Source organism: Callospermophilus lateralis, chromosome 2, assembly GCF_048772815.1.
Source record: "Callospermophilus lateralis isolate mCalLat2 chromosome 2, mCalLat2.hap1, whole genome shotgun sequence".
Taxonomy (NCBI): domain Eukaryota; kingdom Metazoa; phylum Chordata; class Mammalia; order Rodentia; family Sciuridae; genus Callospermophilus; species Callospermophilus lateralis.
The window spans coordinates 44,508,379-44,652,557 of NC_135306.1; the positions used below are offsets into that span (position 1 = coordinate 44,508,379).

General features: G+C 33.1%; 1 long non-coding RNA gene across 1 annotated transcript; it reads left to right on the plus strand.

Annotated features, from left to right (window-relative positions):
* The first annotated feature begins 11,047 nt into the window (after positions 1-11,047).
* LOC143390891 (uncharacterized) lies at positions 11,048-86,493 on the plus strand. The gene is made up of 5 exons (XR_013090257.2): positions 11,048-11,130; positions 73,090-73,138; positions 73,259-73,336; positions 79,615-79,715; positions 86,291-86,493. It is a non-coding gene; the product is annotated as an uncharacterized LOC143390891 (long non-coding RNA).
* The last annotated feature ends 57,686 nt before the right edge of the window (positions 86,494-144,179 follow it).

A 144,179-nucleotide genomic window follows, 5' to 3' on the forward strand; every position in this document is an offset into this window, starting at 1 on the left:
CACATGCCAGGCGATCATGCTACCACTTGAGCCACATCTCCAGCCCCTTTCTTATACTTTAAGTTAGTTCAAGTTAGGGAATTTCCTTAATAACAATGAAAATGGAATATTATACAATGATAACAATGACTTTACAATGACACACAAAAGATGGAGTTCTCACAAACACAAAATTGAACAAAAGAAGCCAAAGCATACACACAAAACAGTCTATGATTCAATTTATATCAGATAACAAAGACTTAAAGTTAAAACTCAGCTATATTATAAAAATTTAGGATACTGAATTTCTTTGAATAGTCAGACACATTGACAGAAAAGAAGCACAAGAATGCTTTCTGAAGCAAAATCAGAACTACAGAATAAAAGGAAAACTGAAACATGTTCTATTGCAACATTTTAGCAATCGTACAGTATCTTTTGTGCTGTGTGGATGACTGCAGGAGTAGAATAGGAAGCCAGAACCATACCCACATCTGTATGCAAACTTAATTTGTAGAAGAATTTTCTTTTGAAGTTTATGGAGAAAAAGATGAACTTTTCAATAGAACTACAGTAAAAAGTGATTATACAAATGGGAAAATTATAAAATTATTTTTGCCTGACACCTTATATCACATATATACTGTTGTTACATTAGATTAAAAACTTAAGTTTAAAAGATATCTTTTATAAAATATTAAGAAACAGTTTTGGAATATCCATTTATGACTTACGATGATAAAACCTTCCTTAAACAACATTCTTCATATTAAGAAGCTCTTGATTTGACTAAAGAAACTATTTTCTCAAAAATTAGCACAGTAGAGTAGTCTATAATAAGTTGAAGAAGATAATAAGAAAATATAAAATGAACAAAATATTAATTAATATCTCAATATATTGGGAACTCCTGTAAATCAATAAGAAAAGCACACCAGACCCAAAAGAGGCAAAAGACTTTAAAAAAATCCTCTGTATTAGAGAAAAACAGAATAGCCAACAAACATAAAGGCATTTTCAAATTAATAGTAATACACTTAGGCTCCCCATCTCTTTTATTTCATAATTTAAGTAATCAGCATTTGTTTAATTACTGAAGAAAAATAAATAAATAAATAAATAAATATAGAAATGATTCTGAACTTCTTCTCTAATGGTTCTTATATTTAAACAGTTATTAAATCCTATAATTTTTTTCCTTAAAAATGCCTTGTATAAAAAGTTTGTCCTTTTTCTTCATTCATCCTTGAATGTAGACTTTTTTTAGGAGTTTTGGGTTTTGCTGCCTGTATAATGAACATTAAGAAAGTCAAATTTGTTTGATTTCAGAGGATAAACTATAAAATATCCTACAGACCAATAATCTTCAAAGCAGAATATACAGATATAATGAAAAACAGGTAAAAAACTATTGATCTTTTACTTACATTTTTGTTTTTATTATCTTTTAAAAATTATTCTTTTGTATGAGTTCTAATGTGTTCTTACTATAGTAAATAATGTGTGAATTGTAGTGTGTATTTAACAACATTTTATAGATCCTTATAGAGACTGAAGATTGGGAGTTAAAAAGCTCAGTTGTAGGGTTTGTCTTTTATGAGTCTTAGGCCTTATAGAATACCAAGGTAAGAAAATTATTGATAAGGCGAAATTTATTTATGTTCTTTGGCCTTTAGTACAAAAAGTATTAGTCATTAAAATTATTGTAGATTTTTAAATTTGTTTTATCTTACTGTTTCTTGAGGATGAGCATTAATTTCTTGGAATTTTTTTGGTGTAAGTCTCTTTGCTTGGCCTTTTTTATATTTCAAGTGGGAACTCAGGACATGTTGGTACCTATCAAGCATAAGAGGATGCACCAAATTAACCTGCAAATCCAAAAGGTTATATTATTGAATCTGTGTGCTTTATAACATTTTCTGAGAAGAATAAAAGCACTTTTATGCTTTTAATAAGGCACATCGGTAATACTAATAATTCTAAGACTTGAAAATATCTGACTGTGAAGTTGATTATGTACTCAAGCAAAAAGCTATAATCAAAAAGGTTTCTGAAACTACTCTCTTTCACAATGGATTTTTTCATATTATTGATGTAGAAGTTTAATTTCTTCAAAAATACAAAATAATTGAACATACTAACTCCCTTTAACTAAAAAACTAAGTTTTCATATTTTTAATAAACCAATATATTTCTTGATAAAACACATTTCTATGAATTATTCTCCTGAAACTGAGGTTCATGACAAAAAAACATGAGCCAAATGAAAATAAAATGTCCAAGACATGAAAACTAGAAATCAAAACTTTGTTTCCCATATCCATTATCTATCCCTTACATTCTACTCTATATTATTACATTATTGGTCTTTCTTGTTTCCTTGGACCTGGGGCCAGGTTGGTGTTCGGTTGGATTTGCTATCAGAAGGAACAGGAGTTGTAGGTCTGGATTTGCCCTTCATTAGTTTATCATTCTATCTATGGTTACAGCTCTCCGCTGAGTCCTCTGTTTTTAGAGTCTAATGAATGCTCCAGCCCCATACCATTTCTAGACAAGAAGTTGTGAACATTATCTTCCTTTCTTCAAGGCACTACTTTGTCTCTTTTAGTATCCCAAACCCTACTCAATTCTTCGTAAATAAATTTATTTTAAATTGATCACTTTAGGTGACCAATCTGTTTCCTATGGGAAACTTGATTGATTCAGCATACATACAGTGACTACTGATGCTAATTATTTATTTTATGCTTTAAATTTTATTATATTTTATTTAATACATGTTGAAAATTACATTGAACTAAAGGACATATTTCAAAATTTGATCTTGTTCAATTCATCTATTTGATATTTTCTTTAATTCTGAATTTAAATGTACAAAGTTAGGTTTATAAAAATTGGCAAGAATCTAAGACATTAATTCTCAAGTTTTTTTAAAAAAATCATATACAAAAAGATTTAATACCATTCAATAGATACTTATTATTTTTAATAACTCATTCATAAAATGCCTGACCACTGTTAATATAATCTCTGAAACAATTTAATCACTTAAAATATTTAATATTCAATGCAGAGATTCAGAAATATAATATGAAATACAAGACCAAGGGGATGATGATATTAACTCCAGAAACTAGGAAGAACAGAATTTTCATGAAGTGCTATTTGATTGATTATTAAAAGTTAGAAAGAGGATCAAGTGGGTAGATTGGTGAAGGTGTTCCTGCACCTGCTGACTGACAGGGTCACAGCATGGGAGATGCTGTGGCAAGGCCTCACCATCTGGAAACTGGACCCATTAGGAACGTTAAGTGTTTTGTTTATGATACTCATGATAAGGATAACAGGGCATACGTCAATCAATAATAAAAGTACATATTGCCTGAGATTATAGGAATGAGACTAAGGATACAATTGAGACAGACCATGAGGTGCGTTTCAGTACCTCTCAGGATACAAACAATAGTGTTATTCCTCAAGCCTGAGCAACAAGAAATATTTATCTCATGGTTAACAATTTACACTAGCACGCCCCCCTCCCGCATCCTAAAGCCACAACCTGTGCAATAGCCTAGCTATAGAAAAACAATTGCTGTCCCAACAGTACCAGGACTACCGTATGTAGTATGTAGCTTATGTTATCCCCTCAAGGATAAGAAGCTAATAAAAATACATTCCCCAACCAATAGATCCTCCTTTACTTACACAGAAACTTATGATGAAAATGGAAAACACATAGTTAATATAAATGACAAATGAGTTGAGGTGTAAAGCCTACCCTTTAGTTACAGATTACAAAGACATAAGAATTGGTGTGCTTTGACCAAGGATCAAGGAAGTTCTTTAAGAAAGCAGTTGAATAGGTCATATGAAAAAAAGGAAATTACCTTAGAAATTAAAAATAGAATAATGTAAAATTAACATAGATATATTTTAGAGGCACTTCAGAATAGTAGGCTTTTAAATAATAGACTTTTACTACTTTAAGTGTGTTTTACTGGGATTTTAGTTTAGAAGTAAGAAAGCTTATCAATAATCATAAGTATGCTTTAAAGTTAAAGGTTAATGAAATAATTATAGGTATGCTTTAAAGTTAGAAGTAAAAAATAGGTCATGAGTCATGTAATCTACTTGCGTCACCTAGCACCTAGTGATTGAGGTTAAAACGTAAAAGTTTAATCATGACTGTCTAAGGTTACAGAAAAATATTTTGAACAATGTACTCAATATCTTAGATAATCAATGTATGTCAGAAAAGATTGTAATTCTTGAAAATTATGTAAATCAAAGAAGTTTTGGGCTTTGAAGCTATCCATTAACTCCCTGAAAAAACACCTGTAAAAAAGGTATAAAAATAAAGGTCCCTCCAGGGGTAGAGATGTCTTCTGGAGGTTGCTGGTAACTTGCAACCTGTCATCCCGACTCTTCTTCTTTCGCTGACGCCACTCCTCCTTCAGGACCCCCTGGACCCTCACTCCCCCCTGCCGGGGCTGGACCTCGGTAGTAGACCTCATGAGATGGTTATTCAAGTCTAAAAGAACATGAATGATGGCTATCAATAGGGTACACGAGAGGAATAAAGAGCTTGTAATATGATGGAAGGGAAAGGTATATAGGATTTTATATAAACTGGATAAGATAGACTGGGGTCAAATTGTAGAAGTTCTTAAATTCCAAAATGAGAAATTAATATTTCATTGGAGAAAAATCAAATTGCTTTCTCCACGTGATTGATGTAGAATTATACAGCATATGTGGAGGCCACAATCAGATAGTTTTAATAGCACAGAGGCAGCAGATAATTACAGGAACGGAAAAAGAAAATGGAGGTAGGAATGCCAGGAAAGAAATTAGAACAATGATTACAAGATAATAAGGCCTGATTTCATTTAAAACTGTGAAGAAGGATGTTTCTTAATTCATTTTCTCTAAAAGCAGAGCCTGAAGCAAGATAGAAGATAATGATGACATAATTATTGGAGAAACATGCCCATTTATAATAGATAAAGGACAAGAAGAGAATTAGAGAAATGCACATATTCAATGACCAAACAAAGGCTAAATAAAGAGGTTGAAAATAGTATGCTAAAACAATGTAAGGTTAAATCTGGTACATTGTAATACTTTAAGATCTAGAGAAGATAGCTTTGATAAAAGAAGGAACTGTTTAAAGCAATGAAGAATTTAAGCAAAACATTGTAAAGTCTAAATAAACAATAGCCCAATTCTTCATCAATCACTAAATCCATGACCTTATAATGGTACTCTGTAACTCTACCTGTGAAAAGGGGGAATATATTTCTGTACTTTTTTTTTTTTTTGCTACTTCCGTTGGTCAGTGGATTGTGGCAGAAATCTCAATATACAGGATTGCATCTAGGACTCAAAAACCATGCACACTTCCACTATTTTTGGAGTCCTGCTATAACTATATGAAGAAGCCTAGGTAGCTGCCATGCTGAATGAAAGGAATATAAACTGATCACTGCTCTTGTCCCAGCCAATTGTCAACCAACTATCCTCTCCTCAACAGTCCAGCCTCCGACAAGTGTCAACTGATCACACAGAGACAAACAAGACCTGTTGAAGTCATCTCAGTTGGTTACCGCTTATCAGGAGCACCCTCTGACAATTAAATTTATGTGGAATAAGTAATCCTTAGAGAGAGAGTTATGCTCTGGGAGAGGCTGTTATGCAGTGATAGACAATTGATACAGGGAGAAGTCTTGGCAGCAGCAGGTTTAGTGAAGAGATATTAAGGAGCACGGTGTTTGATTTTTATAAATTATTAAGGCATTACCAGGGATTGGGCAGAGAAAAGAAAAGAGTTCTTTTCTCTGGAGAAAAGAACATTGTTGGAAGGTTGTTGAAGTTATTTTTGTTGTACATGCAAGTGGATTTTGATCTATAAATGTATTTACCTCTGCTTAGGAAGATGAGAATAATCCAATGGTAAGTGAGAATTAACAGGCCAATGGAAAAACAGTCTGAGGATGGAACAGATTAGAATTTTAGGGAAGAGATACAGAGAAAAGAGGCAAGGTATAGGGGAGGAAATGAGGTTGAAGAAAGGCAGTTGAGTGAGCTCATGTCTTTTAAATAAAGCAGAGAAATAATATGTTGAAGTAACATAAATTAAATTGTATGTTGTTCAAATATTTTGAATAGCTGATTTGGTGTTCTAAAAGTAAAGTTTCAAACTGACTAAAATTATTCAAAGTGTAGTCAACTAGGGAATAATTAAAAGGGTGGCTGAGTGATACTGAAAGCCTGGTTGAATCTGAGTATCAAGAAACAATACCAAGAGACGTGCGTAAAAGCAATGCAAAATACAATTCCAAAAGATAACTTAAAGTTGCATCAGAGTATTTTATTTCTAAACTTGGATCTCACTAGTCTTGTTGGTTATGAAGTTATGTGATGTGATTTTATTTTTTACTGACTATAAATCTTGAATTGATTATTTTAGTATAAGTAGCATTAATACAGATGATGCATGTGCTTGTGCATGTGGCAGGTAGAAGATAGAAACAAAGCAGAAACTTGCAACCAGGTTTTGTGTTAGATGGAGAAATGTGAGATCTCAATAAGGTAATCTGAGAAAACAATTTCCTCTCTTTCCACATCAGGCTTCTAACGTGAATATTGTGAGGTTTAAGAGAAAGAATTTCTGGGTTTTTGCATAAAGATGGCAAAGTATGTCTACAGGATGCTGATTAGAGAGATGCTGGCAAAGGCAAGGATAGGTGAGGTATGTTTATAGGTAAAGGCAAGACTAGATTTTTATGGCAGTCTCTTAGGATGTCCTCTCTTTTCAGAAAGATAGATTTTATTTAATGTCTTTACTTACAGCATAAACATATCACATCATAGTGTTAAGAAAATCAAATGGGTAAGTGTACATGAAAGTGCCTTGAATATCTAAAACCCCATACAAATAGAGAGGATTTGCTAAAGTTAAAGGCAACAATATTTAAGATAAGTTTTATTGAAATTGATTTTTTTAAATGATACAAGGAATAATCCTCATCATATTGCTTGGAAATAACTGGTTCTGTCTCAAAATGATCAAAGCAATTAATCTAAAATGTTTGTCAAAGGAGATTAAAATAATTCCCAAGTGTTACGTGGTACAAAATTCATGGATATAGTATCTTCATTGTATATATTCAACATTCACCAAAGAAAACTAAATTCAATTACTTCTAACTCTACCAGCCCTGCATATCTTACTGTTTCTATCATCCAATGTTTATATAAACTTTTTTTCCTTATCACTTTTTGTGCCACTTGAAAGTAAGTCCTTTATGATGAGGATTATTTGCTTTGTTGGTCTACATGGATATTGATGAAGCAGACAGCCAGGTGACATAAATTTGAGCATTGATATGGTCTTCCTGTTGCTTTATGCAGGGAAAGAAACAGCAAAGTTTACCCTAATAGTTTGTATTCCAGCATTATAGAGATTAGATCTAAATCGACACACATATGATAAAAGATAGGGAATTTTTCTCCAAAATTCTATATTTTGTTAACAAAACCAGCAATCTTTAACATGTGGAATACATGTTGGTTACCTGCTATGCTGGATCCAATGTTAAGTGCTAGTTAATATCCCAAATATAATCTGTCACTATCTTGGAAAACTTACACAGATTAAAAGAAGATGCTATGGCTTGAGTGTATTTATCACTCCAAAATTCATGTTATAACTTAAACTCCAAGGTGATGGCATAAAAATGTAGGACTGTTGGGAGGTAATTAGGCCTGGGGGCTATCCTCATGAATAATATTAGGCATTTGAAAAGATATTTCAGAGAGCTGCCTGGTCTTTCTGCCCCGCCCCACCCCCGACCCCCCATATACACCTCTACTACTACAATAAGGCACAGTAGTCATACCTTCCTCTTTCTCTGTCATATGAGGTTTTAGTGAGAAAACATCATCTATGAAATAGGACCTCACCAGACCTCACCAAATGTGCTAGCACCTTGATCTTGGACTTCCCAGCTCTAGTCATGTGCAAAGCAAGCATCTATTATACACAAATTATCTGGTCTGTGGTATATTATTATGGCAGCAGGAATGGACTAAGACAAAAGATAAATAAGAAATATCCTTTTTAAAACTCAGCATAACTTATTGCTTTTTGATTTAAAAATTATTTCAAATTCTAGTATGAATTTGTTAGGTGAACAAATAGAAATGAGAAGATTACACTGAAAGAAGTAATAGAAAAGTAGTATAGGCATGTGTTCAGTGTTTCTGATCCTTCCTAGTTCACATGCACAAAACCCTTTTTTGCTCCATTTCATTCTCTTCATCTTTATAATTTCTCACCAACTCATTAATTTTAGAGACAAAGTAAAAGTAAAACCCCTAAAACTCAACTCTAAGTGGAAACACATTATTTTTCTCTTCTTCCAAAAACATATTTTGAAGAGAAAAGAGATTAAGTTTTCCTAGAGATGAATCTAATTGTTTGGCAATAATTTCTGGTCCTTCAAAAATAGGACTAATTATCATCATGAAGGCAGGGAGGCTTAGGTGGCAATTTGTAATTTTTAGCAGCTTTTTACTTGCAGCATTTAAAGTTGTTGCAGCGGGAGGTAAAGTACAAAATCATGTTTATGTGAATAGAAATATCTAAAATGCTGTATTACAGAATCACTGAAGTAGAGTTCAGAGGAAATGATGTATCCATTCTCTGTTTATATTATTTAAATTTCCCATGTATTTTATAAGATGGAAATTTTAGTCTCACTTCCTCTAACATCTTCTTAAATGTGCTTATGTCTTATATTGGTGTTCACTAATACTAAACTGATCTGTATTTTGGACACTAGATAAATGTGGCACTTGAATATCTGAAATATAGATAATGTGGATTGAGATCTGATCTAAGGATAAAAGAGGATCTAAAACATATAGAAAAAAGTAAAATATCACAATTGTTCTGATATTAATTATATGCTAAAATGATAACATTTTAGATATATTAGAGTAAATACAGAATTAATACTTTTTTTTTACTGTTTTAGTATTGCAACAAGAATATTTGAATGTGACTTGCCCTAGTATTTATATGGAACAGTGCTGAATAATAAGCCCAAGATACAGTGAGATTATTTATATCTCCTTTAGAACATCATTATATTTTTTTATTAATGCACCTTTAAATCCAGTGATTTTTAAAAACTACATCACACAGCTTAGGTATGTACTGAATTTGTCATCTACTAAAAACCCATGAGCTCCATTTTAGGATAACTACTGAAGTACTTTAATTTATATCTTAAAAATTTATATATTCCAGTTATGAATAGTTTTTAAAGTTTACTCTAAACATAATTATATTCAGCAATTGAAATAAAGTCAAATTAAAATTTAAAAAATAAAAGAATAGATATCATTCAGAGATAAAATGTTTACTGCGATTGATTTAGTCATTGAGCTCAAACTTTTTTATGAGGGGAAATATGACATAATTTACTTTTATGGTAGAGTAAAACCAAAATGTTTTATCACTCATTATTAGAAACTACATTTTCAAATAAAGTTGCTTCTAAAAATTTATGTATGGTGAAAAGTAAAGTCCAGAGAATCCTTGTAAGTTACCAAAAATCAGAATTCCTGAATAATCTAAAGCTGGTATATCCAATTATCTCAGTGAAGTCCCTGTGTGGTCTTAGTTGCAGATATTTATCTTGGATCTGAAATGATGATGTAAACAGCACCAGCAAGATCTCTCTTCATCAAATTCCATAAGCTATTTAAAAAATCAGTAATGAAGATTTTCAACAATATTAAGAGTGATCAAAAAAATGAAATATGAGTATTGGGTTAATCCAAATTTTAATTTGAAATCAATTAAAGAATTACACAATACAAGTGAGGGATAGTACTATTAGCAGTATTAATGGAAACCTGAAAGTACATTAAAATGATAAACTATATATGCATGGTCATAGTGAAATCCAAAAGATATGTAAAATTATAGTGAGCAGAGGAAATTAAGAAAAAAGGTGGTTAGGAATGATGTAGGAATAGTAGCTGAGAGCCAGATCTGCCCTGTATAATCTGAAAATTAAAAAAAAAAATTATATGTTTTTCTAAATGATAACCTCTTAATTTTGAGCATAGTTTCATTTTACATTCCAAAACATCATTCTGACTGCTGCGGGACAAGTCAAGGTGGTACCTTTTAGATATATGTATGGAGATTTATCATAAATACTTGGATATAAGGTTATGAAAGTGAAAGAACTAAGCAGGGCTGGAGATGAAGATTCGTGCATATTGCTATTAATGGCAGAAGAAATCTTCTGGTGAGGAAATATAAGTAGAAATAAAGGAAAGGTACCCTGAGCTCCTATATTTTGGCCCTGAACCCCTACACACAGAGAGATACCGAGTCAGATTTGTGGACAACACTTTCAAGCCTATTCTGACCAAATAAGTTGCAACAACAAAAAAGAAATAGTAATGGTAAGTATACAGGATCAATAGAAACTTGCTTTATTTTGTTTTGCTTTGGTTTTAAATAGTGGGAATGATAACACAGAGAGGGAAAGATTGATGATCCTGTAGGAAGGAAAGATGAATAGAAAGGACAAGAGAGAAAGGAAAGAGAGAAAAGAGAATGGAATCCTGAACAGATGTGGAAGGACTGGCCTTAGAAGGGAAAAGGGATACTTGATTCTCATCATAAGAAAGTGTGTTAGGCAGCTTTTCATTGCCGTGACCAAAATACCTGACATGAACAATTAGAGGAGGAAAAGTTTATTTTAAGCTCACAGTTTCAGAGATTTAGTGCTTGGTCAACTAACCCCATTGCTCTGGACCTCAGGTGAGACAGAATGTCAGGGCTTGAAGGGTGTGGTGGAGGAAAGATGCTCTGCTACTGGTAGCTGGGAAACAGAGCAAGAGAAGGGAATAGACTTCAGGGGATTCTGGTGCTCCCTTCCAGGGAATGCCCTTGGTGACCCATGACCTCCATTCAAACTGGGTTGGACTGATCAGGTTACAGCTTTCATAATATAATTATTTCACCTCTGAACATTTCTGTATGAACACAAGAGCTTTTGGGGGACAGTTCATGTTCAAACTGTAGCAGAAAAGGAGCAGATAATATGAGAAGAGACGCAGGTGAGTTGGCGGATTTATTGTAGGGTCTATAGGTTTTCCTTTCTTTTTCATTTTCTTCACAAAGTGTGAAGCAAGGTCATCAGCTGAGAGGGGAAAAAAGAGTTTGTCACAGAGAAAGAAGAAAGCAGTTGACTCTAATAAAGAGCAAAGGTCTGAGCCTGTTTTTGAAGTTGGATACTTCATATTGCTTCTGAGAAAACTGCAGCTGTGTATCTAATTTAAAATGTTTGGAGAATTATTTACAAAGTAGATGTTTAGAAGTTCTGTGTCACTTCTTACTGTGGCATAGGCTTGGGTAAAGGCTGGAGTGTATATTAGGTACTTTACTCTTATTTTCCTATTTTTTAAGTCATTAATATTTGCAGCAAATCTGGAGGCTAGCCAAGAGATGGCCCATATAAAGCTAACCTGAGGTTTAAAATAAATGAGATTAACATCTATGCTTTCCTCAAAGAAATTTATGTAGAAATTGAAATGAGAATCTATTTCTATTCATAGACATAAAAGCCATAAACGCATGTCACAACTAAAGCATACTAGATTAGTAGCATCTATTTTATTTTCATGGAGCTACAGTAAATCTGAATTCAAAGACAAATATGAAATTGACACTTGAATTGTGGTGATTATATTTTATTGCAATTTGTTTGTAGGGATAGTCCCATCTTGATATGATATTTTTAGCCTGAAGTATAATCAGTGTACGAGAGTGCTCATCTTTTGCAAGTTGAGCTTAAGGTAGTGTTGGAGTTCTTGTCTTGAGGATACTGATGAAATCTTTAAAAATCAGAGAACATGAGCAGAATACACAAATACTAATCTAAATTTTTTTAAAAACTAAATTTTATTATCTTTTGCTATAGCTATATTATCTTTAAATGTGTTTTGGAACAATCCCATTGTAACTTATTTTATTTTAATGTTGAGGGTTTTCTTAAAAAATATTTCTTTTATAAATGTATGATATGTCCACTTAGATGAGGAAACTAATCCCTTAAAATCGCTGGGGACTACATGTAATGAGAAAAATCTTCGTCTCAAATTTTGGGCAACACTGAATTCTAATTCTGCCATCTCAGCTTCCCTGTTTTGTGATTTGAGAGGTCATTTTTCTTAAACTAAGTTTTCTCCTGTGATAAATGGGAGAAATAACAGCAACTCCAGAGATGCAAGCATAAACTGAGGTACAGAATAATAAGCACATCTGCAGAGTATTAACACTCTTGTGTTTCACCAGCAATGGCATGAGCATATGTAGAAGGAAAGAAAATTCTGCATAGAATAAGGGTAGTGGTTCTTAGGTATTTAATTTTCTCACCTCTCCTTTTGGACTTTATATTTTTTATTTTAACTTTGAATTTGTTCTAATTAGCTGTACACGATAGTAGGATGCATTTTGATGCATTGTACACAAATGGAGCACAACTTCTCATTGCACTGGCTGTACATTGTGCAGAGTCAAGAGTCACATCAGTAGTGTAATCATACATGTATATAGGGTAATAATGTCTATCTCGTTCCCTCACTCCCCTCTGCACAATGCAAAGTTCCTTCCTTCTTCCCGACCACAAGCCCCACTTTGGATCAGCATTGACTTATCAGAGAAACCATTGGCCTTCGGTTTTCTGGTATCCGCTTATTTCACTTAGCATGATAGTCTCCAGTTCAATCCATTAAACTGCAAATGCTATAATTTCATTCTTCTTTAAGGCTGAGTAATATTCCATTGTGTATATGTACCACATTTTCTTTATCCATTCATCTATTGATGGGTATCTAGGTTGGTTCCATAGTTTAGCTATTATGAATTGAGCTTTTATAAACATTGACATGGCTGTGTCACTGTAATATGCTGATTTTAAGTCCTTTTTGTCTAAACCAAGGAGTGGGATAGCTGGTCAAATGGTAGTTCCATTCCAAGTTTTCTGAGGAATCTCCATACTGCTTTCCAGATTGGTTGCACCAATTTGCCGCCCCACCAGCCATGTATGAATGTAACTTTTCTCCCACATCCTCACCAACACTTGTTATTGCTTCTATTCTTGATAATTGCCATTCTGAGTGGAGTGCGATGAAAAAGGAACTGAACAGAGACATCACAGAAAAAGAAATACAATCAATCAACAAACTAATGAAAAAATGTTGATCATATCTAACAATTAGAAAAATGAAAATCAAAACTACTTTAACATTTCATCTCACTCCAGCCAGAATGACTTTTTATTTTTGATTATTAAAATGTAAGTTGTGATTATTAAAATGTTAGACTATAGCACTTAACTCTAATAAAGAGCAATGGTCTGAGTCTTATTTGAGGTTGGATACTTCATTTTTCTTCCAAGAAAAAAATATGAAATATATATATATAATATATATATATGCTCTAATATATATGTATATATGATGCAATATGTGAACCATAACAACAAAACTGACAGCTGTGAATTCATCACTCAATTTAAGAACTAGAATATAAGAAACACTGCTTTATGAAGTATGTGTTTATTTAGCCCATCTACTTTGTAATCAGTATAAATTGTTATTTTGAAGTTCAGATATATCATTCCCCCTTTTAAAAATACAATTTTATCATATATAAAAGTGTCTCTAAAATGCATAAGAAGTATATCATTCATTTACATAGTCTCTGTTAAAACTTACACATGTGTGGCACAGGTTTTTTTTTTTTTATGTTCTCCAAAATAATTCACTATAGATAAAACAAAATCTCATTCTGTTATCTATTTCTGAGGATTGAGCATTATTCAGTTTGCTGTGTATGATGTATCTTATAACATTCTAAATGATTAGTTCAAGCTTCTAAAAAAAGTGAAATTGCAGGGTCTTGGATTTCAATTTATAGATTGTGCTATTTTGTACCTCAAACTGGTCATACCAATTACATTTTATTGCATGCTGTATAAGATTTTTTGGTTATTCATAAATTGACTATCATTTAAAAATATGTGAATATTTGCTTTATTGCAGCTCTCCCTATTCTCTCTCTCTTATCAATCTACCCATTTTTGATGTATTCAAATTAAGTTGAGAATATCAGCATTTTTGACACCAAACACTTCATCATATCATTATATCATTAATGATAGTTCAATGTTTGTTTAGATAAACGTTTTCAGGTAAAATTTGCATACAGTAAACAAATGCACAAAGCATGTTATACAATTCGATTACTTTCAGGTATGTAGACATCTTTTATGTGGCTCAAATGGCTATCAATTTATGGAACATTAGCATAATCCAAAGAGCTCTCTCAGGCCTCCTCTAATCACTTTGTTTATCTCTGTAGGATGCAGTCATTGTTCTGATTTTTTTTTTTACACCAGAGATTTATACTCATATATAAGGGATCTTTTGTTTGAGGCTTTTGGGCTCCTTTTTTCATAGAAATTTCAGAATTAACTTGTTCAGTTCCCTCCAAAAATAACTTTATCAGTATTTTGATTATTACATTAAATCTACATAAATTTGGATGTCTTAAGTTCAAGAGAATGAGAGATCTCTCTAATCATTTAAGTCATCATTAATACATTTTGATAAAATTTTATATATTTCTATATAACATTTACAAGTTTTTGTTAGAAATTTCTTAACTGTCTTATTTTTGATAACTATTTTAAATGCTAGATGATGGTCATGATGTGATAACATTTATTATATTCTGTTTCCTCCTTGTACATAGAATTTATTTTATTATGGCATATCAGCCATATATTCAGTTTCAATGTTAAACTTTTATTATTTATTTTTTCCACAAATGCTTTTGTTTTTATTTAGTCATTATAGTACTTAATGATAATAATGTTTTTATATTGCTTACAATTATAATAATTTTATTTCTTTTCCTTTTTTAGCACACTACAACTTTCAGAAGTGTGTTAAATAGAAACAATTATCATATATATCTTTATCATATTCTTGACAAAGATTTAAAACTTATTTTACTTTTTCTTCTTTTTTCTTTTCTTTTCTTTTTCTTCTTTTTTTTTTTTTTTTTGTACCAGGGATTGAACTCAAGGGCACTCAACCACTGAGTCACATCCCCAGCCCTCAGTGACAGGGTCTTACTGAGTTGCTTAGCACCTCACTTTTGCTAAGGCTGGCTTTGAACTCGTAATTCTCCTCCTCGACTTCCCCAGCTTCTGGGTTACAAGCGTGCCCCACCAAGCCCAGCTTGTTTTAATTTTTCTAAATAATTTTTTCTCCTATATTTTGTAAGAAATATTATCAAGAATTGGTGTTGAGTTTTCTAATTTTCTATAAAGAATGAAACTACAGTGTTAATTTGCTTATAAGTTTAATAACACATAGATATTAAACCACCCTTATATTACTGCATTAACATGGATCCATTGTGATTGTCTGTCTTTTCCATATAATGCTGAATTTAGCTCTCTAAAATTTTGTTTGACTTTGGAATCTATGTTCAAGAGTGAGCTTCAGATTAGTCTTCAATTAGTTAAACAGACCTGATCATTGTATATTAAAATCTGCTTTTTCTTTCTCACACTCCTTTCATACCTCACTTAATCTGTTACCCTTATTTTAACCTGGTTATATTTTTCAGAGTTTCAAAGTAAGTTAAATAGTCCTTCAATTTCATCAGCTGGGCTAAGTTAAATTGGATTTATGTTCTCTTAATGTAGTTTGACCTTTGTCCCAGATAGAATGATATCTTGTGAATTATGAAGAAACCTATAATATACAAACACAGTTTTCTTACCCGGGGAATCCTTTGGTAGTCTCAAAACAGGACTAGTTTGACTCAGATTTGCTTAAATCCAAAAAACATGACAGTGCTCTTTTTTTTCTTTTTCTAATTTACAGTGGGGTAGGATGTTTACATATACATCTTTTCTAGTTATTTATTCAATACATTCTGGTGTTTCTAACCATGCCTCTCCTCCATTACAAGTTATTAGGTTTGCTAGGAAAGTACTTTTATCCTCTTTTCTTTCTCTCAAATCTAGCACATTACCTTCAGTTGTGCTCTGTTAGGATGTCAGGAAGCATTTCTCTTTTTATTCCTGGACAAAGCTAGTAGAAAAGACATGTCTGTATGTACTTAATGAGTTATTTGGGACTTTCTTCCCCTAAATTCTTTTCTTTCTTTAGTGATAATTGAGGAATAGCAAAATAGAAGTAGGATGAGTGTATTTGTGCATGTATAATCACAAACTAATAAGTTTTTAAATTTTTATTAACCTATATAATTTTACAATAGGTTTAATTATGAAATAAGAGGTTATGCATTTTTTTTCTGATAAAAAAGGAGAAATTTACCTCAGAATCAGCAGTCATGAAAATATTATTTCTCTTCTTGTATAGGTATATAGGTACAAAAAATACAAATATTTAGGTTAATTTGTTTTTTTTTTTTTTTAAAGAGAGAGTGAGAGCGAGAGAGAGAGAATTTTAACATTTATTTTTTAGTTATCGGCGGACACAACACAACATCCTTGTTTGTACATGGTGCTAAGAATCGAACCCGGGCCGCACGCATGCCAGGCAAGCGCGCCACCACTTGAGCCACATCCCCAGCCCCTATTTAGGTTAATTTGAATCAGCATTATTATCAGTATTTAGCTGATCTGTGCTATGAATAAAGAATCAAACTTCCATTTGTGCTTTTATAAGAAAAGTGTTCTGAAATAACATTCTATTTCCTGCATTCTCTTTAACATTCAGAACTTTGATATTTTCATAGCATTGTTCTAACGTTGTTGTATACATATATATGTCTTTGTACTATTGTGAAAATTTATTGTCACAAAAAAGTTAAAATTGAGAAGAAAGTCCTGTCTTTTTTGATCTTACAAATGCCTTTAAAAATTATTCAGTGACTTGCTGCAGAAATTATGAAGTGTCTGTGTGGAATCAACACATATGTCTGATTAATTTATCTACTATGAAAGTTAAATTAGGTAATTATTTAAATGTAGTCACTTTAGCAATGTGCCGGGCACTGTGTTAAGTATTAGGAGTGCTAATGCTAAGAAATTAACCAGGAACTGTGAGTAATAGATTTATGAAGTATATTTGTGCTAATTTCCCATTGTTGCTATAACAAATTGCCACAGAATTGGTGGCTTAAAACAAGACAGATTTATTATCTTATAGTGCCTGATATTAGAAGCATGAAATGTGTTTCAATGGGACATGGGTAAGGATGGAGGTGGTGGCAGGAATGTGATGCTTCTGGAATCTGTAGAAAATCATGTTTCCTCGAATTAAAATGTGAACATTTTGGGGGAGGGCATTACTCTGCCTACCACATGCTCCGTGGAACTAAGTACCATGCCAAAAGTGAGCCTCTAAAATGAAATGAAAGAATCATCTGTAAAGCTTTTGTCTAAAATATCTTTTTTTTATTTATTCATTATATGTGAGTGCTGCAGAACTTTGTTTTTGGTTGATTTCTTGGGATAATTATCTCTAGTTCTTCAGTTGATTTTGCATAAGTTAAAATAAAATAGATTTAAGCTCTTAACCAAACACGAGCTCCATTTTTAAAATTGTATTAATTTTAGCAACAAAGAACAGGAAGGGAAACCTATGAATATTAATTAAGTCAGTTCTAAAATAAATTATAAGTAAATAAAATTTCAGAACCTAATGATTCAGCTTCTGTACAAGATACATTAAACATGACAGTATGGTTTGACAGTACTTTTTTTTTTTTCCAATTCTTTCCGATCTTATTTATTCAACTTAACAGAGTCAAAATTTATGTATTTGAGTATATGAATTTTTAGCTTAAGGGTTTTCGATGCCAATTTTGTCAAGACCTCCTGACCTTAAACCTTGGAGTGATTTGATTTAGTCAGTAGACATGATAGTCATTGTTTCATGTATAAACAAAAGCTACTTTTTGCCTTTCAAAGTAGATCTAAAATTCACTGACATGATAAAATAGAATTTAAACCATATATGTTTGAATAATTAACCTTATATTTATGTTTTGATAAAAATTACCGTTTTCATTGATGCTGAGTTAAGACAGATTGCAGCATGAGTTGCTAAAAGGTCTTAGGACTCCTGTCTTAATTATCTTCAAGATATCCAGGTATATTTTTGTTAACTCATTGATTGGAAGATGAATATTTCAAGAAGCCTGAATGCTTAAAGTCACAGGTCTAATTGATTAAGGAATCTTTATTTTATTTGTTGGTGATAAATTTGCACCAAGTGTAAGCACAGTAAAGGGATTTGTTTGTTTGTTTTCCTAACTCTTAAGAAATAAGGACACTTTAGAAAATGGGGTGATTCCATACTCCTTAAGGCTGTATTTGCTACTATTGCTGCTATTTCAGATATGACACTAAATTGAGTTTGCATTTCTCACTTCTTACTATATTATGAGATTTTTTAGATATCATCTTTTAATTCAAATTACATGGCTAACTGTCAAATTCCAAACATCTGTTGCTGTATAGATTTTGTGTACTCAACATTTGTTTAGTGAGAAACAACTGTTTCTCTTTTGGTAGGAATATATTTGTTCACCAAATTAACATCCTATCTTACCTGTTTAACCTAAATTTTACAAAGAGTTTAAAAATACAAGGTCTCTATATGCATTAATTATATAAATTACCTTTATTCATTTTCAAATTCTTTTTTATTTTGCTTGTAATTTGATTTATTAGTCACTGAGGCCTGTTCTTTATATATTAATTTAATTTAATTTTATACATATTAAAATTAAAACTGTACTTGGATTTGAATCTCAGATACAATTTTTTAAGACTTCTGATTTTAATTTCCTTGAGTATAAATAGAAAAAATATTATACCCATAGAGATTAGAAGAAATAATATATACTAATACAGGATCTTATTCATAATATATACTCATTAATTGTTTTGGATTTTTTTTTGGTTGTTTTATTTGTTTTCCTTCTCTTTTGGTAGGTACTAAGCAGTAAATTTAGGTTACTTTTCCAAATGGTGTTGTCTTGTGTTCTGCTTAGACTTCACGGTTGCATAGGATGAAAAATATTGTTCATTAACATTTATTGTGGTGAAATGAAAAGTGATTAAAAAGATTAGGGATTTTGCTATACAATATTCCTCAGCATAAAGAAGAATTGGATTACCTTACTCCTTGCTAACCAATGGTTAAATCTCCAGGATGACATCAGAATATCATCAAGAGAAATGTATATGCATTAATTTCTTAAATCACGTTAATAGCTTGTTCTGTGGTGCTGGCCTAGTTAGTAGTTATATTTTCACATGGACTTTGCTCTTAAGAACTAGAATTGCTACATCTCTAGCAGTTAAAGAAATGCAAATTAAAACTTCACTGAGATTTCTTCTCATTCCAGTCAGAATCAACTATAAGAATATAAATAACAATAAATGTTGCGGAAGTTATGGGGAAAAGGTACACTTGTACATTGGTGGTGAAACTGCAAATTGGTGCAATCACTCTGGAAAACAGTATGGAAATTACTAAGAAAATTGGAATAGAACCAACATTGACCCAGTTATCTCATTTCTCATCATTTACACAAAGGAAATAAAATAGGCATACTATAGTGATACAGCCACATCAATGTTTACAAAAGCTCAATTCACAATAGCTAAGTTATATAACTAACCTAGGTACCCTTCAACAGATGAATGAATAAAGAAAATGTAGTCTATATACACAATGGAATATTACTGAACCATAAAGAGAATTGAAGTTATGGCATTTGCAGGTAAATGGTGGAATTGGACAATATAATGCTAATTGAAATAAGCCAGTCCCCCCCAAAACAAAGGCCAAATGTTCTCTCTAAAATGCAGATGCTAACTCACAATAATGGGTGGGGAGAGTAAAGAATAGAAGTATGTTGGGTTAGGCAAAGGGGAATGAAGGGAAGGGAGCAGGTATAGGAATAGGAAAGATAATAGAATGAATTGGATATTACTTACCTATGTTCCTATATGAATAAATGATCAGTGTAATTCCACATCATGTATAACCAGAAGAATTCAAAGTTGTTCTCCCTGTATATATAATATGTCAATATACATTCTACTGTTATGTAAAAAAAGAAAAGAATTAGAATTGCCTTCCTTTTGATTCCCTTACTTTTCACAAAGCACTGGCTTTTTTGAGTTATAATACCGTTTGCTGAAAAATATTTTAGTAATAAAGGCTAAGTGGAGGTATTTCAAGGATAAAGAGATAGGTTATAGGAAGACTTGAATCTCTTACTCTAGCTGAATTTGTGTAACTTCAGCTTCAGTCACTGGAGAGAAAAGGGAAAGTCAGAAGAAAAGAATCCTCCTCCTTTATCAGAAAGACTGATGAAAGACTCTTGTTGACAGCTTACAAGCATAATTTATTTACCACTTATTTCTTATGAAGTTTAAACCCCTTACATTTATGGAATACTAATTCTTATATGTTTTTAAGTTCTCAGACTATTCTTTATTTTCTGAAAAAATTATTAATCTGATTTTAAATTGTTATGTTATCCTTTTTAACCAGTTAATATAATAATATTATTTGAAAATGAAACTGGACAATTGGACAAATGAGTGTAAGGCATTAATATGGTGATGCTAATGCTGATACTGATGATGATGATATCTGATGCTGGTGATTATAAGGGAGGTGATGATAACAATAAATTTTATTGGATTTAAAGTGGAGTAGTATTGAACGAAACAGCAAAGAAGTGTGATACCTATTGTTAAGAGGTTACTATGCCAGGTAGATTGGTGTAGGTACAGGTCATAAAAAGATGAATAATCAAATATATAAAGGAATTTAATATTTCCTGCTTCTTCTTCTGTGGTAGATACTGAGATGAAGAAGCTGCCATTACTATATCCCTAATAATATTAATTAAAAATAAACTACTTGAACACATATAGAAATAAAGAATCTTTACTAGTGTGGTTTAGAGGAAAGATGAGGAAGTTTTTGGCTTGAGAAAGGGGATCTGAAATTTTAAAAGAAGGTATCAAAACAGATGCTTTTCCTAGGGAAAGCTATAACTTTAAGTGACTAAGTGTGAGGATGAAGAAGATAAAGAATTCAAGCAGATTCAAAAATTCTTAGCTTTGGAAGACTTTGCCATGACTAGGATATTTTAGTAGATGAGAAAAAACCTGTAACATAGATATATTTTAAGGGTGTTTGGAGAAGAGGGGGCTTTGCTTCTGTTTGGAAGTTACAATTATACAACTGAAAAAGAGACATCAAACCTGAGTCTCTAAGGCAGAATGGTAGGATGGAGTAAAGAGATCAAGGGACATTTTGGCATAGAGGAGGAAGCAGGGACTAAAGAACTCAGGGAGAAACTTTTGGAATAATTTTGTCCAAGATTTGTTAAGTCCAGGTAGAGACATTGAGGAGCTGAGGTGGGAGGGAGGTAATTACCATTTAGCATTTGGGAGAGGACTCAGAACTGGGAATACAGGATTCTGAACCATCTGAACAGAGATAATAATTGAAGTGTTATGACATAATGGATTATGGATAAAATAATGAGCAATAGGAATAAGGCTCCGGAGGTTTACGGATACGCTACAATGAAGACTTGAAAGGAGCATATAGGCAAATGCAATTGAGCAAACAGACTAAGAGGGACCAAAGTAGGACAGATAAGCTAGAAGAGCCATCTGAAACCAAAGCAGGAGAGGGGAAAGGATTTAAGAATGGTCAACCCTAAAATGTTGAAGGGGTGAAGACTTGGTTTTTGAATGAATTGATGTTGTTGGTCTTGAAGTTGAAGGTAGCTGTATGCAAATGTTGCTTACCTACCTTTGGCTGCAATAAAGGTGAGTGACAAAATTGATGTCTGTAAATATCTTTTCATTTTTTATACCTTATTCCATGTCATTTGAAGATATTTCAGAAAAGAGAATCCAAAACATATGTGCTCCTTTTAAATTTTATGTATCTTTGTCAATACTTTCTCATGTGTCTTGTACACAATTTTACATTCTGTTATAACTACAGTTGTTCTATGCACAAAAGATTTGCTAATAGGAGTTCTGATTTCTCAAGTGAACCCAAACATTTCTAATTAAATGTGTGTTTAGTATCTTTCAGAGAAAACTTCCTAATGCTTCCTTTAAAATTAGTTAGCAGTACATGTCTGCAATAATAATGACAGTTTAGTGACTTTAATCTTTGAGTAGAAAACTCCTTTTGGTAATTAAGTAACAAAGTCTTCCAGAATTCTTGTGCTTTAATTTCTATAATGCTAGTTTTGATAAATTGTTAAACCTAGAGTGATTGAGTGATTAAGACCTTTTATTCATAGCTATAAAAGAAAATTTGGGAACAAAGGGTGTCTTTAATTGAAGTGATTTGATTTTTGCTTTTTAAAAAAAAAAAAAAAAACTTTAGTTGATTACCTAGCTGTTTCAGTATCTATCTCTTGTTTACCCAATTCAATGCAAGATTATTGTGATCAGAGATCATTTTTCCTTTTCTAAAATTAGTAGTCTAGTAGTTCAATACCTTATGTATGAGATACAGTAAAGAGTTAAATATCTGCTAAGTTGATCCAAAGAATATCCTGCAGTTATATATCCCTCTTTGTTAATTCTCTACAGCTTGAGCAGAATTTAGAATTTATCACAAATCATATTATGTTTTGCAATAAAAACTCTAAAATGGTTGTATTACATATACACCTAAAACTAACTCAAAACCAAGGAAATAGATAAAAGTGGGATGTTATATATTACAACAAATCTTTGTACAAAGGAAATACATCCCAAATAAGAAAGACATATAAGGTCAAGACATTGCAAAACAGCAGTGGAGTATCTGAGTGCTCTTTATTTTTGTTTAGCTTTCATAACAAGCAAGTAACTCATTCTTTTTTTTTTTTAACTCTGACAGTAACACTTATGCATAAAGGTCATTTTCATTAACCTTAGGTTTGTAATTTCCAGGCTCCTTGCCCAAAGGCATTGCTGTTATTTACAATTTTTCTTAGTCCTATGCAAAACCAAACAACCATCAGTGTAAGGCTAATATATGTTAAATGCCTCAGGCACATTTCAATTAAGTATTAACATAGATTGGAAAATTTCCAAAACATTTAGTGAATATTACTTTCAATCATTTTCATTAAAATTAATAGCAAGTGTTAAAAAGTAATATACCAGGGAACTGGGGGAAATTGAATTCTTAACTTCTAAAGGACTACTTATGCTAACACAGAAAGAATTTTAGTACAATTCAGCCAGATATTACCTACTCCCATTAAATTCTGTATTTTATGTTGGTAAAGGGTGGGAGTTATATGCAACCTAATTTTGTTTTAATACTTTCATATACTGACTTCAAATTATAGTATTTACTTGATACCAAAAATAAAGAACTGGTATATAAGCAAACTTAAAACTTCAAATTATTTGCATCTGTAATTCACCACAAATTCCAGAAATATTTAAACATTCTTCGAGAAACCAGTTTATAGATGTAAGAAAAAATGTTGTTGAATGTAAAGATTATTATACCAAACATAGAAATAATAAAATTGCTTACAAGAAGAATTAATGACATAATTGTCTGAGTTTTTTGCATATGTTGGTAAAATATCAAAATAATTAAGAAATCATAATGACAAAATCTACCTCTCATAATAGTATTATATATAATATTATCTTTAAGATAAAGCAAACTTTCACTTAACACTTTTTTGGGGGTACCAGAGATTGAACCAAGGGGCACTAAACCTCTGAGGGACATCCCCAGCTTTTTTGTTGTATTTTATTTGAAGACAGAATTCCGCTAAGTTGATTGGGGCCCCACTAAGTTGCTAAGTCTGACTTTGAAATTTTGATCCTCCTTCCTCAGCCTCCTGAGCTGCTGGGATTATAGGCATGTGCCACTGTAGTTTTCTGGCCACTTAACAATTTTAGTTTCTTAACAATAAAAAAGGTTTTCAATAGAGTAGAAGAAGGGGATCAAGAAGGAGGGAGAAGAGGAAGACATAGAAAACTACGGGGGAACAAAATCTACCAAATTATTCTATGTCCTTGGAGAAACATACCACAATAAATCCTGGTTTTATGTGTATATACACAAATATATAAAATCATAGTGTACTAATTAAAATAATAATAATAATAGAAGAGAGATCAGTAGAGTGAAACAAGCAGATCAGAGATGAGGGGAGGAAAAAAAAGGAAGACTGGGGAATGAAATTGATCCAGTTATGTGCATGCATAAACATGGCATAATGAATCCCAAAATTGTGAGTAATTATAATGCAGCAGTAAAAAATAATATGAACATCTGCATCACAGTTTACAATATTATAGATATTTGTACATTTTAAGAAGGTGATCTATCAGCTTCAGTGTGTGCTATGTATACATATGTGTGTGTATGCATATTGTACAATATGTGTAATTTTCAATTTTAGGTAATAATTTTTCAAACTTTTAAAGATCTTATATATGAACACTTATTTCTCTGCATTTTGAGTCAATGCCATCTATATAAGCTCTTCACAATGGAACATGAACAAATTAAGTATTTTGTAGGGTTTTGCTTCTTGGACAGCAAGGACACTTAGGATGTTAACATTTTTAGAAAGGTTTGACTACTTTGTTCTGTGTTCCCTTCAAATGTAGGAGAAAGAAAGGGATGTTATACAAAGGACATAATAAAAGAGCATAAAGATAAAACTCTTTTCTTAGCAATGGAGATGGCCTTCTCATTGTCAGTTTTTAGATGCTCAACCTTTGCAAAAAGAAGCCACTGAATATAATTAAACTGCCATTCCAAGAAGGCAGACTATTATGACCAGAATAATAAGCTCTGAAGAAAATGGAACAGATGACTGTAACCTGAGTATTGAGTGAGGGGTGATGGGCAGAGTGAGGCACCATTAGCTGAGTCCCAAATGGTGAACATCACACCTGCTCTGTGAAATCAGAATGGTTAGCAAGACTAGATACTTGCTTCGTAACCTGTGGAGTCAGTGACAGTGTAAGAGTGAGATCATGGCTATGAAGAGCAACCTTGAGAAATCACTGAAAAATATGGCCTAAGAAGAGTATCCCGACTGATGTTTTCCACTGGTGAACATTGCAGGCCAGGTGGTGCAAATAGGATGGATTCAGACTAAACATGTCATTTCTCAAGTCTGAAATAATTTCTTTCTGAACTCCCTTGTTTATTCTGGAAACTTTTTACATGTTTCAAATCTGGAGACACATGTTTTGCCTCTACTTTTCATTCCCCAAATTCTCATTTCCACTCATTTATCCCTTTAGCTTTATTAGGAACATGTGTCTGCACACACATCTCTCTCTCTCTCTCTCTCTCTCTCTCTCTCTCTCTCTCTCTCCATTCTACAAATTAAGCATTCAACTTGTATCTTTGGCCCCTAGGACACTTACTAACATGTAACAGGTGCTCAAACATATTTAATGCATACATTAATAATGTAAGCCTGCAGACACAGTAAGATTAAAGGGTAACAAATTCAGAAGAGTATCAAGAGTTTTTAAGGCAAAATGCCTTCCATATTTGAAAGTGATTCTAAGTAAATTCCAACAGAATTTGAAAAGCTTCGGGATTTACTATGATTCAAGGTTTACTGCTACAAATAGAAAAAGATGACTGATTCATATGCAGCTAAGTGGGGAACACCTACAATTGATACTTTGCCATACTTACCACTCTTTTACTAATCCTTAATAAGGAGGGGTTGGCAAAATTATTAGTATTATATTTATACTAAAAATGCATTTAGCAAGAAAGGCATGTAAGTTATAAGTTGGTAGATCATTTTGGTTATCAATTATTTCCATAGTACTAATTGAAAAATCATATTTTCAGGAAAAATTGTAAGTTTAATATCTTGATAAATTATATGATAAATGAATCTTCTAGCATGACCCACATCCTCATAGATGACTGAATAGAGACAGTTTCGATTGGGGTATTTCCAAAGAATCACATCTTAGCTATATCATATTTTTAAAAATTATTTGAAGTCAATAAATAATTTAGCTTTGAAATATAAGATAGTTATTAATAAATTAAATTGTATGTATCATAAAAGTTAAAATATATTCTTCTATGATTGAGATATGGTTTGTTCTCCAAAAATTCATATGCTGGAGCTTTGGTCCTTAAGTACAATGGAATTGAGAGGGGGTAGAAATTTTAAGATCTGACGGGGTCTGTTGGGAGGTTATTAGGTCCTTTGGAGCTCCAACATTAGAAGGGATTGGTGCCTGTCTAGTGGGACTGGATTGGTTAACATGAGTGCATGTTATTTTAAAGTGAGTTTGGCTTGCAATCTTGCTTCTTATTTTCCATATGTGTCACTTGCTACTCTACATGGGCTCTAACCATGTGATACAATCTGCAATGTTATGATGCAGCAAGAGGCCTTGACCTGATGTTGCCACTTGATCATAAAATTGCTGGCTTTCAGAACTGTGAGGTAAATAAACCTCTTTTCATCATAGTGTACCTAGCTTCAGGTATCTTGTAATAGTAACACCAGCCTAAGATATCTTCCATCTAAAGTTGTATATTGAAGATAAATTAAGTAAAATTAACTTTATATAAAAATTTAGAGAAAGCTTGAATAGTTTTGTTGTTGATTGTTTCTCTTTTCATCTCTAATTTGATCTCTAGAGAGACTTTGGTCACTATTTCAATAAAAGCTTTTCCTGTGTTATGTTAGATATTATTTTTTTCTGAAAATATAGTGACCAAACCCTCCCTTTCTTTCCAGTAACCTTCAAAGTGTAATGTTATTACAAAATTACTAGTTCATGTTGAGGTTGAGTTTGTAAATTTTAGACAAAAAGTTACATATAGGCAATCTGTTCTCAAGATGCCTATATTTTATTAGGTGTTTACCTCTTGGGTTATCAGTGAACAGACACAGGAAATTTGCGTGAACATAGTTTTAGAGTGTTAAGTCTTTAGGATGAAAAATGATAAGCAATTCAATTATTTTAAGACTGATGATGCCACAAGAAAATATGCTACATATAGTTTCTGGTAATTTTACTAAGTAGTTATGATCTATGACCCATGCAGTTAACTCTTATACATATCACATTTTAATTTTAACTTTCATTCTTAGTAAGTTAGATTAACTAGGTAAATATCCATGGTCCCTATGGGAAAGAATGAGCACTTAGAAATATATTTGTGTTAATCTTGAGTTAAAGATTTCAAAATATTAAATGAATAGTAGGATATTTACAATTAGGTTCCTTATGCCTTAATAAGTGAAACCTAGTTACTATATGCATATATGACTATTGAGGTATGTAGAACCTTCCTGTGATACTACATCTCTTACCCATTTCATAACTGTTCACTGGTGGTTGTCCTAGGAAGACCTGAAAAGAACTTATGTAGGTTTAATAAGGTTTAATATGGATGAGGTCTATCCTTCTATGAAAACTGACAACTTTTTTCTGAGTCAAAAACACTGGATCATTGAGCCTCTTAATTCCACTTTTATGTAGATGAGCAAGGAAAAACTCTTTCTTTCCCAAGTTCTGTCATTGTTACTGGGATGACTTGGCTAATTAACTCCATTTAAACAAAAGTTTATACCAAACATGATAGAAAGTCCTATCTAAACAAATTATTCTCTCTCTATAATTTCTAGGTGTAAAACATGCAAGAGGTTCATTACAATACTCTTGGTCAATATCTTCAGGAAAGGTAACTTAAGAATGGATACTATTAATAATATAGTAATCGCATTACTTGTCTAAACAGCCCATTTCTTTTTTCATTTAGAAATCATATTTCTTTCTAAGGAAAAAAAGTATTTTTTTTCAATAATGTAGTGGAAACCTCCCATTTTAGCATACAATTCTCTTAATAAAAATCTGACCCACTGGGAATAGTGGTGCATACCTATAATCCCAGCAACTAGTGAGGCTGAGGCAGGAGAATCACAAGTTTAAAGCCAGACTCGGAAATCTATCAAGGCCCTAAGCAACTTATTGAGACCCTGTCTTAAAATAAAAAATAAAAAGGGCTGGGGATGTGACTCAGTGTTTAAGTGCTCCTGGAGTCAACCTCTGGTACCAAAGTAAAACACCACCACCACACCCCACCCCCCACCCAAAAAACAAACAAACATTAAAACAAATCACTACCATCCCTTGGAAAACAAACAAACAAAAATCCTACAAGTAAATAAAATAACAACAACAACAAAACTCAGTATAGCCATTCACAGATGTTTTCTAGAAGTTTTAAAAACTAGAAATAAGAAAATAATTTCAAAATTTGTAATCAGGGAAAAAAAAGTTTTCTCCTAACTCCAACCCCAATATCTGGAAAATAAAAGTTTAGAAAAAAATGGATTTGAGAAATGTTATACATATGGGAGAAAGAGTATTTGACTCCAGTTCTAGTGTTCATGTGTCTTACTAGGAATTTTTAATTAAAAATATTTCTGATAGTTTAAACTAGTTTTGGTCAGGTTTCAATTATTTCCTGCCAGTTCAGTCCTAAAAATGTAAAGATGGTTAGTTGATTACAGAAATATTTCTGTTAGGGACTTGGACTTGTATTTTTTTTGAAATTAAATGGATCAGTGGGTAAGTTTCTGTCCTAGAAATCTTTATTTTTTTTTGAAGCAGTATGTACTGTCCCAACTTGTTCATGACAAACCTATAAGGTTAACTTTAGCACCATTAGAAATGCAGATTAGCAATCAAAAGATAAAGAAAATGATATATTACAACTACAAAGTTCCACATTTGAAAAAGTGTAGGGAATGAACATATCTTCATAATCTCCTTTACAATTGTATATTTTTACATATTTTTGTGAAATATGTTGATAGCCTATGTCAAAACACTTAAAAATGCATGTACCTTTTGACTCAATAATTCTATTCTCATGTATTTATCCTACTCAGCAGAAGATGGATATATAAAGAGATCTTTTTTAAAGCCTGCCTGGCCTCCCAGGACCTCTCAAATGGGTTCATATCATTGCTTATAATAATGATGATATATAAAGAAAGTAAAAGTCAATATTAGGACAAGTGATGTAAATTGTGGTATAACTATAAATGGAATAAGATACACTATTAATGTTCTAGAATTAAGGCTTATCTTAGGAGCAGGAAGTTCTCTGAATTGGGTTTTAAGCTCAAGTCAAGTCATGAACTTTAGGACATTCATTAGAAATCTTATAGTAGTGTATTGATACAAGCCAACAAAAAATAATCTAACTTGTTTCTCACTCTCAATTTGTATCTATTAATATTATTCATTTCCATTAGTTCTCACTCTCCATTTGTATCTACTCATACTATTCATCTCCATTAGGAATTCTCCAGGGAAGAGTGAATGTGGTTTTTGGAAGAATTAATTACTTTTAGGTTTCCTGGCAAAATTCATAGATAAAATCATCAACCTTACTTACCATAAAATTAGGAAGCTTAAGTCCTCCAATTGAAAAGAATAATAAAAATCAATTTTAATTCACTTCCTCCCTACCTCACCAATGAAATGGCATTTATTGAGTAACAGGTGCCTTGAATATGTCTAGACTTTAGTAAGCATTGCATAAATATTTGTGGAATAGTTTAAAAAATGAAAAAAAATCCATAAATAACAGGCCATTAGTGACCATTACTGAAATTTTATTATGGAAGTAGAAAAGCTGGATTGCCATAGGAAAATAATTGTGTATGCAAAATGAAGAATAAAAGGTTTTTCTGTATATTTTATGTTCCCATAATCTTTGACTATTTCTTATTCCTATACAAAATTGTTTTAGCAGTTTCTCCCTCAATCTGCTGTCTTACTACTCTGTCAAATTATAGAACCTCAGCAACACTTTCCAAGCATGCCCATCTCAGGTTCTCCAAAAAAAGGAGGATATATCTATTCTGGAAATACCTACCAGGTTTTCATACTGTTTTATTTCCTTCTCCAGTCTTCATTTCTCTCTCCAACCTGAAGGATAATGACTTCCTATTATAGTATTCAGCTCCTTTGAAAGAGGGTATTGCATGAAAAGTTTTAGTGACATGAGTAACAAAGGTCTTTAGATTGTATCACATATTTCTCTTCTTCCCAGGGCATCTAGGTTCCTGGGGACAGTGTGAAAGTGTTCTCAAGAATAGTTTCATACTTCATCTAGATCCAACTCCTCTCTAGAAACTACGACTGGGCTGCTGAGATTGGCCCACTGCCTTAGACCATTTTGTGTTGCTCTAACAAAATACCTGAGACTGGGTATTTTATAAGGAAAGATGTCTATTTAGCTCAAAGATTTGGAGGCTACAATTCAAAATTGGGTCACCACATCCAGCAAGGGTCTCAAGCTGTGGTATAACATAGTGGATGGCATCACAATGGCAGGAGTGGTGGAAGTGAGAGGAGCACAACGTGTGGAAGAGGCCTTGTGGAAGACAGAGACACAGGAAGTACCAGGATGGCTTTATAACACCCCATTATTGGTAACAAACCCAGTTGGAACTTACTTCCTCAAGAAAAGGATAAATCCTGCTTAGAGGTCCCACTGTCTCCCACTACTATTACCTTGGGGAACAAGCTTTCAGCTCATGAAACTTCAGGGGATGAATCAGATCCAAACCTACTCACCAGGGAAGTCTCCATCTTCCTTGGAGACACAGAGCTCTTTCCTATGATCAGGCCTCTTCTAAGGGAAAATATATCAAATATGTATGTACCTAATCCTGTTTGTAATGCACTGTTTTTTCCCCACAGCATTCTTGGACATTAAATCAAGTAATTTTTTTCTGGTTAGGCGTCCTTGATCATTCTGCAATCTCTCTGCCTGGTGCACAGAGTCACTGCAACTGTCATATAACTTTCTTCAATCAATCATATGTGTCAGTTTTGATCCATACAAGACTCCTGTTGGGCTTTAAATATCAATATGTTTGCTTATAATTTGCCTCTTGTGCAAATAATTTAAGCTATCTTATAGTAAAAGGCATATTTAATAAGTTAATAAAATATATACTTCAAAATCGAAGAGATTTCAAAATAGGTCAACACAGGTAATATGATTCATATTTATAAGTATACCAGAAAAGCCAGAATCAAAAGGGAAACATACATAATTCAAGGTATTATAAAGTAGAATGAAATAGCTACTCTTAAGGGAAAAATATACATGAAAATTATAAATTCAATAGTAATAGTTTGTATTGAGTGACAGAAAATATCCCCAATAAAATATTAACACAATAATTAATTAAAATGCCTCAGAAGCATGTTGATTGTGTCAAAGTCTTTATCCCCCTAGAAACATTTAGCATTATGGTGAACTCGCAAAATACCATATTGCCAAAATTAACTAACCTACAAAGATTTGACTTCTCAATAACATGATGTGATGAATTGGCTTATTTACATTCAGCAAATATTTCTGGCATGTTTATTATTAGTTCAGTGCCCCATTATATGCCACGAAGCAAAGCAAAGACTAAGTCAGGGAATCATCATATATGGAGCTTTCAATTTTACTTAATATTACATTCTTAGTAATAGAATGGAAGATTTATGTATTCTTCTTTTGACTATAGATAAGTGGTATAGGGGATAAAAATGGTCAAGACTTCACTTTTTGTGTTTCAAAGGATTTGATCACTGCAGGATTGGAGGGAGAGGACCATGAGAAAAAGAATATAATCAAGTATGGTGCCTAAGATTTTGGCTTGACTCCCAAGATGAACAGCAGTGCCATCTACTGAGACTGTGAAAATGGCTGGAAAAATCATGAAGTTCTCTATTGATCATGTTAAATGAAAGATGCCTGTTAAACATCCCTATTTACTTTAACATTTGTAATATATGATAGTGTCTGGCATTCAATAACTTCAAAGCTTGGCTTTATTTGATTGCTTCTCCTTGCTCTTTCGTTCTTGTTTCTTAGCATTTTGGTCTCCCCACCACTTAAATGCTGCCTTTCTCTGATTTTCTTGTTATCCCAACCACACAGGACTTTAACAACAGTCATATGCTAATGACTCCCAAAGCTACCTTTTTCATCATAAATCTTCCTCCTGAACTCTAGAGACTTACTGAGCCACTGAACTTCATAGTGTACATGTCCAAACTCTACTCACAGATTTATCTCAAATTCCTGCTACACTTCTCCATTTATTGAAAGGTAACTTTGTATCGGTCATTCTGCAGAGCACTTTATATGTCTTTCATTACTGCTCACATCTTACTTAGGAAGATGTTACCCCACATTACTATGCACAGATTTAAGCACTTAGGTGAGTGGTCGATATGAGATTCAGATTCAGGCTTTCTGCCCTCAGAACCTGGGTGGTCAACCTGTGACATATAACACATGTGCTCTTACCTTCTATTCAATTAAGTCAGAAATCCCTTTGTTCTGTCCCCACATGTTAATGTCTACCTTTGAATCTTCATTATTTCTAACCAAGACTATTTCTATAGCCTACAAAATGGTTATTCCTTTTCCAATAACTTATAGCCTTCATGGTACTGTAAATAAGTGTTTTGTTTTTAAGTAAAAGGGAAATTTGATTATATTTTTATCTTACTTAAACCTATGAATGGCCTCCATTAGTAGGCACCCTAAGCATAGTGGCTAAAGACTTGGGATGACTAATATTGGGCTGAACCATATTACTTACTCTTAAGTTATTTAACTTCTCTATCCTTTCTTAACATATTTTTAAAATGTGGATAATGGTATGCCCATGTCATTTAAGAGAATGTCTAGTGATAATTTTTAAAAAATTATTATTATTATTATTATTATATTAAAGGTAAAATTAAAATTCAGTGTGGCATACACAAACCCCTAAACCAATAATCCATCTCTATCTCTTTAGTTTTATCTCAGGCTACTTATCTCCTACCAAATATTCTCCAGGCTTACTGAACTATTGCACGTTATATCTGTGCTTTTGTTCACCTGGCCTTACTGGTTGGAATGCTAACTATCTCTTGGCTTAAGGACCTGGCAAAATGTTGCAAAGGTTTTCAGACTTGATTTGAAAAGCACTTTTTACAAATTTTGTCCTGCTTCCTCCCTCTAACTCTACTCAGGGTTGATTATTTCCTCTCTGGTGTCCCTCCTGTATATCACAAACTTCTCTCCATAACTATGGAATATCTACTGTCCATGGTATTTGAATGTATGATCTATTTACCTCTGTTTGTGACTAAACTCATCAAGGTCAAAGAACACTATTGATCTTTGGATTCCTGGCAAGGAGCTCAATGCATGGAATAGAGTATCACTAACATGTGAGCAACATATATGGAGTCATACTCTTGCAGGCAAGGCCATCCTGGACCACCATGCAGATTATCAGCTCATAAGATGCAGGAGCAAGCCCACTCTGCAACATCTGCACTGTCAGGTTGGACTGAAGACTCAGGAGAAATAAGAGATGTCCACCTGTTGTTTTACATAGTAAATTTTACATAGTAAATTTGTTTCAAGTCAATATCTAATCCATGCAACTGTATAAACAAGACACCAAGAAAAGAACATTATGAATTTCAATTCTTGATTTTCCATGAGTATAATGCAAAAGGAGACCCTGAAAGAAAAACTTTGTTTTTATATGTAGGGGAATAAAAATGTTTCATGACTGAAGTAAAAACCCACAAGATTAAGGGCCTTTTCATTCCAATTACAGAAGTTCTAGCTCCAGCTCATCACTCCCTCCTCCTCCGTTTTCTTAGCAGGCTATTGATGAGAGTCATCAGAGACTCCTAGGCATCCAGTTATTTTGTAATAGTAGAGAGCAACTGTGTGTGATGAGTGTCTCGGGCACAATGGAAGGCAGCAGAGCTACATGTACAATGTCAGGATTTTTCACAACGCTTCCCAATTAACTTCCAGAGAGCCTGACTACAATATCACCAGCTGCTCACTCAATCAATTTCTACACATTTTCCTGAGTTAAATGGGGCTTGCATGACTGGATTTGCATAGGAGTTTTCTCCAGTTGCAGTGTTATAACTAGTGGGTGAAGTATTTGGAAATGACTTTTTTTCTGCTTTGTGGGACATTCTCTTTGATTTTATATCTTCTCTGTGTCATTCTCCAACATTGCTTTACATCTGTAAGATTTGAAAGTTTGAAATGAAAGTCAAAAGGTGGTTCTGAGAGTAATAAGATAGAATACACTTTTTGCCATAATTAATTTATTATTAATTCATTTTTTTTCTTCACCAGATACTGATCGGTTGCCTACTAATCAGTAGTATGCTATATGCTGAGCATACAATGAAAGAGAAAAATCTTGAAACTATCAAATTAATATTTTAGGGAAGAATTTGGAAATACACAGGGAAATTACAGATAATGAAATGGAGTTCAATTTAGAGAGGGTAGTCAGAAGAATACTTTGTACGTAGGTACCCTATAAGTTCAAAGTAAGACAATGATCCAAATAAATCTTCACTATTTCCAAGGAGATTATAAGACTTGAAGAATAAGTGAATAAATGGAAGCTCAACAGAGATCATGGAACAATGCTGTGACTTTATCCAGCTTGATCTTCTTGACAAGTAATTTCAAAGTCTGAACAAACTACCAAATATCCACAAAAAAGGCAACATAAAGTTTGTGATACTTAATAAGTTAGAGGAGGTAGATTGACAGGAAAGGCCTGGAGGATCACTCAGAGGACAGAAAAAAAAGATCTGGAAAATACACAGAATAAACTAATGGATTAAACTAATAGAATGGATTCATTCATTCATTCCTCACAGAGACTTTGCTGAGTAAATATGTTAAGTTTATTTTACAGGTAACAAAACTGATTTTAAGAGAATTTTTAAATGCTTCTAAAGGGCCACATGATTATTAATTTGTGAATGAAGACACAATAAAGCCTCCTTCTTTCTGTTCTAAAATTCTTCTTTTTCTTAGGAATTTTATGTGAAATTCTAATATCCAAATGGTAGTTAACTCTTCCTTCCTTTTGTTTATAGAAATAATACATGAAGCAATAACCAAATGGGAAGCAGCAATTTCCTTTGCCATCTGTATCCCCAACCCATCATCACTCAATGCATTTTTTTTTCTGGTAAAAACATACACAGAACTTGGTTTCAAGCACAAATCTAAGTATGTAAGCCTTTCACACCCTCTCCTCTGGTTTCATACTGTCAAGAATTGCAGAGGAGTTTTAATCTAATTTATTTTTAGTGCGAGCAATGGAAAACTTGGAAGACAAATAGAAATAAATACATGGATCTACATCAATGATATAAAATATGGCCAGTGGATGGCTTAGGCCAAGAACAATTTAATAGGCCAAGAACAATTTAACACACACACACACACACACACACACACACACACACACACAATTGTTAGATATAAGTGTATGTGTCTAATAGTTTATGAATGTTATGCTTTAGATGTGAGGTGTCCCCCAAAAGCTCAGATGTGAAAAATTGCAAGACAGTTTAGACATGAAATGATTATGTTGTGAGAGGTTTAAACTAATCAGTGTATTAATTCACTTGAATGGGTTAACTGGTTAGTAGCTCTAAGCAGGTAGGGTGTGGCTGGAGACATAGATCACTGCTGGTGTGTCTTTGCCTGGGGTGAGCAGAGCTCTATCTCTGCTTCCTGGTGGTCATGTTCTGAGCTGCTTTCCTTCTCTACACCCTTCTGCTATGATGTCTTGCCTTACCATGGGCCCAAAGCAATGGAATAGGCCATCTATGGACTGAGACCTCTGAAACCCTGGGTGCCAAATAAACTTTTCCTACTCTAACATTGTTGTCTTCAGGTATTTTGGTCACAGTGAGAGAAAAACTAGAACAATAAATATAATATATACATATATATATATAATCTTTAGTGTGTCTCATACACATTTTAAAGAGGAATTTATGAACATACATAGAAATATTAAAATCTATGAAGCTTGTGTAGCCTGGTTACCTATAAGTTTAATTATCCTTTTAGAATATTTTGCAATGGAGTCATGGCTTGGTCTCATGACAGTAATTTCAGCAGTAGCTTGAAATCTACAAAGAAGGAATTTCTAATGGAAATTTTCAGACAAATAGGTCTTTATAGGTCCCTTTATCCCCACTGCAACTATAGCTTCCACAGCCAACAGTGTGAAATAACTCTTTTCAAGACAATTATAAAGATTTTCTATTTTCACTAGTTCTTTTTAATTTCAATCTTCCTCAAAAAAGAAGCTGAAGCTGCAAATGTACCTGCATATTTTTTTAAGAAACAAGGAGGAAGAAAGGGGACCCTTCATCAACAACTACTAGCCATGGTACTGCAGCTATCCCAAAGCCAGGGCAAGCATCTGATTAATAAAATTGAATCACTTGTAAATCAGTGTGAAGTGTCAGGTCCTTGAATAGGTTGGAGGATTTATTCTAATGAAAGAATGGTAATAAAGAGACATTTACAACTGAAATGGGGATGGAAGTAATTAAGAGATCCTTTGAAAACAGAAGGATAAATGAAGGAGTTGGATAAGGCTAGAGTGTTAATAGGAGGGGAAAAAACAGCTGCAGATCATTCATCTTCTTGATTGGCTAACTTTATGGATTTTTTAAGAGTATTCTGTTGAAAACACTATGATAAACATAAGCATATCTCCAAATGGCATGATAATGGTTTCTGGAATCAGAAGTCAAATATAAGAGTAAAGCCACATTTAAAATCAATGGTAAACAAAAATTATTTTTCATAGTACCAGATTTAATATAATCTTTGAAATTCTTTAATGCTACTGTATAGAAACAAAGGATGTTAAGTTGTTTAGAATGAGAGAGCAAAGCTACAAAAAATTGAAATTTTTGAAACAGATTTTAATTTATTTTGGCTCACATTTAAGTATTTATTTAGTTTAGTTTAAATTTTATTACCCTTTCAGACCCAAATCAAATCCTTGCCTTAAGCACCATTGGCTCTATCGTCACAATTGGTTATTTGGCCATATAAATTGGATTGTGTACCTAGTTCACTTTTTATTTGTTTCTAGTTCCTATTCCAAAATGAATGTAAACTTCTTATGAGAAGGATACATGTCGAACTCTTCAGAGTTTTTTAAACATGGGAGAGTATTGGTCAGAAATCTTTAAGTATCTCCCCAGAAAGATCTAACTTGCCTAAGCAGAAAAATGAAGGAAAAGTATAAGGAAGAAAAATGAGAAAAGAAATGTATTTGCTTCAATAAATCACTCAAAGGTAGATTTTTTTCAGTAATACTGGATTTGGGACTTAAGATAATTAAATGAAAACCCATTTTTTTCCTCTTCATTTTGAACAGTTTATCTGGCCACGTTTAACCTTCCTCAGTGTTGTGCTGGAGTTGGCTTTCAACTCATTTTCAGGGTAAGATTTCTTTTTCAGATCCAGAAAGGAGAGCTAGAATATCTCCCATAAACACAATGGGACACATTTTCACTGCTTCTCATTGGTTTTTACTGTGATCTCTTTCCCAACTTTAATTATTTTGGCCATGGGTATATAATAAAATAATTACATAGACCTAGTTCATACGCACTAATAATAATGAACTAATATTGACTCCTGCAATCAAATATCCCATATAAGCACGCTTGGGATGATCCAACCTGAAACAAGTGCTGAGATTGGAGAGATGGGGTGGAACCACAGAGGAAGATATTAGGCTTTTATGGCCAGAGAAAGAGTATATGGTTTCTATATGAAAAATAAACTCATTTTTTTTCAATAAATATAACCTTTTTGTGTCTTGTTGTTTTAAACAACTGTGACTTGTAAGAGTTGCCAATTATGCTTGACAATGTGCTCCATCGGGCAAATTAAAGTTGAGATTGTAGAACTGGGTCAGATTAGAGACTGTCTTGAATGTAGCCTGAAGTTCTTATACTAATGCTCTTGCCAGTGGTCAATTACTGACAAGAATTTTGAGCATAAGAGTATTAGGCATGTGAGGTAATTTTCTTAATTCCTATGGAATTACATAGCAAAAAATGAGGATTAAATCTGTTGCCACAACTCTGTGCCTGGGGTATATGTTGTCTGTGATTCCCCCGACTCCACCTTTATAACCTTGTGGATAAGTTTAGAACTGTCACTCTAAAGGAAACTGAATCATAAGGAAATGACATAGTTTACTTACTTCATGTGAGTAGTGAGTATAGCCACTCCTTACTTTTGTGCTACAAAGCACTGTGAAGGGATTCCCAGTTGAGTGCCCATCGATTTTAAATCACACAAATTAGAATATGTGTAAGGCATGAGGGACTGAGATTAATTGGAATATGTTTCATAGAGAAACAAAAATGTTTCTCTTGAAAATCTAAGAACATTCTAATCTTGGCATTAAGACAAGGTATTCCATACATACCTGGAGCCTTTTATAAGCCTAATTTCCAAAATAGGTCTTAGAGATAGCAGAAGCTCTTCACTTGAGCTGATCAGTCCCCTCATTATTGTACAGGATGCAGTCCCTAAGCATCCCAAGGCTAACTTTACCAACTGTTTCTAGGCTTCCATGTACTTCATCATCCTTCTTATTGCTGTTGACTCAGTTTCTTCATTTTATAATCAATGATCCTATTGTGTTAGAGCATATTTTATTTTATTTATTGTAAATATCAGGTATTATGCTCTCTTTCTTACTTGATTATAATTTTTAGTGGTCAGTAAATGTTTATTGCATGAATGTTTGATGGTTGGCTTTCAACTCATTTTCAGGATAAACTTAAGTTTTTAAGTACAGAAAAAAGTTGATGTTGAAAGTATGCTAATCAAATGAGAGTATTAACATACATATGTTGAATAGGATTTAAGCCTTAGTTTCCAGAAACCTAAAATAAGGATAACAACACTCCTTTTGTCACAGGTTCGCACTGGATTTTAAGATAATGTTTTTATACCACTTAACATAAATTTGGCATAAGGTAGACACTCCCCAGATGGTACGTATCAGTTTTATAGTACTCAAAGCAAAACAAACAAATGTTAAAGGATCATGGAAAGTATTTTAAAGGAGATTCCATTTCTATGTTTTATGTTTCCAAAGTAGTAGTAAAATACAGTTAGTATTTTTTTTTTTTTTTGCAAGGGAAATAAATTCTTACATGGGAATTACCAGTTTTGAATAAAGTACAAAGACATCAAATATTCCTTTAAAATGTTAATCTGCGTTCTAATGTTTCCATGTAAAAGAAAAGGCAGTTTCTATTATCCTGGGCTTTACATCTAGGTGGGTGGCAACTATTAAATAAGAATACAAATAATTGAACATGTGCTTCCAAATACTTATATGAAAATGGAAAAGAATACAGGTAGATGCTTATTTGTAAAAAACAACAAAAACAAAAATCCCTCTGAGAGTAGCAGAGCCAGCCATGGGAAAGTATGTGTGTGTGTGTGTTTACTGGAGACAGTCCTGAATTTTACCAGACATACAGAGGTTCTAAGGAGGGGTGAACCTGTAATATGACAGGGAATAGAAAATAAAGTCAGAGGGGTGATGTTCTACAGACATGGTTCAGAGTTTAAATTTTATTCTAAGTATCATCAGAAGGCATAGGAGGGATTTTAAGCAGAAGACTGCAAGATGTGATTCATAAGATGTATCTGAAAGTTTTGAAGAAAAAGAAAAGGACAGAAGTGAGAGCAGATGCTTGGTGGACATTTAGGATACTCTTGCAGGGATCCAGAGGAAGAAGGTTGCCACAGGCGGGGGTGGAGAAAGAGTGGCATGGACATATTTGGTCTGTTTGAGCAGAGCTGCGAGGAGGGGTTGGTGAAATGAATATGAGGGATGAGGGAAAGAACAGAATCAAGCACAGTGATGCAAGAATTTGATTTTAGTAACCAGCTGGTCAGTTGTGTCATTTTCTGAGAGGAAATAACTTAATAATATATACCTCATGTTTATATCAGTGGGTGAAATCAACAAATAAAAAATAGCTCACTTTTGATAAGCTTAATGCAAGGAATTGGACACCATTTTTCTTTATTTCATGCCAAAACAATTTATTAATTTCCTGTTCGGTATTTTTGAAATCACCAAAGACCACCCACCATGCATTGTTTGCTCAGAGTCATTTATTTTTCACTAAATATATTTAACTATTTTATTTTATTTCATTAGACTTGTATTTAAAAATCCCTTCTCAGTTAATTTATCATTTGCCTTTTACTAGTTGTTCATTTGAATATTTATTGAGGACCTATTCAGTGCCACGCATTAAATATCTTAAAGAAGTAAGTGTATGAGCAAAAATTATTACATCCTGGGAGTTTCATTTGAATTTGTAGAGAAAAAAATCATAAAATTAATTCAATAGATAAGTATAATATTGTTTGTTATATTGGAAAGTGATAACTAAAATGCAATGACATAGAGGAAGATAAGGCAAATGGACTGTGCCGTTTCAAGACTGCATGGCACAGGACCAGTCTATTCTTTCTGGATTTGTACCCTTAGAATGCCATGGGGTATATGAAGTATTGTTTCCTCTGTCCTCAGTGGGTGCTCCTATTACCATAGCTTGCACTCTGACATGTGAACTCTGGGCATCCTGTCAACAGGTCCAACTCTCCTCTGTTCTTGATAATGGTGCTGGCTTACACTAAAATGTTCTGGGAAAGGCAGAGAAAAATGTTTCACTGTCTGACTTTGCTGATGGCCAGACTTGGTCTTTAAGATGGAGTTTCAAGACTCAGCTGTAGCATGTCCCTAGAACTATATCACGGTGAGGGCTAGTAAAACCATCTAACATTCATCTAACCATTTCTTTTATATCAATACTTTTCTATGTGATTTATAAATTCATTTAATTAAATATAAGATTATTGCACTTAGTGGCACAATTTAACAGAGGTGGAAAGTGAGATAAACTGAAATTTAGTAAGAAGCCCAGGATAATACACTTGCCCAAAAGGTCCAGTAAGAATTGGACCTCAGGAATTCTAACCTGAAAATCCACTAAGGATAAAATAAGTTATTTCTTAGAACTCCCTAAAAGTATAGATTGCCTAAGCAAGGCAACCACAGCTCATCTCCACTCTCACAACATTTCGTCTACTTCAAACGGGGTGAGAGCCAATCTTTCAGGTATAGTATTTCTTTACACAAAATGGCCTTCAATCCTTAGGAACATTCCCCAAAGTTGTTTTTCTTTTATGTGACTAAAGAGGACTTGGGGTAGCTTAGTCTGCAGTATTAGTGTTCAGAAATGGCCTTCCCAGTACGTCTACAAGAACAGGCAATAGTGGTTTGCCTCTGTAGTTAAGTAGTCGTGCCTGTTGAATTTCCTAAAATAATGGGATTCCCTGAGTCTCAGTAATAATAACAATTTTCCAAAAATAAGGCCTAAAAAGCAAACAAAAATAAAATATTTTCCTTATTGGTCAACTACCTACTCTCTCTCTCTCTCTCTCTCTCTCTCGCTCTCTCTCTCTCACTCACTCACACACACACACACACACACACACACGCATACACACTTGTAAGAAAATTAAAACTATTTTCAACCTAGGTAAAATACTGTGTTTGCATTACACATCAGTATATTTTAAAATACAAAAACATCAACAAAACATATTTTTAAAAGTTAAAACGAAGCAAATAATGGGATAGAATAATAAAAAATAAATCAGGCTACATTACAAATAAGGTGCAATGAAATAAATGGACTTAAAAGTAAATAAAGTAAAAGCTAAGGAAAAAAATCATTATACTGGTTGAAATATAATAAAATAGAGAAAACCCTAATTTAAAAGATTATAATGATAAAAGGTAAAGTGTTACATATGTTGACTTAAAAACTTTAATATAAACCTAGTAAACATTGTTACACAAGAAAGCAATTTAAAAATTATTTCAAAAAAACTGTGGGTAACATATTAAAGTAAACTACTAAGAAACAAAAAGCATGTTTTCAGAAGAAATTGGTTTTAAAGAAAGTCCAAAATATAGATAACAGTTATTCGAGGTCAAGCTCACATTCTTTATAGAGATAAAAGTTCCAGAAGACTCCGGCATATTTTTTTTACATAAGACTCAGAGTTCCTTGTTCTCCCACTAGTGAACACATGTCCTGAATGTCAAGACTCAATGACACAGAACAGGGTTCTTGTCCTCACCTCTTATTGCAACCCAGCTCCTCTGGCCTGTCCTCTTTTCATGGAGCACCTTGCATTGTCCTTGAAATGTCTACTCAGCTCACAGAAGACAAGGCCCTTTGGAAGTCTGCTTCCCTGCACCTTTTTATACTCTCTTTGCCATCAAATGTGCTACTCCAGAATTCCCACCCATCGTTGAATCTGTTTTTTTTTTTTCAAGATAAAATGTAACTTCCACAGCAATAGTGATTTTTTGAAAACTAAAGGAAATTGTAAAAGTCAGTTCTAAAATAACTTAATCTGACTTTGGGCAGAACATATAAAACATCGATGAAAGCACCACTTTTTCAGGTGAGGGACTAATATAGAGAAGCCAAATGTCTTGCCTAGTGGCCTTCTGTTAAAGAAGTAAAACCAGTGTTAGCTGATTGTTTTCTAATTCAGTGTTTACTATTCCAACACAACTCTTAGAATGAGGCAACTCAGTTTTAAGATTTTTTTCCTGAAAACCATTTTTAATAGAAATTAACAAGTCTCCAATATGATGTAAAATTACTCATTAAGATCAATTTAAGGGGCTGGGATTGTGGCTCAGCCAAGGTAGAGCACTTGCCTAGCATGTGGGAAGCCCTGGGTTCGATCATCAGCACCACATAAAAATAAATAAATGAAATAAGGATATTGTGTTCACTCACAACCAAAAAATAAATATTTTTTAAAAAACATAAATTTAAAGAACAAAAACACCTTTGTCCTTTCATATCTATATATCTGAAGCAGAAACAAACAAATTTCTTTGGTGTCATCATGAAATTTTACTTTGAGAATTTTTGCCAAATGAAACATCATTACATATTTAAATCAATGTCAAATAATTTCCCATTTTTAAGTTTTATTTTTTTAAGTGCATTATTTTAAAATAAGTGTTTTCAAACAGAAGGGCTCTGGCACTGTTGACCTGGACAAGCATTTTCTGTTGCTGGTGGAGTTCGTTGGCTATCCACCAGGGGAGTTTAGAAGTGATGGGAGTACTCCACTCCACTCCTTGCAATTAACAATGGCACTGCAGAACTTTGTGGTGTTCACTCAGAAACCCTTCCCCAGCCACAAACCAAAGCCAGGCTCTGAGGGAGAAGGGTAAGGAAAGGTGTGGAGAGTACCTTCACAGAGGAAGGGAATGATAGAAACCAAGTTGTCAGTCATGATTGCCAATCTCCCTATCTGAGCTTTAGTAAAAGAACCTGGTAAAACACAGGCAAGCCCCGAAGTACAAAGGCAAGGCCCAGAAGAGCAAAGCCAAATGGTGGAGGCGATCCCCCACTCACTGTCTTGACAGGGTCACAGTGAGAAAAAGTGTTGGCAAAGCCGCTCTCCCACTGTCTTGACAGGGTCACAGTGAGGATGAATGCTGGCAAAGCCACGCTGGTTGGTGGGTAACTGAAACCATGAGACCCTTTTTTATGTAATTGGGACTTTGCATTTTCATGCTTATGTTTCTCACAGGAGGCATGAGCATGTTAAATGCCAAACAAATTAAATTTCAGATGGCTAGAACAGAACAGGTAGTTCATGCCTTGGAGGCCGTTCTACCCACCCCTCAGCATATCAAGGACAAAGTAAAAGGCTATTCTTCTATCTTAGTACATTGTGGACAAACCTAATAATGGACAACAATCATCCTCTGAAAAACAAATTCTTTGAGAACTAGTGCACCTTGACTGAGAAACAAACTCTTTGAGAACTAGTGTACCTTGACTGAGAAACAAAGAAACTCTTCGAGAAAGCAGCTCAACCAGTTTTATGAGAATAAATTTAGGAATCAATTAAAATAGGTTTATAAGACACAGTTTTAAAATAATGTTAGAAATGTTATTTTATTTAGATTCTTAAGTTTAGAAATTCTTAAGTCTTTAGTTGTATAGCTTTCTGATATGTTTTAAGGATGATTCATAAACTTTAAGATATTTTAAATATAAGATTTAAAGGGACTTTTTTAGATGGGAATTTTGAATTAGAAATAAAGTACAAGTGTACTTTAGGTTAATGATTGGCTAGGAGACTTAGAGTCTGGTTACGTAGTTTGGCATCAGTTAATAAGGAAATAACATATCTTGGGAAAAATAGTAAATCTTGGGAAAATCTGAAGGATGTAAATTGGTGACATGTTTTATTGATGATTTTGTACTTTGATGATTGTATAGCTGGGGGTCATATCCTGGAAGAATGTAGATCGGTGTGCTCTCAATCATGGTTAAGGAAATGTCATGTCTTGGCAAAGTTTTAAATTATATAACCAATGACGTATTGTGAATCTATAATGATGAGAAAAATTGTAATAAAAAGGGGACCCAGAGAAAGCAGTTTTAGCTCTCTCTCTGGAGATTGCTCAAACGGAACGACTCCTGTCTCATCATTTCGCCGACGCCACTCCTCCTTCAGGACTCCCTGGACCCCGCTGGGGCTGGACCCCGGCAGCCAAAAGCTGCTCTATCTGCCTAAGCCCCAGAGAAACCATTTGTTTCATTCCAATGGGATATTTAACTTGACATCTTCCTTTTGTGTTAAATAAGAAACCCCTGTAGATGATGCCTCCTATCTAAGTTTTGAAATGCAAACACTTCACATACTCAGTTAATGCAATAAAACCTTAATACAGCAATGACCTGCTTTGGGTTCCTTGACCTGATCTCACAATCAGTCTCAAAGTGCCAGGGTAAGTGCCTGTTAACATAAATTATACTCATGTTATTGATTTCTTATATGTACTATGTGTAGGATGTCAATCAATACAGACCAGAAGTAATAAAAAAAAATTCCCTGAATTAATAAATGACCTATATGGTTCTACGGAAATGTATATAAAAAGAAAACATTATTGGTTTTCTTGGATTGACATCACCAATAAGTTATAATACATGATACATTTATCTTAAAATATTTTTGAAAATGACATGAATCTCAAACATTGACAAAATGGGAATTTCCAATGATTTTGAGTAGGACATCAGTTTAGTAATTCTTAAGGACTCACCAAAAATTTATAATTATCATGGACTGGGAAGTCCAATTTTCTCCTTAAACTTTAAAAATATAAGCTCTCTAGTACACATTTCCCACACTAGGGTCAATCTGCAAAAACAGTTAATGGACAGGCATTTTGCATTGTGCCAAATTAACAACAGGTGAAATAATCTGAAAAAGGGAAAATAATCAGAAAAATTCAGGTAGTGAAAGTGAAAGGAAGTGTGAAGTGAACTATCAACACTATAACTGCTGTCACTCTTGACATTTCTAATTCTTAGACTCAAGGGGGCACCAATTAATACCTGAAAATAAAATCTAAAACCCACTTAAAGGATATTATATGGTAATGGAAAGACTTGTTACAGAGCCCAGAGAACCAGTAGCCTCATGACCCAAAACAAGATGACTGCCATTATACTGATATTACACCTCATGCAATTAGTGCAAGTGCCAATTAGTCTCTAGAAATGGCAGAGCAGGTATACTTTCAGCTGTTAAATAGCAGAATGAATTGGAAAAGACAGAGAAAGAAGTGACACATTGCCGCACAGAGCTGTGTAACGCAGATTTAGACATAAAACAGATTCTTATTATAATTTCATAAAAGAGAAACAGCTTGAAAAGAACTGTTTTAACAAGTTTTTTTTTTCCTTTTAAGTCTCTGGTAACTTATTTTATGATTTTACATTTCTATGACTTCCTTTTCCATGTAAATTTTGGCCTCATTTTACAAAATGGCATTTAATTTCTGCTAGGTGAGTCTAGCTTCAGTTTGTAAGTTCTAATACCACACTGTATGGTGGAATAATTATATTCTGAGGTTTAAAGAATGCCAAGGCATAGTAAGATGCTAGCACACCAAAATGTAATCCGATTAGATTATAATTTTATGACAGCATATAAATTAAGGTAGATCAACTACTCTAAAACAATCCCTAATTTTAGTGGCTTATTAAATTTTTTCATATATTTTTTCATATATACTCCTAGTTTCTTAAATTTTGAAATATGAAGTTTCCATTCAATTTTAATATCAGATACATATTATTCAGTAAATATTACTTTTAAAAATTCATTGTATGTTATGTTTAATTAATATTTTTAAAAGCCAAATAGTATCAGCTTGTAACCATTCATTTTTTTTTTTTTTTACCAAAAATTTGTCAATTTCTTTAAGGTTTTAAAAACAAAAAACAAAACAAAAAAACAAAACAAAATAAAAAAACAAGTGCTGAGTGTAGATTCTTTTTATTGGCCATTTACTTTCCATTTTATATAGTTTTTCTTTTACTTTTTTATTATCAGATACTATTTTGTACAGGCTATGTTATTGCTGGTCATTTTCTAATATCTTAAGTTAGTTATTCTCATTGTGTGGCACAATTTTTAAGTTTTGCGAAGTTCAAGTTTACTTTAGCTACATGTTTATCAGGGTTGCAAGAGTTTTGGTCATATTCATTTCATGTATTAAATCATTTTCACTGGCTGCAGTGGCACACAGCTATAATCAATCCCAATGACTCAGGAGGTTGAGGCAGGAGGACGGCAAGTTCAAATCCAGCCTCAACACTGAGTCCCTGTTTCAGAATAAAAAGTGAGCTGGAGATATGGCTCAGTGGTTACATGACTTAGATTCAATTCTTGGTACCAAAAACAAACAAACAAACAAGAAAAATCCATTATATTTTCCTCCTTGATCCATGGTACTTATGCTAGTCTCTGAAATTTATTCCGAACTGCTGTATGCTCCAACATTTGGTGATTGATTGTGTGCTATTCTTAGCTTATGGTTATTTTCATAAATGCTTGATGAGCTCTTCAAATGAAAGTCAAGTCTCTGCTCATATGCAATATTTTATACATATTTATTGCACTAAGCTTGTTAATTGTCTTGTTCAAACAATATACTTACTGTTTTTGTCTTCCTGACTTTGTAATTATTGCATAGGTGTTAATGTCTCTGGTTAATATGATGATCTGAATTTCTCTTTGGAATTCTGCTACTTCTTCCTTCATGTTAAGTCTATTCTTTTAGGTCTATTTAAGTTTCAAATTGCTTTATCTTCATGGTGAATTAAAACATCTCTACATTTTATTGGAGATTTTATAAAAATTATGCATGTTGACTTTTAATGTTCTGTCTGCTTAATTTCTTTTGGACTTGAGAATTTATTTCATTCATACATTGTAATAACTGATAGGAGTTGAATTTAATTGCATCATTAAATTTTGTACTTTTTATTTTCTTAACTATCTTTGGATTATTATTGCTTATGTCCTTATTTACCATTATGTGTCAGAAAGTTGAATACACTGTTTCTGTTCTCTTAGTTATTTCCTTGGAAATTGCATCACAGTTCCTTAATCTAAATGAAAGGTTAATGAACATATTTGCCCTCTTTAAGTAAAATATAAAATATTTGAAACACTTTAAATTCAACCATTCTCAGCAAATTATTGGTATTTCCAAGATAATTTAATTCAATTTTTAAAAAAGTAATCAGGATTTTATTCTTGATTAAAATAGTTGATATATGTTTAAGTAAAAATTTTATCATCTAATTAATCATTTGATTTTGCATCTAAGAACTCTGTTTTGTTTCATTTCCTTCTAATAAAACTAATCCCTTTAGAATCCATCTCATGAGGAAAAAGGCAAACTCATTTTCATTTATCAGAAAAATTACTTTGAGAGACAATTTTGCTTTACAATCTTCTTGGTTTACATTTTTTTTTTTTTGGTCAGGACACTAAAGATAGTACTACCATTACTTGATTTTTTTTTTTTTTTTAAGATAACTGCAGTCATTAGATTTTAGGTAACTTACTTTATATTTTACCTAATTTTTCCCTCTCTGCTGCATTCTTGATTTTTTTAACATCTTCCAGCTTATTAATTCTCTTGTAGATTATTTATAATGTCATTTAATATTATGATATTTATAACATTTTTATGTTTTTCAGATAAAGCCAGATTGAGACCCTCTAAAATATTTGGGTGAGAGGCTCTTTCTCTGTACCTCCTAATAAACTTTTGACCCTGTGTAAGCTGTACATCCTTTTCCTAGAACATACTGAAGCACCACGAGACCAGAACTTGTTACAGCCTGTAGTTTATGTATAAGAGCTATAGTTTTCATTAAAGCAGAACATTCCAAGCCCTTACATAGCCTCCTGGGTCATCTTGCCCCTAACTTCCTTCCTTTTGCAAGAATGTCTTTGCTTTTTTCCATTCCCCCTCCTTTTCTGAAACTGCTTTATACATAGTCTTTAAATTACTCAACCCTTGTCTTACAAGAGAGCTTGCTATCCTGACTATACCAATCTAAATTCCTGGTAAAAACTTCCTAGTTGTGAGTTTTGCTTTAAAACTTATTTGAAATCTCTAAGGCTCATTAGCTGCTGGAAAATTTTGTCTCCTGAGTTGTAAATCTGATCAGTCCAAATAAGTTCTTTTTGCTTCTTTATCACTTTGTGCCTCTGTTTCTCCTATGAGTCAAAAAGTCTTGGTGAATCTGGTTGGATTTGTTTGTAATTAATTCATTTATGGTGCCTGATTTTCTTCTGCATTTTACATTTCTTTGCCATATTAACTGATGCTTTTGAGGTATAAATTGAAAGTATGAATTCTTCCAAGAAAGATAGTCTCCCCTGCCAGAGGCCTAAGAAAACTACCAATATAATGTCTTTATTTTCATTTTACATTATTTTAGTTTAAGCAATAAGAGTGAATTCAGGCTGAAAAATCTTATAAAGACTAGATTGTAAGTCTGGGTTTTTAAGATGTACATTTTCCTCTTATTTTTTTCCTCTTTTCCCCTCTCTTCCAGATTTTCTTTCCTATCTTCAGGCGGGCAAAGAGCAAGAATATTTCTAGCTCATTCAGTGACATTTTGTGTCTGTATCTTCTATTATTTACTACATATTGGATAAATTCTAGACTTTGTCTTATCTATGTTCCATGAAAACTAAATTCAAAGTAACAGAGCAATAGGAAACTTTCTCAAGATGAAAGCTTCATTGATCCCCTTATCTCTTTCGGTTCTTTGCCTCCATTTATTTTTTGGCTATAAATATTACTAACTATATTACCAATGTAGCAAGTAACTATTAAACTATTACTTTTATGTTTTATCCAGTATTATTTAAAAAGTTTTGGTGGGGGGAAGGTCTTTCAGAACATAAAACATATACAGTGTGCAATATTACCCAGAAGAAAATGGGAAAGATAAGAACTGGGTGGTGAATTTGAACTTATTTATTAACCAGGAAGTATAAACTATAGGAACAACTATTTAGAATTTTAGAATTTTTAAAAAGTGGAAGAAAGTATACTTATTTCAGAAAATAATTATCAAACTAAAATACTTATAGACATGATAAAAAAATAGTGGACTCATATAGCTTAAAACAAAATTTAACTGCGATCCACAGGAACATGTTGATATAAAATAAGCTGAGCCTCTCTTCCTTTCTTTTGTTTTTGTTGTTGTTGCTGTTGGTGCTGTTACTGTTGTTACTTAGCCATAGAAAAAAAATGCAGAACCAGACCAGCAGCTTGAAACATTATCAATTAAATTTTCTCATTAGCTATATTTGGTTCCTTAATTGGCCTTTTTGACTGTGTAATTTCAAGTGATAATTATTTGTGGCACTAGCCCATTCCTATATCAATGTTATCTCTTAATTAATTCAAGAAATTGACTTAACATTTTTTTCCATCTTCAGACACAGAAGTAATTTGTGAGTTACTATTCCTTAGACAGCACAGTCAGCAGCACTTTGAAAAATGACACTAAGAAAGTCCAGTCTTACAGACGTTAATCACAATAGCATTGATAATGATCTTAGAGAAGATCTGCTCAGGAAGAAGTGTATGTATTTGGTGTGAAATCAAAAAAAGCACATGCATATAGATGAGAAGATGAGAGAAGCACAAAAAACTAGACAAGATAATATTAATTCATCTTCAAGAAATGATGTTCTATTCTCTAGACACACCGAAGGCCAAAAACACTGTTTCTCCTGCTCCTCACTCTTTCCAAATCATTCCTAATAATTATTTTCTTGTATTTATTGTTTGTGTAGTTTTGCAAACAACTTAATATAACAAAGGGCAGAAATGCTTATGTTAGTTGCTAAACTGGAAAAAGGATGGAACTTGAAGTTTCCACACAACAATGTCTTGGGAATTGCTATTTCAGGGTACTGCTTCCTTTGCTGTGGCAAAGAAACAAGTCCAGGCTGCCACAGATAATTCAGAGATTCTCTTCTCAGGATAGCACACTTGCAACATGAAATAACAAATAAGAAAAGACTGAATGGTAAGCTTGCAATACGAGTCTTAAATCAAACTAACATGTTGTATAAAGGTGATATTCTATACAAATTTCCATAGAGCAGGAATATGATGAAAAGTGAATAATCTAGAAAAGAATCAGTAAAATAAGTAAAGGAAAGAAATATGCACTTAGTAGAAAGCAAAGACAGAACCAATCAATATTAAGAAGGAAATAAATGCATATGAAATAATACAATAGAATCAGTGGAAACCTTATTTGTTAAATATGATATTTAGAAAGGGTGCTATTTATTGGCAAATTGAAAATAAAATATAAATAGTTATCTTTTAAATTCATCATACTACTTAGACTATTTAATTCCTATAAATAAATTTTTGTAAGAAATGTGAAGCAACATAAAGAAGCTAAATAGAAATAAAAGCCATGTTTTTGTTCTAAGATTTTAGAATTATGAAATTATGTCATAATTCACATATTAATTTATAAGTAGAATTCAATTTGAATCAGTGGAATTTTTCTTCTTTTTTTAAAAGTAATTTTGTACCTGAATGTACTTCTAATGTTTAGCTCTGTTTCATATAGTCTATAATAACCAAATATATTTTGGAAAAAAAAAAGTAATAGTTATTTTTAAATTAAATTGGAATACTTTTTCAATGAGATGCCCATATGGAAGAATTCACAAGAACAGATACACTAGCTAGTAAAATAAAAACAAAGCATTACTTTATATATATATATATATATATATATATATATATATATATATATATACACATATATATGTACATATATATATATTTATATAAATGCTTTCATATAAATTATACAATACAATATTACACACATATTTCAGTAGGAAAAGACAAATTAAAAATAAATAATTACAATTAAATTTTTTAAAGCTCAAACAATATTAATTTAAAAAGTAAATAATCAAGCAATAATTAAATACTGTTTTTTATTAATTAAACTGATAATAAGAAATAACCTCACTGTTATGAACAAAACAAGATATCTAGTACACGGACAAGTTTGTTAAGGTGTTTTTGAAAGACATTTTGTAATGTGGAAGAGCTTAAAATATAAATGACCTTCTAGTTTTGAATATTCACATGTACAGTCTCTTTCCCTTGTTTCCTCTATGCAGAATGGGGAAAGTGAGTATTAACCAAGTTAATACAAGTAAAGTGCTTAGAACTTTACCAAGATTATCACTGATATACTTTTTAAAAATGTTTTCTACAATAATTTGGCTTTTCTGCTAAGCATGTCTGATAAACCTAATTTTTGTCATTTTTGTTTCCTTCTCTAATTATAAACATTTATTTTCTTAGAACAGGAAATTACTAACCTGATAAAAATCTCAGCGCCGAAAAAGCCCTTATTCCAAAACTGGAATTCACAGACTTTCTAAAGACATGATGTTCATCTGGTTTAAACTATCTTCTTTTCTGAAAGGGTTAAGGATTACACCGTTCATTTCTTTGTTACCAAAATAGAAAGATTAATTCTGAATTAGGATGTGGAAAACAACACAAGGCTCCCCCTCAATGCTTTCACACATGCTCTAAGTGTTTGGGCCATCAGCAGAGTGAAATTCAGGCATATGAAGTGATCACGTTGGCTGCATGGTGGCACAGGCCTGTAATCCCAGTGGCTCTGGAGGCTAAGGCAGGAGGATCTCCAGTTCAAAGCCAGCCTCAGTAAAAGAAAGGCACTAAGCAACTCAGTGAGACCCTGTCTCTAAATAAAATACAAAATAGGCCAGGGGATATGGCTAAGTGGTCAAGTGCCCCTGAGTTCAGTCCCCAGTACCAAAAAAAAAAAAAAAAAAAAAAAAAAAAAAGTGATTACACTGATATTACACAAAGAAAACAGTGGGGACCTTGGGACCAAAGGCCTTCCTAAAAATCTGGGTCATAATGAGGATAGTGTTCCAAATTGATTAAATCTCACAGGTTTTGCTTATCCCAGCATAAATTGGAAGTGAAAGACTGTAACCTTAAGGTCATGATCTTAAATAGCAATTGATAGAATATAGAAAACTCTTTTTGATTCATTGAGTTTTCTGAGTCTAGATGGATGCCTGAGAAAGAGGTCAGGTGGCTTTAGATTGTAATGAACATTAGTCAACAACAGGTTTGCAGAAGTTGACTAAGGTATGAGGGGAAATTCTAAGTTTTTTTCTGCCTTCTGTCTTTCAAAATCTCTTTATAGTCTTTTACTGGTTTTATACCCAGAACTGTCTTTCTCAAGGGCCTAGGAGTCCTCTCTTGGAAATGCAACCCTCAAGGAAGATGGTGTCCTTATCTTCTAGTCTCTATGGGGAGGTAGGAGCCCAAGTTTTTTGAGCACCTTGTTTCAAGTTATGAAACTTTCTCTTCTCATGAAGACAATAGTTTACTTTCCTTTATTAAAGCCAATTGGCAAACACAGATGGCTTATAATCTCCTTCCTACCTTTTGAGTCTTCAGAGTTGAGATCAGACTGTCTTGAGTCTCCTCTATTGCAATAGTTTTGAATAAATTCTTTCCTGCGTTTACCAATACTATTTTCTTTGATAGCAGCATACCACCTCTTGTTTCTACAAAACATCCTTTTCATTTCTAGATAAATTATTAAAAGTACTTCATTTGATATTACTTCAATGTTTTTAAAATCAAAAAATAACATTAACATCATTTCTTCTTTGTTTCTGTACCATTAATCTTCCTCTTACTTCTTATAAGAGTTCTCTAAACCCTGCTGGGGTTGCTAATTGCAAAAGCAAAGTAAAATCTGATTTGCAAAATTTAGCATCTGAAAAACCACTGTCAAATTGTCAAATTCTTTTACAGACTATTTCACCCTTTTCCTTGTTTTCCTTTATTAAACATATGCACAATTTCAGGCCTTTCAGAGCCTTAATTTTCCTCTCAGACTGGATGTGAAGAAAAGTAGTATGAAATTAGTGGGCCAACATCCTGAAAGATTAGTCCGACCCCTCTATACACATAATTAGAACTAATTGAATTAGTCCCACTCCTAGCAAAGAAGTAAAATCAATATTATAATTAAAACTGCGTTTCTGTATAATTGGATTTTCAAATGAAACCTGAAAAAGGGGGAGGAGTGGAAAGTGATTCTTATGTGTAGAAGTAATTAATATTTGTATTAAGTTTATATCTTTAAAATAATCCTACAGGAATTTGTGGCAATATCCTCAATTTCATTAGCCAGAGCTGATTGCAGGAGTTCTTCACTTTAATCCTTAAAGAAATCATGCTTGCAACAAAAGCCTTCCTGTCTGTGCCGGTGAACTGCCTGGCTAACTGGTTTGCCTCTTCTTTCCTACTTCAACTATTTCACTCAGATTCAGCATTGAGGGTCTTAGGACTGTTATTGTTTGATATATAATGTCCCCCAAAGACTGGAGTCAGACGCTTGGACCCCAGTGCAGCAATTCTTAGAGGTGGGCTCCGGGGAAGTGATAGGATCATGAGGGTATTAATATCATCAGTGGATTAATCCACTGATCCATTCACAACCTGAATGGAATAATGGTAGGTAATGCAGGTAGTGAGAGGTGGGATGAGGGTGAAGGAAGTAGGTCCCTTGGAGACATCCCCTAGAAGGGTATTTCTTATTCCTAGCCCCTTCTTTCTTTCTCTGCTTCTTGGCTTCCATGAGCTGAGCTGCTTTCCTCCTCCATGCCCTTTTTCCAGAATGTTCTGCCTCACCTCGGGTCCAAAGCAATAGAGCCTGCCAACCATGGACTAAAATAAATTTGAGTCATGAGCCAAAATAAATTTTACTTCCTTTAAGTTGTTTATGTCAGGTACTTTAGTCTCAGCATGGAAAAGTTGACTAACACAAGGATCATTTTATTCAGTCTAATTGTTTAAAAGTTTTACTTGAGATTTTTTTTTTCCTAGAACAAAATACATCAATCTGAATAGGACTGGGCAGCTTAACTATTCATCTGTTAGTTCTTTTCCTGGAAATCACTGGCATTTCTTCAAGTGCATTTGCCACAATCTTATATACAAATGAAATTTCCTTTTTCAGTGTAATGTTAGGAGAGGGTCACAATTCATTTTTAAAACAATAGTGACGTGATTCAGATCACAGAAGAACACAGTTTGTCATGGCTCTTCTCTCAGAACTTAGTGATTTAAGAGGTTTAATAAATTAACATGTAGACAGTCAGTTTCTTAGGTCAGGAAGATCGTTAAATCCTGGGTTGGGAGGGAGGAAAATACATAGAAAATTAGATGTACTCTCAAAAAGTTCTGTGTAATTCGGAAAAGTATATATTATGCGCCAAAAAGTAAAGATAAAAAAAAAAGTATAGTTCATGTGCCAAATGAGTGTCACAGAGCTATAAGTACACAAATATAATAAATTGAAGACATTCTTGAAAAAAATTTGAAGACCTGGTTCCTATCATTGATAGCACATAAGCCAGTTGATCCCTGGGCACATAAATCAGTCATCTAAGGTCATAGTTTTCTCATTTGTAAAGTGAATTGTGGAACTAGATTAGAATGTTCCTTCCAATTCTGAAATTCAGTGGAATTCAGAATAGGGAGATCATACTTTGAGATGATTTGCTCATGCATGATTACATGAGGCATATGAAACATGAGCTGAACACTGAAAGAACGAGGGGATAAAAAGGAGAAAAAACATGAGCAAAGGAAACAGTTACCATGTCTGTTTTGTTCACTCTGGTGTCCTCAGAGCTGGCCACATTATCTGACACACATCTATCAATTTTATAATATCTACTTAATGTTTAAATGAATGAATTAGGAACTAGCTGCTCCCATTGCTTACCAGTGGTGTAACATCTAAAAGATCACATTCTATATTCACTTCAAGACTCCCAAGCTTGGAAATAACCAAAGAGACAGGTTTTCATGGGAACATTCTTCAGTGCTTCATATGGATGAAACAGAATTTTTTCATCTCAATCCATTTTCCCTTCTAGTTTGTATCTAAAATCTTATTTTGATATTCCTTAAGTTACATAATTGATATATGAGAATATCCAGAATCAACCCATGGAATTTCTTTTCTGACATCAGTTTCTAGACCAGGAAAGTCCCTAACTGTCTTTGAACTTGATATGCAATATGTACTTGACTTTACATTCCTTTTTACCATGTTCTTTTGTCATGCTCTTGACTTAAGTTCTGCATTTCCATTGCAACTTTTTAGTTCTTCAGTCTTCAGAACTAATCCTCACATAAATTAGCAATATGTTCTAAAATAACCCCAGTCTGCAGGCATCCCCCACAATCACTCCTAGAACTCTAGTTTTTGCTGTACCTTCTTTCCACTCTGATGATTCTTGGGGGTGCTTTTAACCAGTTATCTGCAGGATTGATTTTGGATGCTAAAGGAAAGAGAACATTGTTTTGATTTCCCCTGAGTTTGCTGAAGTTCTAATGCCTAAAATAAAAGTGCTCTGAGAGGACATCTTTGCTTGCATATCACTTCTTGGCAATAGATAAATTGTTTCTTCATAGTTTTCTCTTTGAATTTTATGTTGGATCAGTTTTTAACGTAGAAAGCATTCTCTTTTGAGTAATACGTTTTCCAATGTGTCACACCTTGAGATTTATTGCACTAATACATCATCAGAGTGGCAGCTGGCCCTGATGATGTATAGCTTAATACATCATCAAAGCAATTTCTCATTCAGGTTACATATTACATAGAGGTGTTAGTGCTTTATTTTTTAAAAAAATGTATATATATAAAACAAATAAAAATATTACAATACATAAAGAAGCTTCCAGAAAGCTATCAAAACTCTCAAATTTGTTCCAAATCTACATGGACAATAAAACTAGCATTGAGTCCAAATAATAAAAGTGTCTGCTGACACCTCTCGGCATCGCTCTGCATATTTTCTTTTAAGATTTTATTTTTTAAACCGGAAATTTGTGCACTGTGTAAAGAATCAAAAACTACAAATGTACATAGAAAAAGATTAAATATCCTTTCTCTTCATATCTGGTAGCTATCTATAGCTCTCTTCAGAGGGAAAAACTTACCACTTCTTTTGGAGGTAATAAAGAAATGTTAAGACATCTCTTCATATATTGGATTTGCTTCATGTTTTAAAGGCAATCAATAACATACTCCTCTGCAATTGTTTTTCCATGTTAGTGGTATAAATTTGAAATTGATACATATAGGCACATAGAGTCAACTCATTATTTTTGGAGATAGAGTAGTAAACTATTTAATGGATGTTGTATACTGTAAATATTTCTTTGGTTCCAGTATTCTACTACTATGAATATTGTTACAATAAAAATTCTCACGTAAACCTGGCATATAAAATTCCAAAATGTGGAATTTGTGGGGTAAATGTTTTGTGTATACATTTTTAAAAAATATTTTTTGCCATTATTAAACTGATGTGTTTTATGGAGTTTGGGCTCCTCTAGTAAGGCTCAAGAGTTCTTCACCAGTGTAATCCATCTTGTCCTCAATGTTATGAAAATCTATATTTTAAAAAAATTTCCACATGAATTTGAGGTTATCCTTTAATTTTATACTCTTTTCTTACATGTCTCTTTGATATTTTCCCCCTAGAAACCATACCATAAATTGTAAATTACTATAGATTTCAAGATGTTTTCATATTTCATAAAGAACCACTCATTTCATAGTCTTTTGTTTCCAGAACTTTCTGGTGATACTTCTTTCAACATTTTTTTCCATGTCAACCTTAAAACTTGTATAGTTACAAGAGAAAATATACATGTGTTTTGATTGGTCATGTGAAATTTACAGAATAACTTAAAGGAAAGTTGACAAATTTATGATAATAATTATTTCTATCTAGGATCGACTCTATTTTTTCAATTCTGCTCTCTTACTCACAGAAGGTTTTATGGATGTTTTAAATATAGTTCATATTTAAATATTTTATTCATTGGAAATAAATTTTTTTAATTAAAATTTTCAAACCATGACAGAAATTACAATGAAAGACAATATGTAGAGGAGTTTAAAAAGAATGAATCTCTCTTGAAAAGCATAGTATATTTATTATGGCTATAAATATTATAATAGGCCAGTCAGCCCTTCACCAATCCTTCCTTTAATTTTTACATTGATGGCTTCTGTGAGTTATTCTACATATCCATTACAAATTTGATTTTTCTTATTTTAATTGTTTGCTAAGTCACTTCCTTTAACATTTACTTATAAACCTAAATCCACAAAGAGAAGCAATTTTAAAACTGTTTAACAAAGTATCTTTTTGTGTGGATGTGTCAGACTCAAGTTTTATTTCTCTGACCTCCTTGGTTTAACCACTTTAATACACTTTAAGGGTGTATGAATTTGTAGATATTCAATGACAGTGATATTCTCTCTCTCTCTCTCTCTCTCTCTCTCTCTCTCTCTCTCTCTCTCTCGCTTTTTGTAAATATTTTAAAGAGATGACATGTATCAAGCAATGCTGCTGGGAAATGTACATGGATGTAATTTTATGTGCATGTACATGTGTCTATACTTATTTCCTATAAACCTGAAGAGCTGGTGGGAAAAAATTAGTTTGGAGAGGATGGGAGAGAAAACATTTTATCTAAGGACACATTCATCTCAAGGCACACTTGAGAGTAGAAGTTGTTAACAAGGGTTGGGGAGTATAGAAAAGAGGGTAACACAGAGCTCCTGAGAAAGAGATGGAGGGGTAATAATGACAAAGAGACAGGAATAGAGGCAACTGACCACTTTGATGGCAGTTTGTAATCCTCACTGTTCAATAACTTTTATTAAATACATCTAATATTAACTAACTTAAAATCTAACTTAAAAATCAATGTTTTTAGAGTTCTATCTATTTGAATGTTTTTTTCTGGTTATGAAGTGGAATAAGTTTAAAATTAAAAGTATGCATTAAGTCCCAGCCAGACAGCATTACCTTAGAAAATAAACATTTTGCATTAACAGAATTAATGGCTATTTTAAGATGCTAAGATCCATTCTTTTTTAACATAATGAGGTAATCCTTAAAGACTGAATTTGTAAGACCTTAGAGACCACATCTTCCCACCTCTGCTGGTTTCATAAGTTGCATGATTCATAGCCAAGCAGGAATAGTAGAGAAGAATAGTTAATAATCCAAGGTCTGAGGTTTCTTCCCCAATACCAACATTTAAAAGCTTTGGTGATTTAGTAATTTAAGGGATCTCAATTTTCTTATTTAATTCTCACTCCAATTCCTAAGGTTTTTTTTTTTTGTTGTTGTTGTTGTTTGTTTGCTTGTTTGTTTGTTTTAGGATTAAGCTCAGTATTATCTGAATTAACAGCTAAGATTTTTGAAATTCACTTAATTTGTTAATAAACCTTGAAGTTATTTTTGTACTGCAGAAATCAATAATTGGCTAAGTAGGAGGATGACAACTGTATAGACTATTTCCTTTTGAATTCAGTTCATAAAGTACTAGAAGACAGTACTACATAGAAAGGAAGAAAGTATTCAATCACATTTGTGTTTTTTTTGCTGAATACGCCTGCCTATAGTGTTTCTGATTATTCACAAGGGTTTATTAGAAAAAATTAGACTCAGATATATTGTCAAATGACTTTAAAGGAAACACTTGTATCAAGTTACTATATATACTTACCTTCATCCTACATTCCAAACTTCAATTATTTGTAAAAAGTATAGTTAGATTTATAGAATAATATATCTTGATTTTTGTTTTGAAAACAGCCATAAAAATGAGTTAGTACAGAAATAATCTTGTATATAATTTATGAACTAAAATAAGAACAAACAATGTCATAAAATCATTCTCTGATCATTGAATATGACATTATTCTTATGTAGTTATAAGTTGAAATTTATAAAATAATTGCATGTTTAATTCAGCCATAGTTTCAATTTAGGCATTGAAATTATTCCTTATAAAATCTGAAAATTTAATAAGATAGTATACCTTACATATTTCTTAACATGATTAAAAATTAAATCATATCTATTTGTAATGAATAAATTTAAGCACTATTTTTTTATTTTGGTTGAATATAAGAAAATATTAGTAAGCCTTAATACAAATACAAATTGTCATTTTAGAGGCAGAAATACTTTTATTCTGTTTGTTTTATTCACTTCATTTTTTGCTTTTATTATTCTAAGTGTTAATGTTTTTAAAATATGACTTTAAAATATAACCGTTATAATTTAGCTAGCCATATAAATTGACTTAAAATCATTTAATTAACTTTGTCCAAACATCAGTTTGCCTTTATTGAAGCTTGCTTATAAAAAAAGATATATATCCAAACTTTCTCCTTTCCTTCTATGAACATACATTACATTTATGTATGAACATTAGAAATACCAAAGTATTAGAAAGCAGTAATGGCTAACTTTGTTAGGATCATTACTATTTACTTACCAGACATATTTTTCAGTATTTTCTATGTGTAATCTTGACAACAAGACTATGGCGGTAGTACTATTGCCCATAATTTTACATAAGAAAAGTTAATATTTCACCCAAAGTTATTTATCTAGTAATTGACAATGTCATGATTCATAATGACACAATCTGTCTTATGAAGTGTGGCAATTAGCCACCAAAATCTACCATTTTAGTATCATCATATGTCAGATATATTAAAGAAAATATTTGGAAGTGTTATAGAATGCTTTATTTAATACTATCTATGAGTTTTCATTTTTTCAAAAACTGGAGGTTGGAAAAATAGAAGATTAAAATATATCAAATATCCCAAAGACTTATAAAAATATAGTTGTTTAAGTTGTGTTAAGTATTTCTGCCCATTAAAAGAACAAAAAAAGCTTTTCAGTGGCGTCTCTTCTCTCTTTCAGTTTTATTTTTGTCTTAAGAAACAGAATGAAAAAGGAGAAATTGTTTTCATTTTTACACTCACTAGACATTCTAAATATGTTTGAAATGTCACTGCACACTGCTTACTAACTTGGTGGTAGCAAGTGAAGTCAGAATTATTAATGAGAGACCTTTGCCAACAAAGGCAAGGGATAGTGAGCAATACCTTTCCATAAGTACAAATGAATGCACATTGCTGGAATCTCATATAAGATGACAAATGTCCTACAATGCTGATAGGAAGGATAAAAATAAGGACTGTGGTGGAAAAAGAACTCACCACTTATGTACATTTGAAAGAATTCTTGTAAAGGAGAAAAACAGATGAAAAAAAAGATAGAGGGGGAATATTTAGAGGTTGCGGAGGAAAAGGACAATCAGGAATTAAAAGAAAAAGTAGGTTAAATGCAAAGGAGTATAGATTAACTAAAGTAAAGGAGCTTAGAGTGTAAGGAAGAACGAAATAGAGAAAAGGGTCTTAAAAATACTGCGTCTCCAGTTTTTTGCCCCCCCATTGCTAGCCTCATTATTTGGTTCTCTTTCTACATATATGTAATGTTTGCCATTATAATTTCATTAGAAAGTGCCTTAAGACACTTTTTAGTGTGTCAGAGACTTTGATTTTCCTTTTGGGGTCATAGATAAAAAGATTTTTTAAAAAAATTATTGGGTAACATCAAACTTTTGAGGAAACGTCTTTTTTGGTCAATGCTGCTAAGATTTCAGAAGAGGGGGCTGGGGTTGTGGCTCAGCAGTAGTCTACTTGCCTGGCATGTGTGAGGTACTGGGCTCAATTCTCAGCACTTCATATAAATAAATTAATAAAGGTCTATTTATAAGAACTATTTTTTAAAAAAGAATTCAGAAGAAACCATTTTTTCCCCTAAACAAAATTAATTTTATACCAAAGCAAAAGCATAAAGAGCAAATTTGGAAAATATAAACTGGACTCTGATTTGAAAAAGCAATATAAAATCTAGAATTTTAAAAATGCTCCTGTCCTCTCTTGATCACTAATAAATTCCTTTATGTACCAATGTGGTCTCTGAAAGAATATTTCCTCATCTCATCACTATAACCATCCAACTCCTGCCAGGACACTGGCCTTCCTTGTAGCCTTATTAAGTTGCATTATTTTTGCTCCCATTCTCCTTACTTTGGACCTTAGAGTTTGCACAGGTATCATAATTCTTCATTGTTTCTTCCAGGCCATTTCTCACCTTTCTTCTCTAAGGCACCCTAGTTTTGATCTCCCACAAACTTCTCTTTCCTGCAATCATTCCCATTTTCCACTCACACAAATGAGGTCCTGCTTCAATTGTTCACATATCTTTTAGTAATAATTTCATATTTTCAAACACTGCAGCTAAAATATTCTGCAGTCACCCAAGGGGATTGTTTGTTTTTGTTTGGGGTCCCACACCTTTCATCAGAAAATTCAGTTGGTTCTCTCTTCAAAATATGTCTGGAGTCTTCCCATTTCTCATCACTGCTCCTACAATCACCATAGGTCTATCTCCATATACTCCTTGCACTGAATTTTGAAATAGCTTCTTCTTAACTGGTCTTGTAGCTTTTATCTTATCTTATTCTCAGCAAAGCATTCTGGGTAGATCTACTTATGCATACACAGCAGGTCACTCTTCTGCTCAAAACCCTCCTTCTATCTTCAGATTTTCCTTTGAATGAAAGCCACTGATTTAAAATAGCTTAAAATCACCTATATGATTTGTCTCCTCACTCTTTACTACCACTATGATTTCCTTTCCCACTATTTCCTGTTCCTCTCATTCTTCTTCAGCCATGCCCATCTTCAAATATGTTAGGCAGACTACTGCCTCTGCATTTTACACTTGTTTATGCCCAATACCTATGATGCTACCTCCCAAGATACCTACATGGTAAGCTTCCTAACCTCCCTTACAGTCTTTGCTTAGCTTTCATCTTCTTTACAGTGACTATCCTATTTAAATTATACCCTACTCTTCAAGTGTGCCCTAGTCTTCCTTTCCTGCTTTATTTTCTCGGTACCACTTTTCATCTTCTAACCTACTCTGTAGACTAAACAAGTTTTACATTGTCTTTTACACAGAATCTCTGTGAAGACATGGATTTCTTTTTTATTTACTGATGTATCCCCAATACCTGGAAAAGTGCCTGGTATACAGTGAACACTCAATATGACTATTGACAAAATGGGTGAGTGGTTGAATAAATGAATACTATTGCTTTAACTGAGAATGTAAGTTACAATGGTCCTTCATTTTGAATGTGTCTTCCAGAACTATCCATGAAATATTAGGTACCATCATTGTTTTTACCTAACTGCTTAACTACTTGTGTTTTATGAATACAAATATGTTGTAGAGCCCTAAAAATTTAGGTTAAGAATCATAGCTGTTAGAATAGATATTGATTTAGAATAACTTTCTTTGTCTCTTCAAATCCTGACATTTGAAAGGTGTTCTGAATTCAGTGGCAAAACATGATAGTACTCTTCATACACACTGTATCATTCTTCTTTTCACTAATTTTTATCAATATTTTGAAGGCTCATAGACATCATTTACTGCTATTCATTTTATACTTGTTATGGTACCCGAATAAAGGTTACTGTGATAGCCAATAGTAGTAATTTTGCTTTTAGCATTTCCCCTGTGATTCTGATTTCTCAAACATGCTTATAGTATGATTTTTGATGAAGACCATTTTTAGTGCTACATGAAATCTTGAAGTTGGGCTAAAGATCTTTATGTTTTATAAAACTGCATCATTCAGAATTCCTATTAGGTCATCCCTCACACTGGAAATGTAGGTACCCCAAATCATAAATACCATAGATAGAAAAGGAGGAAAATTAAGAGATGGCTGGACAGTCTCAATATAGGCAACCTGATTCAGAAAATATGTGTATTTGCACAAAAGTTCTGGCCTACATGCCATCCATCACTCTCCCTGAAAGGGAAAGAATTTTCTGAAGATTTTTTTTTGAGGAAGGGAATCTGGTTATTTCTGATGACAATGAAAGTTCCGTGATAGGGGAAAATTCTGTTTAAAGAAAATTTCCTGGACTTATTGATCTGTCCAAGATTCTGACTCTTAGAAGCCCAATTATTCTGAGTTTTTAATTATGAACCTAATATTCTTGATATATTTTCTGAATTCTTTACCTATTTTTTCCTAAAAAGCTATTCTGGGCAGAGACCTGAGTTCTCACTCTAGTTAATATACTCAGGTTCCATTTAGTCCATAATATTTCTGAGCAATGTACTAAATATTTATGAAAACATTTATTTTAAATGGCTTTATTATACTTTGCTATTATTTGAAAGCCCATTACTCATCCAAAAAAGTCTACTATGATACAGCATATGATTTAGTAATCAGTGTGCACTTTTCCAGTTTGGGAATAAAGGTTTATTTTGATTCAATCATGTCTTACACTCTTAAAAATTCAATATTAGTAATTGTCAACAGAGATTTGCATTTCCTCAAGTCAAAAGAGCATTGCAGGAGAGACAGTAGTATAGAAAGAAAACCTATATGTAAGCTAATTGCTGAAATGCAGATAGGCAGAGTATTCTTTAATTGATATTGTGGTATTTCAACCTAAAAGTGGCAAAATACTAGTCTTGATGGAAATGTAATGATGGATAAGGCAATTTTCAATTATCACAGTTATATTATCTGTATGATTATTCCAACCTGATCTTAACTTTTTCTATGTTGAAAACAAACAAAAAAATGCAAGGAAAAAACTTTTATTTACACAAATGGTGCATTGCAAGGATAAATTACACCATTTCTATCCACAATATTACTGAATTTTTAGACAACTAATACTATGCAAATGCAAAATGCTATTATAGTTTCTTTTACTGAAACTGAAAATACTGTACAAAGGAATGAGGATGAGAGGAAATGAACCATTTATGTTAGTTTTATTTCTGAAGAAACATATTTGGAAATATGTAAGCTTGAGCACTCTTAGTTTTTCCTCCTCGTCATTCAGAATACATTTATCTTTGTTCATCCACAAAGCAAAATAGTTATTTCTAGCACTTGTTCAGGATCTTGATCTCACACTCACAACGATACTTCAACTCTCTGCACAGAAAGAGCCATTTGACAAATTGAGCATTTGAGTTATCGCAATCTTATGTGATCTCCCCACAATGCTGCACACCTCTTATCTGATTCCGATAGCTCAGGGACAACTTAACACATTGCATTTATCTTTATTGCAATTTAATTTTGAACAGTCAGGATTCTGAATGAAAGAAGAAACTGCTAGAATTTTGAAATCAGGTTGTTCTGCTTGTAGTTTGCTTCCTCTGTTAAATACTTGGAAAGATACCCACTATGATGTTTTGACACCCAATCCATTAAAATCTCCTCTTAGCATTCCTGACCTTGACTGTGGATGCTTAATTTTTTTTTTTTTTTTTTGCTCCATTCTTCCCACAAGTGTTGCCAGGCCTTAGAACAGAGAAGCTGTCATAATAGCACTGTCCTCAAAATGGCTGCAGGAGCAACCCCCACTTCATCCCTCACCATCTTTTGCATCTGCCACTACAGGGTCTCACCTCAACTTCTATCTTTTCCTTACCTATAGCTATTGACAGGCACTTCTCAGGCTGAAGGATGGTCTTAATACAAGATAAAACTAAAGATCAGAGAAGAACAAAGAAACCATTTATTGGAAGTGAAAGTTTACTCTAGTGACAAGAGGAAGAAACTGCAGGAGGATGGAATTCAAGAGATAACTTCCAATAGCAATATCATTATTGGAATTGTATAATATTCATTCAATAGCTCTGATTTAAAAAAAAAATACGTTCACCACGATTCTTGGTGTAACATGGAGGTAATTCAGATAGTTTTCAGGTTACTAGTGTATCAATGTCTTGTAGATGCTAAAAAAGAAAAAAAATGTAAATCATATGAATAGTTAATGGCAAAAATTAGCTGTAGCTTCAGTTTACTCACAGATAAATCAATGTGTACCTTATTCAAATTTATATATTTAAGTCATAAATTTAAATGTAATAAACATGTATAATCAAAATTAGCCTTAATAATGCCTTTAAAATGCTCCTTCTCAAAAAGCTATTGTACATGAATTTATGTTATGTCCAATGCCATTGCATTGTATTTAAAGACTTTCCTGGTAAAAATGAAAAATAAATTTAAATAGAGTCACATTCTACCTAGGAAAATACTCATGTTACAAAATGCATGCAGGAGAGGAGATCAGGATTAATATCTCCCATTCTGCAATCACTCAGAAGCATGTGGGATCAATGATATAAAGTTGCTCATATGTTTGGTAGCTTTTCAATTATAAAAATGCCAGTTTCATACTTAGTTTAACTTAGTAGGTAAGAAGATTGCACATTTATTTCTGACTGTGTGCAACTGAATATATATAAATTAAGTATGGGTATGATGAAAATTTCTTTACAATAGTTGTGACAGTTGAGTATTGCTTCTGATTTTTGAAACATCATTTAATGTATGTTTATTACTAAATTATTTCATGCTATATCATGACTTTTTGAAGTTTCTTCTTCCATCTTAAGTGTGTCTTTACAATACTTATGTATAATATTTACTTTTCAACAACAAATGCATCTTTAGAAATGAGTTTTGATTATTATATAAGCAAATTTTGTTGAAAGTGAGAGTTATCATTCACATAGTGTACAGAGATTAGATGGGATTAAATGTTCTTATAGGTTCTTTGACAGCCTCAAGATTTTGAATTGTTTCACTTCAGAGTAGATTATATGGTAGAATTTTTGAAGCCTATAAAGTAATGGAGAGGTGCACAAGTTTGCAATTTTATAGAAAAAGCCTCAGAACTGAATTTCAGGTATAGATAGATCAGTTACCATCTCCTTGTGTGACAGTGAGCATTTTACTTCAACTTTGTGAGTTTAATTTTTCCATTTGTAAACTAAGAGAGTGGAATTTGGTGATTATATGTTTTGTTTAGCTTTAAGATTCTAGAAATAAGTGAGACTTTGACCTGAATTAGGCATGTACATCACCCACTAGGAAAAATAGTGGATATGGCAAATAGTGGCAAAATTTTTTTAAGTTCTGTACAAAGGAAGAAAATATGCAGAATTTATACAGGAGAGGTCCAAGAACATCCAAGAACATTTTCCATTACCTTTGAACCTTCTGACTCGATGAAGAACATAAAATAAATGGAGAGGAAGGATTTGCAGACACGTAAAATGCTAAGAGTTGTGTCTATGCCCATTCCTAATGAGTCAAAGCTCCCATGCTATCAAAGGGTACTTCACTTTCTGTGACTAACACCCTCATTCCCATCCTCAGTTATTCATGGATTCTGTGCTGTATCACTTCCTATAGTTATGCAATATGGAGTCTCCTCCATTTTATATTCACCAGTTTGTAACGAGGAGGGGTACTGCCTTATTAATTACAGATTTAGTGAAGAGGTGATGAGATCAACTTTGGTACCAAGTTTTCTATGACTTCATTTATAATCCTTATAATTTTAAAGACATATTTTTATTTTTGTCCTTGGAGAAATAAACATTTCAGCCATGTGTTCCATACTTTTTTGGAATCAAGTTTCCGAAGTGATCTAGGAATAGTTGAAGCAGAGAGAAAGATAAAGGAAAAGGAGCTGTATATTCAAGGTAATACTGTCACATGTAAGAGGAATTTTCAGTCAGAGAAACATTACAAAGTTGGGAAAACAGAAAATCTGTCTTACCCAAATTTAACCCTTCATAGGACCTTCCTCTAATAATTGGACCAAGAAAACCAAGTTCATTTAATTAGCAATAATAAATACATTAATAATTATAATGATAATGCAACAACAGAGTAAAATAATTACATTAAAAAAGAGTGTAAAGACTGGGCATGATAGTGCACACCTATAATCCCAGCAGTTCAGGAGGCTGAGACAGGAAGATCATGAGTTCAAAGCCAACCTCCATAATGGCAAGGTGTTAAGCAACTCAGTGAGACCCTGTCTCTAAATTTGAAAAATTGCAAAACAGGACTGGAGATGTGGCTCAGTGGTTGAGTGCCCCCTGAGTTCAATCCCTAGTACTGCCCCCTTCCCCCAAAGGGGTAAAGATCAGAAAATCTCAGCAACAAGAAGAAAATTCATGAGAAAAAAAAATACTTAATGTATCTGATAATACCATGAAACATCATTCCAATGTGAATTTAAATGACATTCTCATGCCAGGTACTGTGGCACATGCCTCTAATGCCAGCAACTGTGGTAGCTGAGGCAGGGGGATCAGAAATTTGAGGCCAGCCTGGGAAACTTAGCAAGACCGTGTCTCAAAATTTAAAAATTAAAATTATGAATAAAAAGACATTCTCATGTTATATTTATAACCATAAAATAACATCAAGAAACTGAAAACTCTAAGAAAAAAATGGTTAAGACAATTAAGTCTAAACAAAAATGGGTATGAAGTAATAATCATATAGAAAAAAATCAGTCATTCTGAAATAATCACTAAATAGCAAAATGTCAGATCAAAATGCCAACAGGTAAGAAAATAAAACTGCAATACAGGAAGGTATAAATGGACTATAAAACAAAGGGAGAAATATTAAGTATACAAAGGTGATCCAATAAATATACAACTGGAATCCAAAAAGAAATAACAGAACAATGGAACAAAGCAAATATTTTAAGTTATAATTAGGAAAATTCTCTTGAAATAAAAGAAAACATGCATCTAAATATTTAAAGGGCACATTCTGCACAAAAGAGAATTGATCCAGAATCATCAATATCAAGCTAGTTTCTGATGAAATTATTGTATATATAAGGAAAGAGAGAATACTGTCAGTGGCAAGCCAAAAACATTTGTTCAGGATGTGCTGTTTAACTATACTAACAAAGGATCCCAATAGATAATCTCATTGTAACTTTATAGTCGAGAAAGAGAGGTTTGCAAGAGGGAGAGGAAAATGATACATTCTAATTTTATTGTTCATCAGTTTGGGGAAAAATATGCAATCAAAAAATAAAGAGCTGAGAGTATCATGAGATGGTATTAATATAAAGATTAACAATTTGATACACTAAAAGAATATCCTAAGTATTAGAAAATCAAAGGAAAAATGAGAGTATTGAAAACTGTCTCATAATGAAAGATATCTAAAGCAGTAACATGTCAGAACTGACAAAAATTGTCATATCAAAAAATGGAAATGAAATTAAGTTGCTTATTAAAAGACAAAAAATCTTCAGGTTGCTCACAAAGCAAAATCTTGGTCTCTGTTGTATACAAGAGACAAGGGTAAGCAAAGGCATTCAAAAAACCTCAAGGTCAAAAATATAACGGACATGCCAAAAAGCAGGAAGGATATAAAATTGGTTACAACAGGGTAGAATGCAGCCACAGAAGTGTTAAACAAGCAAAGGAAAGAAGTTTATAAATCTAAAGTGTGTGCCTTACAATGATGACATGACATTTATGAATATTTATCTACTAAACAGCAAAGCAGAAGCTGTCATAAAGCAGAAAGTACAAGAGATTTGAGGCAAAATGGTCAGATACACAAAAATAATAGGAGACTTTAGTATACTGTCTCTTCCAAAGCCAGATCAAATAGTCAGAAAAGCAGGAATATTCAAGACCTCAACAATGTATGTAATAAAGTAGAGCAGCTTTTGTATGTACAATGAATTTTGTGCTCTAAAAACTGCAAATAATTAGTAAATTATTAAAAATATTAAAGTAGAACTCAAGGTAGAAAACACTAAAACTAGTAAGAGTAATTTTGTTGACAAAGAGACAAATAGGATAACTAAGACATGAGTTGGTGTGAATATACTTTGTATAGAACCAGAGATATGAAAAATTATGCTCTATATGTGTAGTAAGAATTTTAATGCATTCCACTATTATATATAAATTAAAAAAGAATAACTTAAGCAAATAATGGAGAAGAAATAAATAACATAATAATCAGGAGCAGGCAAGAAATAACAGCCAAAACATGAGGTATTTTGCAAAACTCTATGCAATCAATTGCATGATTTTTTTTTCAGTAAAACATACTTTACCAAAACTGATCACAGAATAAATGGGAAGTTTCATTTTATTGACACAATAAAGAAAATTACCAAAGAGCAGTCCTCCCAGGATTCAACATGTATCCACAAGTGAATGCTACAAAATCTCTTAAAAATAAGTAATTTCTATGTTATTTACAGTGTTTCAAAACATCTTTATTCTTCATACAAACCAAGTGGAGCATTTATAATAAATCTTCATAAATAATACACTAAAAAGAAAATTAAATACAATCTTATTTTTCCACAGATCACTGTAAAGTATAAGTAAAATACTAGCAGAGTCCAATATCATATTCATTGTTTTAAAGCAATAAATAACAGTTAAGTCTTATTTTAATATAAGAAGTGAGACTAGCATCATCAGGCATGCAGACCAGAAGCATTTGCCATCAATTAATATATATTACAGGAATTAATGTATCTATGAGTGTGAGAGACAAGAAATGGTACTAATATGATATTATAGTATATTATAGTATTCTTAATAAAGAAGTTATATAAGAATGATTATCAATAATGCAAAAATTTTAAAGAACAAAGTAGGCAGTTTATAAACATTAATTATATTTTATGTTATTATTACAACATCAGTAAATGCATAATTTAAAAAGTTAAAAATAATAAAAATATATCATATGCTCACTACCTATTTACAAGACTTCTGTCCTACATAGGTAGTTTACATTTATTTTTACAGATATCTTCCAAAGTGCAGGTGTGTTTTAGTATGTGTGTTGTATGTGTCTATGTTCTGTGTATGCCAGAATCAGTCTAAACTTTTTATTCCAAATTAAGACATAGTACTACTTTATATAATATCCTATTTGATGGTTCTATTTCTGGAACTTCAACAAATAACATCACATTAAATGAAATTAATTTTTTCCAATAAAGATAGATATATAATCAATTAACGAGAAGGGAAGAATTATTTAGTTAATGTCTGCTCTATGCTAGTTGTTCAATAATTAAATGACAACTATACCATTTAATCAAAAGTAATATAAAAAGAAAAAATACCAAAAGATATATAGTATTATCCAAATTCATTGAAAATAATGAATTAAAATCATTAATCTCCTCTTGTACATAATTTTAGTAAGAGAATTAAGATTTGCAGCTAGTCTTAACTAAGCCTTAGATTGTATTTCTGCTATAGCTTTCTTCCTCATGGAAACTTTCTACTCATTTTTTTATCATTTTCTGAATGAAACATGATATTTTCTTTGAATATACATGAGGAGTATTTCCCATTTGTGGTGCACCTGTTGTCACTATTGTGATCAAGTATCCAGTCAATTGCCAGTCTTATCACCAGCACTTGCATTCTCCATTCACATGTTGAACTCTTCTCAAAAACTGTACTATTGCTCCATATAAAAAAGTGAAAAACAAAATAAAACCCTCTCTCATTCTTTGAAAATAAATAAACTCACATTAAATTAAAAAAAAAGATTTGGGTGCACAGGTCAACAACCTTCTATTCCCAAAGCATCTCTCTTGTATTTTCCAGCCAGTTAGCAGCAGTGTCCATACTCTCAGTAATCACAATGTGTACGTGTGGATGGTTATGTTGTAGGATAACTTAGTAGATAGGTCTTCAGGTCAGAAAGAAAATAAATGGTACAGGTTATTGTGTGTATCTGTGTGTGTGTGTGTGTATGTGTTTACCGACCATAACTTTAATGCTTATGTGCCAAATGAATAAGGGTTATGATTTTCTTGAAAGCCCTTTGGAATTCATTTCAAAGACTTTCTTTGGCCAAACATGCATATTGACCCATTCTTTGCCTTATTTCCTGTTTTAAATGAGTGTCAAAGGTTACTCGTTGCTATTAGAGTAAGACATGACTGGCGGCAGAGGTCAGGGACTCTCTGGCATTCCATTAGAGCCATAAAAACAAAACAGAATGATAATTTCACCTGCTCTAACCTCAATTTTTCCAGGATGGGATGGACATTGACCTTACTGTTTGTCAGCCATTGACTCTATAAACTTCAACTACCTTAATTTTGCTTACTAAACAAGAAGACTTCTTTCACAACAAGGATAAGAAATAAAACAATGGAAAACACTCAGAGATGACTCAAGGGAGAGACATATACAGGTGACAGAAAAGATAAAATAACATCTTCTTTAGTCCTGGGTCACATCTCTCGTTTGGCTATTTTACAATAACAGTTTCCACCAACAACCTTCAATTTTATCTTGTTTTGTAGAATACCTTATAACTTCCGTTATGTGATCAAGTACAAGCAATAAATCTAATAAATTGTTCATTCTCCCTAAAACCTATTTGTGGTACTTGAAGGGTTTATGAATTTCTGTGAAAGTTTTTTTCTACCATTCCCATTCTTCAAAGTTTTTAGCTGAAATGTCCATAGAGAGTTAAGAGAATAATTAATCTTTTAAAATATCTTTTCTAAAGAAGCACAAATAGCAGTTAATAAAGCATATGTTAAATGTGTTTCTTTTAAAGTTATTTGGAAATTGACTTCTTAATAATAATTTAATGAAATAAAGGTTAGAACCTGAAATAACTGTCCTCCAGTTTTATTTTTTGACAAAAATGATTATTTGTTGGTGGTTTTTCATAATTAAATGGGAAACAATTTAAAGTTTAAGTGAGGTTATTCAAGTGCAACTTTTCATGAAAAAGCACTGTTCAAAGGACATCTGAATATCTGATAAATAGTGCCCTTTAAAGCAAGTCATTTTCTTCTCTTAATTTGTTCCTTGTTTTAAGTTATGATTTGAGAGTTAATATTAAACTTTGGATTTTCAGAATAACAATAGGTCTTCACTTTGAGTTCTCATCTTTACATTACCAAGACAAAAAACAAAAAACAAAAGCAAAACACAAAACAAACAGAAACACAGATAAATTTCTTGTGGAAATTATTGATGTTTGTTAGACTGATAGATTGCAATTCACAAATTAATGAGATGCCACAGAGTTGTTAGGTCACTCCTTAGAAGTTAGACATGCATTTCTAGGGACATGATTTCACATATAGACATTAATACAGAAAATTAGTGATATTTTAATTCCTTGATTTTTCTTACAAAAATTAGTGATATTTTAATTTCTTGATTTTTATGTGGTGCTGAGAATCGAACACCAAGTGAAATAAAGTGATCTGATACATGAAAAAAGATTAGCTTTTTAGCCATTAAAAAGTAAAGTTTTTTTATTCCACAAATTGATTTTGAATTTTCCATGAGTGATTTATTTCTGCTTATTAATAACTAAAATAACATAATTATCATGAAAAAAATGTGTTTTTTTTCTGTATTTATCTGACCAGGAATCAATGTAAGGGGATCAAGAACTCATTAACTGTATTAAAATTCCTTAATATCCAGTAAAGTTAGCTGAATTTTCAATCAATTTGATCAGCTGTATCTTTGAGACAACACTGATTTTCCTCTTATGCTCTGATGGGTTGTTAAATCACTGATGCTGCTGACCTGAATTCGTAAAATTTGTCAAGGTGAAGAGTTATTCTGATACCAAAAAGTTAGCTCAGTTGCTCACTTTGAAAATTCTAACTTTATTCTGTATTCTTCTTTCTCTTCTACCAGGTGAGGGGTTCTTGCACCACTGATTTATGGCAAATATCTCAGATATTCGGTAACTGTTTTCTCAAGGCTTGAAAAATTTCCTGGCAAGGTCTTATATCTCAATGAAGAGTGGGTGGTGCGACTGTCTGTCTCATCAGCTCTCCAGAACATAGATGTCCCCTTCATACAGCAGTTCCAGAGACAAGCCTATCGCTGGGCAGATAATAGACTCAACAAATGAGCTGATTCTTTTACATTTGACATTCAGGTAGGTCTTGGCAAAGAAAATTTAATGTATTTTGATGATCATATTCCAGAAATATGTAACTATAGGGCATATATATTCTTAGAATTAACTGATTAAAAATACAAGAGAGAAAATGAAGGGGAGACTTTATAGTATTATTTTTTAAAATATGTATTTTTTAGTTATAGGTGAATACAATATCTTTATTTTTATGTGGTTCTGAGGATTGAACCTCTGAGTCACAACACCAGCCCCTGTGGTGTTATTGTCATATAAACTAAACTTCACATTATTTAAAGAAGGATCTAAATTTGACAAATTCTGTGTTATTTCATAGAAATGGATGGTTTCTCTTATTAATGTGTGTTCTCTAAAGCCATACATGAAAGAGCCCTAATAAAGCTCACACTCAATGAACTCTAATTAACTGACCATTTCTCCATGTTCATCTTACAGCCTCTCACACAAATACCTTTGAGTTTGAACCTACACATTTAGAAAGGCATTGATTTCTTATCATTGACAATGCTTTATAAATAAGATGCTAGCCATAAGAAAGGTGCATAAAAGGATGGCATGATCTAGGTTTTAGGAATATTTGGAGCAACAATGAGTCTGAAAAGAGGACAATCCTATTTCATTCCCACTGAGGTCCGTATCCATGGAAACTCCCTTTTAATAGCATCCACATCACACTGGAAAAACAGGTATGCTACCTTTTGAAAGTGAGTGCATTAAAAGAATCTAGCCCTTTGCTAAGAAGGTCAGCTCTTGAAAGCCTTCAAGAGCTTTGGTAGCTGAGAAAGCTGGAGGGCTGTAAATCCTTCCTTTCGTTGCTAAGAAGCTTGGCTCCTGAGAATCATATCAGTGCTCTCTAACACAGAGTGTGGAATGTGAATCCTTTGTTCCCTGCCTATGATGTTACACTCTTGAGTACTTGTTTCCTTAGCTAAGAGAACATGCAGGAGAGGCCTATTACGTGAACCCAGAGATTAATTATGAATAGACACAAACTGAGAAAGACAGGCAGAAAGATGTACAGTGTGTGAGGAAAGAAGACTTATTTGCAAGAATGCCAGATGGCAAATGCCATTACACTAGAAATATATGCACTAAAATAATATTCGTATGGTAACATTTTAAAACATTTTGTAATCTCAGCACTTTTTTTTTTTACTATAATAAATTTCTGTCAAGGAAAATGCCTTCCCTATTGGATTATTCAACATACTCATTGAAAATGAAGGAAAAAATACTAAAGGTCATTGTGTTTTTAAATCAAATTTGTGACACAGCAGAACTACTCTTCTTTTACTATACAGTAAGAGAAATACTTTAAACAATTGGATGATAAATAATTATGATTGTTCAATAAAAATAAGTACAGTACATTTTAGGTACACATATAAGGCAAAGCGTCCATTTTTTTTGTATCTACACAACTAGAAAATAAGCAAGAGTTTAATTATGTGATAAACTTTTCTATTTAGGAGATTATCATGAATATCTATAAATATTAGGATACTTGTGAAAATTGAGGTACTACTTTTTATACATATTATATTAAAAATTTTATATGGCCTAATAGACCATAGCATCAACATTAGATGGCCAAATAATAAAAGTTATAAAGTTAGTAAAAATGTCAGTATTAATAATAGCAATGGCATGTGTTGACTTACTCTGTGGTTCATTTCTTGACTTACTAAGTGCTATATACTTTCATGAGCACCTTGAATCCATCAAGTAATGATCTTCAATATACTCTCATGAATTGGTTACTACTAACAGTTCATTTTATAGAAAAGGCACAGAGAGTTTGATTGATTTGTTTAAGAATAAGATTTTTTGCATAACAAAACTGGGATGTTTTTGTTCCATGAGTAGAGCTCTAGACAGAGAAATAATGATAATCATTTTAGTTTTCATCCTTGCATATTTTACAAAGTAATATTCCATATATGACCTATTTTGATCTTTATAGCCCTTCTGTAACTAAAAAGACTGATACAGGAATGTAAAGTGAATTCCAATATCAAAAGTTTACTAAAGGCTGGGATATGGAATCAGAATGAACTACTATGCCTTCCACAACTTGTATTCTTTTTATAAATGAACATAATACTGCAAAAAACCTCCCATCAATTCAAATGATGATAAAGCAACAAAACAATAGCTAATAAATATAAACATTAATCACCATCTCATTTACTTTCTCAGAAACTTTCCACTTCCCAGTTTCCACTGCCAACAGCACAAGCATTTTGCATGACTCAGAGACTTGTGGCCATTTTCATTCTTCAAAACCCCAGTCAGCAAATTGTGATTTAAATCCATTCTTTTTCTTTCAATTTCTACAATTATGAAACTAGTTATAATCTCATGGTTGGATAACTCCCAAAGCCTCTTACCTGTTTTCATTTGAACTTTCTATTGCAACCAAACCTCAATAGGGCAAGTAATCTCCAATACAGTACAAAAAAATGCATGCTGAAGCTTCTTGCTGCCCAGCTATCTAAAACTTTCATACAAAAAGTAGCATTGTATGTGGACTAGGCAGTTTAGGACTTGAACCCTTGCTCTGAACTCATGAGCTGTGTGATACTGAGCAAGTGTTTAAACTCTTCATGCCTTGTTATAGTCCTCTTTAGAGGAGGGTGATAATGCTACTTACTCATGGATTGTTATGACATCTGACGAATTGTTACACCCACAGTGATAAGGAAAGTATCTAGCATGTGAGCACTTAATATATGTTACATAGCTTAATAGCCCTACTCATTTTGTTTCTGAGATGTATGGGTGAATGCATCTTCCAGTCTGCTAGTCTTAGGTTTGAATTCTAAGTGGGTCTTTTAGCACTTGTGTGACCTTGAAAAATTCACTTGATTTAAGTCTGAGAGTCTTCATCTGTAGATTTCACTAACAATTTTCTTATGAACATTAAATGAGACTGTAAATGCCTAGTACCTAGCAGTGAATGTGGCTCATAATAAACACTCAATAGTTATTAACTATTTTATTGAAAATGTTTTGGATGGGTTGTTTCTTATAACAATTTCTTAGGATTTCATAGGACACCATGAAATGTGATAAAATTGATGATAAGAAAAATGTTCAGGAAACTATTGTATCAACATATCCAAATCTACCAGATTTTTTTCATCAAATATAATGCCAAAACTTCATCTCCTATTTTTTTTTTCTAGTGATCTTATGGCTATAATCAGCTTTGTAAATAAATAGCTCTATTTTCCTCTTTAATTAGCTTGCTATAACTCAAACAAAAAGCCAAACAAACTTGGAATCTAAATTCAGAAATTGAAAAAACCTCATAAAATACATTTATTTTCTAAACATATGATTGATCCATTGGCTTCTTTTAACTTTCCTGCTTTAATATTCTTTCCTCCTAAATTGTCTATTTATATTTTTGGGATACAATATTTTACTTTTTTTCTCCCTTATATTACCATTAGATAAAATGTACTTCCATTTTCAAGTTAGATAGGATTTCAAAAATTCCTTAATAATTAAAAATACCTTTTCCATTTGAATTTCATTTCCAATTGAAAATCATATTTTTCATATTCTGATTTCTGTACCCTTCCTTTGGTAAGTACAAGAAAATCATCTGATACATACTATACAAATGTGATATCTGATACATTTACAATGGAAATATTGAAAACTCAGATGGAAAAGTTGTGATACTGAGGAAATGAAAAATGAATGCATTGAGAAGGTCATTTTCACCATCTTCTCCCCATGATGTGATTCTCCAATAACTGTTAGAAATTCCCTGTTCTTCCTAATGATAGTTTGTCAAAGCCATGTGCCAAGTTCCAGGACTTCAATGAGAGTGATGAAATGTGTTAAATAATCTTGACCTAAATGAGATATTATATCAAGTAAGAACTCATCCATTGACTTTATTTTGGATGGAAGAAAACCAAAGGCATTGAAAAGCTTAGAACCCAGCCCTAAGAAATAGCCTTTTTTTTTTTTTTTTTTTTTTTTGGTCAGGTGTGAAATTTAACTTATATTGTTTATTTGAAGATAAAATTTGAATTTATTTCTTTTGATCAACTTGCTTTGTTATTCTACTCTTGTTTGACAACATGGCACCCAAGAGCCTTTTCTTTTTTTATGACTTCAATCAGCTCTAGGGAAAAATGATTACTATTTTTCATTACTTTTTCTATCATTGCATTCTGGTCTGTACCTTATTAAAAGCCAAATATTTTCATTCCCTGTAATGGGAACTATTACTGCTGATAGTTTCCTTTTTATTTTTGATCTTTATCACTAAATGAAAACTTAAACCTGTTTACTTTTTAGAAAAATATTAAGTACCTATTTGGCGACTGCACAGTTGCCTTTAATTTAATGGAATAGATAAATTCTAGTAAGTCTAGCTGAAATATTTACCACAAATCCTCATTATAAATCAGAAATTTATTTCCATGCTGGGGTAGAAATGTACCAAATTCAATTCAGTTCAAATCAGCAAATATTTATTGAGAACTTACCTCAGATATTGTGCTGAGTACTGCATGATATACACAGAAGAGAAAGACATTGCCACTGCTCTTTAGTAATTAATAGTCACCCTAGAAGGGATACTAGGTATGCAGGTATGTCTAATAAAGGAGAAGTACTCAGGTCTTAAAAGGCATGTAAACAATGTGTTACAGGATTTTATTTTAAAATGATTTCGTGCCCTGTTTTGGGAAAAGAGGTTCTGTGACATTTTTACTATTAGAGGAAGGAGAAGGCTTCCTAACAGAGTAAAACTAAGCAAAAACAAGGAGGTAGTAATGTGGGGGCCTCTTTAAACAGTAAGGCCACTTTAGACAAAGCATGGGATTTGTGTAGAGGAATACTAGGACATAAAGCTTTGCAGATATTGCATGGTCCTAGGTGATCAGTTAAGATAATTATATATGATTAAATAAATATTTGGGAACAATGGAGGCTTTTGAGTGAAAGTATAAAATATCTAGAACTGTTGAAAGTATGCAGAATCAATTCAGATAAGAAACCAATAAAATAAGCTTTTATTACCATGACACCTTTTCAATTTCCTCCTCTTTGGCACAGATGAAGCTCTGACGTTCCTTTCTGATATGCCTGGTAAGTTCAGTCTTTCCTCCAAATCCCAAGGAGGATGAGGTACAGGACTTCTGAAGATATTAAAATCTCTGCTGATGCTCACATTTCTTGTATAAAATGGAAGAATACTTGCATACAACCTATGTGTATATACCTATAGTCTTTAAATCATCTCCATAATACTTATAATACTTAATGCAGTGTTTATATTATTTAAATAGCTGTATACACTGTGCTGGTTAGAGAATAATAACAAGAAAATATCTCTACATGTTCAGTATAGACATAATTAATTTTTTGAATATTTTTGATCTCAGATTGGTTAAATGAAAGCTAAACCCATAGTTATAGAGGACTGACTTTAATTAAGATATAGCAACCAAAGAGTTTGAATATTAATAAAAGGACAAAAACACAGAATAATACAATTTGTTCCTGGGCAGGGGGGGAGTAAAATTAGTAAAAATTCCATAATAAGTACATATTTATCTCCGAGGCATACTATTAAATGAAAACAGCATGGTGTAGAACACTGAGTGCATTATCTCTCATTTATGTGAAAACCATGATAACTCTTCTCCCCTAAAAATGAAAACCTGAAGGGTAATCTTATATAGGTATAGAAAATTTATTAAAGATTTCACAGAAACTGTCCTACTTGTTGTATTTTGGGAGATGTGGGCTGTGGGTTTTAAGGTAGGAGAGAGAAAGGTATGAATTACTACCATGTATCACCAAATTCGGAAAAAAAAAAAAAGTTCTTTTCGATTTGATGAGAGACATGGTATTTTAATACCTTCTCCCCTCCTCCAGTAGTTGCAAAAAAAAAAAAAAAAAAGTCTTTCTATTTCCTAAAGTAGGGCATGAAATCATTTTTAAAGAAAATCCCAAATCCCACAATGTATTGTTTAATGTCTTTTAAGACCTTTGTGTTTAGTTTTATACCATGTATTGGGTTTTTAGTAGAGAAAAATGTACTGGATAATAAATCAGGGCTTTTGTGGGTTTTTGTTATAAGTCAAAATGTTAGAATGACTTCTTTGGGAATTAACTCATCATTGATGCTTAGGGAATTTATATATTTTTTATTTACTTGAAATATCAGTTTGAGAATATTAGAAATCAAAACATTATTACCTTAGTTTTCTGCCGGAATTAAGAATAAATTAATATTTGCCCTGCAGCATGGAAAGGAAGCAGAGGAGGGAACTGGAGAAGAGGAAGAGGAAAGAGTCTGACTGCTCTTCAGCTCTTACCACAGGGACCTCCAAGGTGATGACTAAAGGTGTGTACAGTTGTTCATAGGACTTTGCTCCTGGAGAGGATTACTTGAACATAGAAGATGGTGAATCCTTTAGACTTTTCTGAGTATTTTGGAGGTCATCAGTAAGGAGAATATTAAAAATGCTCAGCTTTTAACTACAAGGGAGTAGTGCTTGATGCCTACAATATTAATATAGTAAATAAAATGTTTAAAGTGTGTGGTAAAATTACGGAGCCTATATATGACAGATGTATTTTACTTACTTGTAAGTTCCTAATAATTTTGTGCAGGGGGCAGTGATTATCATATCTGATTAACAAGAGAAATAAATTTAAGAGATATACTCATGGTCCCAGATTTAACTGGAATCAAAGATATTAAATTGCAAGCAGGCAGAAAAGATTGTCAAGTTTCAAGGCTCATATTCGTGAGGAAAGGGAGTGCAAATGTGAATGTCTGTAATAATGAATAGATAAAGTTCTTTCAGGTGCTCCTTGGGGCCACAAATGGACACCATGTTGGAATCAGCTCTTTGGCAACAGTGTCAGAAGAGAAGATGCAAAACACACAGTATTTTGACATTTTCAGGAACTGAGAATACATCTTTTAATGTACAAAGTATATGCCTTACCCATTCAGGATTAGGTAGGATATACAAATATAATTTCTTATGCAATATTTGAATCAGATTAATGTATAGCATCAAAGGACTAGGTGATATTGTTGGGTGTTCTTGCCGCAGTCTGGCTGGGCACAAATCACAAGCCACTGAAGCAGGAACAAACTTTATTTTTGAACTGCAAGAAAAAACCTCACACATGCTCCCGGGGAATTCTCCCGAATGCCACGTGGCTTGTCCAGGAACCTCCAGCCGGAAATATCTCTCCCGGAAATCCCTCCTCCTGCACTTCCCCAAACAATGGGAACTCTTAGGGAATCCCCAGAAATCCCCATGAGAACTCCAAAGTAGCATGAGAACTCAAAAGCAGCAGCCGAGGCAGATAGTAATGCCTCGCCTGTCAACCAATACTGTTGGCAAAATGCCAGGGGCCATACAGACTCGGCTATGGCTATGGCTCTCAGCATGTTCTATATATTTTTTTTTTAGGTTAATGAAACTTGAAATCCTTTTAAGTTACCCTAGAAACTTTCAAGTGTCTGGCTTCAGGTTACCAAAATAAAAGGCTCTTTTAACAACACCAAGCTGGCAATAGACTTTAGAATCAGTAATGACAGTAGTCCAGGGTTTCCTTTGAGAATCCCTCATGTCAATTCTAGCATTAGTTTGGAGATCATTGTAGAAAATAATAAAAATGAGGCAATGAGGACAATAACATAGATCTCTTCGACAAAGCTCCTTTGCCCTCTGCTGATGTTCCTCCTGCAGATAATCCATGTGTTCTTATTGGCTGGCTACTTCTTTCTGGGGATGTGTGTATAAAGAAACAGTGGGAAGATGCTAAGTAGGTATATAATCTACATCCTGGAACAGAGATTTTTCTATGCCTTCCAGTGTTCCTCTGACATGTTAATTTTATCCAAAGGAAGTCTGGATTTGAATGAAGAACAGAGATTCCTACAATACATCAAATATCTGAGATGAGCTCTAGGATTGCATGAGGTGAATGCCTTGAGAAAATTTCCAGGCTGCTGCACAGAGGGGAGATCCCAGGTGAAGCTTGAAGGAAAACCTGAATTGAGGAGGTGGAACTGAGAACTGTGGGAAATTAGGGCTCTAGATTTAGGCAGTGGGAAAAAAAAAAGAGAGAGAGAGGAAATGTGCACAAAAAGAGATTCTACTGTGCTTTGCTGAATCCTTGATGTGGTGATGACTATCTCTAGATCTATAGTACTGACCAGTGGATGAGTCTATTGAAACTGTATGAGGCCAGGGAAAATATATCCAGAACAATTGGAGAGAATGTTTCCTGGGGCTCACACAGTGCCGTTCCTGCCAGTCAATCTGGGTTCTCTCATTATTCATGGGCACTGGTAGAGTAATCAGAGGGACTTGCCTTGTTAGAGAGGGATAATTAATTTTGGGGATGCCTAAGAAATTTTAACTGTAAGATCCAAGAGAATAAAACAGTTTTCAAGTAAATTAACTGAATTCCAAAAGGAAAACTCAAGTTATAGAAATACAAAATATTCAACACCCAAAAGACTAAACTTTGTGTTAAAAGACTCAATTATCCTTGAAAGAGATTTAAGTAATAATGTAAAAATCTTATATATTTCCCTATTTAGTCGATATTTTCACTATGTAGTGTTATTTTTAAATTTCTTTATTGGAAATTATTATATGCTATATTTAATGCCATTTTTTGATCAACTCATGTTTTATTAGAAACATTGAATTATGGTTGATGTATAAAAGTGGTACATATTTAAAATACATGATTTGATTAATTTGGAGATAAATATATACCCATGAAATCATATTCACACTCCACATTATAAACATATCCATCAACTCATACATTTCCAACTACCCATTTTGTTAATACTATTATTTGTGATAAAAACACCATAAGATTTACCCTCTTTGTAAGCATTTACATATGCAAGATAGCATTGTTAACTATAGTGTTATGCTGTACAGTTGTAGATCCAGGATTTTGTTCTTACATAGCTGAAGTTGTATAACCTTTGATTAAAATTTCTTTGTTTTGGCTTCTCCTATCAGTGGAAACTACCATTCTATTTTCTGCTTTTATTTGTTTGACTATTCCAGATTCCTCATTTTAAGTGGGATTAAGTAATATTTGCTTTTCTGTGTCTGGCTTATTCCACTTAGCATGATGTCCAGTTTCTTCCATTTTGTCACAATTGGCAGGATTTTCTTCTTTAAGAATGAATATAAGGGGCTGGAGTTGGGGCTCAGCAGTAGAATGCTCACATAGCACGTGTCGGGCCCTGGGTTCAATCCTCAACACCACATAAAAATAAATAAATAAAACAATGGTATTGACAATTACAACTAAAAAAATAAATAAATATTTTGTAAAAAATGAATATTATCCCATTGCATGTATATATTACATTTTCTTTGCCCATTCATCCATCAGTGGGATTTAGGTTGTTTTGGCTAGTGCAAACAATACTCTTATGAAAATGGAAGTATAGATGTATTTCAATTCCCTGATTTCAATTTTTTTGCATATATATTTAGAAGTGTGATAGCTGGATCACATGATAGTTCTATTTTTTTTTTTTTTTTAGAGAGAGAGAGAGACAGAGAGAGAACTTTATTTTTTTAATATTTATTTTTTAGTTTTCGGCAGACACAACATCACTATGTGTATGTAGTGCTGAGGATCGAACCCAGGGCTGCAAGCATGCCAGGCAAGTGCACTATGGCTTGAGCCACATCCCCAGCCCCAATAGTTCTATTTTTGATTGGAGGTTCCTTAATAGTTTTTCCATTAATTACCTTCCCACCAACAGTACACTAGAATATCATTTTATCTTCTTCCTTGTCAACTGTTGTTATATTTTTGTATATTTTTAAATAGCCACACTAACAGGAATGAGATGATACTTTTTTATTTTGGTTTACCTGTCCCTGTTGTTGGTAATGTTGAGCATCTTTTGTATGCTTTGGGTATTTGCATGTCTACTTTTGTAATATTTTAATTCTTTTGTCTATTCTTATATTGGATTTTTAAAATATTTTATTTTTAGTTGTAGTTGGAAACAATACCTTTATTTCACTTATTTGTTTTTTTTTTTTTTTTATGTGGTGCCAAGGACCAAACCCAGGGTGTTGCACAAGCAAGACGAGCACTTTACTACTGAGCCACAACCCCAGCCCTTATATTGGATTATTTATTTATTTATTTTTTGCTATTAAGTTGTAGGAGCTCTATATGCTTCAGATATGTGAGTTACAAATATTTTCTCTCATTCCATGCACTGTCTTTTCATTCTATTGATTGTATCCTTTGCTATGCAGAAACTTTTTAATTTGATGAAGTCCTTATTTACTATTTTGCTTGGTTGCCTTTGCTTTTGGGGTCATATCCAAGAAATCATTGCTAAGGTTAATGCCAAGCTTTTCTGCTATTTTACTCTAGAAGCTTTATCATGTCAAGTCTTATAGTTAAGCCTTTAATCCATTTTGATTTGAGTTTTGCACATAAGATAAGGATTCAATTCATTCTTTTTCTTATAGAGAACCAGTTCTGCCAACACTAATTGTTTGAAAAAACTCTCCTTTTCCCATTGTATATTCTTGGCATACATGTTGAAGATCAATTGATCATAAGTGCCTGGGTTCATTTCTGAGCTCTGTTTTTCGTTCCATTGCTCCATTTATCTGCCTGTATGCCGGTAACAAATTGTTTTGATTACTGCAGCATTAAAATACAATTTGAATTCAGGAAGTAGATTCCTCCAGATATTTTCTTTCTCATTCAAAGTTACTTTGTTTATTTAGGGTCTTTTGTGATTTCAAATTAATTTTAGAATTTTTTTCTCTATTTTTATAAGTAATTCAGAGTTTGGATACAGATTAGATTGGATCCATGAATCACTTTGGGTAGTATGAATATTTAACAATATTAAATTTTCCAATCCATGAGTACAAGATGCCTTCACATTTGATTTCTATGCTTTAGTTTCTTTCATCAAGGTTCTACAATTTGCAGTCTTTTACTTCCCTAGTAAGTGTATTCCTAAGCATTATATTATTTTTAATGTTATAGTAAATGGGATTATTTTATTAATTAATTTTTTAGATAGTGTATTGTTAATGTATAAGAATACTACTGATTTTTATATATTGATTTTTATTCTCTGCAAGTTTATAATGTTTTTAGTTTTGCAGGTATGTGAAGTTTGCAAAGTTTTCTGTAAATAGGATCATATCATTTGTGAACAGATATTTCTACTTCTTCCTTTCAGATTTAGACATTTTTAAAATTTATTTTTCCTGCTACTCCTGATAATAGTTCATATTAACTAAATAAAGGAATAAAAATCACATGATCCTCTCACTAGATGCAAAAACAAATTCATTTTACAAAATCCAATGCCTTTTATGATAAAAAAATTCTGAGCCAATATGATACAGATGTGTATTAGTTAGCTTCACCTATAATGAAATAGCTGAAGCAATTAAATTATAAAAGGAAAAAGTTTACTTTAACTTATGGTTCTGAAAATTCTAGACCAAGATTGGAAAGCTGTAAGGCTTTGATCCTCTAGCAAGGGTGGCACATCTCAGTGGGAATGCATAGCATAGTAAGCTGCTTACACATCAAGCCAGGGAGCAGAGAGAGACATAGAAATGGGTCCTAGAGTTCTCTTTTAGTGCACTTCCCTAATAACCTAAGGATCTCCCATCTACCTCCTAAGGTCCACAGCATCTCCCAATAGCACCTTCCTAGGGACCAAGACTTTAATAAATGGACTTTTGAGGGACACTATTCCTAATTAAACTGTAGCAAATGGAATTTTCCTCAGCACAACAAAGCTATATATATGAAAAACCCACAGTTAACATCATATTCAGTGGTAAAAACCTGTTAATTTTTTTTCTCTAAGATCTGAAACACGGCAAGAATGCCCACTATTATTGTTTTTATTCACTGCAGTATTGTGGGATAATGATTATAAAGGGATATCAGAAAACTTTCAGGAGTTATAGGTATGATATGTTGAATATCATGAGTGTAATGTTCATTCACAGCTGTGTACTCATGTCAAAACTTATTAAATTATTTATTAAATTAAACAATTTAAATAGGTGAATTATTATAAATCAACTATACCTCAAAATATTTTAAAAAGTAAATATGACTTAAAAATAAACATTTTTGAATTTCCATATCAAATCTAGATTAAAAAGTATTACAAGTATTTTGTCATGGTCTACTACCCAACATTTGTGGAAATGGAAGATAATTATTATTCATTTGGTGTCTGCTTGTGTTTTTTTTTCCTACTTCTCCCTGCATTTGGCATTCCTTCTCTTATCTTCATCTCCATGCATCAAAATCACAAATGTTCTTCTACAGGCCCATTTCAAAGGCTCTTTTTAATAAATCCTTCATTGTTCTCCCAAGTATGAATCTATCTCTTATTATTCTGAATCTCTATAATCCTCTAGCATACATCTCTCTGATTATATTTTGTCCCTGCCCAGAGTTAAAACATATCTTCTTTTTTCAAGTCCTGGCTCTTTTGAGTCACTGGATGATACAAAATACATCAGTTCAACTTACATAAGCTAGGTAGAGGCTTTTCATGTCCTCATGCTGAGAACTGGGGAGTGAGGCTTGTGATCTCTCTGGCTTTCAAAGTGTGTCTTCTGACCTGGATATATTCCACAGTACATTCCCTTTCTGACTTCAGCCTCCTCTACATATCATATGACAGGAAGTAGAAAGTTCTTCTAAAGGAATATTTGTACTACTTCAGATTTTCTCTGAATTCTAAAATGTTTATATTTAGGTGATCCTTCTAATTTGTTCCTTCTAAGCCGTCTCCATTGTGTAACCCTCTCATTAGTTTTTTTATATGATTATTATTATGACTAGTTATTAATATGATTTTATTTCACAAGTGTTATTAACATGATTTTCATTTCACAGGTGAGACTGATGAGGTTGTTCTCAAATAACTGGCTAAAGCATGGAGCACAGACTACAAAGCCCATGGTCTCAATCAGTACATTATATCAAATGGAACAGAAAAGGCCAACTAGTCCAAGGCTAAAGAATTAGAGCATATTATTGTGGGAAAGAAGTGAAGGTGTAATCTTGTTTAATTGAAAACAAAATGCATTTTGATATTTGTAATATTACCTGACACTTTTACTCAAGTCACTGGTCACTTTAATGGGAGACTCAAGCCAAACCTCCCAATTCAAACTGATGATTTTTTTTAAAAATATTAGACCACATGATTTTTCTCTACAATAGCAACTAACACCCAGTCTGTGCCCATTTTGTCTGGATTCTTTTAAAAGTATTTTCTTATGATTGTTTTTCCAAATTAAAATTGAATTCTACCAATATTTTCTGTCTTTTAAGTATCTTAGAAAGATATAACAAAACCTCCATTTAAATAATTTTTTCTATTTAGTTATACATGATAGCACATTGCATTTCATTTTATTGTACACAAATTGAGCACAAATTTTCATTTCTCTGGTTGTACACAGTGCAGAGTTGCATCATTTGTGCAATCATATGTGTACCCAGTGTAATGAGTTAAAATACAAGCCCTTAAAGTACATTTTTGAAATGAATGAATTGGAGTCTAGTTCACTGAAAATTCGTTCTTATACTCAGAGGATAGACACCTTTCTGTCACCCCCTGAACATGGGATCATGTTCAGTTAAACTCTAATGCTTATTTTAAATTTTTGCCTCACTTGATGCTTGTTGTCTATTACATGCTAGCCTCTTTAGTAGGTCTGAGAGTTTCCTGTGTTTCTAATGTGGATATTTGTGTGTGTGACACACACTCAGGCACAATACACATAAGCAAAACCAAACAAATCCTGAACCCCTGCTGATTACATTTTTTTTTTTACTTCACTGAAGTTCATAACTAATGACTCTGTTCATCTGTTAGAGAGTATTTAATTTCCTTTTAATTTATATTCCCCCTTGGTCAGCACTTTTCAATTTCAGTGCATGTGATAGCAAATGCTGCTATTGACTGCAAGAGAAACTAAGAATTAGATGTGGTTTGTGATACATAAACCAGTTTCTTTTGTCCCAAAGGAAAATGAAGGCATTAATGTTTCTCAGCCAGTTGGTAGAAACCATTATTTAAATTCAAATTAAAGAAAAACTTGTTTGATGTACATTGAAAACAATTCAGATGAGAAGATACTACAGCAGATCTCTGCCACCTCAGTGTTTTTTTATTATAGCAAAGATGTAGTTAATGTGATAGCCTAGATTTTTTCCAATAATAAAGCCTATCAGTTTTATCTGGAGACTGACTTGCTAATTACTCAGGCCCTAAATAATGCAAGCCATGTTCTCCTTTATTAGCTAATATCTTTCAGAGGTTGGGAAGATGGTTATAAAGACCAATTAAAAATATAGTTTTCTGGCATGCTGGACCAGTTCATAATCTGCACAATATGAAATGTCATGTGGGAAAGTCATTATTAGAATACTCTCTCCTAATTTATATTAGTTTTATAATTTTTTTCTTCTCTTTGTATCACATCCAACACAAAGCCTTTGATGGTGTTGTTATAACTCCTGTTCAATAACAAGAAATTCTTATTCCACAAAATTCCGTGATACTGCATTAACCTTGCATCAGATAAACAAGTATATTGGAAATGGTGGCTAATACAGCTGAATATGAATATAATGCATTGTATTTTAATAGAAATAGAAGAAAGTGAGTACAGAAGCAGCATAAGTAATAGATAACCTTGTTACATGAAAATGCTATTCTTTTAATACATCTGTTCCATTAACATGTATTTGTTGGAGGAAAATCTTGTTTTATGTACAAAGAAATGCTATGCTTTAAATAATTCTGCTTTATTAATATTGCTTTATTTATTTAGTATTTTGTGTTATTCAATATTTGGAAATATAGCTTTCTATTTTAATAGATAAGAATAAATCAAAATATTTCTGTTATGATTCAAAGTCAACAATGATATTTAATTCTGTTACATTTTTCCCAAAGTGATTTTTCTAGCCATGTAATTTTAGGGAGTTATTTTGAAGATAAGTGGAATCTTCCTGGTAGGCTGAATAATGACTCTCCAAATATGACCAGTCTGTGATTTCTAGAACCTATGTTACTTTAAAACCTTCCAAATGTAATTCAATTAAGAATTTTGAGTGGGGGAGAGTTTCCTGGATTTTTGAGATGGATCCAGTGTAACCATAAAGATCCTTATAAAAATGAAGCAAAGGGTCTGGGGTTGTGGCTCGATGATAGATCACTTTCCAAGCACACTTCAGGCACTGGGTTTACTCCCCAGGACCCCCACCCCATACACAACTAAATAAAGAAAAAACGATTAATCAAAAAATGAAGTGAAGTTGTCCGATCAGAAGAGAAGGTGATGTGATGTCTCAAGTAGAGGCTGGAGAGATGTACTCTGAGTATAGAGTGAAAACCAAGGAGTGCAGGCTACCACTTATAGCTCAGAAAGGCCAAGAAATACAGTCTTACCTCACAGCCTCAAGAAGAAACCAGCCCTGCTCACTCTTTTGACTTTAGCCGAGTTGAAATAATTTTGGACTGCCGATTTCCAAAACTGTAAGTACTGTAAATGAATAAATTTTTATTGCTTTTAATCCACTAAAATAGAGGTAAGCGGTTACAGAAGCAATAGGAAACTAATATAATGCACTTTAAAACCTGCAAGAAAATCTCTGAAGCTGGTGAGCCTTTGGGGGATTGTCAGAGTTATACCACATCTCCAGCAGAGCAAGGATTTTGGATCAGGTGTATTTATTTTCGAATCAGGTACTATGTCTTATTTCACCTGCATTAACATTCTCCATGTTTTTCTAAAGAATAGGAAAAATTATAGCATCTACCTTTAAAAATAATTATAAAAAATGAAAAAATACATGTAGAAATATTTAGTAAATTGTAAGTTATTAATAACACCATAAATTCATAGTACCAAATTTAATTTTTTTGCTATGATATTTTAAGCACATGTTCATCTGTGTTGAACCCATGCAATATAACTGCTATTACAGAAAACTAGTGAAGTTCATAAGTGTTTACTCCTTCTTTCACTAATGGATAAATCAGTATTCAAAAGATGGGATAACATAAAAACCCAGGAAACCACAGGAACTGGAGGAGTATAGAAAAACAAGAATGAGACATTGATTTTAGAAAAGGAATATTTTTTGAATAACATCTCTATGCCACACTGTACTCTATGTATGTTTAATCATCACAATAGTGCTATAGGAAAGATACTTGTATCTCTGTAGTATGAGAAAAATGAGGCCACAGAAAATAAGTTGCCCAAAATTCATAAATGTATTAACCAACTGTCTAAAAATTTGAACTAAAATTTGACTAACTTTATAACCCATGCACTTGAACATATTGATAGGGAAACTCCAGCATCATCAGGTAGGATAAATTAATTATTTGGGTTAGTAATCTATTTCTGATTGGTGACCTGACATGCTTTGTTGGAATTTGGTATTAGGATACTTGACTACAACATCTAAGGACACAGGAATTATATCATTTATCTTTGTACATGCAACAAACAGCTCCATGCTTGCTAGGAGCTTAATTAAAAACTATATGAGATTTATTTTTAGTGGAAAAATGAAGACAGAGTTTTCAATAGAGACACTCATTTGGTAAAATATTAAAATATTTATCTAGTAAATTCCTTGGTAAACAAAGTGATTTCACCCCCAAATAACTTTTTTAGATAATCAAATTTTTTATTTATTGGACATATTCCATAAAAGGTTTGATAATATATCCTTTTCTAGAATAATCCATGTACTAAATATGATGCAGCTAAGTAGAATAACAAAATTAGCTCATTTAGTGATTCTGGACGTCACCTGTCAAACCATGGCTGTTTGGAAGAAAATGGATTCCAAAATTAGTCAGAGGCTCCATTATAAATCGTGCTTTCAATCCACCTCCAGTCCCTCTCCAGGGACTGTTACAAACTCTTCTATAGCTTGATTGTGTGTTAGTCCAGGTAGTCTTTTGACATTCCTATGGCTTTATTAGTTATGTCCAAAGCAAATTGACCATGTTTGAGTCATAGAATTGAGAAGAATATGTTCATGACATCTAATTATTTTATCATTTTGCTGGGGGAAAAAAGACCAGAGCAAACAAACAACCTTTTCACATAGTTAAAATTTGCCTATTTTGTATCTTAGTGGTTTATCATGCATGAATCCATATCCACTAACTATTTTAGAAATTTGTAATAATCTATGGATACTTGCTTTATTATTGTTCCTGTGTTTGATTTAATTTACAATTACTTCCATGGTACTTCTATGTCCCCTTTTAAAAATAAGACCATTACCTTCAGGCCTTGAGGTGAACAAATAAACCACCAAAGTTTTTCTATTGTTTCCAGTATAATAAGCCTCTTTTCCCCAGACCACAAAAACACAGGTTTAGGGTCAACTTCGACGTTTGCTGCTATACTTAATTATGTTGTTCACTGTCCCTAATCCTATAATTTTCTTTAAATTATGTCTTAAATTCTTTCTCCTTCCATGTTTCAGATAGTGTCTTTCTCTGTTAATAATAACAATGATAGTTAAATGTGTTTTTATACATGCATCAGCAGCTCTTCTAAAGCATCAGAAATTTTAGCTTGCTCTTACCATTGGAAAGTAAAGTAGCACATTAATTTTCTGATTTTTCAACTGAGCTTTTCTCTTTATCCTATCTATTATATCAAATTCATTGTGGTACAATTCTTCCCTCAATGTCACTGTTACTATATTACACTCATTCTGAAGAATCAGTGATACCCACCTAACACCTCCTGCATCAGTTTCTACCATTAGCCTATCTTAAAGGTTCTGTGTAATCACTTAATTTTGCATTATTCATTCTGACTACCTTGATGTCTTAGTCTTTTTTCCCTCTTTCTCATTCCCACAGATAAAGTCTCACAGTCCTTTACCCAGAGTCCTGGGTATTTGAGCTTTAACAGGATTCTGAAATTTCTGATATTAGAAAAGTACAAATGGAATCACATATCTATATATTATGTTACAACCTAGTTGGATCTGATCATTGCATTTCTGAATAAACATTAATATTTTTGAAGCTAAGTACATAAATACAATAATTGGTATACCATTAAAATTATTATATCAGGGGCTGGGGATGTGGCTCAAGCAGTAGCGCGCTCGCCTGGCATGCGTGCGGCCCGGGTTCGATCCTCAGCACCACATACAAAGATGTTGTGCCTGCCGAAAAACTGAAAAAATAAATATTAAAAAAAAATTCTCTCTCACTCTCTCTCTCTCTCTCTCTCCACTCTCTCTTTAAAAAAATTATTATATCAATTTAAGTTCTCTTTTATCAATAAGTGAGTTATTAAAACTTTCTGCTTTCAAAACTTTGTGAATTTCAGATCTGAATATTAGGAATTTGGGTACTATACCATTTCCATTATCTCAAAGTCACCATGTTATCTAAAATGTAACCATATTCTATACAAATACACACACACACACACACACACACACACACACACACACATATATCCTTCCTTCAATATATAGCTTAAGCCACATCCTGGACCCACCCACATGAATTCAATGCAGAGACACAGCCCAATTCATTTCTTTTTTCTACACATAAAAACTAATTTACACACTTTATCATTAGATGAATCTGTAAGTATTTGATACATATTCATTTTTCTCAAGTAGATCCTCAGTAATAGAGACTCAGGATTTCATCATTATTTTGTATCCCTCTATAACAAGGTTGGAGTCACATTAGAGTTCAAATTACTATGTCAACATTTTTCTAAGTTCTCCATAAAATTATTGGATTGACTGTGTTTAACAATGTGAATCTAGTTTATATGGAATATTGATAAAGATATCAAAGTTACTTAAATGATTAGTTTTGATGTCTTTCCTCATAATATGCTAGCACAACTTGTCTCATTTTCTTTATCACATGTAGAGATGTGATTAATGAACACATTATTTTGCAATGGCTACTGCACTTTATATAAAGATTCTTGGCTTTGAAAATGAATAATGCATGGTTTGACTATTGACAACCAAACTTTCCATTCCAAGCTTTTGTCTCTACAACTGTGGAAAAGATAGTTAATAATTCCCATAGGCAAAAGTGGGTTTTTTTTTTGTAAGACACATATTAAATTCATGTCTCCCTCCTGACCTCTCCTGTTTATTGAAAAAGAGAATTCCAGTTCTCAGTTGCTTTCCTGCCATCCCTGTCCTGTAACCCTGCAGAAGTCACTTGATTCTCATTGCAGCTATGTATGTATCTTGAAACACAGAAGATAGCTACTTACCTAGTTTAAAGTAGGAAGGCAAATCTCTTGATCCCATTCCAGAACAGCTGTCAATGAACCTATGGATTTACCTTAAAGAACAGTGTATGGTATATTTATTCTTGTACCACATTTTATTGTAAAAATGTAAAGAACTTACATGGCGTTTAATTTTCAAGAGACTTCACATGAGTAATAGCAATTTTTTCTCAAATCATATTTACCTTCTATGTGATAACATTATAGGATTTTCCATAGATTAGCCTTTCACATCTTTGCATGACATCTTTGTGTGGTAAGAAAAAGGGAAGTCCAGTGAAGTTAAAGGTCAAATGTGGAGTTTCATATGCTCAAAATAATGTAGCATTCTGATAACTTCTTAGAAGTAAAAGGCAAGAAGTCTCCTGAAAGGTGATAGTCAAAAGCATCTGGTGGCAAACAGTTGGTGGTGGCACTTCATATTAGAATATTGCATCTAAAAGTGTCTAGTTAAATTGAATTTTTGAGGGATAAATTTATCTAAATCTCCTGATGAAATTTCAGAACCTAATGATGTGTGCTCTGGCTCTGAAACAGGTGTTTGATGCTGAAGAGGTTGGAAGTCTCTCAGGTGTGCACTTTGATTTGCAAGAGAGATGAATTGAGATGAAATGTCATAAAACTTCTTATGGCTTTTTTGTTTTAGTACGGACAATTTATCTTTGATTCACTAATTCTATTTTAAGTGTTCCAATCATCCTATGTTTGTGGTTTTACAAAAGAAATATCATTTACCTTCTCTAAGACTCCCTTTCCTCATCAATAAAATGGAATAATAGTAGTCCTTATTGCTTAGAACTTTTGATGACTAAATATGATAATATATGTAAAGTGCTTCTAATAAATTACTTTGTCAAAATTATCTAGAATAGCAGTTCTGTCAGTGGTGAGAGGACTCCATTGAATATTTTTCTTTTATAAGACCATATGCTCCATACTGCTTTCCAGATTGGTTGCACCAATTTGCAGTCCCACCAGCAATGTCTGAGTGTACCTTTTACCCCACGTCCTCACCAATATTTATTGTTGCTTGTATTCTTAATGATTGCCATCGTTACTGGAGTGATATAAAATCTTAGTTTTGATTTGCATTTCTCTACTTGTCAGAATGCTTCTTCATATATTTGTTAATCAATTTTATTTCTTATTCTGTGAAGTCTCTTTGGTTCCTTAGCTCATTTATTGATTGGGTTATTTGTTCTTTTGGTGTTAAGTTTTTTGAGTTCTTTATATATCCTAGAAATTAATGCTTTATCGAAGGTGCATGTGGTAAAGATTTTCTCCCAATCTGTATGCTTTCTCTTCACATTATTGATTATTTCCTTTGCTGAGAAGAAGCTTTTTAATTTGAATCCATCCATTTATTGATCCTTGATTTGACTTCTTGTGCTTTAGGGGTCTTGTTAAGGAAGTCAGATCCTAGGCCAACATGGTGACAATTTGGGCCTACCTTTTCTTATATTGGGCGCAGGGTTTCTGTGGTAGTGCCTAAGTCTTTGATCCACTTTATGTTGATTTTTGCACATGGTGAGAGATAGAGGTTTAATTTCATTTTGCTACATATGAATTTCCAGTTTTGCCAGCACCATTTGTTAAATAGGCTATCTTTTCTCCAGTGAAAGTTTTTGGTACTTTTTTTTTTTATGCCATTTTTGTTACTGTAGCTCTGTTGTATAGTTTAAGGTCTGGTATTGGGATGCCTCCTGCTTCAATTTTCTTGCTAAGGTTTGCTTTGGCTATTCTGGATCTCTTATTTTTCTAAATGAATTTCATGGTTGCTTTTTCTGTGAAAAATGTCATTGGGATTTTCATAGGAATTGCATTAAATCTGTATAATGCTTTTGGTAGTATGGCCATTTTGACAATATTAATTCTGCCTATCCAGAGTATGAGAGATCTTTGCATCTTCTGAGGTTTTCTTCAATTTCTTTCTTTAGTGTTCTGTAGTTTTCATTATAGAGGGCTTTCACCTCTTTTGTTAGATTGATTCCCAGGTATTTTATTTTATTTGAGGCTATTGTGAATGGGGTAGTTTTCCTAGGCACATGTCTAAAAAAAAATTAATACTAATGAAAAAGTAAAAATAAATAAATAAATAAAAGACCATATGCTACAGAGATCTACATGCCAGCTATGTGAAACCCCCATGCATGTCTAATTGACTAGTTATATATGACTTATGACTTAAGGGTATGAACTTTGTAATGACAAAAACATCAGTTCAAATTCTCATTTCCAAACATACAGTCTTTTTACTTGGCAAAAATTACTTAAGTAGTCTGAATTTTAATTACCTTTGTTGAATGAAAGTTATTAATAACATCTACTTTGTGGGTTATTGGGGAATTAAACAGAAGGAAGAGTAGGCACAAAATTAGCATGATATTGGAGAAATATATGTGTTTAATAAATAGTGATTATCATATTTATATTTGTTACATTATATTCTCCTGGAATAAAATTTAACTAAACCAAAAGCATTAAATATTCTTGCATAAGGTATATATGCCTTGTGTGTATAGGAGAGAAGGTGTGAAAGAATCAGAACAAAGTATAAGACAGGCAAAGATTGAGCATTCTCCATAATACTTCATTGGTTGTTAATTGACTGATGAATGGGAAATTTGCTATATTGTCTGCATGTGATCTTGGCTTGTTTTTGTGTGAACACAACTGGTGAAACTTTTCACTGAAAGAGCCCAATTGTTTTATGAATCTATTGCTATTTTACTGTGAGCTATGAAATGATTTCTCTTTCTTCTGGAATGTGATTGTTCAATAATTTCTAGGTAGAAAAGAAAATCTGAGAGAGTGATCAGAGAGGCTCAATTCTTGTAGCAATAAGAATAGAAGTGATCTGCTACCAGTAATATTTGAGAAACAGCAGGAGACCTTAATTTGTGAATATTTTGGCAAACTTCTAACTAGAACAGGAAACTTTCAGCAAATTTGTACATATAATGAACTAACCCATGCACTGAACTATTATGCTGATTTCTACCGATTTATTTCTAATTTATAGGCATTTTAAAATTATATCCATGGCCTCTTTTTTATACTGTCTAGCATGAAAAATATTGTTAAGATTAAATGAGCAGCATTTTTCTCAGTTCTGTTCAAATCACAGATGCTAGGTTTGATTTTATTTCTAACAGTGAGATTGAAATTCTATTTTAATATGCAGAACTGCAGCCCGGGGAGTCATAAAATACAGAGTGTTTTCATTAGATGATGGCCCTGCACCTCTAGTTAACAGGAAAGCTGATTCATCAAACAGCAACCATCAAGACAGCATTAACTAAGATCTGGAATGAAAACACGAGATTGGGGTGAAAATTACCTGTTTTGCATCATGTAATTGTAACTTGGAGAAATTCCTGGTTTGTGGCATAAAACTATTAAAAGGGATGCAGGAGTGTTTTCTGTAAATTTGCTGCAGATGGTCTAGAGATAGAACATTTTCTGCATTTCAAAGGGATCTTAAATTTTATATCTGTTGCCACTAAATTAAAGGAATGAACATTCACCTTTATGCTTTCTGCTCTGCACCAGAAAAAGAAATGATCAGAATGAATTCTTCATTTGAATTTGCCTCTCAAATATTTACATGCACAAATAAAGACTTGGAATTTGGGGTCATTTTATTCTAGTGTAATTCATAGATAAAGGATTCTACCTGCCAGTCAAAATGTTCCCATAGACACTAGTCATTTAATTGGCATGTTTCCTTTTGGTCATATAATTGATCAGACAAAAGGGATACCTACCCTTCTCCTGAGAAATTCTAAAGTACTTTACACTAAAAACAAAACAACTAATAATAAAAATAGCAATAAGATCTCAAGCTTTGTGATTCATGTCGTCGATAGAGTTTATCCCAAAATATTTAAGATAGAAATTTTAAAGATCATTTAGTTCCCTGGTTCTAAGCTATTTTAAGGAATTGCCATGTTTTGGGGTTTTGTTTTGGTTGTTTGTTTGTTTAAACTGGAAAAGGGGAATTAAGGGAACAGAGAACAGTATACAGGCATTCTCCTTTGGAGGCCTCCACATCCTCAGCTTTCCTCTTTCAGATTCAGACAGATCATCATCACTTTCCTTACTTATACTAATAGGTCTGTTAAAGGGTTTGTTGTTGCTGTTGTTTGTTTGTTTTTTCAATTGATTTAGCTATTTAAGGATCTTTGAAAACTACATCAACCTGATCATATTGCCAATGATCTAACATGTCACCATTGAGTCTAGAACCCTGCTGCCTGCGACCTGTTATGGTTATTACAGATGAATATGTGCTTGTATTCCCAGAGTGTTCCTCCATTTTTCACATTAATCAGTTGATGTTGACTTAAAGTCAACACCCAAAGAACTTTAATATAATATCTATGACATGTTCCCGAACATAATCCCCTACTTAAAATATTCTCATCTTTTTTTAAAAGAAAAGCAGTATTAATAAAAACAGGGACCAAATTTTATTCTTTGGGAAGAAATGAAAATAAATTTTCAGTATACAATTGGATGATGAAAAATTAAATGTGAGAACTTAACAGAGTGTGAATAAGTATAAATGTGAATAAACAAAATAACACTGTTCATTTGTTGATTTGTCTTTTAATTAAATGATGTTAATCAAAATATTCTCAAGAATAAGTGGTTTGATTCAATGGTAAATATGATATAGAAAATTATATTTATAAATATGTGACTATATATAATTTTAATAATCTCTGAATGGATCAAGGAAATAGTAATCAGATTATGTAAAAATATTCCCTCTACCTGGTCCATTAAGAAATGAGACTTACATATATTGATTGAGTCAGGAGTAAAGAAAAAATGTTTGAAGTCAGCAATGAAAGTGAATGAATATCATTCAAAGGAGTAGAATATAACCAATATATTTTAAATTATATGTATATATATATATATATTTTTCCCAAGGATCCCAGGATTTATATACATAGAGAGAGAGAGTTTGTAATCTAAGGTGCAAATATACACATATAAATCAGTGATCCAAAAAAAAATGCAGAATTCCAGATAGTGATGGATACCTTGAACAAAGTAAAATAAAGTCAACATAGTTTCAGTAGTAATTATTTATCATTTTATGTTAACAACATGAACCTTGTGTCATTTTTATTATCATTGTTACTCTTCTTATGTTATTGATTGTAATAAATATATATAATTTAAAAGATATTGGTTATATTCTTGGGAAGAAAAAGGATTTAGACAGCTCATGGTTCTATAGGCTCCAACCCAAGATTAGTCAGCACCATAATTGTTTTAGGTATTTAGCAAGAGCAGCATATCATGCAGATAGTGTGTGGCAGAGAAAACCACTTGCATCTTAAGCCACGAAGGAGATACATAAGTAGACTGGATTCCCACAATCTCCTTTGAGTGCTTATTCACCTAAGGACCTCTCCTAAGGTGCCACCTCCTGAAGGTTACTGCATCTCCCAATAGCATCAATCCGGGGACACATCCTTTAACATATGGATCTTTTGGGGGCTCAGTGTCCATATTCAAAACATAATACAATGTATCGATAACTTTCTGAAAAGAGTTTGTAACCTAAGTTGCCAATATGCACATATAAATCAGTGATCCAAAAAAAATGCAGAATTCCAGATAGTGATGGATACCTTGAACAAAGATAGAGTCAACATAGTTTCAGTAGTAATTATTTATCATTTTATGTTAACAACATGAATCTTGTGTCATTTTTATTATTGTTGTTGTTACTCTTCTTACGTTATTGATTGTGAAAACAATCTTTCAAAGAAAACATTGAGGCTCTCCTACCTTTAAGATTTGACCCTCCAGTACTCACAAATGAGATTTGAAAAAGGCATTTGGGAACAGGTGGAGATGATAAATTTGAATTGTTCAAGAAGAAATGAGGATAGAAGTAGGTGGCCCATGTGACAGCAGAACATAGGCTGAAGTTAGAGGGTGTGATGGAATTGCCAAACTGGAAGAAATGTGCCTTGGTGAAGCTCTTTAGTTTGACCATAAATAGCATCCAAGGATCCCAGGATTTCTATGGTGGAGTAGCTGAGCATATGTCTTTGGAAGTTATACTCCTAACTCCTCCGCTGTTGAAGCTCAGGGAAAATCTCTGAAGTCAGAACTATGATGGGTTCAGAGCACTCTGTTGGGACATCACTGTGGTCTGTCCACAGTAATGTGTGATTGACTGGTGGAAATCCATGCCACACAATGGTTTAAAGAGCAGAAAGAACAGGTGACTCAGTGGATTATAGATCATTACAACTTTTTTTAAATTTCTAATCCAAAGAAGACCAAGTTGTTTTTAATCATTGAAGGAATAAAGGACAACCCAAAATGTCATTTATATTAGATTTTCATCTATTGTTATGATAGGGTTATTATGATAAGAAAATATTAAAATATGGCATTTCTTCTATATTAAGAATCATAGAATGATACATTTTTGTTATAAATGCACTATTTTTTTGTTTCACCTCTCCTCAAACATATTAGGCTAGTATTGTACTATAAACACATATTCCTGTTTTTATTCATATATAGTGATTTTTGACTGAATGCTTGACTATATATTGATAAATTATTTAATGTCTCGACGATTGGTGTATTTTTTTCTAGATTAATTTTCATAGCTAACATATAGATCAATGTGATTCTTTAGAAACTTGTTTTAGGCTTTTTTTAATGCAAATCAGGGGTGGACATAATTCTCGGTATAGTTTAATCAAACTCTTAAGGCATGGCCTCTCTGAAATGTAGTCCCACCAGTATTCTTTTTAACTTTGGCTGGATAGAGTTCAAACATTTCCAAAGTCTATGTGAGTCCCATTAGTTGTATAGTTTATAGTACTTCTGGTGCTCATCTTTCCTCTTTCCTTGGAAGTTGTTCTATGCCAAGGCTTATGGTGTCTCATCCTGCATATGCTCATTTAAGTTCAAACTAAGACTCAATTAAACACCCATGCAGATCACTGGAGGTTCATTCTTGATATATAATACTGTACCCAGCTAGGAACTTCTTGGCCTCTCTGTCTGCCTCTTCAACTTAATGAAATTGCTCATTTTTGCTTGGATTCCCCTTCCTATGCCTTCAGACAAAATACCATTTTAATCACAAAGAATGTCTTCATTATTTTTTCCCTTAAGGATCACAATCTTATACAATCATTTATGCAATGTATGAGGAGCTTTTTTTCATGTATTTAATCCAGTTTTTCAACTAAAAAATTTTTTTAAACAAGTATGCTCATCTGGTACCAGTTACTCTACCATGGTTTATTTTTCAACTTGTATTTTACTTGATTTTAGACAACAGGAAAACATAAACCTTTTCAAATTGGATGTAACATTTATTGTTTTCGACTAATATCCCTTCTGCACAAGAGTAGAAGGTCATGACTTATGATTCTTTACATCAGTTTACCTCAACATATTAATTCTATGTATCTGATTTCATGATTGATACTCCTACTTTATTTTATTTTTTATCATTGAAAATGTAGTTTAGTTTCAGGAAAGAGAAAGAATAAGTACTCTTTAAGTGATTAAGAAGTACTTCATTCATTTCATTAAAAATAAAATTTACTGGTGGTGTTTTATAAAACATAAGTGTGATATTTTGATCTAGTACATTTCTTGACACTCACTTAATCCTTTGGACTCTTGGGAGTGATGTCTGTTGTATGTTAATGAGATCCCTGGAAATAATAAGGCCTTGTTACAAATTCTGGACTTTCAGGTCCATTCCTCAAGCTCCATGGAGGAGAAAGGGGATGAAGGATAGGTTAATTACGAATAGCTAATGATTAACAGTCATGTTCACATAATTATGCATCCCTAAACTCCCAAAAGGACAGTTTAGGGGAGCTTTAGGATAGTTGAGTTTGTGGGGCTCCTCCAGTGTAGTGTGCCCAGAGAAGGGCTTGGACGTGCTGTATTCTTTCTCCCATACCTCACTCTAGACATCTCTTCTACCTGGCTGTTCATCTGAATTCTTTGTAGTATATAGTCTTTAAAATATGCAGGTAAAATATTTTTGGTAATATGCTGGTAAAAAGTAAATGTTTCCCTGAGTTCTGTGAGCAGCTCTAACAAATAAATCCCATCCAAGGAGAGAGTCATGGGAACCTTTATTTAGGGACAGTTGGTCACAGGTAATACAAATGGGGTTTTATGATTGACATCAGAAAGAAGAGTTGAATCTTGACCTATGAGATCTGATGGTGTCAGAATTGAATTGAATTTAAGGATACCTCGCTGGCATCCACAATAGGATCTGCTGCAAATCTTTGGCAGAACTGGTTGATTGTTTAGTATGAGAGAAACTCCCCAACCCCATATATATGGATAAAGAAGTGTTCTGCATTCTTAGTATATAGGTGGAGAAACTGTTTTTTTTAATATACATAATAACCCTTTTTGGTATTAGAAATTAGCAAATTTGGTAAATATACAGTTGATCTGATCACAGTCATCTGACTTTTTGTTTTTAGGTAGCATTTTCTTTCCTTCTGGAAGAAAAAGGTAAAATGGTGCTCCAAATAGCCACTTTCCATTAAATGTGTATGTAAATTCTTACACAAATAAATTAGCCTTTGTTTATTCCATATATTTTAATGCATTGCACAGAAATAAAAATCTGCTTTAGCCATAGTCCTATTTGTAATTATTTTCTTTAGGAGTTGTAGATTTAAGAGTCCAACTACAGCATTTTCCTGCAGGCATTTGTAAGAGATTATTGTGTAATTGTTCCCATAGGACAAGCCAATTTAGGAGAGTATCAGGGAAGCAACATCATTTCAAAAGCCTTTGAAGTAAAGACACAAGGGCCCCACTTCTCTATTTCTTTGTGAATTTGCTTAGAATGTTAGAAAATTATTATTACTTTCAGTTTTATAACAGATAACCACTATGACCAGAAAAATCCAGATTCACTCCTCCTTGGTAGACTTGTGACTTTGGACAAATTATGTCTTCCCTAAGATTCTCATTTTCTACTTGTTTAAAATAAATAAAGTTGTAGCTAATTCAGAGTGTTGCTGTGAAGTTGTGTCATAACAAATTGAATTATTAATCTATCTTGAAAAAGAAAAGTACAAAAATTCAATGAAAGAGTAAAGAATCTGAAGAAGAGATGGTTTGGATTATACTCTGGATTAAAATAAAATAAAATCATTAAAGGATTCAATAGACTATTTTCTTTTCTTTTTTTTTGTGGCTATACAAGGACATAAAGAATGAAGGCTGAGCAAGAGAGAATGTCATACCTGTTTAAGACGACACTCTTGAACCCACACATTTCATTAGAGGGCTCATTTTCCCACAATTTTAAATCATTTTCTATTTTCATATTTAACATATACTCATTAAATTTGCTTTTTTTGGCTCTATGTCTATATGACTGATATAAAAATGGGGAGAATAATACTATTTATTTAGGAGCTGTTAAGTGGTAGGTATTTGACATATATTGTCATTCAACCCTCATAACAATTCTAGAAAGAATTGTCATGGTACTAATGTGGCGCTAAAGCTTAGAGGAAAATAATGTCATTTTCAAGATCACATAGCTAATACATGGTAGGCCAATGCTTCAAATTTAGGTCATATCCACTCAGGAAATCACTTTCATTTAATGTTTTAGAAAATCAATAATTTATTACTTCCCACTGTTTCTACCTTATCTGACTCAAGATTGAACATCTTGGACCTCACCCACAACTAATGTTTAAAACACAATATGTACTTGCAGAATGTGTGAATGGACAGTTGCCAAGCCCTCAAAACCTTTGTAGAAATTAAAAGCTCTTAACATTGCTTTTCTGGGCAATTGGTAGGGGTGTGTGAAAAAACATCAGACAGTTCTAAGGAGATAAACCATAATTTCTCTTCTGTACCTGATAGTTTCTAAGACACTATTAGGAATATACAAGGTATTCTAATAGTTGTTGATAAATGTATTGTCTTCTTTTCAATGCTGAGTACTTAAAATCCAGATATATTTTGACTCTTTGCTTGCTAAAACTTATGCTGAAGAAATTTCTTCTAGGAGAATTGCAATCTAAACTTTGGATAAAAGAAAGTTTGGAACACCATGTTGTAAAACATGCCCACCAAAGGATACTAATTAAACAAAGGAAGAAATTTGAAGGCAATATTAGTTTGAAATTAAATTTTATGGGGTAGACAAAAATGGTTGATGGCCTTCTCAGAAAAAAACAGAAAAGGAAAATATTGCCCATTAATTGCTTCTTTCTGGAATGTATGTGTCCCCTCTCCATAGAAAATGAATATTCCAAACTGTCAGCACTCTGATTCTTACCAGAGCAATAAAGAACAGTGGCACCCTGACCATTACAATGAAAGCCTGATTGTAGTATTCTGCAAGTTCTGAGTCATTCTGCCCTCACCTGTGATTTCGTGTTGCATGAATGTTGTCCCATGGACAATGCTTAACTACAAGTATGCATGCACAAAGTGACTTCATTGCAATAGGGGAGAGAAAAGAGCCCATTATCCTTGGATTTAGCAACTCCTACAAAGATTGTATGACAGAAGGCACTATATTTTGATATCAGATATTCAGGTTGTACCTGGAGGTATATTCAATTTTATATCCCAAATGTTATTTTCTTTTTTCCTAATAAAAAAGTCAAAAGAACTCAGCAAATGAAAACTCTGTTTACCCAAAACACCAAATACCAAATATCATATCAAATTTACAAAATATAATTTAATCTGGTGTCATAATCCTTTCTTGTCAGTAAAATTTAATAAAAGAATATTGTTGTAAGAATATTTTGTATTCCGACTGTCTAGATTCAATTCCAAGTCCACTAGTTTTTGTTTTTAACAAGAGAAAATTATTTAACACCTATGTGCCTGGTTTTATATCTGTGATACAGTATAATAATTCTTGTATATTGCTGTTAAGATTAACTGAAATAGCACACACAGAACTCCCAACACAGTACCTAACCCTAGGTAACTGTTCAAATAATTAGATATTATTGGTATCCTAGATTTTTGGTATCCTTCCAGAACTATGTGTCTTTGAGAACCAGCAGTAAAATTTTTGCTCCACATGTAAGAGCCAATGAAATTGAGGACTGCCTTTTCTGCTTCTGATTTTTTTTTTTTTTTTTTTAAGGGAGAGCATTCCTCTAATTTTCTCAGTGTTCCTGTTTCTACCCATTAAAAGGAGCTGATGTTGCTGATCAATTCTCACGGAGGCCAGGTTGGGGGAAAATGATGATGATGTCTTTATATTCACCTATCCATATTTTACTAGTGGTTTGGGCAATGACATTTAAAAAATTAAACCTGGGTCCAAATTTTTTTCTAATATTATTGCCCACAAGTAGGATTCACTCATGCACTTCTGCTTCCCTACAATGAACACACCTGTAATCATCTATGGTTGGTAATCTTGTACTGTTTTATGCTCTTTGTTCCAGATATTTCACCTGGACCTGGTAGATTTTTCCACTGTAAACCCCTGTATTTTGATTGGGGGGTGACTAGGAAGTAGACGGGAGTTGGAGGTTATTCAGTAACCACATGTCTAAGATTACAGGCTACTGCAAGTCTTGTGTTTTAAGGATTTGTAAAGTGCTTGCTCTTCTAGTAGTAAAGGCCTATTTTCTCTACTGTCTTGTAAGACTTATTAGATGGCAGTTGATTTGACTAAGAAATTAAATAGTTGAGTTGGAAAATGAGGGTTAAGTTGTATTTACAACATATTATGACATGAAGATCAGAAAGAAGTAGTTAGATTTGGCCATCTACAAAAATACTTCCACGATATTATTATTGTTAGTGAATCATAATAAAGCTAGACCTGGATTTGACTTTCACATATGTGTCTCCATATTTGAATAGGAGTTAGCTAATTCCTGTAAACCTCTTGTGAACACTCATTTGTTTTAGAGCTCTTTGGTGCTTACAAAATATCCATCTGTTCTTAATCACTTCCTCAATATTCTTGCCACATTTTTTCATATGGATTTTTCCCTCATTTACCATGTGCTAAGTGTTTGAAGAAAAGAATTATGATGAGAAAGAATATACCAAAAGAATGAGAAAGTAGCCTATTTCCTGACATTTGCTTGCTAAGCATGTGAGAGAATTTGAAGAAAATACTTGCCTTTTAAAATAATCCAAGGTTTCTTACATTATGGATATTTTGTATGGGTAGAACTATAGGAGAATTTCAGTTGCTTTCTTTCTTTATTTGCTTATTTGTTGGCAAATACTTGGTCCTTTCTGTTAATCCATATTATTTATGAATCATATACCTGCTGGTGGTCTTGAGTACCAGTAAGGATTGGAAGAAATTGATCATTGGAGACAGTATAATATAATGATTAAGAATTTAAAGTTGTTGAACTAGAGATTAATGTGTTCAAATCTAGCCTCTGCCAACTACATTCTAATTGAGGAAAATTATTTCATAACAGCTGATTTTTCTTGTTCTGAAAACATGAAAATGAATCCTGTTCTAACACACATACAAAAAATTTATAAGAATTTATTTAGATGAAAGCCTGAATTTTTATTTACATCAAATCAATTTGTAAATTCTTACATTTATTACTCAGATTTTAATTCCTTCGTATAATCATTCTTGTTTGGTATTCACATACTTTTTTTTTCTGGTATCTGAGTCAGTCAGTCACTCCCCGACCCCCTACCCACACTGACTTTACCTGCTTCTGAAGCCTGGACTCTCTTTCTTAGTTCATATGGTAATTTAACATTCAAGTATAAAGCAGCCCAAACCTATTTCTGATGTTTATTTACCAAAGTCTACTGTGGAATTTTAAAATGTGTTTATGTATGTATGTATATATGCATGCATGTACATATATTTCTGAGACACAATACCTAAATCAGACTATTAAAGGAAAAAAAAAAGGTTCCACTTCCCAAAGAAAATGTGGGTTTATTTTATGTCTCTTGTCCACTTACCATACATCCATATTCAATCTCCATTTTCCTGAAATGGTTCAGATAGTTATTTATTTGCAAGCTGAGGAAACCACAACAGTTTTCTACTTAGTACAACAACAGAGGATAGTTATAAACAAGACTTCTTCCTTTGTTTTGTTTTATCCACAATGGAGATTCAAGATATGGCTATTACTTTGAATGTGAAATAAAATTTAAGCATACATAACTTTGAGTAGTTAATTTGAATCCTAAAATCTCTTAATCCCCTCCACTCTCCCAACCCCCCATACTGGGGATTGATGACACAGTTCTCTAACAGTGAGCTACATCACAAGCCTGTTATTGTTTTTTTCTTGAGACAGAGCCTCACTAAGTTGCTGAGACTGGCCTTGAACTTGAGATCCACCTGCCTCGGCCTTCTGAGTTGCTAGGATTACAGGGGTGTACCACTGAGTCTGACAAATTTCTTCACATTTAACATATGTTCAATTCTTCAGCCCATATAGTTAGATCATATTTTCTATAAATTTTTACAGAGAAAGGAAAATATAAATCAAATTAGGTCCATGGATTTTTTTAACCATAATTTTTAAAATAAAACCCATATAGCATTGTAGGTTTAAGAAAACCTGCTGGATAAAAGGTGAGGGATTTAGACTTTTAACTCCAGCCTAGCCCTAAATTGCTAATGCTTTGGTACTCATCTTCTGAATAACAGGGTTAGATAAATTAGTTTTTGAAGGATTTCCAACTTTTTAATCAATAAATCATGGAATTTAAAAAATAGTCATATCTATGAATCTTCTAATGTGTCATTTTCATATATAAGCTGCAGCTAAATGTGTTAAGGAACATCTAAAAGTTCTGATTCAGAAAATATAAGTGGAAATATTGTTATTATTTTCTTCCCTTCATGTTTCTGCAAAAACAATGGTGGTACACCCAACCCCATCTCTTATCACCATGAAGTAAATTTTGCTCAAGAATTTAAAGTCTTTCTTGCTTTGTGATCAGAATCTTTTAAAAATGTTTTCTTGATTTTCCATAGACCCATTCGCAGTTTCCTCTACAAAAGAAAGAATGAAGAAATTAAGAAATCTTCATTAAAAATCTAATAACTTTTCTTACACAGCAGGAGATATTTTAATTCATATCATGGTTATTATGTATTGATCTGTCATTATTAATTGATATTTCCCAATGGATTATGCCAGTAAACTTTTGATAAAACATCAAAAATGATTAAATAATAAGAAACCTAGTGATTTAATAGTCTTATAGCTACCAAACATTGGAAATTTATTTTGATAATATTTGGAATGGTTTGTCAATTATTTTAAATTCTCTTGCAAACAGATAAAAGGAAATGAAGGAAATGCTACTGTAAGAAATAATTCCTTTTGGCACCAATGGAGAAAGCAAAAAAAGTCAAAGCAGTATAACTCTTTTCTGAGCTATGTTTGTGACAAAAGCATTGGATACAAGAGTGATTCTGGACGTTGCAAAGATTACAGTTAGGAAATTAGGTAAGAGAAAAAAGGGAAAGAAAAGGAGATTTAATTGTAAAATTTAAAGCCCAATATGAAACTTACTCCCCAGAAACATCCTCTATGCCTGTCACTCCTCCCAAATGTCTGAGAATTCAACAAATCTTAGCGTTATTGTAAATTTACTCATTCCTAAAAATTGCCTGTTTTGTTTTTAAAAGCTTAATCAAAGGAAGATAACAATTGAAGATAATAATAATAAACTACGCATGTTCCAAAGGGTATCCAGACAGAACATACAATGACAATCTGAAGATCTTTTAAATGCCTGTGACCCATCATCAAAGAAATGAGTTCCCAAGGTCCATGTGGTTCCCAGTACCTTCCCACACTCACCCCTCATAATGATTCATTTAGAAGGAGAGCCTAAGGTCCCCAGAATTCTTCTTTCTCTCAAGACCGAGCTCACTGTGCTCCGAGAATGTATAGCTTCACCTTTCATTTTCTAATAAAGCTCTTTTCTAAAACTTGACGCAAAAAATTATTTTCTCTGCAGTGTCAAGAGCCTGAAAGATCCAAGTAGAGGTCTCATCTGCCTCTGGAGAGACCTCCTTGAAACCCCTTACAGTGACAAGAAGAAGCTTCAATAAGATTTAAATGGTGAAGAGTGATCAGAGGGATAATGTGTGCCTTGGATCTATGTGAACCCAAACACATAAACCACCTCTAAATATATAGTCCTCATTAACTGAAAATGAAATAGCCTCTGCCTAAGGGGAAAATGACAACCACTAAAGGGTGAGAGAGGGGTGGGGGATAGGGAATCAAAAAGGGAAAAAGAAATTACAACTAACTTGCTGCTCAAACCGTGTAAGGCTTAGAAGGAGCAAAAGCAGCAGCTAAATCAAACACTTTGCTGGAAAGGAGAAACAGAAAGCAAACAAAAAAGAATCCAATTACTTTATGTTTGTTTTTGTAAATGGTTTTTCTGTAAGAGGAACAAAAACTATTTTGACTTGTTTTCCTCTGTACTATACTGCTGAGAGCAGCCAGTACCTTATGAGTAAGTCCAAGCAACTGCTGATACTCTGCTAATGCTAATTAACCTCCTGCTACAAATATCAACAAACTCACATCTGAGCTTTGTCTGCACATCATTCCACCTTCCTCTTATAATTTGAATTGCTATAGTCACCATTGGTTGCTATTTATTGGGTAGAATCACATCAGCAATTGAAAAACAGGAAGATAGGGCAGGGTCATAGGGTCTGTTCTTTTTTTTTTTTCCAGGCAGAAAAGAAACAGAGGCTTAAAAATGGCTTGAGGATGTAAAAACATAATTTGTATAAGACAAAACAGCCTATCATGGTGATGCATACCTATAATCCCAGTGACTCAGGAAGCTGAGGCAGGAAGATTACAAATTTGAGGTCAGTCTGGGAAAACCAATGAGACTCTGGCTGTAAATAAGTCTGGAGATATACCTAGGTGGTAAAGCATTTCTGGGTTCAATCTCCAGTACAAGGAAAAAAAAGAAAGAAAGAAAGAAAGAAAAAGACAGGGGATTCATGATTGGGGCATGGAGGTTAAGTGTTTTTTCTGGAGATGTTTGGCTTAGAATCTTATCTGGCATCAGAGTTAACAAAAGTATTATAAATTCTCCCATCTGTATTATTTCAAATGCAATAAATATAATTGCAAAAGTATGCTGACAGTTGCCTAAAGATCCAGTACACCAAAGGTAAAAAATATATATATATATATTCTTTCTTCCTCTTATTTATTCTTCCAAGGTTAAAACAAATTAGCATTCGCAATAGTCATTTAAAGCCAAGGGCACAAGATGGAAATGGTTTTGACATTTAAATACTGCCACCTGTCCCAGGTTTCCTCTCAAGCATGCTTCCCTTAATATGCTCCCTCTATTTTACTTTAAAATTAAAATCTCCTCTCAGGACTTAGAGATATCAGCCTAGGAATCCAGGAACTATTCCTAAAACCAACAAATATAGACTTTCTACAGAAGGAAGTACTTCAGATCTCTGTTGGAATTAATACTTTCCTGCCCTCAACATCTAATAATATATCATTCATCACCATGCCTGTGATGCCCTTTAAGTTGGTTGATATTCACCTGTAGAATTTGAAACCTTTTTCCAAGATAGCTATGTGACATACACCAGGTCATTTTTCTAGCAAATTGTCATTAAATCAGTACAGACTCTAGTATTCTCCCTTCCTATATTCTTTTCCTCCAGAAGATCTAGTTCCTAGTCATAAGTATGAGCTGTTTTCATTCATCACATGATAATATTATAGTATGGTTGATGGCAATTATGCTGATTCAGAAATTCTTGGTTAAACAATGTGCCAGCTTTTGGTTGCTATGACAAATGCCTGAGGAAAACATCCGAAAGGAGAAAAGATTTATTTAAGTTCATGGTATGGGAGGTTTCAGTTCATGGTCAGCTGTTTTCATTGTTTTAGGCCTTAAGTGAGGCGGAACATCGTGGTGGAAGGCATGGAGGAGGAAAGCTGCTCAGTATATGGCAGCCAGGAAGCACAGAGACAGAGGGAGAGCTGGAGAAACAGACAGAGACAGGGAGAGAGACACAAAGGGGCCATGGACCTTTCCAGGACATATCCCCAGTGATCGACTTCCTTCAATCAGGTCACATTCTTTAGTTTCCACTTCCTCCCTGTACCTCATTTAGCTATCAATGGATTAGTCTACAGGTCTGGTCAAAACTCCCCTGATCCAATCACTTCCTAAAAGCTCTACCTCTGAACATTGCTGCACTGGGGCCTCAGCCTTCAACACTTCCTATCCAAACCATAACAAATAGCATTGCACATAGCAGAGTTGACACTACTACCATAAAGGTCTAGCTTTGCTCTCAGTGTGACAGCTTTCTGCAACTAACATGATCTGGGAGTATGGCAATATTAAAATCATTTATTTTTGCAAAGGTGAGAGGTGATTTTCTCTGTAATGGTTTTCAATTATCTCTGTAATTTTGGGAATCCATGAGTCTAGTTTCATTATCTAGAAATCAGGGATCATGGTAAACATTTTGCCTAATGTGGTATGGATGTAAGAACTTGATACTAGAAATTCTTTAAATGACTTTGTAAATTCTGAAGATCATAAAAGGCACTTAAATCATTATTATTGTTCAGTTTCGAATGTAGCCAACACCTTTCAAGCTAGTCTAAAAAAGAAAAAAATAAATTGGAGTCTCCTTTCTAATCGTCCTCTCAAAACTCTACCACCTCTTTCAGATTTATGTTGAATGTTAATCTTCTGAAGATTTCAGTATCCTTCAAATATACACATTGTCTGAGTTCTCTGAACTCCTTGATATTTGTGTTTGTATTTCTATGATTTTTTTTTTTAGATTTCTCTGTTAATAAACCACTTTCCCTTCTTGTCTCTTCCTCTCTTTTATGGAATGAAGTATTGTCTAATTCTAGAATTGGAAAAAAAAAAGTCAATTAAAATCTTTAAACTAAATTGTAATTTTGTCCTTGACAGCTCAGAAAAACAATAGTTTGATAAAGGTTAATATTACTTCAAGGTACAAAAAAAACTATTATTCATTCATTGACTTACTCATTTATTTAACAAATATTCACAAAACCCTTCTTATATGAAGGGAATGTTTTAGGGACTATTGTCTAATACAAAATTCCCCAAATAATAAATTGTGTGATATTTTAAATCACAAAATGGAAAGAAAAAAATGAATTTGAAAATAGTTATGTTAGAAAGTATCCTTTTGTCTTATTTCCTGAAATAAGTTGGTCCTGATACCAAATAAGCCAGAAAGTCAGTCCTGATGCAAACCTGCAGAAGAGATGGATCAGCCTCCTCCTTTTACCCAAGAGCAGTGGATCTTAGCCAATTGCCCGGCATGGACAAGTAGCCATAGTGTGTGGTGATGATTGATCCTGCCTTACTCTGAAGTTCTACAATTATGGGAAGCAATTATTGTATTTATATATGCTATGAAATTACATCTTGTAAAGAAAATAGCAATATCTGATGTTTGCCTACTTCTCTGATAAACCTAGAGATTGTTCAAAAGGAACTTCGTGCTGCAAATAAAAGAAATGGGATCAGAAAGAAATGGGATAAATTCAATTGGGATTTTACACTGTAACATTTTTACATAGTAATGTTTTCATTTAAGTTGGTGTTTTTAATTATCTATACCAACATAAAGGAACAGTAATTTGAGCTACAAAGTGAGGAAAAAATTATTGCCACTTCAAAATGCTTTGTGACATTTTTTTGCAGATGTACCATCATTAAAACAATGAAGTTTTTATTTTAGAATTTCAGGATACCATAGAGAGTTAAACATTAAATTCTCTCAAAATCTGATTCCATTCCATCCTTGTGTCCACAAAAAATAGATCAGATCATTAATAAAAATCCATACCAAGGTTTTATTGGTCAAAGTTTCAAAACTTGGACTGTATTTTCTGTGATTTCACTGGATTTGTTCTTCTGAGGAAGGAGGAAAAATTTAAATTATGGTAAAATTGAAATCTATGTAATTATTTCAGAAGCTTTGATAACTTGCATTATTACAATTCTTAACATGGAGCATGAAAAGAAGCCGGGAGGCTGGCTTTCTCCTCCTATGTTTCTACTTTTCCAGAGTCCCTGTGGTCTCATGCTAATTATTTTGGGGTTGTTTGTATTCTTGTGCCTTTAAATGGCAGATCTTTACAGGGAGTAGATTTGCAGCAATTAAGAACTAGGTTTTTGAAAGCTCACTCATTTCTTGGCCACTTGCTTTTCCACCTCCCTCAGTGAGATGAACACAAGGGTGTGTAATTATGGACCTCAACTCTAACACCTGCCAATACTCTACTTTGGAGTAAGTTCCTCCTCCTAAGGTGTCTGTTAGTTTTCTTATCTGTAAAATTAAGGCAGCCATATCTACTTTCCAAATTTGGCATAAGGAATAAATGCATTTGTCAATGTAAGAGAAACAACTCTGCGTCAAGCACATGGTAGGCACTTGATTGATGCTAAGTCCATGTTTTGGGGATTTCTTCCAGTTTTCAGAGAATGAAGGTAAGATTCTAGTAACAGCCAGGAGTGGTGGCTCATGCCTGTAATCCCACCAGCTCTGGAGGCTGAGGCAGGATGACCCCGAGTTCAAAGCCAGGCTCAACAACTGGGAGGTGCTACGCAACTCAGTGAGTTGTCTCTAAACAAAATAAAAAATAGGGTTGGGGATGTGGCACAGTGGTCGAGTGCCCCTGAGATCAATCCCCAGTACCTGCCACCCCCGCCCACAAAAAAAGGAAAAAATAAAAAGATTCTAGTAATTGAATCAAGCCAGCAGAAGCCAGAATAGATCAATTCTGAGTTATCAGTAGAAACCCTTCAGGACTCTGCTCCAGATCCTGGGGAGATCTGCATTCAAAGTGCTCTCTTTGTAATTATATTAAAGAACTCTATAACAGTTATTGAAGCAATTACCCCATACTGCAACTATATTTTTTTCTTTTTTTTATTGGTTGTTCAAAACATTACAATGCTCTTGACATATCATACTTCAGACATTTGATTCAAGTGGGTTATGAACTCCCATTTTTACCACATGTACAGATTGCAGAATCACATTGGTTACACATCCACTTTTATACACACTGCATACTAGTGTCTGTTGTATTTTGCTGCCTTTCCTATCCCCTTCCTCTACAACTATATTTTTAAAAGTATATTTGTAGCATCAGGACAGTGCCCATCAAGAAATAGGGTGATGTACAGAGGAGTAATGGAGTCCTCATTGTTTTCATAGAGAGTCCTCATAGAGAGGAAAGAGATCCACAGCTGCATTTGTTTCATATCTTTAAAATTTGATCTGAGGCTGTCGTGTATGGAAGGCAGAGAACAGCGGGTGAAGAAGTAGATCTACAGGTCTTAAGAAGACAAAAGCTGAAGCTGCCCAAGGAGGTCAGATGGACTTGCAGGTCTATGGTGTTCACTGTAACCAAATGCTTCAGACTTATTAACATTTATCCTTTCTGTCTTGCATGTCCTTATCTGACCTCAATTTTCAGAAACAGACAAGCAAAGTTGTGGTAAGAGACAGAATCCTGAATTTTTACACCTCTAAATGGAACTTCATTAACATATGATCTATCATCCTACTTGGTTCTTGAATTCTCTTTACAACTCCAGGGAAAGATAGCTTTTAATCTTGTGAGAACTCACTGCTTCCTAGTTAATGGGCATGGTTACTTAAATTTAGTTTTATTTACTAATCAAAAATTTGTCTTGCTGTGGTTCCTATCCCTTTCCCCTGCATTTACTCTTGGAAGAACTGTTTGACTGTCTACTCTTTTCAATAAACTCCTGTAGGTGCTTCAAATATATTTCTATTTCTTTTTCAAGCTAACCATCTGTACCTTTCTTCAAAAGCATGCTCAAGATATACAGTATTCTTCACAAAACATTTTGACGTCCTCCAACAGTATGTGTTGTTCATACTTCTCTTTAATTGCAATTAAGGATACATATTAAAAACTGTGGTTTGAGAAAAACATAATAGAGTGGTAGTTACTGTAGTTACTGTCCTATTTCTTCTCTGCTATCTCTGCTGGGATCATCTTAAATGATGGCCACAGCAAACTGGTGATTCACAGGAAGCTGATTGCTTATGTAACCTCTATAAAGTGTTTTCAACAGTACTGCTGCTTGTCCACATCTACAGTGTAGGGATCTAAGGAAATTTCATGCTCCTGATTTTTTAGCTTTGTTTTCCTAATCATTTTTTTGAGGTTCCGCTTCTTCCTTCAGTCTATTAAGTTATTTTTGGTTCAGGCATTCAAAGCATTACTGTCTCTTGCAATTTCATCTCATCTATAATCTGATGACTATGTCTTGCATGTATAAACAAGAAACATTACTAAATATGCTTAACTGTTAAAATCGAAAACAGCCTTTTGTCCTGACAACACACTTCCCTCCAGGTTAGCATGGACCCTTTACTCTTGAAACTAGGAACAAATTTATGTGATTAATTGAGTACTCATACATAGTTCTTTATCTTAAGAAGAAATTAAAAAAAAAACATCTCAAAGTATCTTATGAAAATCTTTACAGAAATCTACGTAGACTAAAATACTACCTTCTTTGAATTACTAAGTTTGCAACCCTACTAAAAGTAACATTGAAAAACCAAGTGAAATGTAGTAATTCAGTACTTAGAATCAGATACCAAGGTCCTTAGACTTGAATTCTGATTCTACCATTTTTTTGCAATGAGAACTTGAGTAGCATCCCTGAACTCTCTGTGCCTTAGTGTCATATTTGATAAAAAGGAATGATCGTACTGATCTCAAATATTTCTTATAAGGTTTAAATGAGAAAGTATGTGAGTGTGTGTGTATGTGTGTGTGTGTATGAAGTGTTCAACACACTCAATAATAAGTATTGTTATTAATGGCAATTGAAACACATTGCTAACTATAGGGATGAATAAAGACATTCCATAACTTGCAACTTGTTTGTTATAAACTTGCTTGATCCACAACGAGATAAATTATCAAGGAAGGAAAAAGGTTTTAACAAGAAGGAAAATGGCACATGGGGGTGGGTCTTTTACATGATGCATATCTACTAAGTAGGGGAGGACCTGTGCCCAAACAGTCTGGAAGTCTTGACAGACTGTGGTGGTTCAGGTACAAGTGCAGGAAACTAATTGTGGAATCCTAAGCCTAAGGCTGCAATCACTGTTCCTGTGGGTAGGCTGTATATGAATGGTGAATTCCCAGTTATCAAGCTGCCATTCACATAGAAAGCTTTAATGCATCAAATAAAGAAATAACAAGGAAGGGCAGCTCATGAATAACAAAAATTCCAAGAATTTATTTCTTGGTCTAATGGGCATTGTTGGCCTCTGTGTGGATAGACTCTGCATGGGAATTATAACGTGAAGTATAGGTAACTGCTCATGTCCACACTGTATATTATGAAGGAGATACTGCTTTTAACCTGTGTGACAGACAGAAACTTCGTGAGAGCATTAGTCTTTATGCAATCTTAAATTCCATTACTAAATGTTTGAGGTGAAATAGTCAAAAGACACTCAAGTAAAGGAGTCATAATATAAAACAAATGATTATGTATTATTTATGGTAATAAATGAGAAATTTTCCATTTTTCTTAGATCATGAATGATGTTTTGTCCTATGCCCAAATATTTTACTTTTATTTACATATAGCTCTTATTTTACTTATTTGACAATCAATATAAAATGTTACCCCAACTAGAATATGATATACTTATTTTTAGCTATAATTGTGGATAGAACAAGATATCTTAATATTAATTCTAATTATTTTATCAAACAAAACTCACATTTTCAGAAAAAACCTAGACTGAGTTTTTGTAGATAAAAACACAAATTTCTTAATCTGCATTTACTTGAAGATATTATTATATATTATAATTTCCTGTGATCTATACTCAAATGGATTCTAATTGATTTTAATATTGTACATCAAGAAACACAACTACTTGCTGATTTAAATATGACACAACTAATTACCTCTATTAATTTCTATACTCTTATTTAAAGTAGTTTCACAATTTTTAAGGAAGGAAAGAATTTTTTCTTAACTAGTGTTTTTCAGGGAATTGTTCAGAATTCAGTTTATGGTTACAAGTCAAAAATACTAAAGACCTATCATTAAATGGAACAATTTATTTGCCCATCCTCACCCCCCCCACACTTTTATGAAGTCACTAGTACTTTAAACAACTGGAATAAAATAGACATACAGTTCTAAGAATGGTTTCTTTTCTTTAAATTAGAAAACATAAATTTGTGTTGGAAAAACTTTGAACTGGAAATTTTAATCTCCCTTAAGTGACATGGAACAGCCTATATCCAGAACTATAAATGAACACATATAAAGTCAGCCTTAAATCAATCCATGCTATTCATCCACAATAAGGTTGTGAGATTTGGTCTGTTCTACGAAGGAATGAAAACAAGTGAATTACCAAGAAGTTCAACATTTCTAAAAAAGGCCTGAAGTTTCTAAGCTTCACATTTTGATTGGGAGGTGTTCAAGAAAATCAAACAGAAATTGAATGACTATAGGATCAATTTCTTTTTCTAGGCTGTTGTCCAATATAGATAGGCAAAGACAAATCCTCCCAACTGAACATTTAATGACAGTAAAAGTGGAAATAAATGACAGTAAGAGTGGAAATTTTAAGGAGATTGTGATGGTTTGTCACTTTAACATGAACTTACAGATTTAAGTTCTTAAATGTATTCCTAGAAATGACCCATAAATGTAAGAACTGATATTTTCAAGTTCCTATATATGGTTATGAGGGAAAAAAAAGAATTACCCCTTAATTGAGTGCTCAGATGAGCTGATTAAACTAAATTCAGGGATTAAATTAAATTCAGGGATTCAGAGTTTACGCTTCAAAGCCAGGTATGATGGCGCATATCTGTAATCCTAGCAACTTAGAAGGCAAGGACAGGAGGATTGAAAGTTCAAGGTTAGCCTCAGCAGTTTAGCAAGGCTCTAAGCAATTTATAGAGATCTTGTCTCAAAATAAAAAACAAAAAAAGGGCTGGGGATGTGGTTCAGTGGTAAAATGCCCCTTGGTTCAATCTGGGGAACCAAAATCAAACAAAAACAAAGAAAAAAGAAAAAAAAAGACTTTAGGCTTCAGATTGACAGGCGTGGTCTTGTCACTGACTAGTAGTTTGTTGCTAGTTAAATTATTTCATATCTCTATGGCCCTGTTTACTTGTCTATAAAGGGAAACTGGAACCAGAATGTAAGAAATGCTTAATGAATATTTGTTTAATGAAAAAATTTTCCTGAATAATTTATCCTAGTTTGTTTTGTTGTGGGAGCACCAACAGGAGTTGGAAAATAAATAGATAAATTGTGTTTCTCCCACCACTTCAGTTTCTTTTCTCCTAGAATCATGAAAATAAGTCTGGGGCCTACCTTGGTAACTCCTTTCTTCAATTTTCTTTTTTAAAAATACAGCTTGCATCATTTTCCACAGTTGAAGGAATAGGAAGATTGTACTTTTAAGTATTAGCAATGGAACCAAAATTTTAAATTCTATATACAGTTTATCTTTGGGTATATAAGTATACTCTGAAATAATTGTGTGTAAATTTTTCTATGATACCATGTTTATTAAATATGTAGCCTCTTTAAAAGAATTTTTTTCCCATAAATGTGTCTGAGTGATTGTGTTTGACTACCTAACCTAGAGAACAAAGGTAAATATTTGGAAGGAAACAAGTATTATAGAAATGAAAATATAAATAAAGATATCCATGCATTAAATAGAAGATTGCAATTTCAGTAAGACACATGATATATTGTGACTCCCCCCAAAATCAAAATAACTAGTAAACTAAAATGGTTTATCAAGAGTAATGACTGAGGCCATGCTCATTTCAATCATTCCATTTATTTGTTGTTCAAAAATACTAGCCAATTATATGGTAAACATTGTTGAAAGGGGAATGAACTATTTTAAAATGGCAAAATAGTTGAGAGTTTGGCTCAACATAAAAAATTGCATGCTAAGTTTCAAATCTAATAAAATTTCTTCCATCTGTGAATAAGAGTTTGGAAAATAGAAACATGCTGCAAAGCAGCCACAGAAGTTCAGGGGCTAGAAAGAGAGGGTACATCAGAGAACTCATTTGTTAGGTGTATCTCTCTCTCTCTCTCTCTCTCTCTCTTTACCAACAATAGCTGCTTTTTCATAAAATGAGTTACTGTTCTGTCACAATACAACTGTTGATTTAGCATAATTTTAAAATGGGCAAATAAACATTCTTCTCTGTTTCTTTTTCATAACCCAAAGGAGGTGTTTTTGCTTTGAAGACAGTTTTCTTCCCCCTGAAATCAATGCATTTGATAAGCTTCCATTCATTGCTTTGTACCCCATGGCTCTCCAATATACAGTTTCTGTCAGTAGTTGCCAGGCAACAGTGACAATTGTGTGATTCGTATACACTGGCATTCATTGCCTTTGTGCTGCCTTGTGTGCACGTGTGCTGTGTGCGTTTGCGCGCGTGCTTAATAATACAACTGTAGATCAGAATGAGACTCAGGATAAGTGGTGACAAATGAATCCTTTACCAAACGTCTCGTGCTGACATTAGGTAACTTATATGTCTTTATACTCTGATTCTCTATGAGAAAAGATACCAAGAAAATTGATCTTTTCATGAAATTTAGAAAAATATATTTCATTTCTCTATTCAACTTAATGGATTTATGTATATCCATATTTAAGGGGCTTAGAGGATGGATTTTGAAGGATAGTGAACACGCAGGTAGGTGCTCAGAGAGAGAGTTGTCAAGTCCCAGTCACCAGGATGAGCCTCTATTGCTTCTCTCATCCCAGACACTCATCTTGCTTCAGGCTTGTTCACTAGCTCTTCAGTAGCTTTCTTCATTGTAAGTGTAGGAAGACAATAGTTAGAGTGTGAAGGTGCAGGCTATCCATCTGAGATGAACAGTGTGGGTCAGGTGTCCTTGTTCTGTGTGCAATTTCATAAAAGAGGAATATTTTATAATAGAAAGTTATGTTTGAGAAGTAGTATTGTTCTGTTTATGAAAATAGTCTTTTGAGTACCATTCTCCCCCCCAAAATGTCTTTTTACATAAAGCTGTGTAAGTTATTAGGAAGACATTCACTAAGAGCAGTATCAAACTATTTAGCTACCCTTGCCAAAACCTGCTACAATGTGTGAGCACTTCGGTCATTAGTCACCTTGATCTTTGTAATCCTGTGGCTAGAGAGCATTCTTACAAGTTCCCTTTCTTCTTGAGTGTGTGTTTTCATTTCATACCTATGCAGGAATTTGTTTGCTTAAATAATCTTGTAATTTTGAAAACTCCATTTAATTATCCAGTCTCAGATGTATAATCCCAATGTTTAAAACTATGTTCATTGAGCAAATGCTGTAGGGTTACAGGTATTTGCTCATGCGTGTTCTTAGACATGTCCTATTGTGGAGAACAGTGAGATGAACACAATGAGTGACTCTCAAGAAAATTATTATTTGCAGTATATATCTCAATGCTATATAACAAGATGACTTAGGGAGTTTGTGTTTTACACATACAGTCAGTGATCCATACCCATGGGTTCTGCATCTGAAGTCAGCCAATAATAGATTGAAAATATTTTAAAAACTTTGCCTGTACTGAACATGTATGGATCTTTTATTATTGTGATTCTACTTAAACAATACAGACAATAACTATTAACATTATATTACGGGCTATAGGTAATCAAAAAATGATTTAAAGTATAAGAGCAGATGTATGTTGTTTATATGCAGTTAATATATTATTTTAAATAAAAGCCTCGAACATTCACAGATTTTATTCACAGGGAATACTGGAATCACTCTCTCATGGATACAGAGACATGACTTTGTATATGTGTATAAAACACATATAGGATTTATTTTAAATAGCATTTGTTTATTTTATATAATTATTTATATGTAATTTATTCTGGCATTAATTTATCTTGAATTAGTATCTGATTAAAACTGAGGCATAAAGTAGATTTAAAATATGTACCTTTATATTTATTTATTCATATTGTATTTAAAACTTTGTCAAAAACATCATGTACATAGTGGAACAGATGATAAGAGAACAATCCCCAAAAGAGTTCACAATTAATAAACTTCAACACATCAGGGGACCAAATGATCTTTATAGTACCTTAAAAATCTAAAATTCCATAATTATTTGAACAAGAAAGGCATTTAAGTAAGTATCATCTAAACTTGGCCTTCAAGCCCACTCAATATCAGAAATTATATTGTCACAGGAGACTTAAGAAGGATTATGACAAGTTTCCTGAGACTTATACTTACTATACACATGCTGCCCACATCAGAGTATGTCCAAAGAGGGTACATAGCCCAGTTATGTCAGCCTGGATAGTTAAATCCTTGACAGATGTCTAAAACTGCATGCAATGTAGAGTACATTTTCTTTACTTCAAATTAATGAGGAAAAATATAAAATATCTTTGTTGAATATTCCAAAAAGGAAATATTTCTCCAGATGCATAGTTAGATACCTGGTGATAATATCAGTGAATACAGATTAAAACAATTATACTCATTTTTTATTTTGTCATTATTAAGAATTATATTTATGATTCTGTATATATTCTCACAAGTTAGGCATTACTTGATATCTCATGTAAGCATGATGTTACCAACTAAGCTTCTATTTTTTTTTAATAATTCAGTTTATTTAATCATCACATTAAACTCCACAAGAAGCCCAAACTGATTAGGAAAATATATTGTTCTAGAGAACAATAAATGTGTATTTTAATAACCATATACTTAATCTTCCATCTATTTACAGAGATTGTAAGTATATTTTCTTGCTATCAAATATTAAAATTTAGTGCCTGAAAAAATGATGCAAATATGCAGTTATTTACAATATGTTCTTCAACTTTTTTCCTTTTTTTTTTTTTTTGTGTGTGTGTGTGTGTTTAGTTTTGTGGTACTGGGAATTGAACACAGAGATATTTTACTACTGAGCTACATCCCCAGTCCTTTTTATCTTTATTTTCACATAAGGTCTTGCTGCTAACATGCTGAAGTTGGTCCTGAACTTGTGATCCTCATGTCTTAGCCTCCTGAGTTGGTAGGATTAAAGTCATGTACCCCCTGCACCCAGCCCTTTTCCCTGTTTTTTCAAAGCAAGTTCTAATTTGTTTGTAAGACCCAAGATTTAAGTGATTAAATCACTTTAAATAGATGTTGCTAAGTTTAAAAATCACATCAATTGCTGGGCGCAGCAGTGCATGCCTGTAATCCCAGGGACTTGGGAGGCTGAGACAGGAGGATAGAAAGTTCAAAGCCAGTCCCAACAAGTGTGAGGCCCTAAGCAACTCAATGAGACCCTAAATAAAATACAAAATAGGGCTAGGGATATGACTTAGTGGCTGGGCGTCCCTGAGTTTAATCCCTGGCACCCTCTCATCCCCGCCAAAAAAAAAAAAAAAAAAAAGTCACATTAATTGCTCAAGATATGATATTTTCAGGGGATTTATATCTTCCAATTGATGGTTGAAAATAAAGAATAGGCTTACAATTATGGCAATAATGGATCTCAGAAACAAGTAAAACCTTCACTCTCAAGTTCTGAAACAATTGAGAAAGACAAAGGATTAGGCATGTAAAAATCACATTTTGGCTTTATTGCTTCTAGTAGAAAAGTTAGATTGTGTGCAAAGTGTGTTAATACAGTGGCCCGCCCTCTATTTTAGTAAGTCACCCATGAGTTATAAGCAGCTTATATTGCATAGTGTTTTCCTGTGATAAAAATGGATTTAGAACTTAATCTCAAATTATCAAAACAACTCTTCAAGACACCTAGACTGATGGTATTATCTCAATTTAACACAAGAGGAAATCAAAGCACAGACTTTGGTAATACAACTCCCAAAAAGTTCACATTGCCAATTCACAGCAGAAGCAGGGGTAGAGTTTGGAAACTGGCATAAGGTCCTACTCTATCTCTAACTTGCCACAGTGACAAAGGCAATTTCATCGCCTCTATGAATCTAATTCCTGTCTAAGTGGAATATAATCGCATGTCTCTGGATTATTGCGAGAATCAATTTGAATTGGGTAGTATATGTAAAACCACTTGGCATGTGTCCATTATGGAATAAATGTTAGTTCCTATTCCTTCCTCATCTTTATCTCCATCCTAACCTTTTCCATTACTTTACAGAGCCTCTATCAAACCTCTTTCTAACTTGGAATAAATTTTCAAAAGTAATATGTAGTAAATTTGGTCAAATAAAGTCTAAATATTGGCCCAGGCAGAGAGTTTGATTTTCACCATAACCCAAGGCTATGGCACAACATGGCTTCACAGAGGTCTTTTCTAGTTCTGTCCTGCAACACCTGATGCTTCAGATGTCAACAGAATACTTATTTCACTTTCACCTGTGTCTTGCTTGGAAAGCACATCTAATGTATGAAATATGATTTGTCAAGAGCTTTGTAATGTTTTGAACAACCAATAAAAAAAAGGAAAGCACATCTCAACATCTGGGTGGTTATGGAACTCTGTAGAAGAAATAGCGGCATACCTTCTTGTTGTTCTTGTTGTTTTCATTGAAAAATACCACATTCCTCCAGTGATACAAAGTGTTGGCCTGGAAATGAACCATAAATAGAGTGTTAGATCCGACTTTTGTCTGCCATGCAAAGTTTATGGCACTGAATTGCTACTTGGTATTTGTGCTCTTGGGGCAATACTTTTAACAAATACTTCATAATTTATCATAATCCTCCTATATTTCTATTATATGAACTTCTAAGAGTAGCCATAATTTTATTTGAGCCCTATAAAAGATAGTCATAGAAAATAATAAATAAACCACTAATTCAACATTTATTCACTCACTAGTATAAAAGACTATGCTTCAATAACACAATAAGAGAGAATGTCAGGTATTTCTTTGTGCAGAGTATGTACATATTCCTCTTGGGAAAGGAATTGGAGGCAAAACGATTAAGCTTTAGTCTTAAGTTCATCAATTTAGCATTTTCTCTGTAAAGTTCTTCCTTTATTCTAGGCATAGAATACATAGTTTGGCTTATTTAAAAGAGAATAAAAAGAAGAGAAAAAGAAAACAATACCCTCTGGTGAGACAGGGCTAATGGTTTCATAGAACTGAAAGATATGTTAAAAAATATGTGTTTTAATGTCTTTTGATATGGCTAATTCCTAAATAAATTATTAATTTTGGGAAAATGTTAATTTGGGAAAATCTTATGGATATAACTCAGTTTCTACCACAATTGAAAAGACACATTTCCTGTCACTAGGTCATAAAGGGATGATGAAAAGTCAAGTACTAATCTTTTAGTTCCTTTCCCCAACAATTCAGCAACTAGAATGATCAGTGTTCATATAGAGGAAGAATAAAGATTTTAAGGATTATCATCTGTATTGTTTTTTTTCAGTAATTTCTCAACATTGACCTAAATCAGCAGGCTTTATTCACAAAATTCTCAGACTCAATGTCATTTATACAGAATCTCAGCATGTTACCAGTGTCTATTGACTTTCCTTACATGGATCTCATCTTAACAATTTGCAATTTACTTTCAAAATGTTATTGTTGCCTCCTAGAATACTATGCTTGATTACTTTCCCTCAATTTTTATAGAAAATTAGTTCCATTCTGATACTTTACTCTTCCTGTAAGTGTTAAATAAGAAGCAATTAGCTCTGAGATTGTGGACTTGATGTCTTAGTTTTGTCCTGAGTGCTCAAGCACCTCAGAGAAGACTTAGCAGACATTTATTGATCTGGATACCCTGCCATGTGTTACTCAGAAAAATATAAGAAATATTAGTGAACAGTGATCATCTCCTGTAGAAATTTATAATATGAATAGTATGATAAAATCTCAATAAAGATTGATGGATTAAGAAACATTAGGAATAAAAGATGAGGAATTATTTTTGCTAATAGCACTTCTGCCATCAGTTCTGATTTTTGTTGTTGTTGTTTGTTTTTCACAGGAAACATCAATTCTCTTAAAATCCAGACATGAAACTGGGTGTCCAACAATGCAGTTCAATTAAGACACTACCTGGAGTAAACTTCAGACTCCACAAGTTAAAGGCTGGGTTCTACCAGGCTGACCCCACTGGCTATGCCAAGGGCAAGTTCTGGCCTCCTAAGCTCTAGCCAGTTGGCTATAAATTGGGGGTGCCTGCGTACACTTCCTCAGTGTTCAAACCCGAAGGTTACAAAAGCCCCAGCATAATGTTTACTGATGTCAAAGAAAAAACTTAGAGGACTCAATGGATAGGGTCTGGACATTTTATGACTCCCATGCTTCTCAACGTCAGGCCAGATGCTGCAGAGGGGTGCACCATGCCTACAAGCAAAAGAAAGAAATATATAAGTTAGGTTGCAAGCCCGCTAGGCAAAGGGATTTTCTCAGATGCTTTATGAATACATTCTGTTATTTTATGGTAAAGGTCACTCTATTTGAATCTCTACCTAAATATCAGAGACACGGAAATCACCAGTTTCCCTTCTTCCTTTTCGTTATTATGACATTCCCTGGAGTCCTTCTTATCTCACTTCCAGTAAGAACGAGCCTCCCTAGGCACTGACCAGCGTTTACCCCAAACTCAGTTTCAATAGTTTACTAGAATGGCACACAAAAAAGAGAAACATGTTCCTAACAATTATGAGTTTGTTGCAAGGGGTAAAGGTGAACAACATGAAGAGGCAGGTAGGGCAAAATCTGGGAAAGTCTAGGTGCAGGAACTCCTATCTCTGAGGAGTTGGGGTGCACCACTTTCCAAGCATACTTGTGCCTTCACCATCCTAGAAGCTATCTGAACTCTGTAGTTTGGTGGTTTTCATGGAAGTTTCACCACGTAGACATGATTGATTAAATCCTTGGCTCTGGGTGATTGTGACATTGTGATTCATAATAAATATATATTTGGATAACATCCCCATTTCCTGGTTTACTGACTCACAAAGATTTCTAAAAGTTTGGAATTTCTAAAGTTATTGTCTTTTGTATGCTAACAAAATGACTGATGGCTGAGGAGCTCTGGATAGTCTCAACCTGGAAAACAGGTTGCAAGGAGAACCAACCATGTGATTAGAGAAGTGAATCCTAAACCCCCTACCCCTCAGCTCCAAGGAGGAGAGAGTGAACAAATGTTATCACCAAGGGCTCAAGATTTAATGAACCATGTCTACATAGTGAAGACTCCATAACAGCCCGAATGACAGGAGTTGAGGAACTTTTGGGTTGCTGAATGCACAGAGGTGTCTAGAAGGTGCCTTGCCCAGAGATGGCAGGCAAGTTCTATCCCATTTTCCCGTACTTTGTCTTATGTTTCTCTTAATTTGCCTGCTCAATAATGAATAAAGTGAATATTTTTTTCATATATTTGTTGATAGATTGTACTTCTTCTGAGAAGTGTCTGTTTCACTTCTTAGCCCATTTATTGATTGGGTTGTTTGTTTTGGTGTTTAGTTTTTTTATATATCGTGGAGATTAGTGCTCTATCTGATGTATGTGTACTGAAAATTTGCTCCTAAAATGTAGGCTCTCTCTTTACCTCATTGATTATTTCTTTTGCTGAGAAGTTTTTTAGTTTGAATCCATCCCATTTATTGATTCTTTTATTTCTTCTGCTTTTAGGAGTCTTGTTAAGGAAGTCAGGGCCTAATCTGACATGATGAAGAATTGGGCCTACTTTTTTCTCTATTAGGTGCAGGGTCCCTGGTCCAATTCCTAGGTCTTTAATCCACTTTGAGTTGAGTTTTGTGCATAGTGAGAGATAGGGGTTTAGTTTCATTTTGCTGCATATGGATTTTCAGTTTTCCCAGCACCATTCAAAACTACTCTAAGATTTCATCTCATGCTAGTCAGAATGGCAGTTAGGGAGAATACAAACAACAGTAAGTGTTGGTGAGGATGTGGGAGGAAAAGGCACACTCATATATTGCTGATGGGATTGCAAATTTCTGCAGGCAATATGGAAAGCAGTATGGAGATTCCTTAGAAAACTTGGAATGGAACCACCATTTGACACAAGTATTCCACTCCTTGGTCTATACTCAAAGGACCTAAAAATAGCATACTACAGTGACACAGCCACTTCAATGTTTACAGCTACACAATTCACAATAGCTAAACTGTGGAACCAACCTAGATGCCCTTCAATAGATGAATGAATAAAGAAACTGTGGTATATATACATAATGGATCATTACTCAGCATTAGAAGAGAATAAAATTATGGCATTTGCCTGTAAATGGATAGAATTGGAGAATAACATACTAAGTGAAATAAACCCATTCTCCCAAACCAGAGGCCAAATGTTTTCCCTGATAAGTGTATCCATAATGGGGGGGGGGGGCATGAGATGAGTGGAGGAGTTTTGGATGGGGGAAAGGGAAGGGGGAAATGGGGGTAAGAAAGATGGTAGAATATAGTGGACATCATTACCCTAGGTAATGATTGCACGAATGATGTGACAACCAGAGAAGTGAAAAATTCTTCTCCATTTGTGTACAATGAATAGAAAAGCTTTCTGTTGTCATGTAAAACTGATTAGAACTAATAAAATATAAATACATTAAAATAATGTATATAACTAATTAGAATTAAAATTAATTAATTAAAAAGTTATGAATAAAGTATTTCTCTCACTTCACATGACTTATTTGTGAGATACTATAGATAACTAATTGAACCAGTAGGGAGTCATGGAAACCCTTAGGTAATAGTTAATCTGTCAGGAGCACAGGCGAAACAAACTGGGACATGTGATCAGCATCTATAGTGCAGCAGTCTTGTGGGACTGAGGCCTGAACCTGTGGAACCTGATGTTAACTCCAGGTAAGAGCATCAGAACTGAGTTACAGTATAGGATGTTCAGCTGGTGTCTACTGGAGAACTTGTTACGTGGGGAAGAGCCCACACATGTGCTGTCAGAAGTGTGCTATACTGCACTCAGTGTGTGAAAGTAAGGAAAACAGCTTTTGTTTTTTTAATTTCATACAGTGACTAATTCAATCTTCACACCCACCCCTAGGTCCAGGTGTATCAAATAAGATATCAGGTTATTTGTCTCTTTATCTCAAAATAAACCACATGCTGTATAAGTCTCTTTCTTCCCTCCATCAGCATAGGAAAGCTTTTTACAAGTTTGGAGTAAAGTCAATGAGGAACATTAATTCTGAAAAATTGCACATTCTTCCAGATTTATTATTTTGTGCTTGAAAAGGAAGTTAAAAATGCATTTTTCTTTGTGTGTCCTCTACTATCTCCCTCTTGAGAGAAATGTGGTAAATTTCCTATCTGTCCAAATAAGACAGGAAGAAGAAAATTGGCACAAGGAACTGAAAACAAATATAGGGATTCTAAATATTATTTTCCGGCAGATGCTCTTATTAAATTTCTTTCCTCTCTTTTTACTATTGCCAATTTTCTTTGCCAGAGAGTTGAGGTCAGAAGCCATTTACGTAAAGTTAAATGTACTATGACATTATCAACAAAGGATTTTTATGAAAGACCTAAATATTAAAAGTTTGTTTCAGTGAGTAGCAAGAGGATATTTAAAAACCATTAAATTTTGAATTTTTATCTATTTGATGTTCTTCTGAAATTCTAACTTGGTTATGTATGATTAACTCCATTGATAGCATATATGTGCCAAAATCCCCTATACCTCTATATTCAATCATTTTACTATTATATTTGTCTTTTATAAAAATTTGTTAACTTAGGTTATTTGAAACATGGGAAAGCATATATTTATATTTGAAAAAGAATATTTTACGAACTTCTTCAATACTTAAGTTGGCTAAACTTTTCAATTATGCATAATGTAGGCAAATGTTGGACAATGTTTTATCAGTTTCTTTTTGTTCAATACATATTTATTAAGCACTTATCAACCAGCTAGAGTAATATGTGGAGGAGAGGCCTTGATATGAACTTACAATGTAGTGACAAATGAATTGATAGGGAAAAAGACATATCTTATGGGAAGGCATTCAAAGGTGAATCAGTCTAGTTCCAATCAGGAGAGAATGTACAGTAGTTTGAACGAGAAAGATTCAATTTAAAAAATGAACTGTACTATAATGAGCAGTTAGTTAATGAGAAGTAAGAGAGCACTAAAGAACACAGGAAGAGCAAATCAAGGATGACCTGCTACCTCTTAACCTGAGGTAGGGTACCCAAGAAAGAATCCACATTTCTCTCCCAAGGGCTGAAATCCAGATCTTGTTTGAGAGAGGTTAACCATGGATGGTGGTGAAGTTGCTTTGGAACTACATCAGAAGAACTTGCTGAAAATCTATCCTCTAAAAATTTGCAGAAATATGTTTTCTAGGGTTTGGGGGAAAACTACTCACAGGAAAGTTTTTCATCAGAAACTCTCTGCTACCTAAGTGCCCATGGAGATAGCACTGGATAGGAGTCAGACAATGGATAAACAAAATAGACTGAAAGGTTTGACTGAAGAAAGCACACAGAAAACAAGAAGTAAAAATCCTCTCACCTGCTATATCTCTCCAGCACATTCTAAGTTTAAAGTTGTGCCAGAAAAATTAAAATATTAAAGAACCAAGATCTATTTTTATACAACAAGCAACAAGAATAAATTGTAACTGAGAAGCAGTAAGTTGATAACTGGCATACATGGATAACTACCTGAATCTATGATGAAGAGTATGGTTGGTGAAGTTTTACTAAAGAAACTAGCATTGAAGATGAGATATAATGAAGAGGAAAGGTCTGACCATTTCAGAAGAGAGATGGGCCAAGGAAACAAAAAGACCAGGAACTAGGAACTCTAAAATAGTGTTTTTTCATATGAATCAATGAAGAAAGTTGATGAGAAGAGATATATGTCTTAATATATAAAAGCAGTTGCACACACACACATATTAACACATATATAGAAACTCTTACAGAATTCTTTGGGAACAAAAATGAAGAAATAAAACCTGAGTAATAAATAGGAACTAGTTCTAGGCTTGCTGTTGATATTTTCTAATAGCAGGAAAACAAGGGTTTCAGGTTTTAAAAGCTACTTGTGAAAGCTGACAATGCCTTTAACCTGTATGATGTAAAATTCATGCAAGGCTCATATTTAGATTTTACTCTCAAGGGACACATAAATGAGAAAAAAAATGTGCCCTAACACAGAAAATGACAATATATTTGGGACTTAAGTTTGCATAACCACCTTGGTAATAGAGTTCTCTGGAAGAAAACCAATATGAGATATCTCTCTCTATATATATATATAGAGAGAGAGAGACATATCTTATGGGAAGATATATATATATATATATATATATATATATATATATATATATATATATATATATATATATAAAGAGAGAGAGAGAGAGAGAGAGAGAGAGAGAGAGGTTTATTATGAGAATTCATTCATGTGATTATGGAGATTGAGAAGTCCCATAATATGCCTTGTGAAAACTCAAAAGTTGAATGTCCAATATTTATTGTAACCATGAATGTAAAAATGTTTTCAAAGTGTTTATGACTTTCTTTTAGCTCTATGTTCTATTACTTTTACTCTGGAGTCCTGAACCTGGTACCACAATCTCTCTTGTACCATTCCAAAGATGAAACAAAAAGAGAATTCAAGAGGGCAAATATTGTCAAGCTACAGATCACATGATCTTCTCCTCTCTTCCATGACTCTAGCATGTCACACTGAGGTCTCTTTCTTTTTTCCTATTTATAACAAAATGGCAAACCATTGTTAGGTCAATTAATAAAGCTCAAAGAAATATATGTATGTTCTAAGTAAAGTACAAAGTGGACAGGATTGGACCTTATTCCAGCGATCAATGTGACTGGTTTTGTAGTTTCTGGTGAAATTTTGATGATTCATAGCAACGATTAGCTGTTGGGATACCTACTTACTTTGTGGACAGGGAGACAGGGCATTTTCTCATTGCTCCAACAGTAAATTAAGTTCTATGCAGACAGCACTGATATGAAGAATTTAGGCTTGCTGTAGTGTGGTATTATATAAAATAAAATTTCATTAATAAAATTAATTCTATGATTTAATATTCAAAAGCAGCTTCTAGAAGAATTGCTTTGTACCATGCAATTGGAATAAAATTGGACTATGATAGCTCATCATAACCACAAAAGAAGGATGCATAAAAAATAAATTAAAAAATATACATTCAGTGTGCAAACTAAAGGAGGCACCATCCTTTAATATTAACCCACCTTAGATGAAATTTTAAACAAATTCAATTGGTAATATTAAGGACCTCAATTTTTCCATAATCTTATAGATTTTAAAAAATGAATCTTATAATTGTGAGGTTAATTCAGATCAATTAATAAATGCTTTTATAAAATTGCTCCTAAAACCATAAGATCCCCTTTAAGGTCTTTAAGTATTTAGTCCTCATCTTAGTTCCCACTTTACCTGATATTCTCTTCATTGAATTTTATCCACTTCTAATGTTACTTCCATCATTAAGCTAATATAAGAGAAGCCAAAGCTCATGTGTATTTGATGAGCACAGAATATTTATAATGGAGTAGAAATTGAGAATGCAGAATTGAACAAGATACAATCTCCATTTTTTAAAGCATTGGGGTTCATAGACACATGAAAAATTATAACAATGGTTTGTAGAGATGCAAACTTGCTATAATAGGACTTGGTTAAAATACTAATGGCACCCAGAAATTAGGGTGTCTCCCTTGTTTGGGGGTCACAAAAGTCTTCAGAAAGAGTGTACTGCATTGATGTTAAAGGTTGTATGGAATTTTCACCAAAAGAAAGAGTTTGAAGTTGGCTTTCCACACATGAAGGCAATGAGATGCAGAGATACAAAAACATGATACAAAGGGAAATGGAAAGACATTCTGGGTCATCAGACCATACTATTCATGGGAAAACAGTGAAGATGTCACTTAAAAAGAGAGTGATGTTATATAGCAAAAAAAAAAAAAAAAAAAAAAATATATATATATATATATATATATATGGTATGTTATGAAATTTTATCTATGTGAGGACTATTTTAATGAATGTTTTATCTGAATAATAAAAAGTAATATTAATAAAAATAAAAATCTTGCTGTGTGCAGTGGCTCACAACTATAATCCCAGTAGCTTGGGAGGCTGAGGCAGGAGGATCAGGAGTCTAAGCAAAAGAGAGGTTCTAAGCAACTCAGTGAGACCCTGTCTCTAAATAAAATAAAAATGGGGCTGGGTTATGGCTCAATGGTCAAGGATCCCTGAGTTCAATCCCTGCTACCCCGTCGCGCCCCCCCACCCCCACCAAAAATCTTACTAAGTCAAAATTATTTTTGTTTCTTTCTCTGATAATCTCCAAACTGAATGTTGACCAAGTAACATGTATTTGTCAATGCTATTTTTCCCTCTGGTTTTATTGTATGTCCACATTCTATAGGTTTATTTCTTCCTAATTGTTTATAATATTTTTATAATATTGTACCTATCCATCTTTGTGAGTTATCAAAATTTTACAAACAGAATACATAATGTTGGAAGAAGATGCTATGAACTAAATGATTTTATACAAAGAAGACAAAGTTACATAAACCTGACTTCTACTATATCTCTGGTTTGTATCTCACAAATTCAAATGAGCGTCTGAACTAAATGGGAAAATCCGAAGAGTTTAATGGAACATATTCCATTAGAGACATGGTCTCAAGTTATTTCCTTTTCATAAGTCTTATGTTTCCAAAAAAAAAATACAGTTTTTTTGGATGTTACTCTAAGATCTCCTTTATCTGTTGTCAGTAGTCCTATAAAATGTTATACAGACACAGACAGACACACACAGACACACACACACACACACACACACACACACACTACAAACACATGAGTTTCTTAGAAGGAAGGGCTTAAAAACCACCCTATAGTGTGTTTCACATTGTGGTCACAATCTAGCAGATATTTACATGAACAATCGGTGATTTTATTTTGAAACTATATTGTCAATTTGGAAGTATGTTCTTTAGTAAATTTCAATCATATTTCTATGAGTATTTGAAATATTTAAATTTCTCACAATTAATTAGGCTCTAACAAAATATTTTAGTCAGCTTTTTTATTGCTGTGACCAAAAGACCTGACAAGAATAATTTTAGAGGAGGAAAAGTTTATTTGGAGGCTCATGGTTTCCGAGGTCTCAGGTCGTTGACAGCTAACTCCATTCCTTGGGATCTGAGGAATGGCAGAACATCATGGCAAAAGTGTGTGGCAGAGGAAAGCAGATGAGACTTCTCCTCTTACCAAGGACAAAATATATACCCGCAAAAGCAGGACCCACAGGGACCACCTTCTCCAGCCACACTGTACTTGCCTAGAGTTGCCATCCAGTTAATCACTATCTGGGGATAATTTCATTAATTAGATTAAGACAACTAATAACCCAGTCGTTTCACCTCTAAACGTTCTTGAATTTTCTCACACATAAACTTTGGAGAACACCTACTACGGAAACCATAACATAAAATATCTATTTAAATAGAGAGTAATATTAACTATCTGCCTTCATAAACCATTTTAAATATTTGGAGGAAGTTCAATCTTACATTTCAAAGAGTTTTTTTCAACATCCATGTGAATTCTCCGAGTATGCTTTGAAAAAGGTGGCTATTTATAAGTATTCTCTCTCATACTGAATATATAAACATGTTCATAGTGCTGATGTTTAAATTTAGTGTGCATTCTTCACTACTGGTCTTTGATACAGATTCATTTTATAGCTTTCTGTATACATGATGTTTATTAATTGCAATCTTCCTACGTTTCCCTATGTACCCCTTGACAAAAAAAATTAGTCCCTTAAATATGTAAGTTACAATCAAGATAACAGTTTAAAATTTTTATCTTTTTATTCTGATGTTTATTCCTAATGTGGATTTCTTTGTTTGTGTTTAAGTATTTGACTCCAGTTAGGCAAGCATTAATCTCCATTGGGCAGTGGAAATTCATGGTCAATTTATTATAGAAAAATTTTAGGTAAATGGATCATGAATGAGACTTCATTAAGAAAAGAGACCTGTGTGGTATGAAGGAGGGAGGCCCAGACTGAGAATCAATAGGATAACTTCATGAACTACTTTTTTCATTTAGTGTTATAAAACCGAGCCTCCAATTCTCTTATCCACTATCCTTCCTAAATTTCCCCTCATTACTTTTATTTTCTACTTGTCTTTACTCTTTCAGAAATTGGTTATAGGCCAGATGAGGTGACATTCTTATACTTTTAATGATATCAAGTGTGAATTTCTCTTTTAGAGTCAAGCATCTCAGACTTTTAAATTGAAAGCTAATCAATCTAATTAAATGATAATTTGGTAACAGGGAGCATAGTAAGATATTCCAAAAGGAATGAGATCTATGTAAAAGTATGACTTTAAAAAAAAGAGAAATGTGTTATTTAATCCCTGGTATACTTATAGTATAAACATATAAAAGTTTGACTACTAAAAGTTGTCACCCTAGTACATTACTTAAAACATATTTCAGTTCCAGCCACTATGAAGCAAAAGACAAGAATTTAATTTCCACATTATAAAAGAAAAAGCAAAGCAATATGTAAGAAATATTAATTTATAGATATTGGAAAACAAACAGAGCAAGGTGTTTATCCCTGAGAAAAGGGACCTACAGAGGAAGAGCTCTGACTTTGTCGTTAGGACATATGAAGCTTATTTTTAGAGAGAGTGTGATCCTCAGATTCTAGGGTTGAAAGGGGGTCTCTTCAAGTCTTTGTTTGAGGACAAATGAATTAATGTATGATCCAGAACTTCTTGAGGGCATGGAAAGAAATTGTGGAAAGTTAAAGGGCAGAACATTCCCCTACCTCATAGAGGGTTTGGAAGTTGTGTCCCTGTCTGACAGTGATTTGGAATCACCTTGATATTTTGAGGTTTGTTTTAAGGCATTTTTTTTAAAATCAGGCTTAGAACAGACTTCAGAAGCAGTATTTTAGTCCTACTATTAAGGTGTTATCTTCTGAAGAGTATACCTGAAGCCTGTATCATGAGCTCTTTTTACTTGCTTAGAATAATGACTGAAAAAAATAAATGAACTCGTCTTGCAACATATATAAAAATTGATGTGAAATGGATCATTAATTTGAGCATAAAGGCTAAAACTATAGTTACTCTTATGGTTTCCATGTGAAGTATCCCCAAACTCATATGTGAGACAATGTAAGAAAGTTTAGAGGTGAAATGATGGGTGATAAAGGCTTTAACCTAATAAGTGCATTAAATCACTGATAGGTAGTAACTGGGTAGTAGTTCTAGGCAGGTAGGATGTGGTTGGGAGAGGTGGGTCTCTGTAGGCCATGCCTTTGGGATTTATATTTTGTCCCTAACTTCCAATGTGATGTTCTGCCTCACTTAGGTCCAAAGCTATTGAGTTGACTGTCCATAACCTGAGACCTCCGAAACCATGAGCCAAATAAACTTCTCCTTCTTTAAAATTCTTCTTGTCAGATGTTTTGGTCAAAGATATAAAAAAAGCTGACTACAATGGCTCCTGTGAAAAAAATATCACAAGAGAAAATATTTTTGACCTTATATTTAGTAGAGATTTCTTAAATAAGACACAAAGAAAAGCATGAACATTAAAGAATTGTTAAGTTTAATTTACATTTAAAAATATTTGTGCTTCATAAACAACTATTAATAAAATTAAAAATCAAGACAGATGGGATAAAAATATTGGCAAACATGTATCTAAAACAAGAACTTCTATTTAAAGACTCTTACAACATAAGACAACAAATGACGATTTTAAAATGAGATAAACCAAAAAATATGCAAGTACTTGAAAACAAATAATTGTGGGTAAATTACAAAGACACAGGAGCCAAACTGAAAGAGTTTGCATGAGTCAAAAGTGTAAAAAGTTGACTGCTGTAATAAGTTAATTAGCACTGAATATCAGCTCAAAGTATGAAACAAATATTCATCCTGGCATAAAATTATCAAATAAATAAACATGAGAAAAGGATCTCTCTTCCTTTGAGAATGGTTCTAGATCATACATATAGGAAGAAGATCCCAAATGTCATATTATATATAATTGCAAAATTTTTTTAAGGGGAAGATGAGGAGGCAGCAAGAGTATGCTAAAATTTATAATATTTATTTTGGGATTTTTCCATTCTTGACTGATGTGATGGTTTAAAGATCTGCTTGAGAAAAACAATGATAAAATCTATACATACAATCCTATCTTATAAATAGGGAGATTGAAAACAACCAACCATCATTGATATAGCAAAAGGAATGTCAAGGAATGTAAGAAGCAGAGATATTAAAAGAAGAATATTAGCATTGCTCCTTCAATACATATTAACAAAGATAAATTGATGATGTTAAGCAAAGTGAAATTCAAGGCTAAGAGGATGACATTTATCATAAATGAGGCATGATTTAAAATAAATATATGATAGCCATGAATTTACATTCCAAGTATTATTAGAGCCAAATACTTAAGGGGAAATGATTACAAACACCAGGACAATAATTAAACATAAAAGTAAAATCCATGTTAAAGATCAATGTAATTTACACTCATGACAAAAAAAAGCAACAAAAAGATAAATAACTTGGATAAATAATTAGATTAAGAGATGAAGCAACTATCGAGGTCCACAATAAACAGAACTTTTCATGTGTGCTTAGAATGCAAAGATTAATATTATGTTAGTTACACACATGCGCAGAATCTAATTATACGAGGTGAAAGGCGAGTGACTCACCCTAGACAGAGGTTCAACCAAGAGATTTATTGGGGGGCTGCCCGAAGGGGAAGAAAAGGAGAGGCAGAGAGGAGAGGAGGAGGGCAGAGAGAAAGAGAGCAGAGAGAGGAGAGAAAGAAGAGGAAGAGGGCAGAGAAGAGGAAAGCAGAGAGCCTGAGCTTGCAAGCTTAGGCTTAAGAAGGTTGGTAGGCGAAGTGGTGAGTGCTGATTGGCAGGGTGACTCAGGAACCTCCAGTGAACACTGACCAGTGGGGATTGGTCAAGAAAACTTTTGAATTTGGTGCTCTTTGGCTTGGCACCCTTTGGAGAGGAGGTGGAGTGGTAACGGATTCCATGATGTTCTTGCAAGATGGAAACTTAACTTCAGCGGGGAGTCTCCCACACACCCAACACTGGGCAAGTTTATTTTTATTTATTTGATCACTTTAAAATGTAAATGTATTGAAAACTGAAATGTTTATTATCTTCTAAAATTAATCCTATATAAAGAAAGAAAAACCTTAATTAAAATCATTTTGTGTGAAGATGTATTTCATTAAAATTTGTGAGACAAAAAGTAACCTGAAATGAAATGCATCCAGTAAAGTACAGTCCACAGCAAAAGAAGCAATATTTTTATTTTCCATGAGGAATTTCATGGGTGGGGTTGGGGGGGGCTATAAAAATAGGTTAACAAGAGAAAAGCAGAACTTATTTAATATAATATAATCATTTAATATAATCTCTTATATTATAAATATACTCATTTAATATAATCTTCTGTGACAGAGATGACTTTAGAAATGAAGACTCAAAGAAACAGAGAAATCTGACTATTTGACATCTAGTTTGCTGAAGAGTAGACAGTCAGGGAGGCATGATTGGACAAAGTATGGGGTGATCTAATTGTAAGCAACAGCACTTGGAAAGGCTGTTCACATTCTCTGTGTCCCCTTTTTCGAGATAAGGTATTCATTCCTTTCCTTTCCTGTATGTTTCTAGCAAATGATAAAATCCAGGTTTCATAGCATCTGAAGCTTATAAAAGTTTGTAACTCTGTTTAAGAAAATGAGTACATCATTATGAATACAATCTGCCTCACAGCTTTGGAAGATTCCTGAGATAGATATTTTATTAGTTTGATGTTCAAGCTGCCTCCAGTTGCAATATTTGGATATAAAACAAAATGAATAAGAAAGCCAGATATTCCCAGTGGTAAACCTAAGTAAAAAGAATAAGGCTAAGAGATAAATAAAACTTCATACAAAACAATAAAGAAATAGAGGGTCGGTTTGTATTTAGAAATTTCCTCCAAAGTATAACAATTGTGAAAAATTTTGTACTGAGTAAAATATATATATTTCAGTAATAAACAGATCTGTGAGAAAAAAATTAAACAGAAGTATGTACCTATTAAAGCTTAAGGAGATCAAATGTAATTAAGGGCTTAAAATTTGAATATAATATAGTTTGATTTGTACCTATTGTTGGATAATATATGACATACAGATATTAAATTTTAAAATTTGAATATAAGATTAAGTACATATAAGTATGTAATATACCATAAAACAAAATAATTGTTTATAGAAACTATATCTTTTGTGTTTTATATTACAATTTTATATATTTTAATTGTCCATAGAATGCTTACTAGACATGATCCAAAGCTAGGGAATGTTTCAAAGGATATATGCATTGAAAACCTCATTGGAATATTTTCACAAGAGCTTACTTGTTCTGTAAAAAAATTAAAGAGCCAAGCATTTTATCTATAGATAGTGTTTTTCTAGTTTATTATTTTCTTCTATTTGGTTACTTCTTAAAGTTTTAGTTCCTTCCAAATTTTGTAGGAGACATTTTTCCTTGTTGTTTTTGTGGTAAATTAGAAATAAAATTTCCTTCTTCTTAATTTGGATTACTTCAAAGTGATTTTCCCTAGGACCCATTACTGTCTAAAATCAGAATTGCTTATTTGGCAGAAGTTTGGAAACATGTGACCTTGTGTAAGATATATTTGCTAATTCAATGCAATGGTACTTGTTCATAATAACTTGATAGCTTAAATCATGAAAGCTTGTGAATTTTAATCTTTCAAATAGTGCTTTGCAAACCCAAGACTTTATGATTCTAATTGTTCCTGTTTCACTAGTAGTTATCATATTCATCATTTCCTCACATGTTAAAAAAAGGATTCTTTACTTTCTTTCCTGATTTATCATAAGAATATACATTTCTAACCAGTATAACACATGTCATCTTCTTGGCCTGTAAATTAAGTCTTACCTAATTTGGGGTCAGTTGTTTAAACATCTTATTGTCACCCAAATTTCTCATAGTCTTATTTTCCATAAAAAATTGTCCAGAAATCTTGGATACTTATGGATTATACTCCTTGTTGAAAAACTAGAATCATTTGAGTAGTTCAAAAGAGGAACCCATGCTTTCTGCTATGGTCACTTTCATCTGTGTCACATATTGTTCCTCTTGAAAACAGATACTCTAAGAGGAACACTTGTTGGCTGCTGAGATGTTTCCAGTACTGTTAGAGATTCTAGAGAGAATCCGATCTTGATCAAGGTAATCTAGAGATCTGATTCCTTCTGAGATATACTCCCAGTTTTCTTGCAACTGTTCTGCTTGCCTCCCAAAGGCCAGCTCAGTAAATGAAATGATAGAGAAGGACAATAGTATCAAATACTTAAAACAGTTTTGTTAAATTTCAACTTTGGGGAAATTAGTGTGAATTGTGTTAGTCTCATACAACTAAGGAGGACAGAAATGTGTTCTTAAAACAAAGAAGTAGAATTGATCTCTAGTAGATTATCTCCCTGAAATTTCAAGTTCTGTGTAACTACACACTCACATTTCAAATTCTATATAATTAGACATTGCGCTACCTAAGCTTCTTTGAAAGACACCCCAATTTCTTGTTTCTTCTATCTGGACAGAACCACCAAACCATTCAAAACACTGTGTGGATTAATCAAGCAATGAATGATCTACTGTATTAAGAGATAAACATTTACTTTACATCATTAATCATAGAAGAATTTCTGGGATAAAACAGGGCTTAATATTTAAATAAAGGAACTAATAACTGAAATTCTTCTGATTGGTAATATACAGAGCTTTTATTTAGAATGTTACCATTACTTTCAAGTATCTAATCAAGAAGAGATACAGATATAGAAAATTTCTATATGGTGAATATAGTAAGAAGCTTAAATATACATAGTACATACATGAAACTTCAAAACAATTATTTGAGTTAGACATTGTTTTTCTCTGTAATTACATAGGAAAATAAAGGATGAGGTAAGTTAGACTAGTGGCTCAAAGTCAGAAAGCCAATAAATAGTCTACATTGTCTTTGAACTCAGACCTCATCATTCCAAGTCTACCACATCTTAACTCACATGTGCCCAAACCAAAACTTGACAGAAAATGGTAAGATGTTCTCTAGGTTCTATTTAGTATTGTGCAAAAATTTTAAAATAAATAAATAAATAAAAACAATATCAGGGTGGCTAAAATTTAAGCAGTCTTTGAAATCATGTCAATAATATTGCCACATTATCTATAAAAGGATTTTGGGAACATCTACTCCTGATCTATATCACATAAACCTTTTTCTTCAAAATGCCAGGGTAGATGTTAAAGAGAATACAGTGATGAGTACAATAAGAATCTCTGTTTTCAAGTTGCTTTTTGAAAGACCTGTGGTTCCCAAATACATTTTAGATGTTCAGGTGTGATCACATTTAATGCTTAAACTACATAACTGGTTTGATGGGTTCAAAGACCTAGTTTTCTCAGGCCAAAAAGAGGATAATAAAATAAATAAACAAAATAATATGTTAAAAATTGTGAAAGATTATGTTTTGTGTGAGATAATTATAAGCAGAGGAAATAGTGAAGTATATTAAAAAATGTACATTTTGTATGTTACTGCAAAATATTCAACTTATCCAACCTTCCCCAAAGACTCTCCTTCATGAGTTTTCTCTTCTCTCCCTCTTCTATCACATAAGGCATCCATGCCTCCCTTTCTAAGCAAAGCAACTTTTCTTATAAAGTTTTTTAAAAGATAACAATTTCTTTGTGCTCAGAATAAAAAAAAATTCTTGAAACATCTATAGGGACTCAGAAGATGGTATTTCAAAATAAAGTCTCTTGGCATAGCATTATTTTCAGATCTTTTCTGCCTTCCTTCCCTGAGGCTATAAAAAGAGTTCTCTCTCCTTGCTCCCCTGGGGACCATCATGTGACATGCTCTAGACCACAGGAAAGGAATGAGGACACAAAGAAGAATCTGAATAACAGCTCCCTTCAGTTTATTACCATTGGCTCATACCCTTTTGTCTAATCCTAATCCTTTATGACTATCTGGTCTTAGGTGAACCTAAGTAAGCATACAAACATTGTATACAGTTTCCCCTGGATATATATTTTTTTCTTTTTTTAAAAATATTTTTTCAATTTGTTTTAATTAGTTATACATGACAGTAGAATGCACTTTGATACATCATATATAATGGAATGTAATTTCTCATTCTTCTGGTTGTACCTGATGTAAAAGTAGGCCCAAATCTTCAAAATGTCAGCTTAGGATCTGATTTCCTTAAAAATACTCCTAAAGCACAAGAGGTAAAATCAAGAATCAATAAATGGGACTCATTGAAACTAAAAAGCTCATTTCCATCAAAGGAAACAATCAATAATGTGAAGAGAAAGCCTACAGAATAGGAGAAAATCTTTACCACATGCACCTCAGATAAAACATTCATTTTCAGGATATAAAAATAATTCAAAAAAAATTAAGATAAAAAACCAAATAACCCAATTAATAAATGGGCTAAGGAACTGAACAGAGCCTTCACAGAAGAAGAAGTACAATCAATCAACAAGTATATGAAAAAATGTTCAACATTTCCTGGATCTTTCTGTATCCATTTCCGAAATCTCCTATCACGTGAGCCTTTGGTTAAATAAATTGGTTATGCTTTTCTCTTGTTAGTCTTTCTTTTGTTATAGAGTGCCAGCCATAAACATGGTGATGGGTAAGAAAAAATTATTACTTTTTGTCTATTACATGAGTAAGAGTCACTACTGTCCTTGGAAGGAGAAGGGGTGAGGAGAGTCTAGATTTTAAATGACATTTTTCATAATAATCACTTTGACCTCTACTTCCATTTTCACTTCTACTTGACTAGTGCTTTCCTTCCTTTTAATAATGCTTATAAATATATGTATCCTATGTGGATAATCCAGATAATATCCCTATTTCAAATTACACTGATAAATAGCCTTAATTCTCCTTTGTCATGTAAAAAGCATATCCACAGTTCTTAGGATAACATGGCAGACATCTTTGAAGGCCATTATGCTTCCTAGTAGAAGTGATTCAAATTTCCCTATTGTTAAAGATGGAGAGAGAAAATTTTCTTTGATATGCTCTTGAGTTATCTTGACACATTACTGCTTAGTTGGTTGTAGCTGTTACTATTAAATTGCTACTAGTTAGTGATTCCTCACTTTGTTGAAGTAATCGTTTTCACTCATTTGTGTCAGTTTGTGTTTTCCAAAAAGACCAAACCAATAGGGAAGGTATACAGACACATGAGAAGGGATTTACTAGAGTAAATGGCCCACGTAATTATGGAGATGGACAAGTCCAAAGACAAGCTGTCTACAGGATACAGACACTGGGAAGATAGTAGAATGGCTCAGCCCAAGGAAAAAGACCTCAAAATCAGGAAACTGATGGTGAAACTCTCAGTCTTTGAATGAAGTCCCAAAAACCAGGGGTCTTCTAGTATAAGTCCTGGACTCCAAAAGCCAGGAGTCTGGAGTTCTGATGTCCAAGGCAGAAGAAATAGAGTCTATCATAAGTATCCAATTTGCCTACTGTTCTTTCTCTCCCAGTAGACTGATTGGATGGTGCCTGCTCACATTAAGGACAGATCTTCCCCACCTGGTCCATTCAGATTCACAATATAATCCTATCTGGACTCAGCCTCATGAATACACCAAATTAATGCTGTGCCAATCTTTTAAATATTTAATAATCTAGTCTAGACTAGTTGAAATCTGAAATTAACCATCCTACCATGTAATCCATTTATATCAAACAATAGCCATATAAATTAGGCATTATTAACATTATCCTTTTCCAGAGGAAAACCTGGAGTAAGCAATTTATTGAAAGTCCCCAGAATTTAGATTTTTAACTATTATGTGCCATGCTGGTCTTCTCTGTTTAAAATTTGTATAAAGAAGAAAGTCATAAAAATGAAGCTCTAAAAAATCCAGAATTAATCTTTAAACAAGTACAAGCTCATTGATATAAATTTCTCTTATCCAAATTTTCATAGTTTGGTCTGATCTGATCATCACAGGAGATCATGTTGCACACTGTGATGCCCTTTGTTTCTGTATTGTCAAATTAGATTCCTCTAAAGTGTCAGAGAATTTGAAAAGAGTTCTTGTTTGAGAATACCATTCCTTTGAATTTTTAGTGTGTTCATATAGTTCTGCTTGTCTGACCATCTTGACTGATGTGTTGTGTTTTGCATTTAGTCAACAGTATGTTTCATTTGCTAGATGTCAACTTCAGTCCCTTAGAAAATCCATTTTTTTCTCAATTTGCACATGCTTTCCAATCTCTTCAATTATTCCTTCATTTTGTCTTTTAAAATCTATTCACAGGCATTAGTTATTTAGCTAATGTCTTATGATAACTAGAAACTTATAATTGGCTGTCTCTTGACTATTAATGGAAAACTAATAGCAGTCAAGAAAATTACTGTAAATAATTATTTAATATTGTTACTAAATATACCAGACTTTTTGATTTTTATAACAAAATGTCATTGAAATCCATTTTGTATTAAACATTACTTTTATATATTTTAAAAATAGAAATAATAAATTCAACACTTATTTATAACTTGTCTTTTAAGCAAGTCACAACTTTTTCATCTATTTGCATGGGGGGATACGACTGTGCAGAGTACATGCAATCACTCATCTCAGATATTTATTATTTGCAAAACACCACTGTGCTTTACTCTTGTGAATCAAAAAAAAAAAAAATGGCATTAAGTTTCTAAGTCTCCAGGGAAAAAAGTATCACATTGGAGTTAGATTTTGTATATAGAAATGAATCTTAAAGTAGGGCATTAAAAGCATTCAGAAGAAAATAAATGCTATTGGAAAGAATGTTTATATAAATTTATTCAACTTTTTCCAAAAGTGTCTGATCACAAGACTCATGTAGAGTTCTTATTAAAATACAACTCCCTGCTTTTTCTTCCAAGTTCTGATTGGGTGCCTCTAGGAGGACTTGAGGATTTTTAATTTTTTTTCCAAGAAACACTAGTAGCTCTTATGCCCAGTTAGGAAACTGCTAATATGGAAGAAAATCTTTTGCCTTAACTTTATAAATGGGCAGTTATTCAAGGTGGTTATTGATAGCAAAACCATTTCTAGCACAAAACCTTTTGAACAGTGCAAAAGTGGCAGGATGGCTTTAGGTAATATTCATTCATTCATCTATCCACTCAGTTTCAATCATCCAGGACAGAAAAATACAAATATCAACAAGACACAGAAACTGCCCTCTAAGAATCCTCTGGAAAAAAGGAAAAATATACACATGAATCATTATGCAAATATTCATTCAAATTTATAGACATCTATGAAAGAACTGATTTCCTAGCTTTGGAGAATGAAAGACTAAGTGATTGAACGTTTTATTCATGGACTTAAAAAGCAATGTATATCTTGTGAAGTGTCAGATTTCAAAGAAAAGCTGCCAGAACTACTGAGAAGGCAGTTCAAAAAAGTAGAATGCTGGATCTGATGACTTTTTAAACATACACATCTCACTATTCCTGCTGGAAACTCCACAGAAATGACTATTGGAACATGGAGACAGCTCTAGATGGAAGAGAAGGAAAAAAGCCAATGTAAAAGCAAATGCAATCCTTTCTTCCACCCCTGATGGCTGCAGGTGGTGGTGGATTCTTTGGAACCAGACAAGAAAGAATCTTATGGCAATGGAGGTCGGGAAAGTTCTCCTCTTTCTAGAAAACTCATTTGATGAGCATTTTTGATTATAAAAAGTATGCTAGGTCTGGTTCTAAAAAGAGGAAGTTAAGACAACAAGAGCAGTTTGAAGAATGGTATAGCTAGATGGTGGTGATGTGAGATGGAATTTGGTATCCTAAAGGTAGTTTCCAGAAAGAATTTTATTGATGAAAATTTTGGAACAGGAAGAGACAGATGTTTCTTCTGGGACTGCTCACAGTTTTGTGAGCCATAGAACTGCTCAGGATTGTACAGAATGAAACTGGGCATGTGTCTCTTCATTACCAAGTTTTCCAAGGAAATGCCAGTATATCAGTGAAACACCAAGGTACCAGCTGAAGGCCCACTGCTAGAGATCAAATCACACCTTTGATGTGGTTTCCATGTTGTGGTCATTAAATGAATTATGAGATGTGCTGTATCTCCATTTCCTCATTTAATAAAAAAGGAGGATAACAGTGGCAGTGCCCAATGTATAGAGTTATTGAAAAGATTAAATAAATATACCG